Raw genomic sequence first — 122488 nt, 5'->3', positions numbered from 1 at the left:
TATGTTGCACAAAACACTTTTGTAATCTAAATAGAGTTCACACAGGACAAATGCGATCACAGGCTGTTTATGCAAATTAATCTTCTGCAATATTTCTGGTTTTGTTTAAATTTTGCAAGTCGTGCATATTTTGAAACAAAATTTAAACTTTTATATTTCTGCATGGTATTTATTTTTTTATGTACCTTTACCATCATAAAAGGAATTTAATGTGACTTTATTTTTTATGTACACACGAACCCAGAGCCAAATTTTCAATAAGGCTAAAATAAATAATTGGCAAAAAAATATTTTTAAGTTGGTTTATTGATGGTGTGTTCTATGGGAGAGGTATGCGAGTATAGTAGTAGAGACTTAATTAAAAAACATTGTTCAACATGTTGTGAAAATGTTTATTAGTTATACTTCATTAAATATTAATGTTTTTGGTTGGTACAGAGCTGCTATTGTGGGGTCATTCATAAAGCTGGTGGATTTGTGGACACAATGTGTGTTGTAAATTTCTATCTTGGAGAGGGATGTCAATACACCTCTTAACATATGTAGCATATATGAAGGGCAATTTGGAAATGCCAGTCAGCCTAGAGTTCATTCCTTTGCACTGTGGTAAGAAACCAGAGTGCCTGAAGAAATCCCACCAAGAACGGGGACAACAGGCAAACTCCATGCACACAGATCATGTAGCATAGGGGTCACTAAAGGGCGAACTGTACAGACCCAGACCTATAATCAATAATTTATTGAGGCGCTTCATTTTTAACAGGCACAGCTTTTCCCGTCTTTACAGTATGTTTTAGCAACTGAGTACTGAGTTACTCATTGACCAAATTGCATAAAAATATTTTTTAAAGTGTTTCAAAAGGTGTAGCTGCATCAGACAGATACACAAATGTTACTGATAGTTTTTTTGTTAACAAGCTAAACATTTGGTATGTCTTGACCACTGCACATCAGAAACAGCTGTAGTCTTGGAGTTGTTCTGACCCAGTCCTCTAGTCACCACAATTTGACGCTTTGAACAATCACTCAAATCCTTAGACTTGCCCATTTACATCAACTTCAGGGGAAAAAAAAGGTTCACTTGCAGCCTAATATACTGTATCTCACCTACTTCCAGCCACCACTGTAACAAAATATTGAAAATGTAGCTACTGTAAGAATGGCCAAATTGTGATCACTAGACAACTGGGCTTAGAGCAACTCCAAAAATGTAGCTCTTGTGGGATGTTCGTGGTCTGTAGTTTTTAGGACATACCAAAAGTGATCCAAGGAAGAAAAACCAGTGAACCGGCGACAGGGTCATGAGTGGCCAAGGGTTACTGATGCTCATGGGGAGTGAAGGCTGGCCGGTGTAGTCTGATTCGCTAGTGTAGATCAAATTAATGAAACACTGGTTCCAATAGAAATACAGTGCATCACTGCTTTGGTGGCAAAAGGGGGACTTAATGTTCGTAATGTGGTCGTAATTTTATGGCTGATCAAACATTAGGGAAGATTAAAAGTACACAATGATACTATTGAATGTTATATATGAATCATTAAAAAAAAACGTTATACAGTACAGGGAATGAATGATGTTCTAAAATAAAAGGAAACATTAAGTACCAATTTCCCACGTAGACCTCCAGAGGGCGCTGTTACACACGATAACGCTTTGGGAGGGGGGTGTCTTTGCCTGTTGCTAATGAGCAGTCGGGAGTATTCTGCATTTTGGCTGTTTATCTAAGATCTGTGAGCCTGGCTGCTGATTCACTCCCGGATCGCTGAGACAGACAGATTACGGAGAGGAAAGCGGAGCTCGCGCGGAGGATGTAGCGCTTGTTTTTTTTATATTTAAATATCTTTTCTGTTCCCCCCTATAAAAACTCCGAGTGGTTAATTCCTGTAATTGGATCAATGGCTATAATGCTGAGCCACGTCGTGTAATTACCCCACAGGAGAGCGCGGTGAAGACTACAGCTCTTAATCCGAGGCTTCTTTTTTTTGTTTGTTTGTTTTTCCGTTGACTCTTTCTTTCTCTTTTCCCTCGTGCTGCGCGCGTGAGGCTTGCGCGCGCGCCGCGGATGATCCGGGCTCCTGGTTGTTTTTGCAGTCCTGGATCTCATTTCCCGTTTAGTTTGGTTACCATGGCAGAAAGGCAAGGCCCCTGAGCGCACATCTCTCACTGGGGTATCTTTTAATTTTGTTTGCAAATTGTAGTATTATTTTTGTTTGTTTTAACTTCTAAATTTATACTTTTATATGCATTTGATGCAGACTATAATAATACATATAAGAAAGAAACAAATCCGAATTTCCTCCTCATCCCGCTCGATTTCACAACTCGTGGAGATCTGCGTTTCCCTGCCTGGGAACTTCCAAGTAAGTCTTGTTATTTTTTCTTCTTCTTCTTCTTCTTTAACAGTTCAGTGTTTTAGCGTCAAACTGGAAGCGCAGGCATTTGATCGTTGTTTGTTTACATTCTCATAACTGCTGGTTTAATACAATCCATCATCTCATCTGCAGTTTTCACGCGCATTTCATGGTAATGGCGCAGCTTACGTTTGCTCGACACATTCGCGCGCTCACGCACGCACACACATACGCGCGCGCATACTAGAGTATCTTGTTTTATCTCATGACTTGTTTTTTATTATCTTGTTTTCTTCTCTCTCATGAGTCAGGCTGCACACGTGTTAGCCCTCATACACTGCTAGACAAAAAAAAAAAAAAAAAAAAGGACCGCGTTAACGGGTTGCACAACATATCGTATCGCGATACTGTTTCTTGCAGTCTTGTATCTCACTCACTCATCGTCTGTACCGCTTTATATTGTGTACAAGGTCGAGGCAAAGGGGGGTGAGGGGTGCTGGAGCCTGTGCCAGGGGATTTAGGGCACGGGGAAGGGTACACCCTGGACGGGGTGCCAATCCATCACAGGGCACACATGCACATACTCACATGCTCATTCACACGCTATGGGCAATCTGCATGGCTTTGGACTGCAAACTTCGTATGCACAAACCTGAGGCGGGAATCGAACCCGGACCCTGAAGGTGCGCAGCGACAGTGCTAACCACTAAGCCACCATGCCACCGTTTCCTAAATCGCAATACCGTATTTCTATTCATATTTATCAAAACTGTTTGAGCATTTATTTATCACCGTGCAAAGATGACCTCTGGTAATATCAAGCAATGCATCTGCATTACGATATACCAATTGTGCAGCGCTATGGTTGTTTATTCAGACTGACTGAGACTAGACTTTGCCTGGCCAAGATCGCCATTTCGGAAGGGTCAGCCTATTGAGCTGCATCAAGCAAACAAAACAACTAAGGAGATTTAAAATTGCTGGAATTGGGATAAAAACGCTTTAACACATTATTAAAACCTAGAAGAATAATGCTAAACTGACAACTTTGTGAAATGAAGTTGCATGGTAAAAAACAGGATTGTTAAATAGTAAAAGTAAAAGCACGCAATGTGATGAGAACTCAAACATTGTGGCCATAAGAAAGCCACTTGTTAGTGAGTCTAATTGCAGCAAAAGCTTTAAATTCAATTGGGAAGCATAAAGATTAGTCTTTCGAGCAATGGAAAAAGATCTTGTGGTCTGATGGGTTTAGATTGACCCTATTCCAGAGCTATGGGTGCATCAGGGGAAGAAGGGAAGTGAATGAAATGATGTACCCATCATGCATGGTGGCATAACACAAGCCTCGGGAGGTAGTGTTATGATCTGGACTTGCTTCCGTTGGTCAAGTCTAGGCTCAGCAACATTGTGTGGCAATAAAATTAAGTCTGCAGACAACCTGGATGTATATTTGGAAGTTTCTAAGTTGTACAAATTTTTAAGCTCAGTTTTGCTTACACTGAGAAAACGTGCACATTGTAAAAACCATCAATTAGCCATAAGTTAAAACTGAGGTCCTTGCAATGTGCAATCATTGCAGCCAAAGCTAAGTAAGTATTGCATGACTGAGACAAAGTTCTGGCAGTAACCTTTGACGCTCATCTAAACTCCATCAACAGGGGTTAAGGGTGACTCGAAATTGCGACAGATATGGTAGTTGCAGTGGCTAAGCCTAAATAAAGCATGCAAATTCTAAAGAAATATTTTTCTTTTATTAAAACTCTGTGGGCAGCCCGGTGGCCTGGTGGCTAGCACTATGGCCTAGCACCTCCGGGGTCAGAGTTTGATTCCCTCTGGTCTGTGTGCGTGGAAGTCAGGGTAAAGCCTGAAAAACAGAAGTTATTTTGACTTGGTGTCAGGGAGCCGCCAGGGTCTTTTAACGTTTTCCTCAAAAAAAAAAAAAAATTTAAATGATGTTAGGCATAGTACGAAGGTCAACTTCCCACCACTCAGCTCCTCTTTTGTGTATATTGGCGAGTTGTAAACCAGCTATGTGCATACTGTAAGTGTACGGGTATACATGAGATTTGAAACAACAACAATACTCAGAAAAAAAACCTGTATGCTAAATCTGAGGAATTTGTTTACACTTTCTGGCTATGGGAAGATGCAGCGTAACATCTTTTTCTTTAATATGAGAGCATATAAAATTTATAATGTGCCTAATTTTGTCTTTTCTTGCTTTCTTTATTTTTACGTTCTTTTATTTAATTCCGAGAATATAAGAGCAGGAGAATGAGGACGCTGGGTGCTGTAATCTTGTATCTTTTTATGACGTCAGTTTATGTCCCAGGCGTCTCAAGGTCAATGCATTTTTTTCATATTTTGTTTATCTTGTGTGTTACAAGATAGCAGGACAAAACTGAACATTTTTCAGGGTTTTGGAGATAGTAAGTGACCCGTTGACCTGCTTTAAAGTGCATGCTGATTCAGTCTCTCTTTCTTACTCAGTCATTCGCTGAGAACCTGTACGGTATGTACATGCGTTGCACCTAGACGTTAAAGGTATGCAATTAAGGCGGTTCTTGTGCGTACTATGAAATATAATCCTATGGCCACGCCTGATGAGGAAGCCTTTTTGATAGAGGCTTCCGAACATTTCTGTAAGTGTCCCTGGATAGGGAGGATCAGTAAATGCTGTAAATATAATAAAAAACAAGCAACCGTTATGTAATAGTGTGAGCAATATAAATAATTTTGATAAACGTTCAGACTTTGCACAAATACAGTTTTAAAGAACAAAACACTTGTTTGGACGATGTACAAATAAATCCCGTTGTACCCAGTTACTCGAGTACTTAACTGAAGCTCAATGTGAAATGTGTGTTTGTGTTAGTCTGTTAGTCTAAGGACCTGGGATCTTTGACCTGGCATGTAATTAAGACGAGAACACACCTAAACCTGCTGCTAAGCACAACTGGGGCTGGGTAGGTGCTTAGTAGTTTCAGCTATAAGACAAAACACGGGCTTATAATAACGTTAATGAACTTGTACGCACATGTTCCTGTTTTTATAGTATTGGCTTATTCACTGTGACTGGTATATCAGACGCTCCACCTAATCTAAAACACTATGGTGTCTAGTTATGCATAAGGTGTCCTTTATTTACGGAAGGAGTCTCCAGTGCCACTTTGTACCAAGATAAAGATGTTTCTTTAGGTTTTCCTCCATGGAAAAGTCTTCTTCACAATGAGCGACTGTACTTCTTAGTAACAAGCTGTGTCTTTTCTTTTATGTCAAATAAGTGCAAGATAAATGTGTTACTAGGAATCGATGAAATAAAGTATGAGATTGTTTTTTCAATCATTGATTCTGCATCTACTGCAAGATTTAATAAATGTTTTACAACATTAATCACCTTCAGGGGGGATTATTTTCCTATAACGGAACTCCGTCAGGTTTTTATTTGTTATTCACGCTCCAAGCGTTGTCGTTTGCATGTCTCGGAATCATTTGTTTAAACTGATCTTGCACAGAAACAGGTTCTTTGCAAAACTTGCAAGGAAAGCTGTAAGTGATCCAAACCTCCTGAAGTTTATGGAAACTTCAAAACGGTATTGAAACTGGATAATCCGGTTAAATAGGGCCAAAATGAAAAACATGTCATTAGCATGCAAAAGTTTGAACACCCCTCGGTCAAAATGTAAATGGTTAACTACTAGAGATGTAAAGTAGAGTAGAAAATTTACTAAAGTTAATGTGCAAAAAATTTAGTTAAGTTTTAGTTCCACTTTTACATCAAATAAATAAATAAATAAATCGGAGAAGAAGCAAAAGTTTTGCCATGGTCAGTACTAGTAACGGCCCTTTGGGCAAGTATTTTGTCATGTAAATACTAAGATTTCACTTTTTGGTTGGGGAGTTTTTGCCACTTTTAACAGTGGTCATTGTTGCAAAGCAGCTTCACAGAATCAAGAGGAAATTATGGAAATGTGTATGAGATATGGGAAAAATACTTATGAAACAAAATGATCAGATTGTCCCTGATGGGCAAGCCGAGGGCGATAATAGCAAAGAAAAACTCCCTGAGATGGCAATAGCAAGGGACCCAATAAGGAACCCATCCTCAATTAAGTGATGAGAACTCATGGGCTGTTTTTTTTTTATTTTTTATTTTTTTTATGCTGTTTAGGTCAGGGGACTGTGAGGGCCCTGTCAAAACCTATTCCTTACACATCTTGTATTTCATTGTGGATTTTGATAAACGTTTAGGATCATTATCTCGTTTTAGAAGCCATGCTCATTTCATCTTCACCTTTTTTTTTTTTTATGCATTTGGTGTGATGTTTGCTTGTATATAATGTACTCATATATTATTGATTTGATTTTTTTTTTCCTCTACCAGTGAAACATTCTCTGTGCCAACAAAACAGGCTCAAAGCAAAACTGATCCACCCCCACGCTTAACTGTTGGAGTGGTGTTGTTTTTAGATTCCTTTTAATTCTGTGTCCTTTAATCTTCAAACATACCTTTTGCTCATTAGGATGAAAAATGCATCAGGTTTGCATAGGTTTTCATTTGCAAACTTCCGATAACTTCTGAATTTTGTAGTCAGAATCCATAAAAAAAGTTTATTTATAACTTAGTGAAATTAGTGCAGATGCTACATAGTTGAACATTGCACCACCACTGCAAAGTCTAATTCTACTCTAATATTAATTCTTCCTGAAGCTCAGACAGGGATCTCCACTGTTCCTGTCAACTGTCGGTTCTTGAGTATATTACAAATTGAGGAAACAGCTACCTGAAATCATTTTCCTTTCTTCTAAAAGATTTCTCCTACTTTGTGGGCATTGATTGGCGGCCCATGGTTGCTGGCTGATACTTGGATAAGGATTGAGTCTGAGCATTTATAAAACTTTAAAATGTGCATTGTCTCTTGTTTTTTCTTGATGTGATGATTGTGATCAAGCTAATGATGTAATTTTCGTCTGAGACCATGGTAAAAGTTATGAAGGACCACTTGGGGAGCCAAAACTTTTGCATGGTTCTCTATTGCTTAACATGTGGAAAACAGAGTTTAAATTCTATGCCTTTTGGATACAAGTTCAGCTTTTACTCACTATACGGTCAGAAAAACAAAACAGAAATTTTGACCAGGGGTGTCCAAACTTATAGATATGCTATTGACGAGTTTGATATCAGTAGCTTTTACCAAATGGCCAGAAAGAAAACCATGTCAATCCACAACGAATGCACCAAATTAAAACTATTACGTACTACAGAACACAAAAAATATAGGCATAATCACAACGAGAGCAGAGCTAGTGTGAAGAAATGATTGAAAGAGAAATCTAAAAAAGGTCCCCACATTTTGTTGAACTTTTTCAGATGCAAAGAAGAAAGCATCTCATTTAGCCGTCCCTGAAAAGATGCATAAAGTGGTTATTTCTACTCTCTCTTAAACTGATCGTTGTAGCCACTGTTATTCCAATCACAAGAGACAACTACATATGGTGATGTTATTCAGTGGTTGCATCAGGGTAACCAAGCAAAGTGAGCTTACACTCTGGAGAGATCTGTTTCATAAACGTTTGAATACCAATAAAAATATCCTTCCATCTCCATCCACCTAGGAACCTTTGTAGTCCACCTAGGGACTGTGTAGGCCAGGCTAATTGGCGTTTACACTACGGGCAATTTGGGAACGCCAGTTAGCCTAATCTGCATGTCTCCGGACTGTGGGAGGAAACCAGAGTACCTGGAGGGAACCCACCAAGCACTGGGAGAACATGCAAACTCCATGCACACAGACCCCGAACATGGATCCTGGAGCTGCAAGGCGACACTATGCTACCATGTTTCCACCGATTAAATATATCTATATAACAATAATGTACTGTAAATGTATAAAGCCAATTACCTTGAGACAAAATCAGAAAGTATGAACAAGAGTACCTTCTTATCACTTCCATCTGTTACAAATGGACGAGATGTTAGGGTACATTTTATTAGGCTTAGTTTTAGAATGATGCATTGACTGAACATCCGCATATCCTGTGCAAGCCCTCCTCCTATTCTCCATCAGAAATCATGCTGCCAAAATCCTTCTCCCATGAAGTTTTTATATGTTCAGAAGAAACCATGGAGCTCTGGGTAAATAATGAAACAAGTTGAGTAACTAAATGTCTGGAATCAGGAGACTGTATGGCCATTGTTGAAGGGAATGACTGAGGGGAAACTTTAATCCCATGAGCCTGTGATGTTGTAATGTGGGTGGCACCTGGTGATTTTTCGGTGAGTTCACCTGTAAAGTTCAAGCACAGTTCTGACTTAATGATGGATACGTTTAATAACAGTAGGTTGGATTGAGTAACAGAAATTTCCACTCATTTACAGTATTGGTCTCCTTTAATGTAGCAAGCACAACAAATCCAGTATTTACTGGGAAACAAGCACGTAGGTCATTAAAATCATGTTGAACTCTGTTACTTTAAAAAAAATTTTATCTCATTTTCCTTAGTGGGAGCAAAAAAAGCACTAAATTCAAATCCACTTCATGTCAAATTCTATCCGAAATTCTATCTATGTAAAATTAAAGTGGTAATTCAAAGTTCTTGCACGTTAAATAATAAAGTTCAGATGTATTATGGACACATTTTATTTTGTATGTGCATCTCGGAATGTAAGAATAAACAGCATAGTTTATTCTTCCAAACCCCAGCCACTGGATACAGTGCCGGTCCCAAGCCCGGGTCAAATGGGAGGGGTTGCGTCAGGAAGGGCATCCGGCGCAAAACCTGTGCCAAGCTGGTATGTGTGGACCAAGTGTCCACTGTGTCGACACCTCGCCGGGGGCATCCGAAAGACCACGACAACATCTGCTTAATGCAAAATAAATCCTGACCTTGGGCTGTACCTGCTTAAATTCTTTATAGCTGCTCCTTGCTACTTTTATACAGTACTGTGCAAAAATCTTAAGCTTCCTTAAGCTTTGACCTAACAAACAAAATACATTTCTCTTGTTTGCTTAAACAGCAACTTTTAGAAATTCTTAATTTCAGATTATTACCTAATATGAATTATGTAATCTTCCTTCCTCAGCCCATATACTGTAGATCAAGTTTGCTAGTTATATGATTTGGTACATCAAGACCATTTTTTTGGTTACATAGCATACAGTATACACAAAAAGTCACTGTTTAAGAAGCCTGCACCAGGCAGAGATGATAACTAAGGAGAATAACTGGATTTACAGGAATTGGGTTAAGAACCGTCCATGCAGACCTGGAAGAATGGTGCTGTACCGTCAACTTCACATGAGAAAAGTGATCTGCATTGTAAAAAAAGTTGACAGCAGCAATCACAGCCATGTTTAATAAAGAGATTTAGGAGCATTTTCTCACACACGAGAGTTCACAGGATTGGAACTAAACAGCTGTGTCACCACTTGTTCGTGAGACTAATCGAAAAGGCTTTAGATTGCTAGGGAGCAAAAGATTGGAATTTGGAGCAATGGACCGAGTCCAGATTTGGCTTATTCCAGAGCGTTCAGCCTGTCGAGGTAAAAAGGGAAGCGCATGAAGCAGTCAAAATAAATATTAATGTGTGACCGTTTTTTTCTTTCCTTTTTGCCAATTATTGTGTAATAGTGTACGCTTATTTCATTCATTCTCTACATTTCCCAGGAGGTTTTTTATTCTAGCTCACATCAACCTTTTTTCATTAATGCAAATGATGTGGAACTGATTGGGATTATTCAGTGGAGATCTAAAGCATTCTGGAACGAGATGAAGGACGAGGAACAGAGCTGAGCCGAGATAAGCAATAAAGTAGATCATGCAAACGTGGGAAAAGCTGTTTTTAAAAAAACAACGTGTGTGTGTGCGTGTGTGTGTGTGTGTGGAAATATTTAGGTTTGCTAACAAGCTTCCAGCAAGCGCAGTTGTATTATGAAAAAAAAAGTTCGATCTCTGGCGTCTTGCACTTTCAGGGTCCGGGTCCGATTCCTGCCTCGGGTCCGTGTGCATGGTTTCCAGGGTTGTGCCCCTGCATACAGTTAGAGGATAAAGCGTTATAGACGTGGAATGAGTGAATGAGGTAAGTTAGTTACGGGTCTGAAATCTGATTGGCTGAGTTTGAAGTTGTTGTGAAATCCTCAGTCCTGTCCGCTACAGCTTATTAGTTATGATTCGTCCTTTTTTCTGCCTTTTAATTCTAAAAAGCTGCTTTGCGAAGATGACCGTTGTTAAAAACGCTATATTAATAAAACTGAATTTTAAATTCAACTGTAAAATTTAGTAATAATAATAATATGAAAAAAAATCTTAAATAGTTCATATTATCAAATTGTGTTAGTTCACACTTATTTATCCTTAAACAAAATCCTAGTACCATGCCCTCCTGGTTTTATTTCAACATAAAAAAAATCAGGGATTTTTGTTTTAATATCTTAACAAAAGTTTGATCATTTTATCCTTTTAACGATCAAAATATTTCATTGAAAATTTGTCATTTCAGAAAAATATTTTATCACCATATTGCCCAACCCCTGCTGCTCTTCCCCTAAAATCTTCCATTCGAGTTACTATGTTACTTATTTGTTGTGCAACTCCTAGACGAATTACAGAGTTCGCTACTGTATTCTCCGTACCCACTATTTTTTTTCATATCTACTTGTTATCCATGGTGCAGCCACAGATGTCAAAGAGCTCAGTGTTTGGCCTCTGGAACCGCTCGGTATACCCTTCTCTCGAAAGCTCAATGGCCTTTGAGTCCCCTGTTAGGCATGTCAAAAAACAAAGGGGCTTTTGTTCCACGCCCAGTCTCCTGCCATCAGCGCAGTGTACACCAGACACACAAACATGAGCTCTCGGGCTTTCGCTAAAAATTTTGAGGAAATAGAAAAATGAGCACATAACCCTGATATTCTGATCAAATTTGACATCGCAATACACAGTTCTAAGATTTGCCAGGTGCAAGGCAAACCCCAGCTTTATGTTAACTGTCTCTAATACATTAGCGTTGGTATACTGTAGTAACTGTTCATTCACAAAGAGGCCTATGGCTTAGATTATTCATAAAATCCAAGTTTAATAATAGTTAAAAAAAAAAAAACTATTGTTTCTATTCCACTGATGTGATTTATTTATTTGTTTATTTTTTTAATTCTATTTATGGAAGGAGTCTCCAGTATAAAAAACAAACAAACTTTAAGTTGGAGGACTTTATTCTGAATAGAGAAGAAACTGAGACAGATGAGGGAACCACTGTTTTTATAGTTGTTATAATGCAATCCTAATAATCGTTTAAAATTATGTGTACGAGTTCAATTAATAACAAAAACTCTAATGATTACTGTTGTGTTCGTGTTATATTCCTTGCGTAAAAAAAAAAAAAAGATCTGAATTTTTGTAAACAAAGCATCTGCACCCTCATCGCATTAATGTCTTGCTTGCTTTTGAGTCATAAATTATGTTTGATCTGCTGAGTGATTTATTACTTTATTCAGTCCAACTTAACACTCGACTATTTAAACACGGCACAGCTCAGGACGGTGAATAATCATACACGGCGAATCCTAATATGGAATCTGCTCCGGAGAAACGAGTGACTGCTCTGACAAACTGCACGCCTGTGCGTTCTGAGACTAATGAGAGAAGCATGTTTGAACCTGAGAGACCAGGAATGTGGGAAAGGCCATGAATGATGTCACATGACCAAGGGTAAACGGGCGTTATGTTTAAACACTGTAAGACTTTAGGTTGCTCTGAAAGTTAACCCACTTTCCATTTTATGTATATATGACTTTTAAAATAGTAGCTTTAAAGTTGTTGTATTAATGATATGATGCTCTTTATTTTTGTTATTGTTTTTAATACACTCAATCTGTTTATAATGATCCTTTAGTGTTGTTTAAATGTAAAACAAAACTCAAATATAAAGAGACTTGGATGTGAGGTGGACTGATGGATGGATAGATCGAGAACATATTTGGAATAAATAAAGAGAAAGAGGTACTTGGAATAAAAAATAAAAAATGATCATGAAGAAAGGAAAGAACAAAGACGGACCATAATTAAAAAAAAAAAAAAAAGACCAAGTTGAAATGAAGCGCAAGATAGAACGAAGCGAAGAAAAAGAACGAGAGAAAGATGGGATGATAAAGGCAAAAAGTAAAAAAAGTAAGCCCAAGAAATAACAAATAACCAAGATAAAAATGAACAACAAAAACAAATTCTAGAAATAAAAATAGAAAGATTGGGGGAGGGATAGGGGAAGAGCAAAAAAAGCCAACAAAACAAAAGCAACGAGTGAAAGCTAGAATACAAACGGATTGTCCAATCAGACCCCAGCGTGACCCGGCAGTATCAGGGTTATAACGAAGAAGTCCTGATTAACCCCTTCAACATCAATCATTAATTTCATTCTTTAGTTTTGTGTGTTTTAGTGAATGTATGTATTGTTACACAATTTGCATTGTCGAAATTTCAAATATTCAAATATTGAAGTTATAAGGAATATATTTATTTATACATCATGTTGCCTGCATATTGTGGGATATGAAACACTCTGTATGGAGCCAGCCGATGATCGAACATTGCCTTGAGAATGAGCGGTAAATATTCAGACATGAAGCAATAAACTGCACAGATGGATATTTATTATAGTATTTATTAAGGAGAAAGTGTAATTATTCTCCACTTCAAGCCCCGTCCTAAAGCGCTAAGCCTAAAGCCAAGCTTTGAATGGGTTTAAATTAGGGCGCTGACCTACCGCTAGTAACTGGGTGTCACGGTGCTTAGTTTTCCACTGCGCTATGATGGCTTTTCTAACCTTTCTATGTGCGGCTTTTGACTCTCCGGCTTGGAATGTGCCACCTTTGGGTGTTAAGACTTATATTAACTTGCTGCCTCATTTACTGCAGCCTGACGAGCTCCTGCCTCTGATGTTCGCTCTCTCTCTCTCTCTCTCACAGCCCGCTCGTTTCCCGTCTCTCGCAGGGCCACTGTACAGGCAGCGCACCTGGACAGAGGCATTACTAACCCCTAACATTTCAGCACCTAATTGGGTAAGTTTCGAATGCTTGCTGGGCGCTGATGTGCAATGTATTTATTTTTTTTGTGCTGTGATATTGTGTGTGTTTGCAGCTCGCATGGCTGCACTGCTCTCGGTTAGGAGCTGACGAATCACACGAGCTGGACACTTTGGGTATTGATTTGGTAGTTTGCTGACGTTTTTTTTGTAATCTGCTGTGCAGGAGCTGGTTTCTGTATCGCAGGCTGTTGAAAACAGGGCTTTTGTGTTAATATTCAGCAGCTGTCTGAGAGTCATGACTTTGGGGGTGAATAGGGATGCATCAGTGCCGATACTGATGTCGGGTATCCAGGTTAGAAACTGCAAATAACATAACTAGCTAATACAGTGGTGGTCAAAAGTAATAAGACAGCATACGCCATGTATTATTGTTCTGCCTTTACACAAAACAGCTGATTTCATTCATTAGTTGATTAAAAACCGGCCGTGACAGTGGTGTTCAGCTTCTAGAGCTGCATGGCCTGGGTCATCTCCAGACCTAAACCAGAAGAAGAAACTGTCTTCTGTACATGATCTTTAGGATGCGATCAAACCGGCATGTGAGCGAGTGACACCAGAGGACTGCAGACGTCTTTTTGACTCGATGCCCAGATGGATCCTGCAGGTTTTTAAAGACTTCATACTAAATTGAATTAGTTGTATAGCAGTTTTCCCTGTGATGTATTGGCACCACGCCTCATGCCCCAAGTCTCCTGAGTCAAAAAGACTCATATGATTGCATAAAGTAATAAATTATTCTTATTACCTTGATTCTTAAATTTTTATAATATTAATTTCACTTTTGTCTTTATACTTTTGACCAAAAGTGTATACTTTACTTAAACTTGCTAATGTTTTAAAGAACAGGCCTGCTGATGTAACTGTGTGGACAACCATATCACTGATTGATTAATTGATTGATTATGTTCAATATAGGTCATTCATTTAGTTACTTATACTGATGACTGGTACAATGGTATCGATGCATCCCTAGTCCTAAATAAGCTTGTGTAGAGATTTTATAAAACGTTTCGACACGCCTTCTAATTTTCCTTGCTACATCGTAAAACAATGCTGAAGGCGTCTATAATAAGTTATAATCACCTGATATTGAGATGTGTCTGCTCTGTAAAACCGGCTCTAATCTGAGGTGCTGTTTGTTAATTGGTGATTTTATGAGGCTGGTACCTTTAAATGAACTTGCAGTAGAGGTAGGTTTTGATCGTGCTGGGATGATCTTCATGAAGGCGCGTTTCATCATAGTGCTTGATAGGTTTTGCAAATACACTTGATACAATACTGTTCATGCAGGAAGTGTTCCAGAACAGCTGACCTTTACGTCTTAAAATAACCACTGACTTGTTGTTGTTGTTTAGTTAATTACCTAATACTGTATGTTATGAAATCTCTATTATTCTAAAATGTAGAAAATAAAACTTTTGACTGGTAATGTATGTCTGTCAAAAGAAGCATTACTATGTATGGCTAAGTTTTATAATATGTTCATCCAATCTTTTTATTTCCACAAAACCGGAAAGCCCCTCTCACTGAAAAGTCCCCCTGTTCCCTTACCGGAGGGAAGCTTTTGAAACAACAACCGCTGTGGCGCTCAAGTCACCTTGTATACATTAAAGAGATTAATGACTCCAAGTTTCCAGTAGGGCTTATGTGAATATTTGACCCCTCCCTCCCCGTGTCCTCGTTATCCCGAAATGGAAGCCATTGTTCTCATTGTTTGGCGGCCGCACGGACATGAGGGTACTTCACCGAACGAGTGTTACGGATATGTTGCGTCGGTCCTCGACACCAGGATTAAACTTTGCTTCAGGTTTACCGAAGTGCATTCTGGATTTAATCAGTGCATTTCTCAGAGTCTGAGTCTATGTGGGAACGAGATTCGAGCGAGAGAGCGACATGCAAACAAGTACCACATGCCACAAGTCATGTACTCAAAGCCACATCTGACAAGTAGGCTAATGGGTTCCGAATGTGCTGCCATGAGCTATCCGGTTTCATCCAGCCTTTAACTACGCACCTTTCTCCTGCTTTCTCTTAAAATGTGCTCTGTGTAAAACGTATCGCTTTTCAAAACGACGCGACGTGTATATGCTTTGTGACGTCCACTTCCTATACACGGATTATTCTTAACGTGTCTAGTTGTTGTTGTTTTTTTCCCTTTTGCGGATATGCACAGTTCCAAATGCTCTCTTGATTCAACTCGACAAGTTCGGGTTCCAATTTGGCATGAAGGCCCAAACAGAGTCAATGACCGATGCAGTGTAAACATCCTCCAGCAGCAGGGATGTACCCCTGGTCCGCTTCCAAGAGTCCCTTTTAACTGCGAGTTCTGGGAGACTTTGGCGTTTCTTAAGGTCACAGTGTCGAAACCGTGACTGCAAGTTTAAATGAATTGTGAAATGAACACGAGCCAGTGAAACCAGATGATTTCAGACGAAGGCCGTGACAGTTCTTAGAAAAGACCTACCCTGAATATCTCCCATATCTACAGTATAACGTGATAAAAACACAGCAAGCATGCAAGCTTTAAGGCATGTGCAGAATGACGGGCACACTTTACCACCCCATCCCCCCCCCCCTGCCCATCCCAGAAAAAAATAATTATAAATAATGAATCATAATAAATGATAGTTCTGTATAACCTGATAGAAATTGACACCCTGGAAGCCCCGCCCCTTTCTCTGCCTTGCATTAGTAAACGCTTATCTCCTCTTGAGTTTCTTGCAAAAATTTTTTTTTTTAATTACTTATATATATGCTAAGGCTGCAAACTCGCTTTCAGTTCTGGTAAATTGGACTTTAATGATGTGAAATATAATCCATCATTTCATGTTGAACTTGGCCAACATTAGACTTGTATATTGTTACGATCTTTTAAAGCGAGGCTTTTTTAAAGTCTTTATTCATTTATATGTTAGATAATTTGCCCTTACCACACAGGATGCTGCGCTTCCTGCTAATTTGTGAATAGTTTAGATCAGACCACCTCTAAAGCAGACGATTATAGGGGAAGTGCAGCATTTTGCCTCCTCAAATGCAAACATATGGAAATTTCAAAAGAATAATTTTAAACAATTGATTTTGTTGACTAAAGAATTGTAATACTTAACTGAATTTTTTGTTTTTCCATTGCTACAGTTCATAGTGGTCTGCATACGATTAAACCCTCACTCTCAGGGTGCTTTCACACTCAGGCCAGCACCAGAGCACACCTGACCCCAAAATTTGGTACATTTGGCATAATATGCAATATTTGTTTACAGGCACAGATTGGCATGCCATGCTCAACCCACTTAAAAAAAAAAAGGTGACTTTGCCCCATCATCCAGAGATCACGAGTTCGATTCCCGGGTGATGCTGTAACGCGCTCTCAGTCGTGAGGGATACTTGGTTCTCCCACAATAATCACGGCTCTACAGCCAATCAGGGCGTCTGTGAGCTCACGCAAGTGAAAAAAGCAGATAGCGCTGTCCTCCGAGTGTGTTACGCTGGCCCCAACGGTGCGCGAGTGAGCAGTTCGGCTGGCGTTACGTGGTTCGGTGGAAACGCGTGATAGTCTTCGGCCCTCCCTAATCTCAACTGAGTTGCAGTAGTAACCTTAATGTGGGAGCCTCTAGTGATGGTAGAATTTGGACATGTCCAAATTGGGGAGAAAATCGGGGGGAAATCCCGCCCCCCCCCCCCAAAAAAAAAGGTGACCTCGAGCATGATATGGTGGATTTGGGCACAGCTCGAATCAAATATAAAAGCCAACCGTCCCTGAACACTAAAGAGGAACTCTGTTTAGAAAAGGCAACGTCATACATGCCCTGTGTCGACTAAGAAATCTTCAAGCTCTTCACACTTCTGCGTCCTCTGAACTACACAACCAAGGCTGATCAAGTAGTAAAACATGAAGGAGATTGACTTTTTTTGTGTTTTTTTTTTTTTTCCCCAGACATATGAATAATATTAGGTGACGGTTGCCTTCCTCGATCTCATCTTATTGTGTTCAAATCATATTTTTGATCTGTTCATTCAGGGTTACGGTGTGTCATAACGCACGTAAAAGAAAGCTTTCCGCATACTTCTGCTTATGCAGGCTCACGAACATGCATGATAAGGAAGAGCAAGTTTTTCCTCCCCCTCCCAGGAGCATGGCTGGTTTATCGCTCCTGCTCATGTTCTTCTGATTAAATTCTGGTTTGGAAACCAACATCACTGCAAGATTTTAAAAATTATATTATGTTGAACTTAATAGCCCAGCAAAACCTGACTGTTTTTCCATATGTGTGACACTGTTCTCTTCTCTTAAACACCATTGTAACTGCTAGCAATAACGATCTCCCCTGTGATCTCGGCACATCGCACAACCACTGGAACACCTTCGGGGAATAACATAAATACAGCCCTTACCAACAAATTAGCACCAGAATCCCCAAGCACCCCACAAATATTCAATATAAACATATTTAATGTGTTTCTGGGTGGAGTCTTGCTTTAGTGCTCTTCAGTTCCAGTGAATTGATCTCATGCATGCACGAGCTTAAAGCGAATTCCCACCAGCTGTCTGACTCCATCACTTGCGTCTATACATGATTCAACACATCCTGACTTTATTTAAACTCGTATGCTTAAACTGTACAGTTCATAATCTGTGTTTATAATGTCGTGATTGCGTAAGCTGTAGTCACATAACGGAGTGTTCGCAAAGCAGTGACACTTAATGGATAACCAGTAAAAAATACACACACTGTTTGTTTACCGTCATGCTGTCTGACACATTTTCATTAAACTGCGTTGTGTGATTGCAGCTGACCCAACCTCGTCCGCCCACTTCCCCCATGTTGAAATGACGCTGTGTATATAAACCACTAAATTTGTTGACAAAATGAAGCGCACTTTCGCTAATATGGCATGTCCGGTGTAAATTCGGGGTTAGTGCCAGTGAAAGTGTGTGTACTGCTGGTCATGTGCAATGAATGGCCAACAAAAGTAAGATGTTCTTGTATGCATTACACATATCACACGGATCAGCCATAACATTTAAATCACAAAACATTATCATTATATGCCATAGAATTTTATGATTATATATGCACCCAAAGGCTAGACCGTGTGGTCTGATCCCACAGAAAAGCCAATTCAGCACAGATCACCCATGCTGCACACGGGGCCTGGAAGGCAAAGAGACTAAGGCTGCCAACTCGGCCTTCAAACTCCCAGATCGTAATCCAATCGAGCACCCGTCTATGTCCCATCCATGGAGGTCCCATATTGCGGCACCCAAAGGGACTACTGGTGTCAGACACCATAGCATCCCCATAGGTCTTGTGGTTCCAGAGCCACCCCGGTTAAACAATTTAAAGGGAATATTACCAAATACTAAAGAACTGTACGTAAGCTTCTGACCCACTGCGAATGTGATGCAAGATAGAAGTGCTACAATAGATCTTTCTCAACTACTATTTCTAAATTTGCAAAAAACATTGCATTATTAAAATGATGTGTAGTGATCCTTACTGACCTAGGACAGGCAATGTTTATAGGATTAAATGTCAGGAATTGGGAAAAAGTGTTTGGCTAAGGGTTATACAAAGTCCAAACTTCAACTGCATTAGCATTATTCAACCAGATTTAAAAAACACATGGAGAACGTTTAGCAAGCATTGAGACGCCTTTCTCCTGTCACTATCCGTTTTCTGTTCACTGATTGTGGACAAAGTTTTCAACCAGTAATTAGCGTGCCTCAGGCTGAGCTCATTAGCTACGCCTTTTCTTTTTTTTTTTTTTTTCTTCTTTTTTTTTTGATGATTTTGGACAATAACGATGACGTTGGGATGAGACTGAAATGCCTTTAACGTTGTTGTGTCAAGTGTGTAGTGTATGCTTTCATTTGGTTGCTTGAAAGTTCTTGCAGATCCACATAATTAGTGACTTTTCTCTAGGTGTTGTTCGTGTCGAGTCCAAAAGGAAGTGATGTGTGAAATACAATAAGCTTTAATGCTCCCTCCTTAGATTTCATTTCACCTCCTGAGTTTCCCATTCATGCTCATGACGTGGCCTTTAGGCTGGCTGATGCTTGATGAAACACTTTTTCTGACTCAGAAAGGAAGAAATAAAACGTAATTGCTTATATTTCTATAGAATGCGAAATATAAGAATATATTCCCAAAAGATTGTTTGTGGATCGTCTGCAATTTAAATTAGCAAATACAACCACTACTTGGCAAAACACTCAAATCGTTCAAAAGTACTGCATGTTCTATCAAGGTCATAAGAAAAGCAGGAATATTAAATGCTCGTTAAATCATTGATTGTTTCTGTTTTTCTGCCAAGACGACGTCATAAGCCTCTGGTGAGTGAAAATCATTATCGATGATCACGCTCTATGCGTAATGCGTCATTGATGAATTTTGATTGAGGTGGCTCGTGCAGCCATGACTCACTCGCATTATTCATTCGTTTCATACGTGTAGTCGGAGTCATTCAGGACATAATATAAATCATTTTGTTTTGGTTCCAATTCGTACCCTCTCACTATGGTATGAGGTTGTGTAGAATTTATTACAAAAATTTGACGTTCTTCTTTTTTAATATACCTTGGTGGCACCTTCTCAGTTGCTAGAACTTCTGCTTTTAGAAGCAACCCATTAGCATCCGTCTAGATCTGTTGTTCTTTTCAATTACATTGAAACCTTTTTTTGTTTTTTGGTTTCCTCAGGGTTTTTGTGCATCAAGTCTCTTAAAGCATTCACGCAGTGCTTTCTGCTTACATGGCCTATCTTCCTGATACGTCCTCCAATTTTGGGGTTTTGTGATCGAAAGTGCCTTGCATAATTTAAAAATTAAGATTTTTTTTCCCATTGAGTTCATTGGGGTTCTTCGAATGCATCTGAGCGCAGCTGTTTAAATCAATCGCTAACATCCGAAGGAGATTAATCCCGTAATGGTGTGTGCTGTATTCTCTCGCTAGTTCTGTTAGATCTCAGGGGCTTTGGTTATTTCCGGAGTCCAGCATGACACAGCTGCTGCCCCCAGTATTCAGTCTGTCAGAGATGCTCCATGTGTGTGTGTGGGTGGGTGGAACAATCTCTTCCAAGGCTCTGTACACAGAGGCATTCTTTTATAACCTGAGCCTCATAGCTGGTCTTATAAGCTAAGGTTGTTTAAGCTTTAATTATCATGCGTGGCTCAAGCAGGACTCTCATGTATGTTCCTCTTTCCGCATGGCTATGGGAAATGCCTCCATTAGGAGTGGCCTTTCCATTGCCCCCTCCCCCTACCCGTCATGCCGTCGTGTGCGCAGGAAGTTTAGTGGAAGTAATTTGAGCTCCTTTTCTCCTTAAGAAAACAAGCTTTTTTTTCCATGTTCCATCACACATTAGGAGTAATATTATCCTCCTCCGAGGACTTGGACTGATATCGTATTCAGAGGTGGGAAAAAAAACAAACAGGTGTGGTGGTATTGTGCTGGAGCTTGTAACGTCCATTGCAGGAGGTCATGCCTTTTTTCAAGAAATGCTTCAGAAGCATTAGTTAGTTATGGCTTACTGAAATTTGGCAAATTGATCCAGCTAATTAAGAAATGCCAAAAAGTTTGGTTTTGTGTATATATACTAAGCAGGTTTGGCAGAGCGGCCTTTCTTCCTATTCTACCGGAAACTCTCGTAAAGACACTCAGAACCCCTTAAGGCTGTAAATTTTCCATTAACACTGTTTGTGTCTGGCATGGATTCGAAGCAGATGCTCTTAATGAATCTTTGCCTTTTTTTCTTACTTGCCGTGTCTGTCTAGAGAAATAAGCCTGAGTGATTTTGGTTTCAACAATAAGAACAGCTAGAGGTCCCAGAACCTGCCCCTGAGGATTTACACTAAAGGATCATCAGGTTCAACTTTTTTATTTGTTTTTTGCTGTAAAGTCTCAGTTTAATCAGAATCCAGACCTGTTTTATTGACGGATGGGTTCTGAGGTGTTCTTGCCAACAGTTGGTGTTTTAATAAACACAGGTTATTTCAGGACATGACCGATGCTACATACGGGAATTTCCTTTGGCTCAGTGGTTGATGGAAGTGTGTCAGATGTGGATATGAACGGGTATTACTGTTGAGTAGTCGAGCTTCTGGGGTGGAGGGGCGACAAGCTGGTAGACAGGGTACCGTTATCTTTAGCCACACTGCCGCGCCCAAGCTGAGGCAGAGCCTGTTCACATTAGGACGAGACAAATTTCTGCCTATTGGTGAGTCTGCGCTATTATCTGTTCTATTATAAGATTTTCTCTAGTTCCAAACATTGCTACTTTTTCAATGTTTAATCTACGGCGTATTGCGTCATGACCGATATTAGGAATGGGCATAAAGCTGACGTCTCTAATCCTTCCACGGTTGGGGAGGGGGAAAAAAAACCTGTATCCACGCCAGCTGTTTGCACGTAAAACTGGAAACCTCTGTGGTGTAACGCGTTACAGTAGTTGTAGACCATTGAACTTTCCTGTAGGTCTGTGCGGTTGCATGTGGTGTAGGGCAGTGTGCCAAGGTAGTGGCTGGTTGAACAAGTTTTTGTTGCAAAATAAACATTATTTCAGTCCTTGCTATTTCTTTTAGCCTTCTTCGTCTTTAGCGCATGCGTAGTATCACATTGTCTCATGTCTTCAGTTTGACAGAAAGCCGCAATCATTCCGTGCTGCAAGGGTGACCCTAAAATGTCTTCCGACGGGGACCTGCAAGACGTTGGGAGCTATGGAAGCTTTTGGGAGGTAAGAAGCCATTTTTCAGAACCTTCACCTCATCCACACAAACATAGTCCATTTGGGGTAACGCACTGCACTAATGGTTCCTAGTCTGTTTTGACAGCTTGATGTGTAGAATTGTGAGACAAAGATGCAAAAAAGTAATTTATGACCTCCCTAAGAGGTGATCTGCTTCACTGCCCCTCCTCCACCTCCGGTGCAAAAACACTCAGTCAAGTCTGCACTCGTCTGGAAGAGAGTTAGGAGCTGCCTCTGAGGCTCAGCTCGGTAGAGCCACTGCATAGCAGGGATGGCTGCTGCCAAGTGCTTGTGGGGATGGGAATGAAAAACAATTCTGTACCTCGTTTGGAAACTCTAGCACATTTTGTATGATGAATAAGGAGCTTAGTTATTGTCAGTACAAATGTACGCACTAGCTGTTTGGCTTGGATCGGTGTAAACAATCCCCTGAACAGTTGGTTAATAATGACGCGCATTGTTAATACATTGCCTGGCCAAAAAAAAAAAACTTGCACACGATAAGATATTCAATCACCTTGAGCGCTGATTATAGCACACAATGTGGTGGCTGGTTCACGTGTGAAAATGATTCCCCATGCAGCACTCTTTCACAATCTGAGTCCTGGAATATGCCTGTGCGCCAGGGAAGGAAAAACTCCCTAGATGTGATACCCTGGTCGTTCAGTACAGTCAGATCGTCAGCTGACTCCTTTTTGTAGCATTGCTGAGCCTAGACCTGACCAATTGTTGCAACCAATGGTGGTTAGCACTGTCGCCTTGCACCTCCAGGGTCCGGGTTCGATTTTCGGCCAGGCTCGATTCCTGTCTCTGTGTCCTCCTCAGGCTTGGTGGGTTTCCTCCGGGTACTCCGGTGTCCTCCCACAGTCTAAAGACATGTAGGTTAGGTTAATTGGTGTTCTCAAATTGCCTATAGTGTGTGAATGAGTGTGTGAGTGTGTGTATGCCTGTCCAGGGTGTACCCCGCCTCATGCCCCAAGTCTCCTGGGATAGGCTCCAGGCCCCTGCGACCCTGAATACAGGATTAAAGCGGTAATGACGATGAGTGAGAGAGTAAGAACTTCATGTTTAAGTGTTAGTGTGATCTTTATTCATGATTTCTGATCACATTTCTTCCACAAATTTAACGGTTTAGCACTATCCTTCCAGATTGTAATAGTGTTTTAGGACCCAGTTCCAGTCATTTCAAATCTTCTTAGTCGTTTTCTTTGCTTGGTACAGCCCAATAATTTGCCCCTTGTGAAAAGGCCACTTTTTGGCCAGGTACTATATAACACTGATACATTTTATAATGCCTTATTAATATAATTAGCTATGAATGTGAATCATTAATATCACAATCTACGGTTCTTATTCTAAACTGTCCCATCTTATTGTGTCCCTTGCTCAGCCGGGGAACTACAAGAGGACAGTGAAGCGGGTTGACGACGGCTACAAACTCTGCAACGAGCTGGTCAGCTGCTTCCAGGAGCGTGCCAAGATCGAGAAGGCCTATTCCCAGCAGCTGAATGACTGGGCTAAAAGATGGAGGGGTGTTGTAGAGAAAGGTGATCCTAACTTTAGTCTGAGGCCACAGGGGCTCTCCCTGTCCTCTGAAAATAACCTGTTACCCAAACAGATCTTTGTTGGTTGGCATGACCACTGTATTTTTCACTTACCAGGCATGTAGATCCATCAGACTCACTTGATCGCCAAGATGGCCAAGTCTTTCTTTAGCAGTGTTAGGAATTGTATACGTACAGTTTTTTTTTTATTTGTGAATTGCAATAAATGCACTCCTGTAGAGGTAAAAGGTATAATGGGATAAAAATGTAAGTCGCTCTGGATAAGAGCGTCTGCCAAATGCCTAAATGTAAATGTAAAAGAGAGCGAGTAAGCCTGGATTACCAGCCTGTTCAGGCCTCCCATGTGACCTTTTTAAAGAAGCTGTAAATCATATCTAGAACACCCATCAAGGAACATACTCGTCCTACTCCACTTCTGTAGCACTCATCTCACCCCTATGTGTGTGTTTTTTGTTTTGTTTTTTGTTTTTATGGAAATTGCCACATTCCATTGACACGTTTGGTTAGAGATTCGAAAGTAGATTTGAGTTGTTGGAGTGTGATAAGAGAATTAAGCATGCCATGAGATGTCCTACTTTGTTCTGTAAGCACTTTATTGCAAACCACAAATCATATCATGGTGGAATTATGGTAATGTCCCTTCTAGATATTTTGAGTAAACAGAGATTGCTTTTTAGAGCCAGATAACATTGACTTTTGCTTAACATTTTGTGTTTGAACATGACAATTGAACAAGAGTTTCCCTTTTTAGGCTCACAATATGGCACCCTGGAGAAGGCTTGGCACGCGTTTATGAATGCAGCAGACAAGCTAAGCGAGATCCACATGGAGCTGAAAGAAAAGCTGGTTACGGAGGACAGTGAGAAGATCCGAATCTGGCAGAAGGATGCCTTCCACAAGCAGATGATTGGAGGCTTCAAGGAGACCAAAGACGCAGATGAAGGATTCCGAAAGGCCCAAAAACCCTGGGTCCGCAAACTTAAGGAAGTGAGTTATAGCGTGTTAGATCGCGGCGCAGAAACGGTTCTCTTTTTTGTAAAGGATGCAAAGTGAATAATGAGCTGAGTGTTGCGTTACCTTTTGGTAGGTAGAGGCCTCTAAAAAGAGTTACCACCAGGCGCGTAAGGAGGAGCGAACAGCAATGACGCGCGAGACACACGCCAAAGCCGACCCGACCAAGTCCCCGGAGGAGGTGCGCAAGTTCACGGATCGGGTGGAGAAATGCACTCAGGAGGCTGAGAAGGTAACCAGTGTTAGCTCATGGATTGTGTTATGTTTATCCATGGCTCCTCTAGGGATCATGAACAGCTCTTGAGAGCTTATCACACTTATGACACATGAAGTCAATAATGTCTTGTCAATTATGTCTGTATCCTGAAATCCCAGGATATCATACTGTATGGTGTCCATGGTGAACCTGAAGAATCCTTAAGTGAACTAATCACCAAGTTTAGACTATTCAGTCCTGTTGATTCCAGTATGATGAAGCTATAATTGGAAGAAGTAAAGAATGCACAGTGGAGTTAGTCAGTGTATGTTTATCGTGTGATGAGTGACTGATGTCTGTTCTTTGGAAACGCAATGGGTGGAGACCAAAATGCTAGTTTCTGTTTAGCCAAGACAAGACAGGCTTGTTTTATTGATAGTGAAAGCCTTTGGTGCCATTTTGGATCAGCTTTTTTTACTAACTTATAGACACGTGTGGGGTAGTAATGTATCTTCTAATGTTTTTTTTTTTTTTAAAGAGGACTTGTGATTTGTCACACTGCTAGTCACATATAGTATAATAATCATTATTGTAGTTTAAGACAGAAATGTCAAGCCATTCAGAGAGTAAAGTCATATTCGCATAGTCGCATTTATTCTAAGGATCATGGTTGCAGTTAGTGGAAACTAAATTACAGTCCATTTTTTTGGGGGGGGGAGGAATGTGGAGTTGTATAAAAGCTACGATTCCACTCGCGCTTCACTGCAGTACGTTAAAAATAGCTGATCAAATCAACAGCGAGCTTATTTTAGGCTGTAAATGCAATGGCCCCATGGTGCTATCGTCTACCAGCACACAAACAAATCAAGTCCGAACTCAAACCAATGCACACCTATTTCCTGGGAGCTGAGACACACCTATGAGGAGACATGATGACATAGTGCTGTCTTATCCATTCATGAAATCCAGTTTATACTTGCATCATCATAATTTATACGGCTTAGTACTTTAAGAAAGTAGAGTGTTTAGGAAAGTGAATACTTGCTCACACAAGGCAAGCGGAATCCAGATACCTGGCAGAGGGGGAATAACAAATGCCCCTGATGCCAACGGCTGGCGGAGTAATAAGTTCTCATAAGTTCAGCGCCAAGTAGAAAAAAAACTTTTTTTTTTCTTATTGCATTATTGCTTTGCTGTAAGTCTCTATTAACATGCATACTTTTTTTTTAATCAAAAGGAGAGCTATCGTCATTAGAAACAGGATTTTTTTTCCCTCTCCTTGTTTTTTGTACTTTTCTGTAATCAGTAGATGTGACCTCATAAGAGATTTGCACTCCTGTCAGGTTTTCAGCTTTGTTTTTTTGTCTTTTGGGCCTATCACGGCAACGATAACGTGCTAACTTCACAGAACATCCACAATCAAATTTTTCTATTCGTGTCGTCACTCTTGACATGTTGCAAGATATATAATTATATACTTTGATTCATCACGATCTTATTTAAAGCTGAGCTTTTGTCCCAACCGAGACGCATTTTTTTTAAATTAAAGGCTGCTTTGTGTGTCATGTCTCAGATGAAGGACCGCTACGAGAAAGCCCTGGATGAGCTGAACCGCTGTAACCCGCGCTACATGGAAGACATGGAGCAGATGTTTGAGATAACCCAAGATGCTGAGAAAAAGCGGCTGTGCTTCTTTAAGGAGGTGATGCTGGATATTCATCAGCACCTGGACCTCTCCAGCAATGCAGGGTGAGTGTTGAGCAGTTTTGTTGAATGTCATGTAGAACGTCTGAAACGTGGTTCACGCATGTATTCAAACGCTTCAAGCTACGCAAGGCCAGTTGCGTACATCATGGCGAAAAATCCTAATGCGAAAGAAATGTGAGCAGTCTCAGCAGTGCCACTAGGGGCACTATAACATGAAACAACATAAGGAAGCTGATTGCTTCTTCTTAGGTTAACTTCCCTAACTTTGGAAACAGTCAGAGTGTCCAGTAGCTTATATCGCCATCTTGTGGACTGAGCTTGATCACCTCCACTGGTGCGCAACAGTGAACGTTTATATATTGTATATATTTACCGGAGTTGGTGCCGTCTGGTCCAGACGTTGTCTTTTGCATTCGTGTGCTTGCGGACATCATATTTCAGGCCTAAAAATGACTTAAGCGTTAATGTTTAGTCTATTTAGGATTTTGTAACTCTCTTGTTCAATATTTAACCACGTTAAACTATAAGGATGGAGTATCCCTGCCTTAAAATCCAAAGAATTCCATATCTACTTTTTGCAATGCTTATTTGTGCAGTCAGGCTTTAGAACCCTCAAGGCTGTTGAGTTCAGTCATGTATTTGCAAATACATCAAAATGTTAACTATTAGGTCTACTTTTCTTTGACTATGAACCCTGTTATCACTGTTTACCCTAGAAAGAATGTTCAACAGTATGTTGTCCATTAACCAGAGTCTTTTCGAACAAAGGTTGAGGCAGTGCTCATATTTGAAACATGACGAGAACCGTCACAAATCCTGCTGTTGTTGCTTTTTAAAAACAATTGCATTATTTTTTCCATGTAATTATCTGTCTCCTCCCAAGATCATAGTCTTGTGTGCAGGAATGGAATCTCCCCTTTGATCCAGGGTGTTTGGTTAAGGTGTGTTGGCTTATCACTCCACCAAATTTACATGTGTTCTCAGGCACCATGTCTGCATATGCCGTCCAAATAAAGTCCCAAGAATGAAGAACTTAAACAGGGCTAAGAATGAAGATATTCCCTGTTCGATTTTTGTAACCGATTTACTTTGATGAAAAATAACTCTTCAAAACTTTTCACTCAGGTTTAAGGCTTTGTATCAAGATCTGAACCAGACTATTAATGCTGCCAGTGACACAGAGGACCTGCGGTGGTGGAGGAACACACACGGACCTGGAATGAGCATGAACTGGCCTCAGTTTGAGGTAAAGTATTAAACTGGCCCTAGGTTACCATGATCTAGCCCCAATCTGACAAAGTTATTGAACTGCTACCAGTTTAAGCTGAACTTTTGAGCCTGCCCCAATCAGCCAGCAACAGTGTACTGGTTTCAGTATTGGGTACATTTTTGAACTGGCCTGTTTTTAAACTGGCCCCAGTATGATCCGCGTCGGTTAGCCGGACCCAGTATGAGCCGGGTCGGTTAGCTAGTTTTAACTATACAACAGTACTGTATACTGGTCCCAGTATGAGGTATAATGTTCTCGGCCCAATTCAAGATACAGTATTTCTTCTCGCTTTGAGATTTTGAAGTGCTGTTGGAGAATCAACACTGAATTGGACCCAGTGTAAAATTCTGTTTTGAAGTGGCCCCAGTTTAAGATACAAAAACTGCAGTCAACTGGTCCCAGGTTAAGGTTCAGTGGTTAAATTGGCATGCATAATATAGAACTAACCCCAGTTTGGTATAAATAGTGAACAATAAGGTGGCCTCATTGGTCACAGTACAGTGTGGAAGGTTTAATATCAGTTCAGAGATGTGGCTGGTCTGATGTAAAAGCCTGAATTCTTCTTCTATATGATACGTACATATATAGTGGACTAACCAACCCCCACAGTTTGAGATGGATCCAGTTGTAGTTTCCCCCTGTAAAGCCCATTTGTTTTATAGTCTTTTGTGTACCTATAAATGTCAGAACTCTAACTTTCTAACATTTGCTTAGCCAAGAGATATGACATTTCCAGTAGAAGCCCCACAATGTATCTGTGTGCAAGCTGTCATCGGTTGAGCCTTCCTGACTATGAGCCCTGGACGTAGTGAATCCTAATGGGCTGATGGTGAATGCTCTGTTGTTTCCATGGCCCACGGATGGCTTGTGGAATGTGGGATCCTTCTCTCTGTGCCAAAACTCCCTTTTCCATACGCTGGTCCAACTTTTATTTATTCTCAGCCCCCCCTTGAGGATTTATTTTTTTCTCTCCACCAACACCACAGTTAAAGCTAAGTTGGACCTGAATGTTATCTTTTGACTAACGCTTAATCAAACCGTTAGGGCTTCTTGGACGAGTCAAGAAGAACATGTCAATAAGACTCTTAGGACTTCATCCCTCTTTCTTTCCATGAACACTAAAGCTATTTGTGCAACAGAGGGGCCTACCATGTGCCACCCTGATAAGTTACAGACAGTGTTTGCAATGGGTCACGTTAGGACTGGATTCTATTTTCATGCTTTATTGGTGGTTAAATAGACCGACCCCTGGTTGTTATTTATATTTGTGGAGGGTGTTAAGATATTTACAGTATTCTTAATATGTGTTTCGCGCACACTTTTTCAGGAATGGTCTCCAGAGACCAACCGCTCGATCAGCCGCAAAGATAGGAACAGCCGAATGGATGACGTCACCTTGACCAACATCGTCTCCGCTGCTGATGATGCACCTCAGACTCCACCAGATACTATCCGGTAACGCATCCAGGAATTTCCAGTTTGTCTTGATGCAAATCTTTTTCGCAATGATTTCTCTTAGATTTTTTTTTAAATATATTTGGTAATAGAAATGCTTACCCGGAGAGCTCTAAGATTATAGCTATAAGGTGCTAGGTTTATTCCTAAAGCTCCTTTAGTGCTCATTAACCTTTTAACTGGAGCGGTGTCGACTCTTTTTGCTATCCGATTACTTATCTTATTCACCCTGCTGGTAGTGGTAGTAGTCCGAAAGCTAAGGCAATATTCAGCGCAGTATCTGTGTGCTTGCATGGTGGTATATTAACTACTAATAATTTAAGCTGATCTAGAGAATAGTTCGTTCCTAATATCTAAAGTCAAGCTGGGTGTCAATATCTGTGGCACTGCAAGCACCAGAGGTTAAGATACTTAATATCAGTGTGTCTTTTATGGCCATCTGATTATCAGAGGACAACAGAAGCACATGGCTTTGCAACAGCATTTAACGTTACACATTCTGGTACGTGATGTAATGAGTTTAACAATAGGGGACATATATTTTCTGTTCTTAAAAGGATTTTCTATAATGCACTATTTAGCATGCAGTCTAGGAAATTAAACACAGTGCTCCGAATTCTTGCATTTTTACGTACATAAGAAAGAAATCAAAAGGCCAATGACTTTTCCTTGCTATTCATAGTTCATAGTGTCTAGTGGTTCACAGCGACTAAGAACTTGTATTATTGAGCATATTCACATCGCAGGGCAATGCTAGAATCCGTGTCCTCCAGATCATGTTTAGATTTTACGAGGCTAGCACAGTAATAGAGTCTGTTCTGCATTATGGAATTACAAAGCTGTTTCAGAAACCTTAAACTCAAAGCTCCAAGCTTGAGTTCTGTTACGACTGCAAGAAAGATGATGGGCGAGTTCACACTCCTCACTCTCTGAGATATTTTTGAACAGTCTCATTCATCAGACCGACAGGATCCTCTCTGATCCGTCTCATGTGTCGGATTCTAAATGGAGCTCCTGATTTGTGAAAGGACATATCGGGTCCCCTTGTGGAAGCACGATTGTTATCAGGGCTGCAAATTGCTCACTTTTCTATCTTTACTATCACTTGATAGTCGAACAGGTTATCAATCAATAACTGGTTAATAATTACCGGTAATCAGGTGCACATTTCCTCCTTAGTTTAAGTCTTATTAAAACAGTAGCACAATCCAGTCTTTCTCCTGTGCTGATTTATTTATGGCGGCCCGCCTCAGTATCAATATTGACCACCACATATAAATCGTCTGCTTTGTTATTATTGAAATTGTTCAAATTCCTATGTAATTAATTGTATGCAGCGCATTGATTTATTTTTATTTTTTTAGTTTTTCTCTCTATATTACAGTATATACAGCTTTATTTGTGAATAACCCTATCCCATCGCATGCACGTCAGCTATGCTGGTGAAGCGCTTATGAAACGCTTGCAAATGTTTAACGGTTAATAAAAAGCTAATTTATTAAAAAACTTGGGATAGTGACCACGGACTGTTATTGTTCTTTGATCCTGTACATTTTTTTTCACATTGCTTTGTCTTTGATGTTGTTAGAATAAACCATCCAATGATCACTATTTGGCTATTTAGTCTTTGTCACATCTGTAACATCTGTTTTTTTTTACACAGCGCTGCCAAGGATTACTCCTCGGACTGGTCTGATGAAGAGAGCCCCAAGAAGTACATAGCAGCGAACGGAGTCGAGCTCGAAGAGGAGGAGGAGAAGGTAGCGGGTGTGCGCGTTAGAGCACTGTATGATTACACTGGCCAAGAATCTGATGAGCTGACTTTTAAAGCAGGTATTAATCCCTACTAATGCTTATTAATGGCACACACACACGTGTACAGTACATACACACATGCACCACCAGCATGATATACGGCGTGTAGAGAGGTGGGATTCGTCTAAACGCTCTTCCTTCATGTTAGTCGGAGTAGAAGATCAACAACGAACCGGATAAAGCTACTGTTTATAATCGGTTGATCTTTCTGACTGACGACGGATATGTGGGACAGAGCTGGACAAATCTGAGCATGAGTGTTTTTATGAGATTCAGACTTAAAAGGATATTATAATCCAGGTTTTCCTAAAGCTAATCAATCTAGGAAAGCATCCGTGACTGGACAGATTGCCAAGATTGATGAGTGAGGAAATCCTTGTGTGTCCTTTTATTGCCCTACAGTTATCTGATAATCTCACTGATGCACAAAAGCATGGTTTAACTTTGAATGTATGGGTTTTCAGAGTGGATCACCTTGCTTAAGACTACCAGCGAAAGTAGCATGTCAGATTCCTCACACCCGCTCATACAGTGCAACCCCAGTCGTGCGACTTCATATCTGATATATTTACAAATTTGGGGTTACGTGTGATATTACAGCTTCCGGTGGTGTAAGATCTTTCCTCCTTCAGCAGCCATAAGAAAATGAAACTGTTCACAGTGTAATCATGATCCTTTTTAGCCACGTCATTGCAGTGTCATGATTCACAATGTACTGTAATTATCAAGCCTTGATTCTGAAGACACCTCTGCCACCTGCTGGTGGCTTCACAGTCACACTGTAGTTAAACAATAACAATAACTGGTTCATCAGAAAGACGAAAATTCTAGAGACTATTGAACCACCATGCACAGGAGCAGCTCAGAATATAAGTACTAGTTATGACAAGGTTATGAGTTCAAATATCAATACTCTCAAAGAACCATTACAAAGCTATGAAACGCAAAAGATCAATGTTCGTGCATGGATTGTATTCTGCGACTGGATCACTTATGTCCTAGTGATTAAGGGATTTGCAAAAGAGATGCTTGTGAACCATATTATGCTTCCGTGAAGAGTTTGTTCAATCCCGAACTGCTTTATCCTGTATAGAGGGTCCCGGGAGCATGGAGCCTATCCTAGGAGACTTTTGGCACCCTATCCAGTATGTACCCTGCCTTGTGCCCTGTCATTGCAGAATAAACACACAGAGACACATGCTCCTTCACATGCACCTGGAGGAAACCTATCAAGCACGGGTAGAACATGCAAACTCCAGGCACACAGTCCCGAGGCGAGAATCGAACCATCGTCCTTGGAGGTGCAAGGCCACTAAGCCACTGTGCTGCCTATGCACAAATCATTTAACCAGAAAATACCTTGTTTTTACATTTGCAAAGTGATTATGCCCACTTTAAAGTGTTTAATCTGCTGGAAATACAAGAAGTATTTTTCTCCAACTTTGAGCTTATGCTAGGTTTTTCAACTTTTCCAACAAATTCTTTCCACTGCATTATGATTGGTTACCAAACCTCATTTATGATTGATTAGATTGCTTAATACAGGAACTGTAAGTTGTGAGCCCTGCAGTGCAATTTCCTCAGCTAGAGACGTAGTGGATGAAAGTCTAAAGTAAACACAGCTGGTTCTCATGGAGTTTACCAATCGGGAATGGAAGGAAAATTTCCCTAATGGAAACTTGTCACTTCTGCGTCGCAACCCTGCGCAGAAAGTATATATTTATACCAATGAGGGAGAAAAACGAGCTGAAATAAGAGTAGAATGTGATTTATACAATAATGAACGGATTATCAAAAGTTTACACCCCCTCGCTTATTTCGATTGTGAAAGTGGATGTATCGGGGTTCATGTAAATGCACCTAATGACCCTGACCAGGATTAAACTCAACTCAACCTAATTCGACAACACCTAAACACACCCACTGAACCACGGTAATGATTAGAATAGTTGAATCAGCTGTGTTTAAGCAGAAGAATCACCAAATTGTGTTGGACACTGGCCCTCCAAAACTAGAGTAGAAGAATCCTGTCCTAGAGGAATGAATAAGTATATTAAACTCGTCCAACACACTCCCATATTCCTCAACACAGCCTTTGTCCATTAAGCTCCCTAACTGGCCATCTGCTTCCATCTGCTTGTGAATTACAGCTGCCTGCTTCTGCAAACCTTTTGTTGAGTCTCAGTCTGGGATTCTCATATTCCAGACCTGAAGAAACCTCAAATTCTCAATTCCAGTCCTGGGATTCGGTGTAATGCTTAAAAAAAAAACTTAAAAAAAATGGGTGTGATCCGGGCTAGGGCACTTTTCATAAACCCCTGAACACGTTCTTAAAGTTACACGTGGGCCTGATTTGGTTAAAATTGAAGTATGAATCCCTTAGATAGTTTTGTAACCGTGTGAAATTAATCATCAGCGTTACTTTTCCAAGCCTCAGACGGAGTTGGACACTTCTGTAAACAAAACGAATATCTATTTTATAAAGAACAGATGGACTTGGCAGTAAAAAGTCCCCAACTCTGACACCAATTTAATTTAGCATTTGCCATTTCCTTAATCTCATTTTGTAAACTTGCTGAGGCAAAAAATAAAAAAAGCCAAAATCTTTTTCAGGCATGCTCCCAAGTGGTGCAATAAAAATAGCTACGGTTTGGAGATCAAGGGTAAACATACTGCCGAGCCCACAGCACAAAAGTCTGAGAAAGCAAACCTGGCTGTGCCCATCGATCGCTCTGATGCTTACCAATCATGGCCGTCTCTAAGCTTATTTAACACACAACAGGGGCCTGGTTTTTATTTTTATTTTTTGCTACCCTGTGATTAAATAATATGCAGCACAAAAAGTGCAGTTGGTGCCTTGATGTGTTTCAGAGGAATCGTGATCTCTTCTTTTTTCACATCCCAGATTGAAAGCTGTTGTATGATTGAAGAGAGCTGGATAATATATGAGGATTGCTCAACAATAAATTGGGGAGAAAAGATGGAAAAATGAAACGAACAAAAAAAATAAAGAAAGAAATAAAATGACAGTACACAAGGTTGATGCATCGGTTATTGACATACTATATTTATAAACATACTATATTTATAAACATACCATATTTTGAGCAACATATTTTACAACATTACTTTAAGGTGCTTTATTTAGTTATATATTTTATATATATACAGTGTGTGTATATATGTGTGTATGTATGTATATGTTTTCATCATAGATTCATTCTAAACGCATTAAATTCATCTATTGAGAATCGGTAGCACAAGTCAAATGTGGTAGTATGACGCACCACAAAAACCAAAGCATCCACTTTAAATGGTTTTATTTCCAGGAAAAAACAAGCAGTAATGGTTCAGCACAGGTTGTGCAGACGGTTCTGAAAATAACTCCGGGTCGATCAGCTTTTCCATGGTGTCCAAGTAGATCAGTCTGGAATACTGTAACTCTTACTGATCACAAACGGTAGCTCAATTCATTTCAAAGTTAAAAGCAATGCAGGAGCTTAACGCAGTCTGTGATTGACAGGTGAAGAGTTGATGAAGCTGGGAGAGGAGGACGAGCAGGGCTGGTGCAAAGGGCAGCTGGAAAGCGGCGAGGTGGGCCTCTACCCTGCTAACTACGTCCAAATCATCGGCTCCTGATGACCCAACAAGACACCCCCCCCCCCCCCCCCGCCACCACCCCACCCCACCTTCCTCGAGAAGGCCTCATCATCACTGAACTGATCACACTGAACTGTGCCAGCTGGGCCCGTCTGACGCTCTGGAGGCCCTGCTAGCCATCACTACATTTACAGGAACCACAAAAAGAGAAAAACTTATATAAATTGTTGAGAAATTTAGGATCATGGTGCCATGGCCTAATTCGTGGCTTTGTGAAAGACTTTATAGGTACAGTGCCTTTTTTTTTCTAGAAGAATGGACAGAAATAAAGCTGAAGAGTTAAAAGTACTATCACCACACTCACCACGCTTGTTACAGCCTTTTTCGCTTCTCTAAAGGGATAAATGTATTTGCTTTTCTGATGTATCCTGGGGCTGCATCTACACTATGGGAGGTCGGTTTACATCCTGTACTTGAGAATTTCAGATGTATCAGAAATCATCGCAAGTATTTATTTCAAGCAGATCAAGTTGATTTTTTTGTTTAGTTTTTTTTCATGTACATATATATAATATATTTTCTTTAACAGCTTAAGTACTTGGAGGGCAACTGGGCTGCACATAGTTAAACATCGCTGTAGGATTCCTGAAAGTATTGGCGTTGGTTTTCTAACCTTTCTTTGTAAACGTGAACGTTTTGTGGATTTGTATAATGCGAGAAAGTTAAGGATCAAAACGGGCTCTGTAAGACCAGATAATTTTGACAGGTCCTAAAGGAATTTCTATTTTTTTGAAGCAGAGGATGCGTAAATCGAATAGATCTTTTAGTTGTATTTTTAATTTTATTTTCTGTTTTTAATTAAAAGCACCATTAAAGACTCAGACCAATGACTTATGTGAGGTTATCTGAGCAGCGCATGTTTGTGTGTGTGTGTGTGTGTATGTATGTATATCTCTGTTTGCTTGTCTGTACAGACTGTGCGAGTGTCAGACGATATAAAAGTGATCCTGGTTTCCGCATCTATGACTGACACCTAACATTTATCTACTGTATCAACCTGTACTAATCAGTGTAAAAAAATCCAAATAAACACAGATGAGCTGGTTATTTAATGTGTGTTGTCACTAAAGACTACATGGTTTAATTTTGTTCTCCTACATTAGGGTCGCAAATTTAGCTTATTATAATGGCTGATGGCCGACTCCACGCTAGGGCTAGTGTTCACAAAGCTTCTTGGAGTTTTCTTAGAGAGCTCCTATCTTAGTGTAAAAGTCCTAGCTGGGAGTCCTAGTCTAAAAGTGACTTAGGAAATTTCTCAAAACAACTCTGAGTAAGGCAAATACGAAAACCTCTATCTTAGCGAGGATGTGTGGTTGACCCCGTTGATCGGGATGACGCAGCAATTCAAGGACTGTGATTGGTCCATAGAAAATGTGTAAAGGTCTTAAAATGTGCTCTTTGTGAAAATTGAATATATGATGGTAGAATAGACCGTGAAATCATAATGTTCGTATATAAATATATATACTAAAAATAGAATAAATTGTATGATCATGACAAGAGGCTACTTTATGCAAAGTCTTTGTTTCAGGCTAAATATAGTTCATTAAAAAAGCTAGATGTTGAAAATGTGTCTACTTTTGAAGCAACCCATTTCAACACAGAAGTTACTTTATTAACGTTCTTCCATTTATTTATCATACTGATTTTATTACTTGCAATCCATTTCGGATTGATGGGAGCAAAAGGGCTCAGCTTTTACCAATTTACATAAGTGCTCCTCTCTAGTCTTAACAATTTTTACCTTAGGACCTGTTTTTAGGGCTAAGCAGTTTCGTGAATCATTTTTATCTTCACCAGGATTTAGTCGTAAATTTAAGGAGAAATTTTAAGCAAATATCATAATTCTAAAGATTTTCTTAGAATTTTGTCATTAGGAGCAACATTTAGGCTTAAGAAGCTTTGTGAATACAGGCCTGGGTCTAAGGTTCTCAGTAATGGAATCCCACAGGGGATTCGAATACATTGTGAATTAGTTAAACCTAAAAAGGATGCAGTTTAACAGCATGTTGTTGTATAATCAAACTATTTTTTGTGGCGATTTTTTTCAGTGCTAACTTTTACGCCTATGTGCAACACTTTTCCATAATATAATAACCTAAAGAGGGACATTTTTAGCTGTTTTATTTTCTGTATGAGCCTCCAGGGCTTCCTTTGATCTCTCAGGTGAAGTTCCAGGCGCCCCCTACTGGGATTCCTACAAAATAATTCAGTCCTACAAAACTAACATTAAAGCAGTTTCCCTGTGTTACTGTAATAGAGAGAGAATACCTTAGCCATACCTTAGCATATGTTCTGCATGATCTTTTGAGATGCCCCCTACTGGAATTTTTTTTACAAATGTAACTATAATTTAATTTTATGTTATTTAATTTTGCTTACAACATTACTTTGTTCTTTGGCAGTTCAGCAGGGGACGCTACTGAGCAAGGGCAGACTGAGTGTTTACAACTTATTGCTTTTTGAAGTATACTGTCCAATCACATGGCCTTTACTTTATCTATCATATTCAGATCTGCGTTTTTCTTTTAATTATTATTATTTAGCTACAGTCATGTGTAAAAGTTTGCACCCCCTTCTTTAGTTTTCTGTGTGAGTTAAGCCCTGTTCCGAGTGAGAGAGGCAGGTTATAGTCCTGCTTCTGTCGTTTTTGTTTTGGCATGACTGTGGCCGACAACAGGCAAGTTAATAAAAACTCTATTGGCGTACTTGTGGTGTGGTTTCGATAGTGGTGAGACCTACAATATAATACAAATCATATGATCATGCCAGGTTTAAATATTACTCAATCATCATCTATACCACTTTATCCTGCATACAGGGTTGCAGGGGCCTGAAGCCTGTCCCAGGAGACTTGGGGCACGATACACCCTGGACAGGATGCCAGTCCATCGCAGGGCACACACACACACACACACACTACGGACAGTTTGGAAATGCCAATTAGCATAATTTGCAGGTCTTCGGACTGTGGGAGGAAGCTCACCAAGCATGGGAAGAACATGCAACAGACAGGAATCGAACCCAGACCCCCAAGATGTAAGGCGACAGTGCTAACCACTACACCACTGTGCCACCAGTTTAAATATTAAGTATAAACAGACAACAACTTAAAACATTTTTTACCGTGCCATTCATTATTGAACAAAAATGAAAATAATAAAATAATACCCTGTAGATTCTCTATGGGGTCCAATCAAGCACAGGGATACCAGGTGTTGGGTATTAATGGAAAATTAAATTAGCATCTCCATAAAGCTGCTCAGCAGAGGAAAGCAAGAAGTGCTCTAAAACTTCCTGGTAGACAGTTGCACTGTGCTTGGACATGATAAAACACAGTGGACCTACAACCGCAGGTGACAAACAACCAAACCACCACTGACTGTACAAACTTTACAGTGAACCGCAAGCGACTTGGATTCTGTGCCTCTCCACTCTTCCTCCAGACTCTGTGACCTTGTCTTCCAAACGAAATGCAAAAAAAAAATGCAACTTTTATCTGCAAAGAGGACTTTGGCTCATTGAGCAGCAGTTTAGTCCTTTTTGTCCCTAGCCCAGGAAAGGACATTTCTGACGTTGTCCCCTGTTCAAGAGTGACTTGACACAAGGCATGCGACAGCTGTAGTCCTGGATACATCTGTGGGTGGTGGCTCTTGGAGCACTGACTCCAGATGCAGTCCACTGCTTGTGAATCTCCCCCAAATTTTGAATGGTCCTTGTTTCACAATCCTCTCAAGGCTGCAGTTATCCCTGTTGTTTGTGCACTTTTTTCTTCCACAGTTTTCCCTTTTAATCAACTTTCCATTCAAATTTAATTTAATTCAATTTTATTTATATAGCGCTTTTAACAATGGCAGCTTTTTAAAGCAGCTTTTCAACATAAAAAGAAAATTTATGGAAGTGTGTATGAGTGAAAAAAAAAATGTGTTTAGACAATAGAGATTGTCCGTGATGAGCAAGCCAGGGGCGACGGTGGCAAGGAAAAACTCCCTACGTTTAGAAAGGATAACAGGAATTATATAACGACATCATGTGTGTCAGGCTGCTGAAAGTTCAATACGACAGAAGTTGTCCAAGTTATCATGGAGTCCAGTTCAGCACAGGGATGAGTCAACAGGTGCAGAGGGCAGAACGAGGTCTAGATCACTGGAAGCTCAGAAGCAGCATGTGTAGATCAAAACCATCATAAAGAAGAATCCAGCTGGGGGTGGTCCTTCTCTGGATGCCGCAAGATCCTCAAAGGGTTGGCCTCTGCCTACTGGAGCTGGCACAATCTCCAGATGCCCCGGGATGAGTAGAGGAAGGAAGAACAGGTGGAAAAGAATTAGCGTAGATGCCGTTCAGGTTATCAGCAGCACTAGATAGGAGAGTGCATTTAGATATACTAGAGTGCTTGGATAAAGCACTTTGTGAACAGCCAGCCTACTGAACCAGACTGAGAGGCCATTTAAAGGCTCAGGAAGTCTTTGCATGTGTATTTAGTTGATTAGAGTGTGACACCATGAGTCTCCAATATCAAACTTTGTTACAATATTCAAATTTTCTGAGATATTAAACTGAGTTTTCATTAGCTGTAAGCCATAATCATCCAAATTAAATACACCAGTCAGTTTATAAGAAATCTATATTATGAGTTTCACTTTTGAATTGAATTACCAAAAATCAACTTTTTGAGGATATTTACCACTTACTGTAATTTCTGTAATTAATTTAACTTGTACAGACCGGACTGTGTTCCAGGCCAGGACACAACAAGCAACAACAAGCAGTGTGTTGGTACACAATGTACGTGTACCTAGTAACAACAATAATAGGTCTACGCCCTGACATTTTTAAGGTTTGCTTAATGAGTGTAATTACATATTACAGACACATTAAGTAACCTGTTACAAGTATGATCATAATACCTTTCTCCAATTAGTTAAAAAAAAAATTGGACTAATTTTAAAGAAGCTATTAAGTTTCCATTTCCTATTTATAATACGACAGCCTGGTCGGAGTTGAGGTGGCTCTGGAGCCTGAACCTCGTTCACGGGTTATGATGCAGGAATTCCACCTGGATGGGACACCAGTCTATCGTAGGACAACCGTTTACATGTACAGCATACTGTATGTCCACGTTGAGGGGCAGTTTGGACAAGGATAATGTGAAATATCGCCGGGACAGTACTCTAAGCTTGGGATCTAATTGAAATTCTTGGAAGTGTCATTTTTTTATTGAGGAATTCAAGGTTTCAGACTATGATGAAAATATGTACTCCTTTTATTTACATACACATGCCATACTGTATATAAGAATACATTCAATTCTTTTGGAACAATATAACTTTTTTTTTAATCTAATGCCACAATTTCCAATTTACAGAGTGAGCTGTTACCATTTTAAGATAATTAGTTCTGTCTAATGTTTTTATAATATTATAATTTTAGCCTAATTTATAATGTTCCACCGGGGTAAAAAAAAAAATCACAAAAGTACCCTTCTTGATTCACAGCTTACCGACCAGCACAACACATACAAATCCCTGTCTGTACTTGAGCAAAGATTTATGTCTGAGTTTTTTTGAAGTGTTATGGAATTACATTTATCCTGGGGAACTGCAAGACAATGTGATGGAATGTCGCTAATACATGTACAAACATTTAACAGGCATGAACATGAAAAACAGATGGACTAAATTTTTTTAAAGCATATTAGCATTCTGGAGCTCTTTCTGCACAACATCAGCCGTATAGTTGAGGCCGCAGTCTCGGAGCGCCCTGATCAGGTCGCCCACTTTGCCCTCCGCTTTGCGCATCTTCTTCCACTCTTTAAACAGTTCTCTCACTTGTTCCTCCAGTTTGCGAGGGTGTTTCTCTTGTATGCCTTCCAGCTTGGCCTCAGGGACTCCCAGTTTGCGTCCATATCGAAGCCAGCTCCTTCCCAGCTCCTTTACGATCACTTCTATCGCACAGTTGATTTTTGCTAGAAAAAAAAAAGACAAAAAACTGAATTGAAATCTTAATGTGTGCGTAAGAGTTTGAAAGTTGTCTGGTTGTGTTATAAATTTTATTGGATGATTCTGCAGGTTTCTATGAAAAGTAACGTAAACCTACTACATGAATAAAGAGCTCAGCTGCAAATCTGAGGACAGGTTATTTATTTATTTAATTACCCACATTACTGAGTACAACAGAGACACTGCTGAGAAAGGCTTTTTCAGTTCTAAAGCTCATTTATATACTAGAACGCTGCTGAAATATTGAACCTGATTGGTCAAAAAGCACTAATTATTTACCATACATTGTTAAATGCTAGTGAAAAACTTAAAAATGATATTATTTTATATTAATATTTACAATTATTATGATGCTTATATTAACGTGCCCTTTTTTTAACTACCCTGCTGATTTTGAAAGTTGTTTGTTTAGTCGTTTGGCCGTGTCCGATTCTTCGTGACCTCATGGATTAGCCTAATCTGCATGTCTTTGGACTGTGGGAGAAAACCAGAGAACATGGAGGAAACCCACCAAGCAGGGGCAGAACTCCATGCACACAGACTTAACAAAGGAATCGAACGCAGGACCTGCCGGCGCAAGGCGACAGCGTTAACCACTTAACACACTTAACCACGGCTTGAGTATAAAAATTTTTTAAGTGTGTTATGGTGCTTTTTATACAGGTAAGGCTTCAGGACAAATTGGCACCTTGCATTTTTTTAAAGAGAGCGAGAGAGAGAGAAAGAGAGAGAGAATGATTGTTTAAATGATAAGTACTAACTTGCCTTGACATAATTGTCTCATGAAAGTAAAATAACATTCATTAAGTCATTTCTTAATAAATTAAGCGCTGCAATTGTAAACAGATCTCTGTAGTATAAGTGGAATAACACACTTCAGGTCGCGCTGTTATACAGTATGAAACTAATAAGCGCTCACTGTAGTGTTATTCTTTACCTGTAGCTGTGTTAGTCCCCACAGTGATGTCAATGTGACACGCAACCACAACTTCTCACAGAACATATGTTAATAACACAACGACAGTTAATAAATTAGCAGCGGGAATTATCATTTTCAGTAGATCATATATATATTTCAGTATAAAATGATTTCCCATGTTTTACTGTGCAGTTTTCCTGTATGTTGTGTTTTTTTTATTCACTAAGAAGTTAGTTTTACTTTTAGGACAAGGGGAAAGTAATTAATATGTTGTGAACTGAATTATGTAGTGAACCACTTCAAGTCCAACGTTTACCACTTGCTGTGCCATTGTGCGCATCCTCACAAACTGTGTCTTATGGTGGTACGGCAGATGCACTGCTTCGGGCTGCAAAGCGCTTGTGAAACATCCCCACAAATCATTGGCACTCAGCTACCATTTACACGAAACATTGCCGGCAAAGGGCGAGAGGCATTATCAAAGATGCCTCTTACCCCAATCATGGACTATTCACCCTTTTCCCTTTGGGCAGATGCTACAGTTGCCTCAGCGCCCGCACAAACAGATCTGTGACTCTTACCGCACTGAGCAGCTGATCATGGCATGTTTACCACTACACTACTGCACTGTAACTGTCTCAATTTTTTATTTGTATATGTTTGCACTTGTGGTAATTGTTGCAGTTCATTTATAATCCTACAGGTGTTCATATATTGGCATGCAGCATGGCGTACTACTGTGTAGTACTGTACAAGCAAATTATTTCAAAACACTCATTCCCCCATAAGAAATAATGGAAACTCAAATTATCCGTTCACTGCTCAAAAAAATTAATACATAAAAGTAATTAATACAAAATATAAAGTAAAAATAAAACAAATTTACCACCACTAAGATTGAGCAGGGGAGAAGATTACCCACAATTTCGCAGCGCAAGAGAGAGAAAACTATTAGCTCAGTTGTGATCATGTGACGCTTGGCGTCAAAACAAGAAGCCAGGAACTAAGGGTAGCTCAGTGGTTAAGGCATTAGACTACGGTTCGGTAGATCCCAGGTTAAAACCCCACAACCACCAAGTTGCCACTGTTGGGCCCTTTAGCAAGGTTCTTAACCCTCAACTGTTCAGATGTGTAATGAGATAAAAAATGTATGTGGTACTCGTAAACCAAGCCTGGTTCATTTTCCAAGTCAAAATTTCTTAAGAATCTTTGCTCGTCTTGCGGAACACTCGCAAACCGAATTACTTGCAATCCGAGGTTCCACTGTATAACGAATCGGGTTATTAATAAAATCGTGATACTTATAAAATCACAATACAAATCAAATCAACACCTAGGTATTACAATTATATCGTATCGACTGGTCTCTGGTGATTCCCATCCCTAGTATATACTGTATCATATAGGTAGTCATATATGTATGTATATGACCTATGTTTCACCTAGGTACAAAAAAAAGAAGTGAATTTTCAGATAAGATCATATAACACTTTTTCATAATACTTTATGCTTCTTATCTCCTGATTCATGCTTTTCTTTTAGATATGCACATGCACATTTATATTTTTACCAGAGGAAAAAAAAACAATACAATCCCATGCCCTTTTATATAGTGTCTGTATCTGTTTTTAATTAAAATATTTTAATGATCTTAAATGTCATTTAGATAAAACTCGGCCAATTTAGATTTCACATGAAAAGTCATAAACCTGAAAAAGTGTATTATTCTAAAATGCAAAATTGTTAAGATCTTGCAATATAAATTTGACATGGTCAGACATGGTCACTACAGGTTATTTAGCTTTTTAAGCTTTTACCAAAAGCAATTTAAGCAACAATTTTTACAGGTCATATGCTTTTAAAAGCTTACACCAATTTTAGTATCATTACTCATAAAGAAATAAGAATCATTTGCATTTTAAACTATTATTGTTTGATGTAAGACAGTATAATGCTATAAAGCACATTTTTTTGTGGGCACATTTAAAATTCTCCCTCAAAGCATCTGAAGTTAACCTTAAGAAATTTTTGGGAAGCAAGATTCGCCATTTCCATGTTGCATAAACTTCACAAGTAGCTTTTTTGGCACACACATTTCCTGTATTATACGTACACCATAAAAAAAATAAAAAAATCAGCACCAACACTTTGTTTTGGCCGATATTGTGTTTATATGAGCAGGATAACTTAATGACTTATCCACTGCTATCCAGTGGCTGCACAGTTATACTGTATATTTATATTTATATATATATATATATATATATATATATATATATATATATATATTTATATATATACCATATCCTACAACCTTCTGTACATTACATTTTGTACATGTACTTTGCACATCGACAATAAATTAAAACCTAACCTAACCTAAAACTTTGTGGCCTGAACTCTAGGCGACTTTTACGGCCACTAGGCTGTACATGCAGTGTTCACCCTAAAAATCGCCGTGTTGATATGAAGTTGACAGATCACAAACCTAGTTCCGCTTCGTCCGGTAAATCCGCTGAGACGGCTTGTCCTTCGTAAATGTCGATTTTTTCCACTAAAGCTTGTTGGCCAATGTTAGTGAGGAGCTCCCTCAAAAGTTCAGTGTTGTCAGGCGCGATTTCTGCTCTTTCGATCAGACACTCAAACAGCTGGATGCCGCTGGTGATCTCCTCACTTTTCTTCTTCCCAATCATTTCTTTACACAGAAATTTGAGTTTCCCTAAATTGTCCTGGCCAAGTCTTTCGGATATATCCAACAGCATAACTTTAAACCTATCCATTTTGCGTGTATGTGTGTTTCAGCAGTTAAGATAAGACGATTATGCAACTTCTGAACTCGTCTTTACCTATCTCACACACACACACACACACCGGGCATTTCCGCTTTCGCTTTAAGTGGTGGATTCAGAAGTTCCCTAATCACACGCTAGGACAGCAACAAAAAAAAAATCCTTTTTAGCTCAGAAAGCAATATCGATAGAGTATCTTTTCTAACGAGTCATAACGAAAAATGTCTGGTGTTCAGGTAGTCAAAAATGAAACTTGAATGAAAAATGAGTAAGTTTCCGGTAAATTGCTCCACCTCATTTCAGTCAAGCACTTTTTTTTTTGCACGAAATTTTCCGAAAGGCGGACCAAGTCACATGACTAGGAAACGTCAACGTTCTGTCAAGTGACTCAAACTGAACCGAAATAAACACTTCTGATCATGTATAGAAGAGAAATCAAACTGGGGTGACATATTACGATCTTTCTCAAAATGTTATACACCTCCAGGTTCCTGGTTCGATTCCCGCCTTGGGGTCTGTGTGCATGGAGTTTACATGTTCTCCCCATGCTTAGTGGGTTTCCTCTAATGGGTCGTTCATAAACGATTCGTGTTTTTTTTGTTGTTTTTTTCTACTGGGCGCGCATGCGCAAAACCTCCGTAGGTTATGTACAGGAAACAGAATTAAGCGATTCTTTCTCAATGACTCTTCTACTCCGAGTTTTTTGTCACGTGACTCCCATAGACGCTATGCGGTTCAATAGATTTTAAAGAACAAACGACTCTGACTGGAAGATATGAGAGGTGAGCTGCTCATTCTGTTTATTATAATATGTCCTTAACTGTATTGTAATATTTTCATTACTGGAACTACAGCTAAATATGTGTATGTAGACGTATTGGGAGTCTTTTTTATTCAAAATGCACCTTTTTATTTTATTTTTGATCAAAAAAACGAAATGAACTAAATGACTAAAAAAATCATTTTGATGAACGAGATTCAAAGAACCGAGTCACTAAAATGATTCAAACTTCCCATCACTAGTTTCCTCTGGATACTGCAGTTTTCTCCCACAGTCCAAAGACATGCAGATTCAACTGAATGGCATTCCCAAATCGCTCGTAGTGTGTGTGTGTGTGACTGTGGTGTGTGGTAAAATGTGATTGCAAATAAAATATGGTACATGAAGACGGAAGATTTTTTCAGAAGGTAGACAATGAATGAAGCAGTGCAATATAGACAGAAAGTTTCAGTGCAGTGGTGTATTTGTTAACATGCCATGATTAGCTGGTTGATACATTACCAGCCACATATATTTTAAAAAGTAATTTTTCAGTCTGTTTAATGGGAGAAAAGTGAATGATCCATAATTAAGGTGAGAGGTCTCTTTGATAATCTCTCTCACCCTTTGCAGACAGTGTTTATTTTAATGATCTCCAAGGTGGATAGCTGAGTCCACATGATTCTTTGGGTGCTACATTGGTAAAAGTTTTCCAGGTAGGACATTTTAAATCTTCCAAGTAAATGCAGGCATTGTTGTACCATTATAATCAGGAGAGAAGAATCTTAGAAACTTAAAGCTCGGTACATTTCTATTTGTCACATATACATTACCGCACAGTGAAATTTCTTCTTTGCATATTCCACCTTGGAGGTCAGACCGCAGGGTCATCCACGATACAACACCCCTGGCATCGATAGGGTTAAGGGCCTAGCTCATGGGTAAATTGGTGGCGGCTTTGTGGAACTGGGGATTTAAATCACTGACCTTCTGTTCTGTAACCCAACTTAACCTATTGAACTACCCCTGCCTCTATTTAGCTCCTTTTATAGTTTTATTTTGTAAGAGAATCTTTCACACAGTAACCCAAAAAACACAAAATACAATTCAGAGGTTTATAGCAAGTTTATTTAATGGTAACAGATCTGCATTGTTGCCATATTAAAGAAGCCTAGTTCTAAGCCTAGTTTTTACAGACTTCATTCATTACTTTCTCTCAGAGGACAAGCTATTGTGGACATTCAGTACATTATATTTGTAAAGTAACAGTCCTTAAATGGTCCTTGATGTAGTTTATATATTTTCTACGTCAGTGACAAAATTGAGAAAAAAAAAAAAAAAAGATGCTTTGAGCAAGTCAGTACTGTTCCTTTAACTTTGAGCAAATGCAGAACGTGCTAATTTTATTGAGATGACTCCAAATGAAAAATGTATAAAACTTGAATACAAGTCTAAAAGTGCAAGTTTTACAAGACATAGCAATACACATGCAATTTTAACAGTCAAGACAGGAGATGAGACTTTAGACACGTGTATAGTACCGAAGAGTCAAGCATCAGTAAATATCTCTGAATCAAACCAGTTGAGATTTGATCCCACCCAGTCAGACAAAGTACAAAGCAGGGTCTTTTAAAAAAGCAACAAACACTTTGCATTGTTAAGGCCTCGAGCTGCAAATTTAGTGTCAACTATGTTCTACCACAAAAAACATAATAGTTATACAGAAAATATTTATTAAAAAGACAGCAGACACATTTTGAGCAGTACAAAAACATTCATGCGTGTAATTATTTGTTTTAATGCCATCTAGTCTAGTATACCCTTTGAAAGAGATTAGGTATTTTACTACTGAAATGTATTAAAACGACAAAACAAAACAAAAAACTATTTTTAATGCACTGCAACCATTTACTGTATAATATATTTCAAGTTTGCTGTCAAAAGTATAAATTAGTTATTTATTCCTGTTAGTCAGAATCAGTCAGTAATGTTTTACCCTAAATGTTAAGAGGCCAGGATGTTTTTTTCCTTTCGCATTTCCCAGCACTATATAACAATGCACAGTTTTTTATTTGCTAACAAAAACAAAAGGTGCACGTTTAGTTCCCAATCCTTTTTCCCGAACTGTGACTTTCCCAGGCATGACTTTGATAGGCATCTATTTTTTATAATAGACTATACATACAGTATTATGAAGACATAAAACAGCTGTGAAAAAATTTGAATGCCATTATTAGGATGTGCTAATTTTTCTTAGAATGTCTTAAAAAAAAAACTTGAATATTTGTTGAATATGGTTTAATTAAAATTAATATAAAAGCAATGAAAAAAAAGCGTATTCCAGTAAAGGACACAAACATCAACAATGACTACATAGAAATTTTCCTATGACACACAAACAGTAAATTAGTAAAAACGTTAACAATTTGCATATTAATAAAAACTAACAAACCAACCAACCAAGAGATGTCTCTGCATTTCATTTACTCAGTTTACAAAGTAACCTAGACAACAGAAAAAGCTAAGCTGCAAGATATATGGCAGTCTTGGGGCATCTCTTGTGATCATAATCAGGCAGTCTTGTACTTTCCTATGGCTCCAGTCGGCGAGCTGCACTGCTAATGTGTCATTTTGCCCTAAACCTTTGTAACTTTTAGACTTTCGCACAAGCTGACTCATAATGATTCGTACAAACTTCTGATGTGCTGTAGGGATAGATGTATTCTCGTTCCTCACTTGGGCGAATCTACTAGTGGTTGTTGATTTGTATATCCGCAGGTGCTGAAGAGCGTACCGGGGGACTGGTGTTGCTCCTTCGCTTGCCCCTAAGCTTCTTTCCCTGTTCCTCCTTCATAAAGAGCTCCACTATAAGGTTCTTCTCCTTGTGCATTTGCAAGCTGATGTCTTTCGGGATGTCTGGGATTAGCCAGTCCACAAAGTCACTCATTAGCATCACCACATTCTGTGAAGAAATAAAAAAACAAGTTCAGAACTCAGCTGGAAAAACATGCTCTTGACTTTTTTTTAATTATTATTTTAAACAAGTCGAGCTGAACCCTTTTCAGTCACCTGAAAAACGATGACAAATGCCAGCCGTGCTGCCAGGATATTCCAGAATTCTCTTGATAGTTGATAGGGGGTATCTGACCATGGGGAATCTCTGTAATCTTTATACCTAAAAACAGAATTTATATTATTAAGATCAGAATAAATTTGCTGTGTGTTAGAAATGAATTATATACTAATAACACCCATACTTATACTATGAGACTGTGCAGATGGCCTCACAGCTGCTATGTAACATAAGGTTCACAGAGGGCCATCAAGAGCCTGCACTGCCCTGGCCTGCCCTGTTATCCAAAACTTGCCCCAGGAATACAACCAGTGTGGTAAGCCAGCATAGATACCAAAAGCTTTACTCATTTTTGGTATAGTGCAGCTGTAGAGGTCATGTATAATATTATGTTCATTAAAGTTTCGTTGAAGATCTTATCTAAGTTCCTGGCCTTAAGCTGGCCAACTACCCTGGCTCTTAATCCTCTACCCTGTAGGATTAAGTCATGGTATGTGCAAAGGCCTATTTAGGCTTACTTGTTAAATTTATTTATAAATTTTAGGTTACTATTAACTTATTCCTTCCTTTTCTAAACATGGAACAATATTATCAAATTATATTATGTTTTTTTATATTTAATTTTTTAGTTTAAAGAAAACTATGTCTGTTCCAAATAACGGACAGTGGAGACTTCTTCCATATTTTATGTTAAAAAAGTACTTTTTACTTAAAAAAGTAAAAGGCTGTAGCAGTGCGGGAGATGATTCTGTTTAAGGACTGTTTAATGCAACGTCACATTTCTGCAAAATTCTTAAAAAGAGGCCAAAGCGAGTGTCACTAGGGAGGTTCGTTGTTAAAGTCATGCAAAAAGTAAGAGGATTCCAGTGCAGGTTAATTATAAAATTATTTTTATATAGATATTTTTGGGTTATGGAACGAATCATCAGAGTTTCCATTGTTTCTTATTTGCTTTAATATATGAGTGCTTCGATATACAAGCACACTTCCAGAACGAATTATGCTCGCAATTAATTATTTATTATACAAGTTCCTTTGTACTTATATGTGATAAATTAGAACAAACACATTAATACGTGGCTGTGATTTAAAGTACAGCTATTACTATATCACTAAACACTTTCTGACCAATCAGAATCCTGAACTCAACAGCAGTCAGAATATCATCAACTGCTATTTGTGGTACAAAAAAATAGAAATTAAACAGAGCAATACTTTGCAATACTAAAATACAGCAGTAAAGGTTGTCATTGTGAACTGAACCATTTCTGCCAGCACCTGCAAATTTCCACTTTTTGGTCCAGAAATATCTGATTCACTGGTCCTGTATTTTCCTGAAAGTCGGTGACGTTGAAATAGGAGAGGGAGTGGTTGATGAAGCCGTGCAGCGTTCCATCGGGACTGTAGACGTACTGATAAACCAGTCGAGGGATAAAATCCGATGTAAAGGAGATCACAAACGCCTGAGAAGAAACAAGCCAACAGTAAGAGCAGTGGAAATATAAAAGGAAGCCCTACATATTTCTAAAACCAGACAATTTCTGATTAGATACCACAAGACAAAAAGGCAAATTTAATAACGACTAGATTTAATTGGCTTACATTCACTATGACCGCCACTTTGCTCAATCCTCTCAGAAGGTTGTACCAGATGCCTAAAGTAGACAAAAAAATATATAATAAGTTGACTACTTAATAGACGTTACAAATGACACATGACTATAAGAGAATCACCACAAGGTGGAGTTCAAGTATAGCCACGGCTTTAGCTTAGCTTCAAACATGCACTCATCAGCCTTAAGATTAAAATGCAAAACTTTAAGCTGCCCAGTATTGCGTGGTTTTCGTTGTGCTGCTGATCTCTTAGACCCTTTTTTTTGCTTTATGTAAATAATGATAAAAGGCTAAAAACAGACAAGATGAAGCTTTGTCTCAGATTCAGGCAAAAAGACCTAGCAACGATTATGCACCACGTTCTCTCGGCTGTGACATTTCACCCACAATCTTGTGCTGACCCGCAACTATTTTCTTCAGACCATATTTACAGTAAAGAAACTCTACCTTTGTGTTACTCCCTTGAAAAAAAAATCAAACGAGGAATGGCAATATACAGATATCATAATATGAATATAAAGATAGAAAGATATACCAATATCTTTAGCCCTCGCCGCGATGGGACGTCTGTACTCGCTGACAAATTTCTTGGCGTCCAGGCGGATCTCGAAAACGTTGTTCAGGAGCGCAAACAGAGGAGCCAGAGGGAAGGAGGCCACAAACAAGGTCACCATTCCAAACTGGATCACTAGATGAACACATAAACCTCAACATTAATGTAAATTAGAGCTCCCCAAAATATCCAGAATTTTACAGTAAATCAAGTGCGGGTAATGAGATGACCAGGACGAGAGATCGAAATGTTACAGGGCCAAGTCTACAGATCCCCACAACAATTCAGATGCAACTTGAAATCTGCTGGCAGCAGCATTTGCTCGCCTGAGTGATTTTTTTTTTTTTTCAACTGAATCTCGCACCTCTCTGCAGGACCCACAATGCCGGTCTCTTAGCAGAAGGCCAGCCCACGCTGCAGCACAGATAGAGAAATAAGCGAGAACGAGGCTTGGATTCTACAACCTTGCTTTTCCAGAGCTATTAGTAAGCTGGTATTTTCTGTCTGGGTTAGATAATCATCCGAATCCACTCAGATGTAAAGGACAACTGAGGACAGACTGAAGAGATTATGTGCTGTACAGACACTGACTCAATAGCCTTGAGTCATTACAGCCTGTGTTTTCTAATAATAATAATAATAATAATAAAAAATATAAAAATCTACATTCCCTGTCCACCAAAACAAAATATATTTAGACACAGATGGACATAATAAAGCAACAAATAATAAAAATAAGGTTTGGTAAAAAAAAAAAAATCACTAGAAATGCTATTGTCCATATTGCAGTTGTTTCTTATCTCTGTGTGCGTGTGTCTGTGTGTGTGTGTGTGTGTGTGTGTGGGTGGGTGTAAAGTGACTCACTCATCTCCATATACTCTGGATTAAGGCCAACATAAGGGGTGAGGAAGTGGTCTTTCTCATGTCGGGCCAGGGTTTTGAGAAACTCCTCTTCTTGTTTTGAGTCTCTTTTCGTCTTACACCGGCGAAAGAGTTTCTTCAGTTTTCTAAAATGGAAATATACAGATAACTAATTGTTTGATATACATGGCTCTATACATTTCCATTTCATTATGTAAAGAATAAAAAAAGAAAACATGGAATGCTGTTATAAAAAAGCAGTTGTTTCTTCACCAGACTTTTGAAATGAATAAGATTAAATAAATGAAGGTCTTCTTACTGTAAACTTCACCATATTAATGATGCTACATGTGTATGAATGTATGTATTTGCATACACAGTGGTTTACACTTACGGAATGCCGATCTCAAACAGATTGTTCTGGATAAGCTGCTTGCCAAGCATGGTGATGCACAGCTGAATGCACAGCTCCATCAGGCAGCCAGCGTGAGCACACTACAGCAGGTGCAAAAAACAGACAAATCACAGTCGTTCTAGTAACATTACCTCAAATTTTAAATGATTTAACCGAAATAATGTCTGGGTTAAGATACAATCTACAAAAAATGCAAAGAGCTCATAATTGCTTTATAAAAAAAAACACATACCTCCTCCATTCGGTAATTCCCAATTACATAGTAATAGTTGCCTGGCCGGCCAATGAGCCTGTAGGTATTGCACATATGGTTAAAGTAAGAAATGTTTAGCAGTCATCACACTAATGCAGACTTACCAACTTTAGGAAAAAAACAAAAAAAACTTAATATATAGTCCCGCTGTACCTTATCATATATTACATCCATCTAGGAACCTCTGTAGTCCAACTAGGGACCATGGAGGCCAATGATGATTACCTTTGTTTTTTTTTCCAATTTAACAACTGTGGCATGACCACTCACCATTCACACGCGCATTCGGGAACGCGGATTAAACTAATCTGCATGTCTTTGGACTGTAGTTGGAAATCGGAGTACCCAGAGGAAACCCATCAAGCACAGGAAGAACATGCAAAATTCATGCATACAGACTGGAATCGAACCCAGACCTTGGCGGTGCAAGGCAAGAGTGCTAACCGCTAAGACCACTGTGCCACCATTTTGAAAATTGTCCTTAAACAAACTGCTTGTAGAACCTGGTGTGTGTGTGAACTCTTATCTTATGATTTTGATGGTCTGTACCTGGAGCTTTAAATCATTTAAATCACGATGATTCGATTACATTTTTGCATTGTGATTTTTAATTCAATAGCACTGATGTTTAATGTCTAATTTTTTTTAAAGCAGATATATGTAAAAGGTTTTGAAACATTAAGTAGCACTAAAACTATTTAATGAACACATAAATGCTGTGTGGCGGCACTATGGCTTAGTGGTTAGCACTGTCGCCTTGCATCAACAGGATGGATGGAATTTGCATGTTCTCCCTGTGCTTGGTGGTTTTCCTCCACGTTCTCTGGTTTCCTTTAACGGGCCAAAAACATACAGATTAGACTAATTGGCGTTCCCGGTTGACCAGAGGTCCCACCATGGTCCTACAAATAAATGCAATGGTCTTAATTGGCTTTCAATGGTTACTATTGGCCTCCATGGTCCCTAGTTGGACTAAAGAGGTTTCTAGATGGACGGATGGAAGGAAATGCCGTGCAACTTGTATTGCCGGGGATTTAAATGTCGTGTCCAATACAACGTGATAAGTTTTTTTCCTAGTCTAGTAAATGGCAGAATTTCACTAACTTCCCATAAACTCAAATAAAGAAGAAGGAATACTCTTAAAAAATGTGAGTATTTCTTGAAGATAAAAGAAAAGCTGTGATATATTTTTAAAGAATTTGTCAACTGTATACCATTTAACGTTTAATTTTATAATTTATAAAGTGTGAATTGATTCTGAATCAAAAACTGACCCATCAATCCAGTTAATTGAACTGGACAACCAAAGACAAGGCTCTTGAGGAGAAAAAAGCTTTTGCTCATTACACTAGTTTTAGCTAAGATGTTGAAACATGAAAATTTGGCACACAGGAAAGTAGAAAGGTTTAGAGTACAAAAGTATTCTCATGTAAAGCAATGAATAAGAATGTGTGCATGTAATTGTTATAGTGTCTACCTATTAACAAAACAGCTTTTTATTTACTACCGCTGTTAACATAAACCTGCATACTAGTTACTACCCTGATATCCTATTAACTAACCTTTTTTCTCAGTCAGAATTTTAGACTCTTTTGAAATGTCATGTTCACAAAAAAATTCTTAATGGCATCCCGAATACTATAGCTTAGTTACCTAATGATAGCTATGCAAATAAGCTATTTGTCTAATGTTAGCCAAGCCAAAGATACACAGACAGAATCACTTTCACCTCAGTGAGGTGAAATCATTCCTTATTTACCAGAAGAGAAAGTACGGCTCCATCTTTCAAGTGAGAAAGTCGAATTGAGATGCGGGGAACCTGCTAAAACATGCATGCGGTTTGGAGGTTGTTCAAAACACCTACGCAATTGTCAGTCATTCCAAAGACTGTGATTGACTCATCATCGCTTTTAGTGGGGGTATAAAAGATGACAAAAAGGCATATTTTTAGAGATAATTCATATAAATGTACGCTGATTTTAAAATGTCACATTCAATCGCAAAATGCATGAATGTTGGCAGGCATGCATGAATAAACAGTGTGTATTGTATAAGGTTGTAAAGCTTAACAGCACAATGCATGGGTACTGTATGCAGAAAGACTTATTACTATAATTAAAGTAATCTTAGCACTTGTAATTTTGATTAAATGTTGAGCTGACATGAAAAAACATAGGCAAGTTCTCTGACCTGCCTCTGAAGAAAGCCAGGTAGACGATCGGAGTGAAGGCGTTGGCAAACTTCAGGACGAAAGCCTTGAAAATCAGCCTCTCCTCAAAGCTTGCGTCTGTTTTTGGCACCTCTGATGAATTTCAGATGAGATTAAGGTGAGATTTAACAAGACTGTACTGTTTAATGAGATTAAACTTCTAAGTCACGTCCAAAGTCAAGTCTAAAGCTTAAAATCCCAAGTCTGGGTCCTTGATAGTCATTAAAACTGTGACCTGACGCCTCCACCAACACCAGGTTTTTCTAGAGCTTATGCTTCTTTTATAAACTTACTAATTTACTATCAGTAATTAAAGTCACAGTGTGATTTGAAATTGAGGCAGCTGTCTTTTACTTTCGTGAATCTTTCTTGCAGTTGAATGCCCACTCTTAATACATATACACGCTTATACTTAAATACTTGTGTTTTACTTGAGTAAATTTTTTTTGTTTTTTTATTCCGAAAAAGCTTAACTGAGGATAATGAAATTTTTCAAATCGGGTATTACTATATCACTGCAGGCAGGTCATGAGGAAGAAGATCTCAAACCCACCCAGAGCTGTGAGCCAGCGTGCTACCATTCCATAGATCTCGTCCATGATGATGATGATGATGAGGTTGATGACAGCGGCCGTGGTTTTCACCGTAGCCCGAATGTTTGAACGAAAGGAAGAGGAGGCGCTCATGTGTAGCGCTGTCGTGATAGAAATCCTGTACACGATGACTCCGAATACGATGACGAAGGTCAAACTAATCTGTACAGGGCACATATTGATGGGTAGAAACAGTGCAAAACAGCTCTATACTCGTATTGTATATACAGATTTATAGGGAAAAATCACCAGTTTGATATTGTATCATATGCAGAAGTTTAAATCCAAATACAAATAATATAGTTAACAGTTCTAGTTAAAAGTATTAAGACAACATATGCCATTTATTATGTATATAATAGTTCTCCATGTGCATGTAAAAGGTGTCACTAATTAAAAAATCTCTAGACCTAACCCCAATAGAAAGCTATTGGACAATGGTGGGAAAAGGCAGCAGCAGTAAAGAAACCATCAATCTGTACATGATCCTCAGGAAGCAATCAAGCCGGCAGTGAATGAACACTTGATACCAGAGTATTGCAGGCGTCTTTTTGACTGTATGTTGAAGAATAAAGGATTTTATACGAAATATTGTTTGTTGTATAGCAATTTCATTACACAAAGTAACAAATCATTCTTATGACCTTGATTTTCATAATTTTAAACATTGGAAAATGCCAATGTTTAAAACATTGAATTTTATTCTGTCTCATTACTTTTGGCCACACGCATGTGTTAAGTGTGTTTAGATCAAAGGGAAGGGTTAACATACCAGAAAGAGCATCATGATAAGGATGGTCATGTAAGCTGGCATCCTGTCTTTGCATGTCAGTTTGTGATGTCCATGCTAGAACAGAACAAAAATCAGGCGTGAGCTCTCATCAGATGCACTGAGACTTCTCACTCACTCTCTTTCTCTCACACTTACAGACACACAGACAAGAACACTTTGTTAGACTAAGTGAAGTTAGGCAGATTCAACAGAAGCTTTCTAGATTCCGGACTCACCATGCAGTCACCCTACAGTAATTTCTGCATAAAAACTAATTATATCAAACATTATCTGAGTGCACATGACGGGAAGACTTTCTGACCACAAGAGAGTGAACAGTCAATAAAGAGAAAGGGACTAGTTGATATGCCACAATCAGTTTATCAAAGAGTTGGAAACGAAGATTATGGTTGCAGAGGGGAAGAAGGGAAGGTAATGCGCTTAAGAAGCTTTAGAGGCAAGAATGATTCAGGGTCCACAGAGCTCGACATCTGGAAGCTTGTCATTTACAATTTAAACACTGTCAGAGATGCACTGCCAGGATATTACATTAAGACCTTTTTCATTCAAACACAGTATGGTTTAATGTCTGTGGTGTTATATTCCTTTTTTAGTTCAGGCTTAATTTTCATTTGAGGTTTTGGATTAAAAAATATCTACATACCTGTTATAGTAAATCATTAAAAGTGGCAAAAGAAACCCATTTTGCTTTAATAGTTTAATGCATTTACGCAATTTCTTTATTGAAAGGAGAAGCACACTCTTTTGCCATAAAAGACCTTCTCAGTAAAAACATGTGAAGACTCAGACTACTACCACTACTATTGATAATAATAATAACAATAATAATAATACTAATAACAATAATAATAATAATAATAATAGTAATTATTATTATTATTAACACATTCTGACACTTATATATCCATAATACATATATATCCAGCACATGCGATGTCCAGTAGCTTTGGTTTATATATAAATATGAATTAATATTAGAACAAATGTATAAAAGAATACAGTTTAACACTGTTTTGAATATAAAAGGGTGTTCAAGTCCAACCAGGTATTTTGACTGTGCCGAATTACAAACAGTTATGAGAGTAAAAACTCGCCTTATTTCTCTATATAATCCCCTGCTACACTAATGCACTTATCCCAGTGTTTCACAAGTGCTTGTTTTTCTCAGTACGGAGGATCCATGATCGGACTGCCTGCTTCAAGTCTGAAACACTGGCCTCCCAAGAACTACTTTAATGGCAATAACTCCCAGCTGATTTCCTGTAACGTGCAAGTGGTGCGGTGAGCAATATGAGAACTTCTCAAACCAGGCTAATTTTTCCTTAAAAGCATTCACAGGAACGACTGCAGTGGGCTCAGAGCCACCCAGGAAGGGTTTGTTATTCATGCATTTACGGTCCCTTTTTAAAATCTTTGCACCATTCAAATGTTTTCCTTCGGCTAAGAGTCTCATCGACGTACTGTCCTTGATCTCTTCTGTAAATATTAATTGTTTTTACGCCTTTGATCATGTGAAATTTAATCCCGATATGCTCGAACGCCCTTCATATATTGAATATAATGTTATCATTATTATTATTAGTAGTAGTAGTAGTATCAGTGTTACCACTATTGACAAAGATGCTCTGACCTTAAATCCCCGAAAATTAAAGAAAATATAAATATTAAATATATTTAATATAAATATTAAATATCAACAGTTCTGAGATCTCACCTTCAGACTTTCACATTGCATTTCTTTCTTCTGCCTCTTCTTGTTGACCTTGAACTCATACTCTGGCCGCGGCTGGCTCTGCAGATGACAGCACAATTCAGAACATGCATAAGGCTTTGATGCCCAGCTCATCCAAAGGAGTGATTGGTATAAGAGTCAAGTGCATGATGACAAGGTTGAAGGAGGAATTCTGCCAAAAGCGTTGTGTTAGCATTTAGTGAGCATGACACTAACATAAATGCATCCACTATACATTCAGTGCAGCTATTCTGGGTGGCATTCTCTGTGTGTTTTATCGGTAAAGGTAACGGTGCAGTGCTCTGGGTGACAGATGATGGAAAGTGAGTGGGATTGGACCATGGCCGCAGGAGAATAGGGGCCTCCAAACACCCACACAGCGATTTAGACTGGGAGTGTGGAGGTTTGGTGCAACCTATCCCCCAAACAAACATTAAAGGCCACAGAACAAAAAAAGAAAAAGAAAAAAAAACACGACACAATATGGTGACTGGACATGGAGACACAAGAGAGTAAGTGTCCGAGCTACTATGTAATGACTACGAGCGGTGTTAGAATTCAATATCATAAATCCAAACCTTATTTTCATCCTGCACAAGACACACAAACAAAATTAAGCATTATCAGATGCTTTCATTCCTCAGACAAGACATCGCTTCAGGATTAAATCAACAGCTGAAAATGACTGGTTGGTGAAAAGCATCAAATTCATTCTCGAATCTGGACTTTCAATTATCGTGTCAGAGTGCACAACAAACCTGCTCGTCGTCCATGCCTGTCATGTCCCAGATGTAATCGAGTCTCATCTGTCTCCTCTTCCAGTGCTCCATGAACATCGTGGCTGCGAAACACAAAGACGCCAAATTCAATTTGTGGTACTGCACAAGCTAGTCCCTTTAGCCCATTTTAGTATCGATCTTATCATAAAACGGATGGTAATGGAGCATTATCATGATTATTATGCTATAAATGGATGGAAAACCGCACAACGTGTATCATCAGCGAAAGAAATGTGGAGGTTTTGGTTAAAGTTAAAAGGAACTTCAAAAGCTTGAAAAAGTAAAAGAAAGTAAAAAACGTAATGGATGATATCCCACTTAATCTGCAAATAGAATTGTTTTCAAATACTCCACAACCAAAACTGTAAATCATTTTAAATAATGTCGAAAAAAGCCATGTTAGAAAGACACCTACACCAGAGCGCCATAAAGATGGAGAAGAAGACGGTGGCCATATTGTCGAACAGGTGGCTGGCCCTGGCGGTGCCGCAGGCTTCAGACAGCTTCCAGTAGTTGCATACACGATCGCACAGTGGGCACATGGTGATGTTGTTCCTTGAATCACAGATCTCCATACTGAAGCATGCGGGAAATGGGACAGAAGATCAGCAACATGGTATTGCTTTCCCGAAAATGACTGTAACATTAGCTACTGTTTTAAATGTAAACTGTGAAAAAGAGATGTAAAAGAAGTAGCAGTCGCATTTAGGCAGATTTTAACACATGCAGTATAATCAGTGTGAAGATTTTATCATAGGACTGTACAGTCAATAGCAACATTTTTAGTTTTTCTACAGTATATATATTTATTTATTCTTTTTATTTTATTTATATCAGTTTTTTTCTTGTCCTATGGTATTTGTATCTTTTTAATATGCAGCTACTGGAGAAAAAATTTTCTTCGGGATCAATAAAAACTTATCTTATCTTATCTTATCTGAACTGGATTTTGCTCATCCAAAATTATGAGAACCACAGCCAGCCCAAGTTGTTGTTTTAATCAAAGTTGTTACTTCTTGACTCTGACTCTGACCAAGTCATATTAGCAGAGTTCTTAAGTATATGCATTCTTTGCAGCATTTAACATGAAACACAGACAGAGTTCATTACATGACGTTAAATCTGCAAAAACAAAAGGATTAAAGTATGACACATCGCAGTAAATACAAAATGTCAAGTATTTAATTGTTTGCTCTAGGGTTGTAGGAGGGATTGGACTGTCTTCTGTTTCTGTAGCTCTCAGTTCAATCAAATGTTACCAGAGATGTTCCCAAGTCACAAACACGAATCAAGCTTTCAGTCATACAATAAATGCATACAGTATGTTTCTAAAGTATATGCATCACATTACATTGATTATCATTCAAAATGGTGAACATGGTAAGGTATAAAAAAAAACATCCACCACAGCTCGCAGTGCACATTGCCCAGCAGGCACATAGCCCAAGGCCTCTGACCCAGCTTTCATGGGATGTGACAATAAGACTAATCCATGGATGCCCCACCTTGCACCCCACAGCACACAGAGGATTCGCTGCCAATGTCCCGGTGCCGGCCACTACAGCACGCCCCCAGATGATCTGTGGGGTTATGTCCCCAATATATATATATAATGCCATTACATCATTTCTATGGAAAACACTGCAGTTCGCATTATATTTTCCATTCTGCTAATTTATCTTTATTAACCAATTTGATTTTGGTCCAAGATAAGAACGTTAATTAGTATTTGCTCCTATCATGACACATCTTTGAATTTCCTATACTCTTCCTGGGAAGAAATATTACAAGTAGCCAGAAGAACACATTGAATAAGTGGTGATAACCAACATTTAAGTGTCTGTGCTTATTTTGCCCTAATAATGCACTCAACGTATTAATAAAGACAAAAGATTGCACAAGTCTGTTGTGCATTTTGGATGAAATAATAATGACCTTAGTTACCCTTTCTAAACTTCTGTTATTAACTTAATAACGTTTGACACAAATAAGTCCAGGAATTCATTTTTTGAAATCACACCACGTTTTTATTAGCCATAAATGATGTCATGGTCACAAGATACCAAATGGAAGTGCCACAGCTTATATGCGGCGACTTGTTCATTATTCGGGGGGAACTTGCATTAAAGTTTATTTTCTTTAGCTGACTTGGGCTAATTCTTTTACCTACAATGCAACATTACTGACTCCGTTTGCCATGGCCATGTTTTAGTTTAACAGAATTTTCTGTATGTTACTGGGTTACTTGATACAATTTTGTTTAGTTTTTCCTCCATTTAACTATGTCTTTTATTTATGTGGGAATAACACTAATAAATTACTACTAATTCAGTCTAATATGTTATGACAACAGGCGATGAAATTCTTCTCTTGAATTTTTGGATTGGATATCCTAATTATGCATGTTTTTCTCAACTCAAGGCATTTAAATCAAGATTTATGACTCTTGGGTTTCTAAACCAAACTCGTGTCCCTGACCATCACTGTCCACACAGGCTTATGGATGCAAATGCAAATGCAAATAAGAAGCGAATGCAGGACAAAAACACTGACCTGAATTTAATGTTAAAAAGCTCCCCTTATAAGGAAATAATCTGATATACTACAAAATACTATGCATTATATTTATTATTATACATACTTTTACATAAATAAATTGTTCATAATATATGAATGCATTATTATTATGATTATAGATATGATACAATTTTGTTCCCATCTTTGTTTCTGATGTCAATGCGCCTGTATGCAATATACTATTTTGGCATACAACTATTGCCATACAATAATGTAGTACAGTGTTATATATTGATTTTATATAAGGGTGTCTTCAATTCAAACTAGAACTTGTGATGAAATTATCATAAAAATTTGACAGCTATCTTGGGCTAGGAGTTATTGTGACATTTCCTGTACAGTCCATTTTCACATTTTTGGACTTTAAAGGGGTTCCTGGGAGGCCGGTGTTTCAGACATGAAGCGGGCAGTCCGATCAGTGAGAAAAAGTTCCGCCTTGATGCTATACAAGCACTAGTGATAACACTGGGATAAGTGTAGCAGGGGATTGTGTAAAGAAATAAAGGTAGCATTTACTCTCATAACTGTGTTCTGTTATCCTGCACAATCAAAAGTCCCACTTTGACCTGAATGCTTGTCATGTTACACATTATTTATCAGACAATATATGTGAAATGTATTAATCTTTTTCCTCACTAGCGATGATATATTCCACTTGACAACTTACAAATATCTGCAATAATTTTATATTGCAATATGCAATATTATCAATGTGTTAGATTACACATATATTTTGCTGTCTTAGGGTCTGTTAAAATGCTTTAGTGTCCGTTAATGTGTTCCTTTATCTGGATAAGCTTCGAAAAAGAAAGAAAGGCCTGATAGAAAACAATTAATCACATAAGCTCTTAGTGCAGTAGGTCTCTGTATGCTCAATCTCCCTGCACAATAATGCATTACTGTTAGAGTAAAAGAAGTATTCAGTGCTGCTTTGAAAGCTTCAGACGATAAAAGGGTACCAGCGGTAGGCATCCGTTCGCATGTATTTAATCTGTGTCTTAAGTGCAGCTCAAGAGTGCGGGGAATTCAGTGCGTAAGCTTGAGAACTGTCATTACAGACTACATTAGTGTCCATTATGACTGCAGACAAGTATATAACAACTTTTCTCCATCTAATTACAATGTGTTTGGAAGTCCATCAGGAGGCTAGTTGAGTAACCGACTGTTAGTACGGTAAATTAGAGAAGTTTTACCTGCATAACTGCTTCTTTAATTACGTTTGTTTTTAACTTCCTTACTTGGTGTACTGGTTTTGCAGTAAACGTTACTGGGCATGGTTTCCTATAAACTCGGAGATGTACGGAACCATGCCTTTAACATTCATGTGCGTCTCTGTCTCTGCAGGTTTTGCGAACACAGGGTGAACCTGTCCTGCTGGAACATTCAAAATGTAATCGACAAATATTAGCGCCTGCCTAAATGTGCTACTTAGTAGGCGTTCCACACAAGTGTAGTTTCAGCATAATTAACAACATTGCATTGTGGTCACATGTATGTATGATATGTTCCCATAGTGAAACCCGTGTTTGTAGATTGACAGGACTGACCTGGGGATATTGGAATCCACAGTGATACAGCCGTACAAGAAGACGATGACACCGATGACGGCTGCTGGGATTAGCATCTGAGTGTACACACCCAACCAGGCAAAGTACAAACCGATTTTCTCTCCAAAATACTTCCTGAGTTCGTGAGTGCGTGAGACACAGAGGGAAAGAGATAAAGAGAGAGCAAATAAAACGGATCACTTAGAAAACACTCATGAGTACACACTTATAATTACACAATGCTAAGTAGTCTTAATTATAGTATTCATTGCACGATGATCGAAACTGGCTCATCTGTCTTTCACTTTTGAACTATTTTCATACAGTATATGCCCATATTGAAATGCAAGACATTTTAGGTTGATTTATTAGTTAAAAAGGTCTGAAAACATTAGGTCATCTTAAATGACACTTTGTCCCCATTGGAATGAAGTCATTCCAAATTGCCCATGAACCATCCATGTTTTTCTGATGATGTGGGCTATAAAGCTAACCACCTTCATTCACATCCCTGAATACTGTACCAAGTTCCTCTCTAATCTCTGATCAAGCTGATGTTCTAGTGTGGAATAAGTTGAAATACAGTATGAAGAGAAACTTGTGAGATTCACAAGACTGTCCACCACCTCCATGCTTTATTCTTCTCACTTTTTGACTACATACTGTAGTAAGGTAAGAATTTAAAACTACTTTCACCCCTGTTAATTACATACATTAGTATCAGTCAGTCACTAACTCTCATCGCTCACCAGTCACAGAAGGGTATGTGTTGATGGTACAAAATAACAGGTTTAATAAATAAATCACTTTTTAAAAAAATTATAGGGTTTGAAAAATTGTTGTTGTATAAAAGCAATATCAACTCGAGGTCATGCAATATCATACATCACAGCTGTGCTGATATTAAGCACAACAGCAATAGTACAATTAAAGTAACCTAAATAAATTCCAGTTGTTCTTATCAGATTTTCATGATATCTTCTCAGCAACATTCATCCTAAAAGCTTTTAAAGCAGGTAGAGTATTCTAATTGTTGAGGAATCTCAGTCAGAACAGGGTTCCAAATCATTGGATATACAGTACTGTATAATGAAACACTGTAAAGGCAATAAGTGGCAAGTAGAGAACATACTGTACCATGGGAAGGCATGGGGCTTTAATAAGGGTGGAGGGAATTAATTACTTTAAAAAACCTTAAGGCTCTTGTTAAAATACTTTGTAAAAAAAAAAAAAAAGGAATTTTACTTTTCAGTGGAACAACGACAGTGAAACGAGATTAAGGTTTTGGAATGGTCCATCCAGAGTTCAGATCTAAACCCCTTAAAAAATCCTAGTATCCTAGTATACATTATTTTTATTTTTATTTTTTTGTATTAATTTGATTGTTTTTACTTTTAAGATTATTGGTAAGAGTAAGGACAAAATGTTTATATATGATTATATTATATTATTATATGATTTACTTTTTGTCTCACAAAAACATGAACTTACCAGTTTTTTTATATCCATTGTATATATGAAACTATATAATAAAGCAATCATGCAATTTAATTCCAAAAATACAGTATATAATGATTTATAAGGTCATAAATGCTAGTAATGTGTGTATATTATAATTTTGGTTTGTCAGTATATTTAGTTGCCATGATATTCTCAGTAATTCATATAACAGTTTGTGCAACATTATAATGTTCTAATGATCACATTATTATAATATTGTAATGTTGTTTGTCTTTCGGCTGCTCCCGTTGAGGGGTCGCCACAACTGACTAGCCGATCTGCCAGAACTTGGCACAGGTTTCACGCCGGATGATCTTTCTGAAGCAACCCTCCCGCCTTATCTGTGCTTGGGACGGCACTGCATCCAATTGGGTATTGGCTGGGAATCAAACCCAGGCCTTCTGCATGGCAGGAAAGAAACCTACCACTGAGCCAAAAAAGCCCAATTTACATATAAAATGTATTAGAGTACTTTTATTTTGTGGCAATTTAAGCTTGTTTTTTAATAAAAACAACAAAAAAATGTCAGAGATTGTCTTTGATTAAACTTGCATAAATGGTTATAAATTGGGATGTAATCACAATTTCTATCGGTTAACATTTGGATCCTGTATATCCTATAGCCCATCTACCATCAAAAGTCCTAAAGCACTATAATTATCCATAATGTCGAAGTGGAAAAACTGCATTACTCACTCCCCTGTCAATTGTGGGTGTCTATGAGGTCATTTTTGTGGAGGAGCACAGTTAATGCTCAGGTGTCCTGTGACGTAGCATGAAAAAACACTTCACACTGTTTCACATGTCTCAGAAGAAGCATGTGTTCATGGTCTTTATTATTTTCTGTGTGGCTTGCTGGTCTGTCCAGGTGTAATGCAACGGAAACATCTTTCTTTAACAGTTCTTACCTGATCAATCCAATGGGCTGGTACATGTAGAAAAGGCTGTATCTTGCCCACTGCTCGTATAACACCTGCAGAGAAAATGACTGGATTTCAGCAAGCGTATGATCAATCAAGTGCAATTACGGCACTTGTCAGGATGGCAGGCCTGCAATGATTAACTTCCCCCGCGTAATGGGAATTGGGAAATGCAAACTAAATGAACAGTGATGGATTTTATAACAACAATACCAACTACAACAGCAAAACATCTGATGTCGAATTTAGTCTCTAATGGGCTTCCCGCTCTGTGCCACTAGAACATGATGTATAGAATGAAATAAACAAGACAGCTTCATTGTGGAGCTACTTGGCTGTGCACAATAAACAGATCAACAAAGCATTTAGATGCACGTGCAAGTCTCGGGCATAACGAAGCATCTCAAACACTCAGAGGACGAGTCCAAATCCAAGGAAATGACATAGCGGAGGGCACTATAAATCTGTATATATATCTGTATTGTCTGTACTGCAAGTCCCTCTGAGCATGTTTACAGGAGTTACACTTGGCAATACATTTTTTCACCGCCAACACGCCTGTTGACGCACAGCTCACAGATGGTGAAGTGGGAAATTATACTGTTGCCTTGGTGACACTCACACACTCATAATTATGCCTTGTTGAAAGCAGAGATCTCGTCTAACACCACACTGGGCCGCCCTGACAAGGCCTCGGTCTTCGCATGAGCACATTTATATTTCGGTCAATATAAACGAAAATTAAAATCATCAGAGGGTCAGATTCACAAAAGGCTTTTGGTGCAGAGTGAGTAGTTTAACAGTTCTTGCTAAAAGCAAATATACTAATTGAAAACACTTCATCGTAAGTATCTAACACTTATCATCTTGGAAATTCTTAAGTGGTATATTTACAGCCAATGGAAGAATTTTGGAGATGGATGAATCTAGAAGGGAGAACATTGGATTTTTAAAACAATGAATTAAATAAATGCTTTAGCATTTATGCCTATATATTATTATACACTTGCAATGACTTAAAATATTAAACTCAATAAACAACCAATTTTCACATATTTCTAATTACCAGCTACTGCTGTAGCTGTCCTTCATTGTTTTTGTCACGTTTCTGACACCAGACGCAGGTGACGACAGTGCTATGAGCATTAAAATGTGTTGGACAAATGCCACATAAATTCCAGACTGAACACAATCATTCATGTGTCATGATGATTAATTGGATATGTCATGTGTCTGATCCATGATTACATAAAAAACAAAAATGTTCTGCTCAGGTTTGATTTAAAAGATAATAGACTTTTCTGCCCCACTGTATTGTACACTGATCAGCCATAATGTAAACATCACTTCCAGGTGAATTAAATAACAGTGATTATCAATTACATACCAGTAAACAGGGGGCAACATCGTAGGCACCCAAGGCTCGCTCGTGATTGCGGGGACCAAAATCTAGGCTAACCAGTCTGATTCCACAGGAAAGCCAATGCAGCACTGATAGCCATGATAGAAAGCCACCAGAACTCAAGGCCATCGACCTAGCCTCCAAAACCCCCACATTCCAACCCGATGGAGCTCCCTTTGGAAAAAATTCGATCTGCAGAGATCCTACCCCTCAACCCACAGCACCCAAAGAATCAGCTGCCAGACCCCACAGTACTCCCCCAGACGTATCCCAATGGCACAAGGGGAACCCCAAACCTAAGTGGCTTCAATGTTAATGTTTTAATGTTATGGCTGATCGTTGCATATTGTACAGTAATTAGATTTTTCTTACCTTTCTATCATTCGGTTCAGCCTCAACACCGTCAATGTCTCCCTGTAACGGGATAGTAATGTATGTTAATGCATATATTCGGATCTAAAGTATTGACATCATAATTACTGTATGAACAAGTGTCAAGTATAACAAAACTTTATTTAGCTTTATTTAGTTTCCACTGTAAATATTTGACGTGCAAACATTGTGACACACAAAACAAAGGACATTATATATATATATATGACACACAAGTGAAAAAAGCAAATATTTTACAAGTAAAACTATAAGTAAATATTTTGTAACAGCACATGTTTTGGCATTACTTACATCGTGTAGAGGGTAGGCTGATGTGTAAATTCCCTGAGCAATGAGTGTGTTAATGCCTACAGACATAATAATAATAATAATAATAATAATAATAATAAAAAATTTTAAAGCAATTTTTTAACAATTTAGACTCTAATTAAAGAAAAACTCCACCCTTAAACACTATAAATACTTTTTATTGAAACATAATTTTATTTGTAATATAAAGTTTGTAATATAGTTAGTGATAAAGGTAATAATTTCCTGGTTGTTGTTGTACTTTTATTATTTTTATCAGAGGTTAATGGCCGTGTGCATTTCTGACATCACAGTGTTAAATGCTAGCAGACTTAGAATGGAATAGGAAAGTTGAAGATAATTAAATATAATTATTCAGCGTCAGCAGTTTCACTGCTTCTTTTCCTACTCACCATTTTACATCCATGTTTATGACATACTAACTGGAAAGATTAAGTTGTACCAGAGGTAGCAAAAGCTTTATGCGAAGTGTAAAAATGAAATGCAGCTCTCTGCCGAGTTAGGACAGAGATGTATATGTATATACTGTATGTATAAGTATGATGTATATACAGTAGGCTCAGAGATTTACAAAAGGATGATCGTGATAGTAATGTGAAAAAAATCGTAAGCCAACCCTCATTTCTTATTATTTTGCTTCTAAAGAGCCAGACTTAAGGAATAGTTCTCCAGGGTTCCTGAAGGACTGTTTTGCCTCTCATTTTCAATCCGGTCGCTGTACCTGAGCAATTTTCACATGAGTGTTTTTGTTTGTTAAGCCACACAGTGACCTATGAATCATTCAAGCATAAAAAACATCTCACTTAAGGCATTAACTAGTGAAAAACAGGTGCAAATGATGAGAGATGATCAGGCTGGTGATTAGTACACTGGTGATGTTGAATGCTGAGTGGCTGGAACAGACGAGAGGGGGAATGAGGTTGCTGCTGGCGTTGTTGCATAAAGTTTTTAAATTGTATTGTCTGTCACAGATGCTCCAATTTCTTTTAGGTAATCTACATAATTAAATATATCATTCTGATATTCAGGGTGGATGTTTCCTTTGACGTTTTGCATCGAAGCATTTGTAAGTACACAAACAATTCAGTTAGGCACAAGTCCATGACTTCACTTCATTTTATTTGAACTCTTGTGCTATTAATCAATCAACAAGATGATAGGATAGTACTTTAAGCAGACTCCAGAAACTTTGCTTCTAAAATGAACAGGAGACGGATATGCAGTCTTCAAAATGACATTATAGCACTTACCCATGATTTCCTTCACTCCTATGCACTTTATTCGTTTTATGATCTCGCACACCTGAAACGAGAGAAAAGACTTTCGATATACTCCTCAAATCATTCTGTCTATGACTGAAGCAGAGCTGCAGAATGAAAGTTTGCACTTTATTTTGTGCAGTGTGTGGTACAGTCATCATGTTATCTATTTAATGTCATGCCAATGAATAGGCAGAAGACAGCACAGTAGCGGTTGCACCGGTACTCACGATTGAGGCACGGATTTTACTGTCGAAGAAGGAATCTCTGTCTGACAGATCAAACCTGGGAAGAGAGATGCAATATTAATGGGGAAAGTTTAATTCAGCTCGCAGTTCTACATTTCATGTGAAGCCATTTATAGGCAGATTATTACTGTATAAATACATCACCCTACAGTACATCTCCAGCAAAGACACTCTAAGACAGCAGCAGCTTGTGACCATAGATTTTGGCGGGGCAGGACAACATTAATAATGACATCGCTTAAACTAAATGAAGTCATGTCTCTTTTGCTATAAGCTATTACCTGGTCCATTTTTAGAGTTACCTCCTAGAGAGCAGACAACATGCTGTACCGCAGTCTAGCTGCTCATTTCGATGTCCAGTACTGCTGTTCACACAATAAGTGTGTTTTCTAAAAAACTAGTACCTCTTTCCTAATCTTTGCATTATATCTTAGAATAGAAATGTAAATTGTAAATCATAAATAGATACACTGTCTGCACTCGTTGGCAGAAATGTATTAGATTTAAGTTACGTTAAGCCTTTATTCGTCACACATACATTACTGCACAGTGAAATTCTTTATTCTTCGCATATCCCAGCTTCTTAAGTTTAGTTCGGGTTGCTAGAAATAATGACCTTTGGGGTTGTCTGGTTTGGCTCAGCTATGAAAGCAGACATCAGAAGACTACAAAGGACAGTTCGGACTGCTGAAAGAATTATTGGCACAAGCTCTGTCACTAAAACAAATTCCTTGTACGTGCAAGCACACTTGGCAATAAAACTCTTTCTCATTCTGATTCTGATTCTTAATATTTTAAAATGAAGCTCTGGGAAAGTTGTCATTAACTGATCCTAATCCACAGAAAATGTCTTTTGAGAGAGTTTCAATGGACATCTATATGTACACGTTGCAGTCCCCATTGTGACCACTATGAAATAATATCAATATGGAGCTCAATTTGCATTTTGGCTGCTCAGCAAGTTAGAAATCTTTTATTGGCTACCGACACACAGCCTCATCAGCAATTGTTTTACTCACAAGTGCAGTTTTTCCCTGGAGAATGGATAACAGATGTGCTTCTCTTGATGAGGGGTCTTCTCTTCGATTTTGGGCGTCAGTGGTGCAGACAGTCTTTGGATAAACTTGTTGATTGCACGTATATGAGTACTTCCTTGACCGACTTCATATTTCTGAAATGGTACAGAGAGGACACTGCTGGCTGGAATACGCTGTGTAATCAATACTCAATCCGCAAAGCTATGCACTATAAGAATAATGCAATATAATGTGTATACTTTTCTGGTGGGCATCTTAAGCTTCATGAACTCCGCTTCTCGACAGAGAACTTGCCAGGGTGCGTGGATCTTCAGGAAACCCACATCTGGAATTTTAGCCTGAAAAGACAACGCAGCAAAAACAGAGACAACCACGGCGTTATTGCTATTGCACTCTAGTGGCATGAATAATTAGAAAAATAACCTAAAACATGACTTAAAAATGGTTAATTTTGTCTGATGACCTATCAGGATAGGGAAAAAGGCAAACGAGAACAAATTCTGCAGTGTGTATGAGGGAGAATGGGGATTCATTTAGTTATCTCCGGCTGGAGGGTGTGTTATGTAAGATTATCTTCATGTCCCACTCTTGTTATAACTGCCAGCCCACACATCAAGTCTGACCCTGTCTGTACAAACGCAACACTGCATTGTGTCATCAAAAGCACAAGTTCTAAACTTTAAGCAGGCAGGGATCCTTAATTGTGAATAAATTACTCCCCCCCCCCCCCCCCCCACCCCTTATATACTGTGTGTGTGTGTGTGTGTGTGGGTGTGTGTGTATATATATATAAGATGATATTATTACGATAATATAATATTATAACAATACCCAGGTGCCGACTTATATTGTGATTTTGTAAGTATCACCATTTTATAAACAACCCAATTTAATATTCCTTTTTTTATATAATTTTGTTACAATTTGAACACCCTCCCTCATCTTCTATACTGCTTTATCCTGTATTCAGGGTCGCAGGGACCTGAAGCCTATCCTTAGGGCAGTTTGGGAACACCAGTTAGCCTAACCTGTATATCTTTGGACTGTGGGAGGTAAACAGAATACCTGAAAGAAATCCACCTGGCATGGGGAGAACATGCAAACTCCATGCACACAGAGACGGGAATTGAACCCAGACCCTGGAGGTGCAAGGCAACAGTGCTAACCACTACACCACCGTGCCGCAGGTTCGAGAACCTTTAAAAAAAAGCTGTCATAATTCAAAAATGTTATACCTTAGCTTTACATGAGTATCTACGTTGTGCGCATTCCTCACAGCTTTAGTTTAATCATTTAAAAGACAAGGACACCATTTAAACAATACAAACTAACTTGAAATTTAAAAGTTTAACATTTATGTTAAAAATAAATGAAACAAAAAAAGCTGAATTTTACTGAGCAGTTTCTACTTACGCCAGCTTCTATTGCACATAATTTTCGAGACCAATTTGCGCTCGTTGTGTTTTAAGACTGGTGTAAGAGTGTGTAATGAAGGGGCTTGAGACTAATTCCCTTGCAGGCTTTGGAGGGAAAAGGCTGTTCGGAGGCTTTTTAACACGCACAAGGTTAGTTTATGTAACTCAATGAAAATGCGTTTTGGTTGCAATGCTCGGAAGGCCATGCCTCGGTTAGGTCTGAGGCTGATCAGATCAATCTGATAATTCTGCTCACTGGCTAATGACTGGTGCAGCTCTATTACAGTATAAATGTTTAAGAGGAAAAAAATCTATTTAAATAGATTTTGGAGTCAGTGTGGCGATACGTGAATGGTTGGACTAACATGTTGCTGTTAGTCTTTCGGCTATTGATCATCCGATCTGCACATAAGTGGACAGTGTTTTATGCCAGATTATTCCTGATGCAACCCTCCAATTTTATCTGGGCTTGGGACCGGCACTGCATCCAATGGCAAGGGTTTAGGCATTGGCTGGAAATTGAACCGGAAAACCCACCACTGAGCATCTCTACTTACTCTCACTTATCGTCTATACCGCTTTATCCTGTATTCAGGGCCGTGGGGGGCCTGGAGCCTATCCCAGGAGGCTTAGGGCACCCTACATACACACATACACTCACTCGAACACACACCCACACACTATGGGCAATTTGGAAATGCCAATTAGCCTAATCTGCATGTCTTTGGACTGTGGGAGGAAACCAGAGTAGCATCTCTACTAATCATGTTAAATAGTCAATTATATTGTGAGCTAACTGTTTACTAATTATGCAGCGCTTTCATTCCTGCATAATTGCTATATTTACTTACAAAGAAAGCAGATTCCAGTGTCTAATTTGGTTTCATTTGCGAATTCCTTCTGCTGTACGAGTTAGTATGACACTAAGTCAAATGTCAGCAAAGGTAAAAAAAAAAAAAAACGAAATGGATTGCAAATCTGATTTCTTTTAAAAAGGTGGCCTCAGTGGTTAAGAAAATGAGATGAGCGAGGGTTAAATGGAAAGAGGCATAATGTACTAATTGAATGGACTGTGAAGCTATAACTTGTGAAAATAGGATTTATGGATATAGGCTTTGCTACAGAGCCTACAAAACTAGTGAAAACCTATATTACACATTTGTGGAAAGAAGAAGATTCTGCGAGGGTTTAAGCTGACATGAAAACACTCTTGTGGTATCCAACATGAAGATTAACCTATAAAAGACCCCCTTAGAGGAGCAAGTCAATAGGGCATGCAATTATAGGAAAATAACCCCAGGCATGGTGGTGTGACATGACACCCTTAAGTGTGTTATCCCTTATACTGTATATCACAGCATAACAGTTTTATTAATTAAAGAATAACATTTTTTATGATTAGAACATAAAAGTCTTGTGGACAAGACATGCTTTAATGTCATGTTTCAGCCTCATCTCTAACTGTTACAAAGCTCTGCCACCAGAGACTACTTCCAAAACTGCTAAATAAGCATCATAATATACACGGGGTGTTCAAGTCAAACTGGGACTTATATAATACAGTATATAATCCCCTGCTACACATTTGCACTTATCAATTATCCACTGTTTCACTAGTGCTTGAATACTATTCAAGTAGAAGGTTTTTTCAGTATGCCCAAGCCATGATCAGACTGCCTGGCCCAAAGAACTTCTAGTCGAGTTTCTGTGATGTGCAAGTGGTGTTTTTCATAATGCATTACCAATATATTCATTAAAAAAGTACATACAATAATAGATATAGCCTATTATTTATTATTTATACAGAAGTTTGCAGTATTTCAGTCTAACACAATATAAGATGTACACTCACATCTTCCTCCCTCTCCAGGTCAAGTCCCATGTCTAAAAGCTTATGTTCAAACTCTTCTCTGAGGTGTTGCGCGTTACTGGCACTCTCCGGGTCGTGATGAGTGGTGTTGGCCTTGTCGCGTTTTCCCGTGCAGCAGCAGCAGTCTTTCACGCTTTTGAAGGTGCTAGAGGAGTGGTGGCGTGTGTGCTCAACTTTGTCTATTGGGTAGGTTATGATGTAATCAATGCGCCTCTTGCCATCCTCGAAATAACCGTCTTGGTTGGACGGCTCAGGTACCTTGATTGTGCTTTGACTTTTCATCATCTGTGGGCAGAAAGAAAACAAGGCTGGGTGAGAAAGTGTGTTTACGTGTCAGGTAATTCACAACATGGACATGTATGAGTCAAATTAAAGGAGTCGTTGTTGAAATTGCTGTCCTCGGACTCCTGTCCCCCAACCGATGTATGTTTTGTGAGACTGCCTTTTAAAGGTCCTATATTTTACAATTTCTTTACCAAGATAAGATAGGTCTTGGAGCTTCTCCAAAGTGTGTCTGGTAATGTTCCAGCTGAAATACCCCTCATATAATGTCTTTATTGGTACGTCAAACTCCTCCATTTTAATCTTCTTCTAAATGCTGCCGCCCCACCACCAAGCGCAGAGCAGACTGAAAAAGCTGTTGGAGAGTATCTTCTTTTATGAGGTCACAATAAGGGGAAATCTAATTGGCTTGTTTAAGCCCTGAACAATATGTATAAATGCACGCTGGAGATCCATTGCAACTTTTTAATGTCATTTCTATAATAGGTCTATTTCATGAAAAAAACATTTAAATAAACTTTATTTTAGCTGCTCCTATTGAGGGGTCACAACAGCAGATCATTCAATCCATGCACAAACTGGCAAAGGTTTTACACCAGCTGCACTCCTTCCTCACACAACCCTCCTGTTTTTCTAACCAGGCATGGGACTGGCACTACATGCAGTATCTGGGTAATATAGGGGCTCAAACCTGGATCCCCAGATCTCCAAATCAACAACCTAGACCTAGAGTCTTAGCTGCCTGAGCTGAAATAAAGTGGCAAAACTAAGCAGCTCTCTTTCAACCAGGTGTGGAGCTCATTTCTAAGTTGGAAAAATATGAACGGAGGCTGAAATGCAAATCACACACTGGTTGGCGCTCAGCACTATATGACAGCCAACAACTTGTGTTGGCCAAATTCAGGACATGCAAAGCCAACCATTACAGCCAGTATTTTCAAACTGCTGCTGATGCTATGTAACAGGGCATGGTTACACACTATAAAAGGCCACATCAGGAGGGTATAGGGTATTAGTATTACGTATAAGTAACGTTTTTCATAATGTTCGTCCAAAGAGCCAGACTTTCTTGTATTTGGAATGCAGTTCAAGCTTCCTGAAGGACTTTTCTAGCTCTCATTTTTAGTCCAGTCCCTGTATCAGAGCCGGTTTAGTGGATTGTTTTTTTTTTCTTTGTTAAACCAAACAGTCACTTATAAATCATTCAAGCATAAAAAAAACATCCAGACATGAACCAGTGAGAAACAGGTGCAGATGATGACAGATGATCAGGCTGGTGGTTAGTGTACTGTACTGCTGATGCTGAATGCTGAGTGGTTGGAACAGATGAGAGGGGAAATGAGGTTGCTGATGAGGTTGTTACATAAACATCCAATTTTTATATTGCATCTTTAGGCACTTTCACATTTTTATATCGGTCAGGGCTTAAACAAGCTATTAGATTTTCCCATATTGTCACCTCATATAAAAAGATACTCTTTCCCAACCTTTTCAGTCTGCTCTGCACTTGGTGGGGGGGGGGTCAGCATTTAAAAAAAAGAATGAAATGTTTTGTCACAGTGAAACATTTGTTCCCATTTCTACATAATTTCATTTACATAATTTAATAAAATCTAATAGGAAGAAATTCATGGGCTCAATACTTTTGCACAGCACTGTACTGTATACTGTATGTTAAAACACAGCAATTTGACAAATTCCTTCATGCGATTCCGAACCAGAAGAAATACAATATAATAAGCATATCTACAAATTTGAAGTCACACCCAACCATACAAGCAATGGCATCTAGCTTCCTTCATATTTTTTTTTTTTTTTTGATGACTATTATTCTCACGTATAAAATACATGAACAAACATTGCTAGAGGCTTGTTGGTTTAAGAGACAACACCTAATAGAAAAAGTCAAGATGTTTACTCTCTAAATTGCTTGTTCATCCAGACTTTCTATTCATTTTACTCCTAACCTATGAACCCGTGCAAAAAGGGCTAAGCAATGTGTTTCATTTACAAAAAGGAACCTGTGGGCTAACGCACAAACACATAAAAAATAATAGGTGTACTCTGACTGCTAAACTTTCAAGTCAATATTTGCCTCTGGATAATGGACTGTAATGTTGATTCTCACGACAGCCGAGGTCTGTAAAAATGTCACCATATTAGTCAGAATAGAGGCTCTTAGCGTCCTCTCATATCTCCAGAGCGCAGCTAATAGAAAGAAATCTCACCAATCATGCACCAAAACACAGGCATAGACGTTTGGGAAAGGGACATAATCAGTTGCAGTGTTTACGGAGCTCTTTTCGCACACACGCTTTACTTATTTATGATGCTGTCAGATGATCGACTCCAAACACATTACAGGAAATTGAATTTTATGATTTATTGTGGTGCTGTGTTTATAGAAAATAGGTGTTAAGAATGACCAGGGTTGCACAGATATTGGGAGCTAAAATCAAAAAGCACATATCAATTATGGCAAATTACTTGGGGAAGAAAAAAAAAAGCTTTTTATTTAAAAGTATAAATGAAAAAGAAAGGCTTATAAAAAGTGAATACATATTTAGTTATGTTTCAAAATATGGAACATATTGGACGATACATTTAGGGAACAAGGACATGCATATGAATAGTTAATATTGTGCAAATAAGTATGCTTTTTTTTTTTTACATTTGCATGCATATCATTTTCCTCTTTTTCATAATTGTTTTGCACACACAAAAGCTACAAACCTACATTTTACTCAATAAAACATAATATATGATAGATAATAATCTATAAACAATTTGTGCACATGCAATGTTGTTCAGTACTGTGCAAAAGTCTTGAACCACGCCTCATTTCTTCACATCAAATGAAATTCAATTAAATAATCTAAAAATGTGGAAAATTTTTAACTGCACTATTCCTTAAGACTACATTAAAACATACAAAGTCTGTTTTTTGGAAGCAAAATATAATAAAAATGTTTGCACAATACTGTACTCCAGGACAAAATTTGATTCTGGCCTATCCGCTTCAGCAAAGGAAAGTGGCCAGGTCAACAGTGAACCAAAGTCAGCAAGTATGCAAACAGAAAAACAAAATTCGAATGCAAATCCAAAGGTGTGCCAACAAATATGCAAAAGTCGGTGTAAGGAAAAGAAAATACAAAATGGTGCAACCGAGGAAGTGTATAGAATGACTCGAAAAATATCATGTTTGCATAAATCTCATTATCCAATGAACATGACAGAGGTGCAGACATGAAATCCCCTGACCAGAAGCTCTTAGTATCATATCATCACTTATTGATCACTACTGAGATTGAGGAAGGACTATAAACTGTACATACTGTACACACATTTGTTGACTCAATCACATCCAGAGGCAATTTATCAAAGCCAGTCCATCTACTAGCATTTTTAAGGGAGGTGGGTGGAAATAACAAGCCAATCAATATTTTTCTCCACTAGTTTGCTTTGCAAATGAGTTGGACATTTAACAACCAAAGCAGTGGTTGCTCTAATACAGCAGTGGCCAAAAATATTGAGACAAAAATGAATTCAGTGTTATAACAATGTTATAATTTGTTATTTATTATTATGCAATGAAATTGCTTTACAACAATCAATATTTAGATTTTAAGTCCTCTATTCTTAAAAACCTGGAGGATCTGACTGGGCATGGAGTCAAAAAATGTGTGCAGAATTCTGGTGTCATTCACTCACATGCCGGTATGATTGCTTCCTATAGATCATGGCAGTTGAGTTGAGAATTTGCCCTGGTTTTAGCTAATTTTTGTGTAGAGGTGAACACCTCGGCTACAGAAAGTAAAATACCTGCCAGATATTTGTTCCATCCATTAACTAAACCTGCTGATTCTAATGATCACTTCTCGTCAGCCAGATAGGTGAGAACTAAGTAGTCACATCACTGTTTTTGTGCACAGGGAGAACTATGATACACAGCATACTGTATGTTGTTTGAATACTGTTGGCCACTACCCAAAACAACAAAGGTGAGCAAACGTTTTTTTCCTTATCAGTAAATTTATGATATTATGATATTTCACTTACTATAGTATCGTCTTCAGCCCATCCGGTGTCCCTGTCACTTTTGGACTCCCGTACCCTGGCTCCTTGGTCCTTCACCGGGACCGAATCGTATACGTTGTTCCGCCACATCTCGGCCTCCTCTCCCAGCTCGGAGAGCTGTTCCTCTGTGCTGCTCTGAACCAAGCACGTTTCACCTGCCAGGAGAAGCAGCGAACAAACACTAATTAACTCGAATTATATGTTTCCCTAAACGGACATACAGAGTGCTAATCAGAGACACTGCTAAAGTCATACCAGCCTACTGTGTGTCGCTTCAACAGAGAAATAGAATGTTCACAGACTTCACATTGTGTCGAGCCACAAATAATAAGACTACTCTATATTTATGGCAAACATGAGACGACACAGTGAACTGAACATGAATTTCACCTATTAATTATAAAAGTGTAAGATGATTTATCACATGCGTATAAATGCAGAATTACTGTGACCTTGTTAAATAATATTATTGTAAACATTTATGCTTTTAAAGAGCGTGTTAAATGATATGCTTAATTGTATGTATTTGTACAAGAACGAATTTCACTGTGCAGTAATGTATATGTGACAAATAAAGGCTTAACTTATACTATAAAGATGTCACAAAGCATTGCAGCATTGCTCCTGTTATTCCTTATGTTATAGAAGCTATAAATCATAACCCCCTCATGAGCCTTTCTTTTCCTTTCTTGGTGCTAATAAGTCACATGGTAGTGTGTTCTAATATTATGCTACATTGGAAACACGCAAAACCACGTAATACTTATTAAAACAAATATTGTCAAAATGATTTACAATAAACAATTATTTCTCTGATTAATGATTTATTCATTCATGAGGCAGAAACACACATCGGATGGGTTGCTAATCCATTTTAAGACACCATGCACACATTTCTTTGTATTTACCATAGACCGGCCACCTACTGGCTTGTTTTAGTAGGTCGAGAAAACTGTATACAAATTCCACATGGACACTGGGAGAGCATGTGAAACTCATGACTATAATCCAAGCTCAGGAACGAACTCAAGGCACTAGAGCTGTGGGGCAAAAATGCTGGAAATGCCCCCCGTTACTGATTAATCCTTTTTCCTTTTTTCCCCCCCCTTGCCTCATTTTATGCCTTTAAGTTAAGTGCCTTTAAATACTGACGGCTTTTATTTTTTAATTATTATGATGTATGATTTTTTAGATTTTCCTAATTTAATTTAAGTGGACTTCTAAACTTAAGTCATGTACTGGAGGTGAAAGCTCTGGCTTCGGCTGGATCGATGTAAACCAACAATTCATTCAACTCTTTCAAACCTACAGCTGGAATTAGAAAAATCTATTTACAATTGATTTTCGTACTTCAAACTGTGTTTCAAAGTGTGTTTTGTTCAAGAAAGAGTCATGCTTTAGTGCCACAGTGGAGGCTTACTTCCTGCAGCAAAAAAAAAAAAAGGGAAAAAAAGTGCAACCAACAACCAGAAAGGTCAGTTCTTTTAAAACTCTGTCAAATGTTTAATAGAGAAAGTCAAGTATACTGTAGACAGCTTTCAACTGAGAAATCTTTGATGTTAATAACACTTGGGTTTTCCAGCCGTAACAAAGCAATGATTAAACTCAGTGTTATGGAACGCATTGTTTTAGATTTTCTTTACTGTATATACAGTAGCTACAAGTTTTTTTCATTATTAATCAGAAAATGTATTTATAAAATATATGATATTTACCTATTACCATTATTTACTACTAATAAATATAAATATAAAAAAACATAATATACACACGCAAAATCCTGGTATGGTTATTAACGCTTACATTTCTAGTTTAACATATAAAGGCCACGCCAACAGGAAGTAAATACAAACTTGTGTGTGGAATTGATTCAGCAGTTAATCAAATTCCAGACAAGTGTAAATAACAATGTAAATTACAGTTGAATCAGGGAAAGAAAAAGAAAAAAAAACTGCCCCAAAGGTCTATAATTACAACAAGCGTTCAAGTCAAACCAGGACTTTTAATTGCACAGAATAACAGAACAGAGTCATAATAGTAAAACTAGCTTTCTTTCTGAATAATCCCCTGCTGCACTAAGGCACGTATCACAGCGTTTTACTTGTGCTTGGATATCATCAAGGTACAGTAGAAAGTACACCAAAAGCCATGATTGAACTGCCTGTTTCACGTCTGAAATGCTGGCCTCTCAGGAACTCCTGCAGCAGTCCAAACATACAGTATGAAAATGGCTTGGAGTCAGATCAAGACTGTAAAGGGGATGTGGCAACAACTCCCAGCCAAGTTCCTGTAATGTGTGAGTGGTGTAGATAAATGATTGTGTATACGGTTCCCATAGACAGATGCATCTTTTCTGCAAATTGGCAACAAGTAAAGGGTAAGGCATTCTGAGCCGTCTCGGGCCAGGATTGTCATCTACAGACATACAGCCTTCTTTAAAACATTTGTACCATTAAAATGTTTTACTGTCTAATCACGTGCTTGAAGTCTTCTGTACAAGTCAATTGGTTTAATACTTGCATTTATTAAAAATGTTATCATAAGCCCAGGTTTTGACTTAAACGCCCTTCAAATTAAGAACACTTTGTACGTTTTAAACACCATAATTATATTTAATTTTCGCAGTAAATCACACACCCATACAGCACAGCTTGTCGCATCTTGAAGAACTTACAAGGCACAAGGTCCTGACTTAAGCAAATAAATTTACTGACCCTTACACGACAGTGACACTGGAGACTCCTTCCATTATTGTTACGCAAACTACACACACAAAGACCCTCAAACCTGGAGATGCAAATCCACATTGCTAACCACTATGTCACTCTAACTGCTTTTTAATCCAAGCTGCGACTTGTACTTAAACATCCATTTTATAGGGGCTGTGGTGGCTTAGTGTGTTCAGGAGTTTGGCGGTTCGAGACCCAGCTAATCCAGGTTGCTGTTGTTGGGTCCTTGAGCAAGGTCCTTAACCCTGTCTGCTCCAGGGACGCCATATAATTACCGATCCTGCGCCCTGATCCCAACCTACTGAGATAAAGCTGGGATATGTGAAGAATACATTTCCTACAGTTTTTTACCTGAGCCCACAATAACGAACTGTGAATAATGAACACAATAACTTAAACATATCTTCTCTTATACTAAACGTCTAGTTGCCAATTCCTGCTATCCGTTATCACCCAAATGAGAATAGGATCCTCTCAAGGATTTCTTCCTATTGCCATCTCAGAAAGTTTTTTCTTGCCGCCATCGCCCTTGGCCTGCTCACCAGGGACAATGTGATTATTTTGACAATGTGATTATTTTGAGAAAATATGTACGAATTTTGATTCGTACATATTTTCTCATATATTGCTTACAGATTTTCACACTGATTTTTTTTAATTCTATTAAGCTGCTTTGCAACAATGACCATTGTTAAAAGTGCTATAGAAATTGCTGCTGTTGAGTGCTTGAGCAAGACCCTTAACCCAGTCTGCTGCTCCAGGGGTGCCGTTTAATGGCTGAACCTGCACTCTGTCCTAAACCTATTAACATAGGCTGAACAATAGAACATTTCACTGTGCATATATAATATAAAAAGAAAGTCTTAACTTAACTTATACAAATAAAATTGAATTGAACTGAAATAAAGAATTTCACTGTGTAATAATGTATAGTATATGTGACGAATAAAGGCTGGACTCAATTCTTAACTTAATTCTTTTTATTTTTATTTTTAAGGCTAACATACAAACCATTATTCATTATATATATATATATATATATATATATATATATATATATATATATATATTTTTTTTTTTTTTTTTTAAACAAAATTATTACTCCTACCTGGCTTTTATCAGAAAAGGTAGCCAAATGTTTTCCTTAATGCAAATCCACAAATTTAAATATGGACTTCTGAGGTGTCCGCAAGTAAGAGATACAAGGCTTTAAAAACCATCCTGCGTTTATTATTTTTTTTTTTATCAGAGGAAACATTTTACCCAATCTGGCAACACAGGCAACGAGGGAATCCCTCAAACTACTGTGGTGTCTATCGCCTGCGCAGTGGAACGCGCTCCGTGGATGCGTGCGTGCGCTCTTGGCAAGTCACGCGCTCTTATTTACGCATAGACAAGTGCGCGCCTTTCCTTGATGCAAAAAAAAAAAGAAAAGAAAAAAACAAACAAAAACGTGACCTAGTCTTTTAACAGTTCTCTGAATGGTGTGGTGTTGGCAGCCACTGATTACACTATCAACAGATTATCGCGCACATACACACAAGAACAACAAAAAAGCCCCCAGTGCTGAATGAGAATGCTTGGAACGGTTAACTGAAAACTCCTACGTTATTCGCTTTACTCACGAACACTGATCAGGAATCTACAACAGCGTGTAGGCACAAAAATTCAAGATGCCGCAGAAGGTTTTAAATTTTTTTTACTTTAAAATTTTTTTTTTAAACCATACATGCACAAGCGCGTGTGTAAATCATAGATGCGCCCCGGAGCGACAACTTCAAACAAGCTTAATCTTCCAAATATATACAAATAAAGAGTGGGAAAGGCGTGCTCTGTGTTAAACTCACCCGATTGAGCATCTCCACTCTCTCTGCCAGAATTTGCATCACCTTCAGCATCCATCGAAGCGCACTAGGCAAATATTCCTATCAAAATTATTGCGGAGTGTGTGTGTGTGTGTGTGTGCGTGAGTGACTGAGTGTCCAATCCTTTGCCAGTTTTCACCATCTGCCACTATATCAGAGTCTTTGAATGCTCATATATATATACACACACACACACACACACACCATCCAAGGAGGTAGGGAACGGGAATGGATAATGGATGAGCAAAGCTCTGGTCGATCCACCCACTACATGTGGTTTTATACAACAGCTAAACATCACAACCTCACTTTGGGTCACAGTGAGCATGCACGAGTGTGAGGAGGGGGAAATGATGGAATGAAAAGTCTCTCTCTCTCTCTCTCTCTCTCTCTCTCTCTCTATCCATCCATCTGAGACCGAACCAAAAATCTACATACAGCCTAGATCCAATTTTTTTTATTTTAGAGATTAGTGCTCGATAGGTTGCATTTAGACTGCACTCCACAAAGCACCAATCCTAAAATAGCCACCCTGCAAACAATGTATGAAATATATAAATCTCTCTCTCCCTCTCTCTCTCTCTCTCTCTCTCTCTCTCTCACCTACACACACAGACACACTCACACACACACATACACCCTACTGTAAATCTACACTCCACTGATGCGCAGGTCAAAGTCAAACGTATTCATGGTTTTCCCCCAAAATGGTTATATAAGATGCTTATTCAGACTGTGTAGTGTGTTCTGTAAGGTCTTGTATTTTCTTTTCGCACTGTGCATTGTATTGCACATTTTATTTACTACATAAACAAGCAAGCAAACAAGCAAGCAAGCAAACAAACAAACAAACAAACAAACAAACAAACAAAAGGCTTTCAAGGTATTTGCATCCTGCCTTTGGTTTTCCATCATTCTGTCAAACGATGCAGCTTTGGCTCCTACAGTAAGTATCCTCTTTGGATCTCAACTAGGTATGTGAGTTTATTAGAGTTTGCCACAATCTAGACTGCATTATATACTGTTTTTGCATTTATTATTTTGTATTCATTGCATTATATATTTTTTTTATATAAGGATCTGAACTGTTTGTAATTCCTACAGTGTATGCTTCAAGACATTTCATACATGTTTGAATGAATACAAATACTTTCATGCATCTTATTTTCACAACCACAACCACAAGAGGGAGCTTTGACCCAAATTCATCATAAGTTTTTTTAAACAGCCTAAGTTATTTAACTTTCATTAAAAAAACAAAACAAAAACAAATTTAATTTCAACACTTTTTTTGCTTGTAGACAATGTTGTCTTTGCTTTGCAGCTGATTACAAATGACAATTGTGAGCACTTCACTACTGCAGCTGACTTTTTAAGCATATAGACCACCTGATTTGTCAAAAACACAAATGCATAAACTTGATCATGAATTAAAGGGACAATGTACAGTCCCTTGTTAATCAAAGAAACATTTATAAACAGGAAAAAAATGGTGTAATGCAGAATGAAGGAACTATGCTTACTTTTAGATTAAAAGGTGGAAAGGTTTTGCTTAGGAATCTCCCGGTGTATCCTTGCTGTGTGTAATGAGCTCTGCTGTGTAACTCTTGACTGTGTGTGTGGAGGGGAAGAAAGCAAGCCTACCTGTTAAGCTCGCTTTAAGCACGCCCTCCTGTTCTAAAATGCAAACTACCAAAAAATACCAGACAAGGCAGATTTGTACATCTGATGCTTAGATGCTCTAAATGCCAAGCTAATTATTTATTTTTTTATCAATGTCTTAAGCACAAAACGAAACCTCAAAAGACACCACGCATATTTCCCAGCTTCTGAATCATGTACAGACTTGCCTAGCCTGCTTTAGTACATACCTACAGCAGGCTGTGGCCGTAAACTCCCATACTTGTTTTAGCAAGGTAAAAAAGAAACAAGCATGGAGTACAATTATGCATTGTTACTATCTTCACACTTTCATTTAATTAGGAAGGATATATTTCTAAAATGACCTTGGGTGAAACTATTGGGACCATGGTTCATGTTAAATATATAAAACTTTCACTGATTGTATTTAAATATAGACCACAGTTTATCTGCTTGACATGGTTCAACCCTTTCACTGGGAATGGGAATCCTCCTCCAAGTGTTTCATCCTTCAGCATAAAAATGATAACGTAATGTAGAGATATTTATATATATATATATATATATATATATATATATATATATATATATATATATATATATATATATATATATATATATATAGGTAGGATATGAATGTTGCATATCGTTACTATAGGAAAAATAGTTTTTTTCCTTTATAAGGAGGGTGGATCAGAGGAGGGGGTGTCGCTCAACACACACCCACTGTCACACCTGATACTTTGCCTAGAGGTTGAAAACTCATTTTCTCAATTTACATTCATCCTCCTCAGTAAACTAGTACATGCAGGTTCCCTGGTGATAGGAATTCACCTTTTTTAAAGTCCTACAGCTGTTTAGGTATCTCTCTATCTCTGTCTTTATCTGTAGGAGAGTTCCACCCATATTTCTTACATCTGCCACACATAGATCTGTAAAGTGCATCCGCATTCAGTGCAGCTACATTCTATGGTCTGTTGGGGGTGACAATGTGAGGAATTCTAGTCATGGACTTATAATTTAACTTCTATACTACAGAATTATACAGAATCACAAAGAGTAAAAACTACATTTATTTCTACTTCTTCTATTTTTACATGTAGTTTTATAGAATAAAACTACCCTGCTTTGGTTCGACTTCAACGCTCCTTGTAATTATATTAATATTAAGTGTATAGAGTACACAAACCTATGTAGGTATTTGTGAAGAATTTGTGTCATGCCTAAACTGGTTCGTCATACAAATACTATTATTTAAAATTAGGTTTATTATTCACATGCCGTGACGATCACATTCACTGTATAGGTATGTGCAGTTGATTTGGCCCCACCCCCAACAGCAGTCTGGAAATATCTGGGTGTTGGATATGTTGTATTTTTATTCATGTGGTTTAGCAGTACATCATGTTTTTTTTTTTATCAAATAGCTAAATATATGCCTGAATGGGACAGTAGAGCGCGTAATATCTTAAAACCTTGAATCCAATTAACTTGCCATCAACCCTGACCAACACATGCTTTACTTTGGGGACTAATACTTTTAAATTATTGGAGGTCTTGCATTTTTGCTAATTATCCATGTTCCACAGTAAATTGTAATTTCCACAGTATGTCTAATTGGAAAAGAAAACCTTGTTTCTCCTTTTTTAAGCATATTTGCTGTATGCTTTTTTTTGTGCACCTAAAATGTGATTTCATATGGCTGATATATATTTTAATATACTTAAAAAGTATGTTATTTAACAACCTTTGTGTTCTTCCAATGGCCATATTCAGATGATATGATGTTTTACTTGCACATAGTTCACTTACTTTATTAAACTTGTTATGTAATGTGTGACATAGCTAAAAACTCAAGTAGTGCCTGTTTACAATCTTTAAACTAAACAGTTTTAAGGTGCTGATACTGACACCTCTTCTTAGTGCACAGCTTCAAACAGGACCTTTAGTGGGTTGACCATTTGCATTCTTTGGGAATTGTTTGCACAATTATTTACATGGTGTGACTCACAAGAAAATTCCAATCCGATTTACGATTTAGGTATATTCATTAAACTCTTACAAAACCATGCCAAAATCATAAAGTCTGGCTTACATCTTATGAGTGCATAATTAAGACCTTCAAATTTTGAAAAAATCTGACATGGCAATTATCATATTCCAGACAAATGATAATTCTGTACTGTCTTGCATAAGGCAGATTGAGAAAAAATTGTGATCCAATAGAAGCCATAAGACGTGCTGGAAAAGCCCTGCGTGTAATCTCGGCCGGGATCGTTTGACTTCTGTTTAATTGGAAGATCAGGTCGATCTGGTCCAAGCTCTTTAACTTTTTTTCTTTCTTCGTTTGCCTTGCGAAGGGTGGTTTTAGCAAAAAAAATGACAGAATTTCCTCTCATGTTTAGCTGGCTTCCACGTCAATCACTACTAAAAATCCAATTAGAGATCACATGCTTTTTAAAAATTGACGTGCCTACATACTGTAGACGCTGGTTTGTCCGGCGCCACGTGTACACCAACACAAATGAACGTAATACAGTTTAGATTTTTTTTTATTGTAAATAAAATTATGTTAAGAAATAAAGGGAATATTGTGACTTAATGACTTTACTTCATTATTAAAATCAATAATTATTATGTTAAATAATTACATGTTAAAGTAGCATTCTTCTCTGCCTAACTTAAGGCAACTTATTGACCGGCTGATTGACATTAACAGACGACTTCAAGCTCAGTACGGTGATAAGTCTCAGTCCCAGACTGGTGCAAACGTTTTAAAGAAGGTTGTATGTCCGTGAATGACAATCTCAACCGAGGTGGCTCACAGCCCACTGCAGTTGTTCCTGTGAACATTCTGTGATTATGATCCTTAAAAATCAACAGACAACTTTTTGCCAACTTACAAAAGAAATGCATCTGTCATTCAACTGAAACACAATACAGAAACATCCCCAGTACAGTCTTGAAATTGCTCCAAGCCATTTCCAGGTTAAAGAAGTTCCTAGGAAGCCAGTGTATCAGATGTGAAGCAGGCAGTCCAGCCATCGCTCTGTAAGACTGAGAAAACTATCTACAATGATGATATCTAAGCACTAGTGCATTAGTGTAGTAGGGTATTATATAGAGAAATAAAGGTCGTTTATACTCCCATAACTCAATCACAAGTCCCAGTTTGACTTGAATGCCCATCATATTACATGGATTTAATGAGGTTATTTGAAATGACCCTTTTACTTGAGTAAATAAACTTAAACGTCAAATCTTAAATAAAAAATCTGCTTAGTTTTACAAAAAAAAAGCCCATGCCATTTGAGGAGGACTAACATTCCCACTTCCTTTTTTTCTATATTTAAAACAATACAGTTCTTCAGTAATAAGCCTTAGGGGGGGGGGGGGGACTGTTTTTTCCCCCGAGTCAAGACGAGGAAACCTCATGCCAGACACATCCAACAATGTTGTCTAAAAATAGCTGATATAGTGAAAGGGTAATACATGCTTCCAGTGGAATAGACTGACTGCACAGTCTTGCAAAGAATCTGCACTTGAAGCTTTGTGTGAATGGCAAATTCAATGCATGAAATAGAGTAGATAAAATATGCCACGGAGTGTAGTATTCTGTGAACGAACAAGTAATACATTTAGAATATTTGATCGAGTATGAACTGTAAACAGGTGAAGATTTGGTTGTCTTTAAAGCTCCCTTGCACCCAGGAGGCTATTTACCCCTGACAAGGGCCACACCTACTGTACAACACAGGTTTTGTAACCTTAGAGGAGAAAAGAATGACTTGATTTTTTCTCAAGGTCTTTGAGGACAAACAAGATTTTTATTTTTGGTAATAATACATACCATATAATCTTTGCATACATGCAATGTAGTTCAATGTAATGTGATAAGGCTAAAAGTTTGCATACATCATTATGACATTAAAAAGCATATTAACATAAATGTCATGGTAATATTGGGCTTGCAATGAATTGTTTAAACTGTTCTTGGTCTGGAAAGAATTACTGTACAACATAAATAAAAAAAAAAAGAAAATGTCTGGCAGAATTCCGGAATTTTGATCGCTCTTCGTGGTAGAAATGAATTAAGCTGGTTTGTTAGTTTGTTGGTTTCCTGGCACTGATCCAAATGTTATGCAAGATTTACAAATGTTCAATAGTGTTGAGTTCTAGAAGGATAAAGTAGGCCTGCTTTATCCGAGCCACAAACAGCTTTAATGTGTGTTTGGGTGTCATGTTAGTCCAATTTTTAATCAGCTGGCTGATGCCTTGAGTTTTAATGCACTTCTCCTTCATTATTACATCTAACTTGTCCACTCCACCAGTTCCAGCAAAACAGTCCCATGGTATGGTGCTACCGCCACCATGCTTAACAGTTGGTACAGTGTGTTTGGGGTTAAATACCTTACATTTGCACCTCCAAACACACATATGGTCAAAAACCTTCTTCAGAAGACTTTTATTTGACCCTGTGATCAGCTGCTAACTTTAATTAAGCTTGAAGATATTAACTTTGGATCAGAGGCTTCTTTCTTGGACATCCATGCAAATATAGTTTCTGATTGAGTGTAGTCATTGGTGTTTCAGAAGCTTCCAGGTAATGGCTGTGCGTTGGTACTTCCTGGGTTGTTCCTGACAATCCAAACTAATTTATTTTCAGCTGAGGGTAACAGTTTGGGTCTTTTCTCAGACCATGCTAAAGTAGCTTTTCCTCTCGTATGAGTTTTACTTAAGTACTGTACAATTGTCTGTATGTATTTTGACTCTATCTTCATATCAGAAAAACTGAAATGAAGTAAAGCTTGTCCTTTAAGTTCTTGGGGTTTTCTCTCTTAACATTAAAAACGCATGTTGTACTGTTTGTTCATTTTGCCACAGACAAGACCTGTTTGACGAAACCATTTAAATTACAATACTGCCACCAGATTCATGTTCATGATGAGTGTATATATACTATGGGTGGCCACCCATGATAAGCTAATGCTGCCCATCTGAGACATGTTTGCTCTCGTTGCTATAAACCTCCAGAGTTGTTTTGTCACTATTCTGCTCATGTTACAGACGTTTTTGTCTTTCCTTGAGCTACTGTAGTTGTGAGAAACAACTAAAAACAACCAAGCATACAGTCACTTTAAGGAATGCACTTCTACAGTAGAATGATAAAGTCACCACAAAGATTTACTGTTTCAGCATGTTAGATATTATCGGCTGGTTATTGTTGTAAAAAGCCAAAAAAGACAGCCAAAAAACGGTCATCAAAGATACAATCTCCTGTTACAGCATTTGTCATTTGTTTTCTTAACTTTTCTTAACTAACTCCTGGCATTATGGCACTCCTTTATTCATTCAGTAAATACTACTCTTGCGAGATACCCTAGCAAAGGTGTAAGAAGAAATTAAGCAAACAAAGACCAAGCCTGCTTTCAGTGCCCGAAAGCAGGGTGGGAATTCATTTTCTGATGTTGTGAAATTCTAAAAATTTCAATTCAAAATGACAACAAGAATACAGTATATAAAAAACGTATACAAGAAGGTATCTTTGGATTATAATGAAAGTAGAGCCGCTCTACATTTCTGGTTGTTTCTTACCTATCTTAGACATCTCTAATTTTTTTACTGTTTTTACTGATAGTTTATATCAAAACAACGTTGACAGTTTTCCCAACTTTGTACCAACTGATGGCCAAAAAATATGATTACTCTTCAGAGTACTACATCATGATGTGTACTGATGTTGTGTGAAGGAGGATCTAACCTTTTTGGTAATTCAATAAAAGAACATTTTTAAAAAATGTCACCTAAAAGGCACAACAATTATCTCTCCAGGAAACATCTTTAAAATTGTCCTCAAAATACCACCTGTCTGATCTTTAACAACCTGTACGCTGTAATCCTTTTCCCACTGTAATTCCGCTGTAACTACTGTAACACATCTAACGGATTACTGAAGGTAAGAAGGTGGTTCTTGGTGCAGATGGACAGCGGTGACGTCAATCCAGAGATTTTCGTGAGACAGTGATTTGTGCTTGAAAAGACCGGCGGAACATTAGGCTGTTTCGAAAACACAGATGGCAAATCAAGAGTAAAACCAAATATCACAAGTATTCTCTCACTCACTCACTAATTATGTGAACCGATTAATCCTGAATACAGGGTTATGGAGGACCTCGAGCCTATCCCAGAAGACATAGGGCACGAAGCGGGAGAGGAAGGATGGTGTGCCATTCCATCATAGGGCACACACACAACCTCACATGCATTCACATTCACACATTATAGACAATTTAGGAACGCCATTTATCCTAATCTGCATGTCTTTGGACTGTTGGAAGAAACCAGTTTACCCGGAGGAAAGCCACCATGCACAAGGAGAACAGGCAAACTCTTAAAAAGAGTTCTATAAAGAGATCTATTCTATTAAACTATTAAAGAGTTCAGATGAAATGGCATATGACTACAGAATACAAACAGAAATCCACATTATCAATATTTACAAAATAACAAAATGTCTTTAAATAAATAATAATAATAAATTAAAACTCACAATTCAATAATAATTTTACAACAACTTTTCTCAAGAAATCATGGCATATTATACTAGTCTTATAGTAACCTCTTCTGGTCAATAAGAATCAAGCAGTCAAGAGTTGCAAGAATAATAATAATAATAATAATAATAATAATAATAAAGAAATCCTAGTGTACATAACAAACTGGGCATAAATACATACATGGCTTTTGTGCTCAGGAATGCATTCTTTCATTTCTTATTCAAATTATTTGTGTATGCCTTTTTCAAGTGCTTTATCTTAAATTCTATTTTGCCAGGATTAGACAAATTAAAAGTAAATCGTAATATAACACAGGTATTCGACACATCTGTCTGAAAATTATCATTATAAATGGTATGTAATAATGTGTTGACAAAATGTACACATTTATCTGCTCAATAAAAAACATGGTCGTTGTGCTAATCCAGGATGTATTCAAGCTTCAGGCATATAGAGTAAAGTTCTAAACCCAACCTATACCTGATAAGGATAATATGCTTACTTAAGGTGAATGAATGAAAGAAAGAGCAAATATGCTCCCTAAAAGCAGCATTGTGACTCAAATGACTTTGAAAATTCGCTGGCGGCACGGTGGCTTAGTCGTTCATTTCTTGCCTTGGCTGTGTGTGCATGGATTTTGCATGTTCTCCACGTGCTCGGTGGGTTTCCTCCGTGTACTTCGGTTTCCTCCACAGTCCAAAGACATGCAGATTAGGCTAATTGGCATTCCCAATGGAATGACTATGTGAGTGTGTGTGTGTGTGTGTGTGTGTGTGTGTGTGTGTGTGTGTGTGTGTGTGTCCTGTAATGGATTGCAATTTTTCCCATAAGTCTCCAGGGATAGGCTCCGGGTTACCCGTGCCACTATATCCAGGATAAGGCAGTATAGAGGACGATGAGTGATTGAGTGAAAATTTGCTTCCACCTTTAAGACTTGCCATTAAGACGGGGCTTTGTTTTAAGATTTTAATTCTAGAAGAAAATCTCACTCATAAGCATGGGGAAAGTCATGTTCAGTTCACTTTTTTAGTTTTAAATGGTATGACACAAACTACACATTTTGCCGTGTGTGTGTGTGTGGTTGGTCATAGTTTTGGCTGTCATGACCTAACCTGTTCAGCAGGTTATAAAAGCAGAAAGAATACTTATGGACTGAGCAAACAAAAGGTCATACAGTCTTACTATTCATTGTTAGGGCATACACAACTGTGTGAAAAAAAAAAATTGAGTTCAGTGCTTTGTTTTTTGACCCAAATATTCATTCCAGAGTGTTGTATGGAGGATAAACATTACTCAAATTGTAATAATCTATATAGCATGGCCACAAACTTGCCTGGACACAGACTTAAAGGGTTTACAGATTTAATCAGTAGCTTTTTAATGGCTCGCCCAAACAGAGCGGGTGTAACGCGAGTAAACAGGACTCTTATCTTGTAAATGCTAACGACATCAGCGACTCTACAGCCTTAAAGACTTACGGTTATTTTAATTGAGACAACAGCGAACTCTACTGGCGCGGCGTAAGAATGCAATAGGTTTAATTGATTTTCAAATTAGAATACTTTGTTTCTAATAGTAAAATATTTGTGGATGCCTGTCCACCACAACCATGTGTGCTTGTGAAACATTTAATTCCATATTAAGTTCCTCTTAGCTGTTATAATAACCTTCATTCTCCTATGAAGTCCTTCTGCTAAATTTTGGTGTGTGGCACATTCAGCCAAGGGGTATTAGTGAGATCAGGCAAGGAGACCTGGGGTGCAGTCAGCCTTCCATGTCATCCCAAAGGTGTTCGCTCGAAAGGAGCTGCAGTAAATTCGAGGTCTTCCACTCTAACGAACCTATGAGCTTATATACTGCACAAGGGCATTGTCATACTGGAACAGGTTTGCCCTCCTTGATTCCAGGGATTCCATTCAGTACATTTATGTGCTTTTAACATTGTCAGCAGCAGTTTTGGAAAGGCCTATATATGGAGTGATTGATAGGTGTCAACATACCATATATACCTATACTATCCGCATACACATAAAGAGACCGCCTCAACAAGATTGGCAACTGTTGAATTTCAACACAAGCACACCTCATTCTGCTTTATGATGTACTGATTATGTGATCAACCGAATTTAATCTTATTTGCTAAGAACAATTATATATATATATATATACATATATAAAAAAACATTTTCATGATTATCACTCCTTTCTTTCAGTGTGACCAGCTGGATGGAAAAACAGTTCTAGTGCAGGGTAAAAATCAATCTCTATTGCCAGGGATGACCACAAATTCATTTGAGTTGCACAACCATATGATGCTATCCAGTGACCTTCAAACACAGTGACAAACTGCAAACTGAAACTGAGATGAAGTGCACAGAGAGAACGTCATGAGGCGTCATGCTAAGCCAGAAAACAGCTTTTCATCAATGAGAAGCAAAGAAGAGCCAGGCTGAGACTTGGCCAACACTTGGTTATCTCATGTTTAGGTGGAGGCCTGGGGAGGCCTTCAAGTCACCAGTGTCTAGCAACAGCTGTGAAATGTGGAGGTGGATTGATGGTGATAATCTGGGGCTGGAATTAGAAAGATTTGTCTTAACAGATTAGTTAAACCATATACAAGATTATCCTGGAAGAATATTTACTTTGATTTGCTCTGACTATGTTCCCAAATCTGAGGAAATAGTTTTTTCCAAAAGGACAATGCTGCATGCCATACAGCCAGGTCAATTAATGTGTGGATGGAAGACTGCTAGATCAAGACTCTGTCATGGCCAACCCAATCTCCAGATCTAAACTCCATTGAGAACCTCTGGAATGTAATTGAGAATTAGATGGATAGTCACAAGCCGTCAACTTGAGCCAAAATTTGCTTAATTAAGCGGAGAGCATGCCAAGATGCACGAAAGCTGTAATGGCAAATCATGATTTATTTTACCAAGTACTGATTTCTAAATGTTTCTTAGTTAAAACAGTAACCCCATATTGTTTAAAAATGCATATAAACTTGCATTATTTAAGATTTGGAAACACTGCTTCAATGTAGTTTGCATGTCCCCCCATGCTTGGTGGGTTACCTCCAGGTACTCCAGTTTCCTCCCACAGTCCAAGGACATGCAGATTAGGCTAATTGATGTTGCCAAATTGCCTGTAGTGTGTGAATGAGTGTGTGATTCTAAATACAGACGCGACCCTAAATACAGAATTAAGCGTTATCGACGATAATATAGTGAGTGAGTGAAACACACAGTGAAACGCAATCTTAATGCTTCAGCATACCAATACATCTTGGACAATGCTATGCTTTTAACTTTGGGGAAGGCCTTTTTCTACTCCCACATGACTGTAAAGGAATGGTGTGATGAGTTCAGTGTGGAAGCCCTGACCTCAACCCCATTGAGCACCTTTGGGATGAACTGGAATGGAAATTGTGAGCCAGGCATGAATTCCCACAGAAACACTACAAAATCATGTGGACAGCCTTCCAAGAAGAGTGGAGGTTCAACTCCTAATTGGCATTACCAAATGGCCAGTGTGAATGTTTATTTATATTATATTATGTTACATTATATCACATTAAATTATAACTTTCCTGATTAAAGAAAGCTGGATTGAAAAAATCACACCTTCCAGCTTTCCTTATTCGGGGAAACCTCTTGCCCTCAAATGAACGGCAACACTTTTCCCTATAGTGCACTCAGTAGGGTGTACGCCTGATTTTCCATTATACAGCACGTAGTGCACTTGTAAAGGGAATATGAAAGCATTGAGGTCCTGACCCGCTGTCATGGCTCGCGCTGGCCTGTTTCCGCGTTACTTCCTTGTTTTTTCATATTTCACTTGGAGTTGTTGCACTTATGGTTGTGGACTTAATGGCGCTTTCCGTCCAGTTTCCGCTTAACCGCTATTCTCTCTAACGGTGCGGAAAGAAAACAAAAAAACAAAAACACATATTTTGGCTTTTTTTCCCCTGAGGTGTACATACTAAAAAGTGGGAAAAAAAAGCCAACCGAGTAAATCATTTCGGCTGGCGGTTCGAATTAGCGAGGTGGCTAGCTAACTAGCACATTTTAAAGTTTTGCACTGAACACCACAATGGCAGATTCACATGGCAATGACAGGACGGACGACAGTGAACTCAGAGGTGCAACAGGTGGTGAAGGTAGGACCCGAACTGGGGGGAAAATAAATAAATATATCCATGAAATCATCTGTTAACCATGTTTCTTCCGGATAGCCTTTAGCGCGTTAGGTTTTGACGTCACGGTTCGGGTTTCTGATTTAAAAAGTTGTCTAGTTTTATCAAATACTTCATTGATTTACCTTCAAACAGGACGAAGATACAATGCATTTATGTCAAATTAACAATATAACAATGAATCACTTGCACCCATTTAGGGATTTTTCTGTGACGTCATTACAGAAACAGCAGTCTGGCTCCACCTTCCTTGAGAAAAAAACAAACAAACAAACGTGTGTGATAAGGATGGGGTGGAGTAGATATTCCTCTTACAAACCTTTTGTTAATATGTATTGTGGTTTAAATTATACTCTCTCACTTATCTTCTATACCGCTTTATCCTGTATTCAGTGTCGCGAGGACCTGGAGCCTATTCCAGGAGGCTTAGGGCATGAGGCAGGGTACACCCTGTGCCAATCCATTGCAGGGCACACACACACTCACACACTACGGGCAATTTGGGAACGGCAATTAGCCTAACCTACATATGTTTGGACTGTCGGAGGAAACCCACTAAGCACGGAGAGAACATGAAAACTCCACGCACACAGAAAGGGGAATTGAGCCTGGCCGGGAATCGAACCCGGACCCTGGAGGTGCAAGGCGACAGTGCTAACCATCGTGCCGCCTGCTTAAATTACAATAGAATGGAAATGAATGAGGTGCTGGTGCACACAGTGCACCTCTGATTATTTGTAGTTTATCTTCTAAACAAAAAGTCAACGATCATTTTCTACCGAAAACTGTTTACACTCTGATCTACATCTCTCAGCAATTGCCATTAACTCATTCATTTTCAGTGACTGCTTCATCCTGGTCGGCATCACAGAGGATCCGAAACCTATCCCAGTAGACTACATCCTGAAAAAATGTTATTCAATTAAACTCAGTGCCCAAACCCCAGTCACAGGATGCAATGCCTGTCCTAAGCCCGGATAAAATGTGGGAAGGTCACACTATCTTCCATGCCAAGTCGTTTTGTGGATCGAATGGCCCGCTGTGGCGACCCTCAATGAGGGAGCAGCTGAAAACCTAAAAACAAAGTATATTTTTATATTACTTTTTTACAAGAGACATTGTCATAAAGTGGGTCATTAGTGGCTTAGTAATTTGTGTATCGCCTGCCATGCATAAGACTCAGATTTGATTCCCACCCAAGGCCCAAACCCCATCCACTGAATGCAGAGCGGCCTTAAGCCCGGATAAAATAGGAGTGTTGGTCAGAAAGAGTAACCGTGGTAAAGCTGTGGCAACCCCTTGGTGGACGGCGTCGAAAAAAGGAGGTGGTCATAAATTTATAGATTCTGGATTCAAGTTTTAAACTTATAAATTTATCCCTAATGAACAAGCCAGGGGCAACAAGAATAAGGAAAAACTCCACAGGATGGCGTGAAGAAGAAACATCAATATGCAACTCATAAATAACTCCCTTCTATAACTGTGTGCTATATCGAAAAAAATATATATGACTAGGATGAATTTCAATTTAAACTTTTCAACTGCTCACTAATGGATACTTGAGTGCAAAACTGTTTGTGGCAAATGCACTTCCAAACCTATTATATAGTCATAAGCCATTGTAGCAAAACAGTTTGTATCAGTTGCTTTCCAAAGCCATCTTCATAGTTTCTGAGTGTACCCAGAGTGTGGCCAGTCCATAGATTTAGGTAAGCAATCCACCTGGCGTGTGTGTGTGTGTGTGTGTGTGTGTGTGTGTGTGTGTGTGTGTGTGTGTGTGTGTGTGTGTATGTTTGTGTGTGTGTGTAGAGGAAAAGCCACATGAAGATCGATGGAAAATGATTACCTTCTTACAGAGATAGTTAGATGCATACTGCCTAAAGAACATTTTTAGAGATCATATTAGCAGTTTTACAATTGAGAGAATTCAGAAGTAAGGAAGCATAAGCATGCAGATATCAGGAGATCTTAACTAATCAATAATTGTTTATATAAAAAAAAATGTAAAGCAGGATAAAATGATCATTAAGTCACTGATTTTTCCTTTAATACAAATGGAAAACAGATAGTCTGATTGTAATGCTTCCTTTTTTTCTTTTTTTCACATAGTATTGTGCAAAAGTCTTGAGCCACGCCTGATGTCTTAATATCTTAATTTCTTTCAAAGAGCCAGACTTTCTTGTATTTTAATTCAGTCTTAAGGAATAGTTGTCCAGACCTCCTAAAGGACTTTTTTGGCTCTCATTTTCAGTCCAGTCCCTGTACTTGAGCAGGTTCAGAGGAATATTTTTGTTTAAGCCAGACAGTAACCTAAAAGTCATTCAGTCATAAAAAAAAAAAAAAAACAAAAAACAGGTGATTAATATACTGGTGATGCGGAATGCTGAGTGGTTGGAACAGATGAGAGGGGAAATAAATTTGTTGTTGAGGTTGGTACATTAACAAACAAAATTTTAGTTGGTTATTTTATGCACTTTGCAGCCTGTCAAAGTACATTTGTTCTCAACATTTCTCTCTTTATATATATATACAGTGGTGTGAAAAACTATTTGCCCCCTTCCTGATTTCTTATTCTTTTGCATGTTTGTCACACAAAATGTTTCTGATCATCAAACACATTTAACTATTAGTCAAAGATAACACAAGTAAACACAAAATGCAGTTTTTAAATGATGGGTTTTATTATTTAGTGAGAAAAAAAATCCAAACCTACATGGCCCTGTGTGAAAAAGTAATTGCCCCCTGAACCTAATAACTGGTTGGGCCACCCTTAGCAGCAATAAATGCAATCAAGCGTTTGCGATAACTTGCAACGAGTCTTTTACAGCGCTCTGGAGGAATTTTGGCCCACTCATCTTTGCAGAATTGTTGTAATTCAGCTTTATTTGAGGGTTTTCTAGCATGAACCGCCTTTTTAAGGTCATGCCACAACATCTCAATAGGATTCAGGTCAGGACTTTGACTAGGCCACTCCAAAGTCTTCATTTTGTTTTTCTTCAGCCATTCAGAGGTGGATTTGCTGGTGTGTTATGGGTCATTGTCCTGCTGCAGCACCCAAGATCGCTTCAGCTTGAGTTGACGAACAGATGGCCGGACATTCTCCTTCAGGATTTTTTGGTAGACAGTAGAATTCATGGTTCCATCTATCACAGCAAGCCTTCCAGGTCCTGAAGCAGCAAAACAACCCCAGACCATCACACTACCACCACCATATTTTACTGTTGGTATGATGTTCTTTTTCTGAAATGCTGTGTTACTTTTACGCCAGATGTAACAGGACTTGCACCTTCCAAAAAGTTCAACTTTTGTCTCGTCGGTCCACAAGGTATTTTCCCAAAAGTCTTGGCAATCATTGAGATGTTTTTTAGCAAAATTGAGACGAGCCTTAATGTTCTTTTTGCTTAAGTGGTTTGCGCCTTGGAAATCTGCCATGCAGTCCGTTTTTGCCCAGTCTCTTTCTTATGGTGGAGTCGTGAACACTGACCTTAATTGAGGCAAGTGAGGCCTGCAGTTCTTTAGATGTTGTCCTGGGGTCTTTTGTGGCCTCTCGGATGAGTTGTCTCTGCGCTCTTGGGGTAATTTTGGTCAGCCGGCCACTCCTGGGAAGGTTCACCACTGTTCCATGTTTTTGCCATTTGTGAATAATGGCTCTCACTGTGGTTCGCTGGAGGCCCAAAGCTTTAGAAATGGCTTTATAACCTTTACCAGACTGATAGATCTCAATTACTTTTGTTCTCATTTGTTCCTGAATTTCTTTGGATCTTGGCATGATGTCTAGCTTTTGAGGTGCTTTTGGTCTACTTCTCTGTGTCAGGTAGCTTCTATTTAAGTGATTTCTTGATTGAAACACGTGTGGCAGTAATCAGGCCTGGGGTGACTACAGAAATTGAACTCAGGTATGATAAACCACAGTTAAGTTATTTTTTAACAAGGGGGGCAATCACTTTTTCACACAGGGCCATGTAGGTTTGGATTTTTTTTTCTCCCTAAATAATAAAAAACATTATTTAAAAACTGCATTTTTTGTTCAATTATATTATCTTTGACTAATAGTTAAATGTGTTTGATGATCAGAAACATTTTGTGTGACAAACATGCAAAAGAATAAGAAATCAGGAAGGGGGCAAATAGTTTTTCACACCACTGTGTATATATATATATATATATATATATATATATATATATATATATATATATATGTTTATATATATATATATATATATATATATCTTCTATGATTGTCATTGTTATTAAATTATACTTTTATACTGTATGTTTCAATTTTAATCTTATGTAACACACTTTAAGAGGTTGAACTCGAGTTGAACATTGCAGTTTGAATAAGAATTAAATCGTATTCAATTATAAAAAACGATTAAGCTTGAAATGTGATATTTGCTCGTGTTATAAGTTACTTTTCTCATGAAGTATTTCTTTTTTTCTTTCAGATGTCAGTGATGATAGGATTATAGAAGAAGGTGCTATCGTACTAAGAGAGTATGTTAACTGACTGTCCTATTTCCTAGTTTATATTTGTAACAATAGCTGCATCTCTCCTCATCCTAAGTGTGGCTCATTTTCATGTGCAGATATGTAATCGAGCGGATCAGAACAGAGGACCCGTCTATGCACGTGAGCGCCGAGGACCTAGGTGGAACAGCTAACGAAGGAGATGATCCTCACGTGAAAGTAGTTGTAGATCAGCTTCTTAAGATCGCTGATGAGCTGAATAGGAATGCAGAGCTTCAACAGTAAGAAATCTTCTGTACTATTTCTGATGACTAAAGTTATTCAGGATTGCAGTGTTAAACCCCCCAAATCCCTCACAACCCCCCACCCCCCACCTGCTCAGGGCAACAACCTAAGTTGTATCCAACAATAGCAGCATGATATTGTACAATATCAATTGGGTGCATGTCTGCCATAAAAGTGGATTATGTGTGCTGATAGATAGGAGGTTGCCTTTTGTGTCAGGCAAAATTCAACTCTGCGCAACACTGACACACCCATGCCCCAGGACAAAGTGTATGTTTTGGAGCAATGTACCCTGCAGGAGGTGCCTTAAGGCATAAAAGAAAACCACACAGTCTGACCAACAAACTGACCATGTGCCTTTATGCAAAATGACATTAATTTGGGTTACATTGTGGCACTGGTGTTGGTGCATTCGACTCATCTTTTGTGCTATTTGTTGCTCTAAACCCCCTTTGATTGTCTTGTGTGACAGAAGACACCCCAATCATTGTATGAAGAGTGTTCAAGTCAAACAAGTCAAACCGGGAATTTTAATTGCGCAGAATTGCAGAATACAGTTATGAGAGTAAAAACTGCCTTTATTTTTTTATATAATCTCTTGCAACACCAATGCACTTATCTCAGGGTTTTACTAGGGCTTGGACCAATGTATACAGGTAGAAAGTTTACCATATGCTGGAGCAATGATCGGGCTGAAAATGTCCTTCTCCTTTAAATAAGCTCATGGACACCAATGATTGATTAGAGAGAGAAATACCAGCCTTCCTCCCCAAACAGCTAGATCAGTTAAAGCACTCTTAGATTCCCAGTGATGGAGAAATTTTAGCTTGTTGCATTAATCTTAGTACATGTGTACATAACACTGTTTTAAATGCAAAACACAATATAGTCTTACTATAATAACTAACAAAGTCTAGAAAATAACCACAAAGTTTGTTGTAAAAAGTTTTAAAGTTGCCCCTTGTTGGCAAAAGATGACACTGAATGACTGCATCTCATAGTAAAATGCAAAACATCCAAGAAATACTAGCTGCAAAATTTTTCTGTCACACGATCAGTGACGCGGATTTACCAACTGGTTAAAATTGGAAAAAATGCAATCAAAACACAAGTTTGCTATATTATTATTTAAAAGTAAAATGCAACCTACTTATTACTTATTGCAAAAACTAAATTGCATAGTTAAATACTTAAAACAAACAGACATGCGTGTTGTTTGTTTCAAGTATTTGTCATAGTTTTGTCTATTTTGACAAAACTATGGGAGGTGAAGTTGCATCATCACTTTGATACGGCCAAAGCAACACTCTTGTGATGCAAAGAAAATATGCACAAAATATTCTTTCAGTTTATTATACTTCCTGGACCTTTTTAAAGTGAATTTCTTATTTTTTATATATCATATGCAGTAATAATATACTTTATGTATAATGTATGATAAATATATATGATTATATATTTTAGCACTTTTAGTCTTACTGTTTTGAAAATAGATACTTACAATATCAAAAAGCAACAAAGTTGTTATATTCCTTATCTAAAATTGTAACATAAGCCAAAGCACTATATGTATACATGTTCATTATGACCATATGTTTCCCTCTGAACAGTCTCATCAACACTGTACAGGCGAACTGTGCTCAGGAGGTGTTCGTGACTGTGGCCAAGAGCATCTTTACAGATGGAATTAACTGGGGCCGAATAGTGGCTCTTTTTTATCTTGCCTATAGGCTCATTTATAAGGTAAAGATTTTCTCCTGTTTCTACAAAGTTTTAAAAGTTCTATTACCAGAAAAATCTTCATTTTACAAATACAAATGTACCTGTTTTTTTTTTTTTTTTTTTTTAATGGGATGTAAGGCCAGCGATGTTACTGGCTTATGAGAGAAGTGCCCAAAATTGCTAACAAGATCTTAATCGATCTTAACCTCAAAATGACTGTTTTTCCTCATATTTGTGTCAACAGTAATGGGTATGTCATAAAAAAATCTACAAAGATCATGGTCATGTCCAGACTCTTTTTTTGAAAAAAAAAAAAAAAAAAATGGTTTCATTGGAAGACCTACCTGGCACATGTGTGTATATCTAAAGAAAGAAAGATGACATAAATAAATAAATTATCCACTAAGGAAAACTTTTCCTTATCGTGAAGCTGTCCTAAATTGGCTTCTCTGCCTACTGAGCCGCTGCTACAGCTCAGAAAGTAAAAAGCTTCAGTAGCTAGGGATTAAATTTATGAGTGCAAATCTACCAACACCTGAATTGATTTCGGAGAGTCTTATTTTTTATTTTCAGTAATGTTTTTATAACCTGCCTGAAAAGATTCATTTATTTAATAGGATTGATTGTTGTTTAGTTGCTCTATTTATTTACGGATTGCATCTAGTGGGTCAAATGTAAATGTTTATTACACTTTTAATGTATATATGTTACATATACCAAAGGAGAAATACTTTATGGTAATTATACCATAATTTAAGGAAAAAAATTGTTCAACTACTGGTAAACAAATGAATTGCTCCCGCATGTTTATCAGTGGTAGTGATACAGGAAATTGACTGTGCAGAGACTATAGAAGCTACTGGAAAGACTCAGCTTTTTACCCCCCCCCCCTCTTCCCTCAGGCACTGACTCAAAACCACTTTGAAATCATCAAGCACATCATTAGCTGGGTATTGCAGTTTATCAGGGAACACATTTCCGCCTGGATCAGACAGCAAGGAGGATGGGTAAGTGGTTGGTATGCGTGTGTGTGTAAGTGTGCACAAGAAGGCTTTCTGGCCACCCATACAGAGCCACACAGGTCGACTCAGACACAGGCCACCACACACAGATGCACGCCCACTTTAGTGTCAGGAAGCATAGAGGCACAAACTCTGACGCGTTCCATACACTTGCATTATGTACACACGCATAGCGAAAGCACACTACACACACCTATCCATATTTATTAAACACACTGTCTTCTCATTTAATGAATATCAAATGCAAAATTCCCATATAAACGACACTGATTCGTGTGGGGGTCAGTCTGGCAGACGATGATTCAGCACCCTGCAGCTAGCATTATCACTGCGGAGACTAATTACTGCTAATTTAAAGTAATGTACACACACACGGTAAGAGGCAGGGTGGTTGTCATCAGAACAATTATACAGGCTGAAGTAGTCAGAGGGCGGCTGAATTTGTAGCTTTGCTTTAGATGTTCAGCGTATCTTGTTTTGCAACTCATGTCTTTCACTCGGATGTTTGTGCAACGGTGCCCAAAGACCATCATTACAGCACAGCGAGGTGCGGCGAGCATGTGTGGCGCAGAAGCTCCTCCAGACCTGGCAGGAGTCCGCTGGCGAGTTTTATAGCTCAGACATGATCATAAAGGCCGTAGTAAGCGCGGTCCTGGGTTTTTAAACTTCAAACAGCTAGGCGTCATGGAGCATGCTGTGGTTTACACTACTAAAATCATGGGGCCCTCATGTTAATATGTGACCATGCTTCGACGAGTGTGAGAACGTCTGACAAAGGCAAGCGCAGGTGGAGAAAGACATGGGTACAAACATTGGTGGTTCATATGGAATGCAGTATCTGCCTAAATAAAGGTTTGCTTAAATTAACACACATTTCCTGTTAAATGTTGTTGTATTTATTTTGCTTTAGAAAAACAGATTGGGGGGAAAGCTAAACATTAATATTCTTCTAGAAAGGATTAACCTCAAACTAAAAAAACGAAACAAAGCAAAAAATGTTTATTTAGCTAAATTAGGACTAAATAACCACATGGTGTTACAGGAAAATAATCAACTGGGGGATTTTGTTGATTTAAAGTACTTAAACAATAGGGATGAGAATTACCAGGGGCCACCTGATATGATATTATCGTGATACCTAGGTGCCGATTTGATTCATGTTGCAATTCTGTAAGAATCTTGATTTAATAGTTCCAAGCAAACTTGACAAATAATTTGCACTTACCACACAGGATGCTGTGCTGCCTACCTATATGTGATTGTTATGATACATCACCTATAGGATTAAAGATGAACTGAAACATTTTACCTTAAATGCAAAAATATATAAATAAAAAATATATTTAACAAATCAATTTTGGAATCAAACATCTGTAAATTCTATCCCTTCTACCCAGATAGCATGGCCAATTTTGCTTCCTTGTCTCCCATCCTTATAAAGATATGTTTTAATCCACATATTTGAAGTGCCATCTAAATAATTATGATTTGTTTTTGGATCTTACTTTCAGAGCTAGGTATTATCGAAATCTACACACTGACTTTGTAATTTACTTTACTATATTGTCTCCCACTGTGGTCACTGTAAGTATATTAACCTAATGTTGAGAAAAAGTGCTGACATTCATGTTGTGCTGTTTTTTCAGGCGGGCGTTATGCGCAACGTATCGAGATGGCGCACTGTGTCCATCATTGCAGCAGTGGCGTTCATCGTAGCTGCAGTTTACTGGAGACGAACTCGCTGACCGCCCCACCATAAAATCCTGACATCATTGAAAGAGCCAGTTTCATTCATTTGCACATGCGGGAAATTATCAGAAGCAATAAGTACTAATATGTTACAAATGCAATGACCAAATGTTCATGTCGATTGGCACGTTAGAATATCAAACTGTAAAATACTGTAAGAAATAAGAACTCCATTTCATTACACAGTGTAGCTCTTTTGAAATTTTTCTTACTGTTGTGTTTATACTGTAATTTAACAAGGCACAACTATTTATTAACAACACAGTGTCTTGTCTTTTATTTTTTTGATACTTCACTACATTTGTAGCAGTCCATTTGTCATCCACAGCTCTTATCATTTTAATAAGTGCCAATGTCTTTCAGCCCTACCTCCATCTGGTGAAATATCTGACAGTTTATCAAAGGTTTTTTAAATGGGATTTTTAGTATACCATGTACTATTAGCATTGTTAAATGTCAGATTTTAACTATTTAGAATGTCTTATTTCTAACTCCTGTCTAGACAAGACCTCTTTGCAGGAATGTAATGAATGTGTTTACACTTATGACTAAGCAGGGCAGCAGATGGTGAAGGAAAATCTCCTTTGCCAGCTCAGACTTTTATAGGCAGAAGTTATGTTTGTGTGATAAACATCAAAACAAGAAGCTAAAAGAATGATTAAGAGATAAGAAGCTAAAAATTTAATCATTGCTTTATTACTAATCTAAAAATGGGTTATTGGGTCTTGAGTTTTAAATCATGATAGCTATTAGTTGGAGCAGTATGCGTGTTTAGTCTAAGTGAATTAGTTTGAATAAGGAAACAATAATGCATTTGTGTATCATGTTAAAATAAGATTAGAAATTTTTGGAAATACAGGGAAAATACTACAAAGGTGTTTTTTTCCTGTAGTGAATTCAGGGAAATTGTGCTTGGTTTTTGTTTACATCAAAATAAATGTGATCAATCAAGTGTCCTCCTGATTATTCTATTTTTATTGTGTTCATTTAAATAAATAATGTTTTATTGGCCTATTTTTTTTTTTCAACCAAAAAGAAAACAAACTATGCAAGAAAAACACACAAAAAAAGTGGATGGAACACCAGCATTGTCAGCATAAAGTGTGATTCTGGTTTGATCGTTTGTCACCCTCAGCTATTTTGTTTAAAGGATATGCACAGGAATGTTCGGGTTGTTTGTTTCTACTCGGCCATTATATTTTTTTTGATGAATTTACTTTATTTAAAACCACTGAGATTGTGACCATGCAGTTACTAAAGATGAATGAATGGTGTCTTTCTTTGTTCTGTGAGCCTCAGATTGTGCATGAAAATAAAAACACTGTTTATGCAGTTTTTTGGTAGTGCACCTGATGCCCTGATAAGCATTTTGGCAAGAACCAAATCTAAGGTTTTCCCCTAAGTTGTATCTTGTAAGAACATATGGAAAGATTTAAAAAGTAGCTTAATGCTATTATAAACACCATTCACCCCTTGAAACCCGAACAGCTCTTTTCATGCCATTCTCTCGAGCATTGTGTCTGCCTCAAGGCCACTATTGCTTCACACCCAATATCAATTCCAACTAGAAAGAAAGAGAGCAGCGATCAGCAGTGAGTTGCTCACACGTAATGTTTCATCTTTTCCTGTTGTAATTGGAAACACACATATTCTAGTGGGAACAGGTTCTGCTTCATGTCCACAGGTCTATTATCCTTGTGGGCCACTAGAAAAAAAACTCCATGTGTGTGAGCTGCAGAGAAGCAGTGAACTCCTTTCTCCTGTCTCTCCTCAGCATAGCCGCCCCACAGCACAGCACCAGTCGCTTAAAGCGAAGCATATGGTTTTGAGGGAGGTCTGTGCGTGCTAAGGGTTTAGTCATGGCACTTTAAAAATGTACAGCCCTTAGTCTTGGAACGCTAATCATTAATATAATAAATAAAATCTAAAGTTCTTATAGCATGACCTAAAACCTATTATTAAACAGACTGAGCAGGACCTTTCATGACCCACTTCTATACATTTATAAATAAAAAAATATTATTATAGTAGAATTATAAATTATTTTTTTTAATAATGTGTATGGCCATATCTTTTTTCCATAGGTTTTGGTAAAAATAATAAAAAAAATTCTTTCATAACATTGACTCAAGCACATAATAACAAAATGTGAAGACATTCACTTCTATGAAATATTTGGAATATTAGGTGTCACATGTTCAATTTCAATTCAATTCAATTTTATCTGTATAGCGCTTTTAACAATTGTCATTGTTGCAAAGCAGCTTTACACCATCAAAAGAATTATTTAAGTCTGTATGGAATGTAAGTGTGCATGGATCAAGATGAGCAGATTGTCCCTGGTGAGCAAGCCGCGGGCGACAGTGGCAAGGAAAAACTCTCTGAGATGGTAATAGGAAGAAACCTTGAGAGGAACCAGATAAAAATGTTGAACAACATGTTGAACAGAATATTTGATCATCTAAATTTCCTGAAGATCCTGAGAACAAGAAAAGTATTTTTATATTTATTAATGAGCTTAGTGAAAAGTACATGCCATGGAATTAACTTGGATGCCAGGTAACCACATTTCTTCCTATTGCACGTGGATGCTACCACTTACAAGTTACTAATTCAAGCAGTAACTTGTAAACCAATGTGATTGTTACCTGTAATTTTGTCATTTGTTCAGGTATATACAGTACATTTAACTGACTTGTTCCTGGATGTAGTGATTGTCTTTAACCACAAGATGTCAGGTTAAACACAATAAAAATGTCCACATGCATACTAGTCTGCACAGCCATGGAGAAAGCTTGGTGGAGTCAAAGGTCAAACACCACAATTGATTTTTAAATAAATGACTGCAGTACAGCATTTCTCTCATGTCTCATGGCTTTAGACATTTTACTCAAAAGAGTTGTCTTAGGTCTTGTTCAGACTTCCAGCCTAAATCAGATTTTTGCCTTATCCAGACTGAAATCGGTTTGGAATGAGATTGCTTTCATGCAGTCTGAACAATAAAAAAAAAAAAATAAAACAAACAATGAATCTGATTTTTGCAAATCCGATCTGAACCACATCCACAGCGTGTTTGAAACCGCATTACTAAAGATATGTCTCGATCTTGATCCTCTACCCACTCAAATCGGATAAAGATCAGATTTGTAAAACAAATTGGATTCAACTGTAGTCTAAACAAGGCATTATTAGACCACAAGTCAAATTTTCCATAGATCTGTGGTCTTTATAATGGTGGCACTGTGGTAACCTAGTCCAAAAACACACAGATTAGGCTAAATGGCATTTCTAAATTGCCCATAGTCAGTGTGTGTGTGTGTTTGTGCCCTATGATGGACTGGCGCCTCACTCATAAGTGTGCCCCACCTAGTGCCTTAAGTCCCCTGGGATAGACTCCAGGCCTCTTGTGACCGTGTACAGGATAAGTGGTAAGGAGAATGAGTGCAATGTGGTCTTCATAGCTTTTAAAAAGAACAAACTTGGGATTATTATTATGAAATGGGCAATATCCTCAGAGTTAGTGTCATAATGTAAAGTTTAATTAGTAATAAGATTGCACACAACTTTATCCCTTATGATGTTATACAATGAGACGGCTGTGATTCATATCAGTGCTTGTTTATGTGCTATTTTTCCCCAAGGATTCTCATTGCTTTTTTGTCAACAGTGATGTCACTGCGATCTGTTGTGTCTCGTGTGCCGTTCTCCCATGGTGCATGAACTGTGTTGAATTAAATATAACACTCTTACATAATTGGATGACTTGTCTAGTGAGGTAAATTGTAATGGCCAAGGGCTAAAACAAGGCTACATGCAAGGTCTGTTGCTTTACAAGAGTTGGGTTGATGTCAGTGACAAGGTCAGTGACTCTCAGCAGTGCACGTGTACAACCCCCTGCAGTGAATACGACCTCTTGGAGTTTTTGGTGCACAAGGCAAGAAACTTGTATTGGGTTGACTCATGGAGTCTGGGAGGTCAGGCTAGGATTCTCTTGTAGTAGGGGTTCCTTAATCATAAGTTGATAAAAGTAACAAACCAATAATAACCTTTCGTGTATTCTATGAGCAGCTTTTAAATCCTCTCAGTTGGTCCATATACATTACATGTTTTGATTTTCTCTCTCTCTAACTGTTTTCTGTTTGTTTTACCCATTTTTATCTTCTTGTTTCCTTCACTTTTTTGGCACAACTTAGCAAGAACAGATAAGATTTTATATTTTTGAGCTGCTCACCATGGTTGTCAAAATCATTTATTTGAGTTACAGCAGCCTTCCTGTGAGCTCAAACCAGACTCTATTCTCCATCATAGACAAGGCATTTCCATTTCTGTGCAAACTCTGGAAACTGTTGTGTTTAATAATCCAAGCCGAAGCGGTTCCTGAAATACTAAAACAGACCATCTGACACCATCATCCATCACACAGTCGAATTCACTGAGGTCACATTTTTCCCATTCTAATATTTCCTGTGATCTGCAGGACTTTAGGCATAATAACTGTATGTAACTGCAAGCTTATAAATAAAATTACAGGGGGATGTAACACTCTTTTTCAGTTTTTGCTTGTGTAAGCAATACCTCATGCCCTGTGTATGTTTTAGCAATGTAGCCTTTACAAAAAAACACCCAGGTGTCAGTTTGATTAATACATGATACTTTCCAAATCATATAAAAATCTGATTGATACATTGATGTTAGATATTAATTGACGGTGGAGCGACTAATTACTTTACTTCCCAGGGACCCCTAATGTCTATGTTTCTTTCTGGCTCTCCATTTTAGTTTAGCTGTCATAGTCCTGTCGGGGTTCCTGATTGCACTCTGCACAATGTACATTCACCTTATATTATGTGACTGTAACCATACCTAACTGTTATTTTTCTTCTCTTCTCTTCCTTTCTCTTCTCCTCTCTTCTCTTCTCTTCTCTTCTCTTCTCTCTGTTGAGCTACACATGGCACTCCTGAGTTCCCAGTGAACCAGACCCCTCCTCTGCCCTACAGACCTGTCTGGCTCATTTTGGTGCCTCGCTTCTGAATGGAGATCTCTTCGCATAGAGATCCTATGTGGTCTGCTTAGGATGTGTGTGGTGACTGGGGATGAAGATGGCCTTGTACTCGGCTGGTGCAGACAGCTTTTCTCTGATGACTTGTGACTGCAGTCGCATAATAGTTCAGAACTGAAATTCCTACCAACAGTTTTATACCTGAGCCTCCAATAATGAAAGTGGACTCCTTGTAACTTCAACACATCTCTTGTTATACTGAACTTCCAGCCACCTAACACTCAGTATAACTGCAGATCAATCCCTGCTGTCTGATATCACCCAAATAAGAAAGGGTTATCTGTTGAATCTGGTTTCTCAGGATCTCAGGAAGTTTTACCTTGCCACTGTTGCCCTCGGCTTGCTTATCATGTACAATCTGATAATTATAATTTATATTTTTCCTTACACTTTTTATACAGGTTTCTCTAATTTTATTTTCATTCTGTAGAGCTGTTTACCATGACTATTGTTAAAATCAATCTATATATATATATATATATATATATATATATATATATATATATATATATATATATATATATATATATATAAAATTTAAACACAAAACATTGAAACAGTTCATAATTTTCTGCTAGTTTAGCTAACTAGCTGGTGTTACAGAGGAAATTTTTTAATTAACCTCTCATGGTTTCCCTTGAAGTTGGTAAATAAGTAACTAAATAAGTAGTTAAATTAAGGTACATTTTTTAAACAAGATTGCAAAAATATAGCTGTTTTGAACATTGGTAGACTAAATCAAACTACCTCAGCTGAGTTTATTTTTAGCCAGCAGCTGCTCTCTCCCCCTACTTCTTGCACTTTGCTAACATTTAGCTTTTGCTTTACACAGACCTATTACTAAATATCCACAAAAATAAGGAGAAATTGATTCACTGTAACCCTAACAAAAAATTAAACAAATGATGGAACAATATGTTTTTTGTCTACTTTTAAAAGTAAAGTTTAGTTATGGTGAATAAATCTAGCTAGTCAAAATTGCTACAATTGAAACATGCTGTAACAATGCTAAAACATGTATTATCTTTGTTTGAAATGTCTTTTACCTTTACTTTTTATACGTATTAGTGAGTTTATTATCAGAGGGACAAACTGTCATCATGATTGTCATTTCACCCTTCTATATTTAAGACAGAGTTCTTGCTAAAAGCTTATGAGTTTGGTCACTTTCTTACTAAATACATAACAAAAAATGTTGTAGAGAAACTATGATGACGTCCCCATATGCAAACCAGGGGTCACCAGGATATTACGCAGCCAGAGAAATTGTTTGTCACAACACATTTATAGGTGCTAGTAGACTGGATTGGTTTTCCCCTGAGGGAAGCCATACATCATGTTTCTCTCAGTGGTAGTATCACAGGCGTCATAGATGCAAGGGGTCATGTTCTATATGAGTCCCACCAGGGTGCACACTCTTAGTCACATCTGAGATTAGGCTGTAGAAGAACTACAGAGTTTCTTCCAAATCATGAAAAGGTTAAGGTTTAAAATGGCCATCCACCACTGTGACCTGAACGTAATGGCTTGTGACAATGGCCTTAGGTTACAACCATCTCTTTAAGCTCCAATGACCTGTCTGTACATAGGTCACTGACGGAAGAACTGCTGACATTTCTAAAACTGTGGGGACTAATTGGAGCATCTATAGTTTAGGTGAATCATTGCTGGAAAGCATGAATAATGCATATAAAGTAATACATTTATAAAACACTTCAATAAAATTCTAATTTTATTTGTCACATACACAGTCATACACAGTACGATATGCAGTGAAATGCTTATATGACCGCCAGTGACCTTAAAAAGAGAATTAAAGCTTATAGATAAGAAATTAATCTGAATAAAAGCAATACGATATAAAATTCAATTTAACTAGGATAAAAATTGAAATAAAAATTTTAATATACTGTACATAAAAATAGAAATAAAAAATAGAAATATACTGTACAATAGAACATTTACAATAAAGCAAATATAAAAAATATAGAGAAAAGATATGAATTCTAAAAATTTAAAAATTTGGTGTAAAAAAGACTGAGTGTGTGCAAATATGCAAAAAAGTGTTTTATTAAAGTGACTTATTAAAGTGTCTTTGTGCAATGGTCCAGAATGAAAACATAAATATGTAAGTGTAGGTGTGCGTGAATGTGTCCATAGTGTCCATAAATGTCCAGTCAATTTTGGATGTTAAAAAAATGGTATTAGTTCTGTGTGGTGGTATGGTTGAGAGACTTTATCGCCTGCGGGAAGAAGCTCCTCCTCAGTCTCTCTGTATTGGCCTTTAGGGAGCGGAATCGCTTTCCAGACCGCAACAGAGTAAACAGTCCATTGTTGGGATGGCTGAGGTCCTTCACTATCTTCCTGGCTTTGGTCCAGCAACGCTTGCTGTAGATTGAGTGCAGGTCAGGGAGCTCGGTGCGGGTGATGCGCTCAGCTGATCACACCACCCTCTGTAGAGCTCGTCTGTCCTGCATGGTGCTGTTTCCAAACCAGGTTGTGATGTTCCCCGTCAGGATGCTCTCTATGGTACAGGAGTAGAAACTCCTGAGCACCTTAGAGGGCAGTCTGAAGTCTCTTAAGCGTCTGAGGTGGTAAAGACGCTGCCGATCCTTTTTCACCACGGTGTTGATGTGACAGGACCATGACAGATCCTGCGAAATGTCGGAACACCGAGGGATCTGAAGCAACTTTATGTTAATGCATCTATCTAATCTGCCATCATGTGGCAGCATAATGATAAACACTACTAGTCAAAATTCTAATTGCTAAATTCATAGTTTTGAAAAAAAAATTGAAAATATATCCAAACTTGTGTCCAAACTTTTGACTGGTATTGTAAAAAAAATCTCAAACAATTAAAAAAAAACATAACGTGCAACTGGTGTTTGGATGAACCTGTGTAGCCACAAAGAGTTAAACCTAAAGGAGTCTTCTGCTGTTCAAGCAGCATCTGATGTGTTCTCAAATGCATTTTTTGTTGTTTTATTAGAAAAAGCTAAAAGGTGGTCTATAGTCCCTAACCATGTATATACAAAGTTTGACCCTATGGTAGGTTTACCAGATAAAATGGCCAAAGAGTATAGCTTTGAGTTACATTTATATTCACATTTGGTCATTCGGTAGATGATCTTATCCAAAAAAAAAAAAAAAACTAAAGGAAAGACATCTAGCAAACATTCCAAATAATGACAATAGACACGTTCTACAGATAGACAGTGTGCAAACACAATAATCTGAAAAAAGTAACTAATAATGAAAAGGACAGTTTTAAACCAGAGTGCATAAATAACAAGAAAAACAAAAGAAAAGTAAGTACAGAGACAGTGAGCTGTTTAGCTAGACAGTGCCTGAGGTCCATAATAAATTGTATAACGAGTGCGTAATTTTGTGTATGTTTTTATATACTGAGATTATACATGATTTATGCTGGATAAAATGTATTGAAGTCACCTGTAAGGTGCATTTAGTGTATCATGACATGTGCTACGTTCATGTTATGAACTCTTACGTATATTGGTGTGTAATCAGTATCATTTGCACAGGTGCAAGTCTCATTTGTACAGCTGTGTGTGCAGGAGAAAAGCCAGGTCTCTGACTTCCCAGGATGGCCTCAGCTCCTCAGGTCCATTAGTGCCAATGTCAGGAACAGAACATCAATATTTTCATGCTGGTTCCAAGAATTTTATCAGCTATTGCTTTGCACAGGTGTGGAATGTTACCTAAACAGCAAAGTGTACAATGTGTACAGTAGTGGCCAAAATTATTGTGATAAAATTTTAATTCAGTTTTTTAAATGACATTCTCATTTTTTTAAATGCATGAAAATCAAGATAATATTTTTAAGATTGTGGTGTGGCAATTTAATAGCAATTTTATTCAACTTAATTGCTATACAGTACCACTATCTATGCAACAAACAAACAAACATACGAAACAATTTCATGCAAACAATTGCTATACAACTTCATATTAAGTATGAAGTCCTTTATTCTTTGAGACCTGCTGAATCCAGTTCAGTCGAAATGACATCTGTGGTACTCTGGTGTCACTTGTTCAATCCATGCTGGCTTTATTACTTTCAGAAGATCATGTATAGAAAATGAATTGTTTTGACTGCTACTGTCTTTACCATTGGCTAACAGTTATCTATTAGGTTTGAAGGTTTAAATTTGAGATGACTCAGGACATGGCTTCAGAATCTAAATACAATCATCACAGTTGATTATTTACTACTTTTCAGTAAATTAGCTCAATTAGTTCTAGGATAGAACTAATTAGTAAAATTAGGTGGTTTGTTCACAGGGAATATTTTTGGCAACCACTGCATGTATGTGGATATTAAAATTATAATCTTAATTCATTAACTAAATACTTGATCTATTAATTAAGTGTTCTGTAGTGTATCTTTGTCATATTTAGCTTATAATATATATATATATATATATATATATATATATATATATATATATATATTAAGAATAAAATTGTATTTAAAAATGGCCAAAGTAATTGTAGTTTGTTATGATATTAATTTGGCAAGTTTTTTCTTCCATGTAATTGACATTTTAATGCTTTCATGCATTATATTTGCATTTAATTTATTTTAATATTATTTGCATTTTACAAATGAAAAAATAATAAAAGTGTCTAATTTGGTGAGATATACTGTACTTCAGTTTGTTATTTAAAAACATTTCTTTTTAGATTATTTAATATTAAAATAATATTCCAATGTAGTAACTTTTCTCTTAAATATTTTTGTCTTAAGATATTTACACTTTAATTAAAATTTAGTAAAGTTTTACTGCACTAGTTTACTAGTTTTAAACATGAGTATTTAGTATTTTTTTTAAACCCTGCCAGCACTATTGTAGTGGTATAGCATAAACATTAAATTTTTGGTGCATTTTTATTTTTCATACAAATATCATTTAAACTGCATGTTTAAGGATTGCAATTCTCACATATCCCTCCTTCCCACAAATCCTTAACTGCTAAACAAGCACCACCCCCTCAGTTTCTGTTTACATAGTCCAGCTTTGCAAATCACCACCTGATCATACTGATTTTTATAACTGTTTCAAAACAACATGTGGTGACACTTGGCATGTTCAGCATTGTCACGTTGGGGATCTGTTCTCCACGTTTTAAGCAGCTGAGCTAACACTGGCACATGGCTGCTGCAAGGTTGTCAAGTTCAAAAGTCATTGCAATCATTACATGGAAGTGTTGACTTGAATGACCAAATAGCTTTAAGGACTCTAATTTATTCATTTATTTATTATTTAATTTATTTAATTAGGAATAAATTTTTATTAGCAAATTGCCATTTGAAATGTTACAAATTTGACATAAAGTTCTGACCTCTGTTCCTTGTATATTGTTTTTAACCTGGTCCTCCATGCATTTAATAAATAATAAAAAAAATAGTTGGTTATAGAAAAAACGACATGGATGTAGCCTTACTCTGATATTCTTTATTTTCCATTAGCAGCAAGTCCAGGAAGTGTTTTTGTCCACACCAATTTGATTACAATAACCTACTGATTAATAAACTAATCATAATCAAGGAGGTACATGATAGTATTCCTACTGTACCTCATGACCAGTGTTCTCGTTATTAGCTATGGATACCAAAGGAAAATGAGTAAAGAAAAACTTTTCACTCTCAACCATTCAAGTCTCACTCTGAGCCAAGTTAGTTCCTGTTATCACTTACACTGTAGCAAATATAAACAGTCTTTCCTTTTTAACAAACCTCTCTTTCCTTCCACTCCTGAAGGTAATAAAACAGGAAAACACCGCTTGTCATTTCGTTGAGAAAAAAGCAGGTCCTCTGTATAAAACACAATAGCTTACACGATAACACTGTCACCTCCAAATCTCACCTCCGGGGTCCGTGTGCTCTCTTGGGTTTTCTCTAGGTGCATGGTGGGTTTTCTCAAAGTACTTCGAGTTTCCTCCCACAGCCCAAAGCCATGCAATGTAGGTTGATTGGCATTTCCAAACTGCCCGTAGTGTAGAATTGGTTGTGTGAGTGTCTGTGCATGTTGGCAACCCATCCAGGGTGTACCTTAAGTTTTTCTTGGGATAGGCTCCAGGCCTACACACAGACCCCACACAGAATAAGAAGTATAGATTATGCATGGGTATATTTCTGTAAAGTGGCTTTAGTTTTGACAGTGGCCATTGTAAACACTATAAAATCATCTTGTGTTGTTGGGCCTAAACCCAGATGAGAACGGAGGAGTGTTGGGTGTCAGTGTACCGGTGCTATAAAAAAAAATTAATAATTGAGATGACAAGTCAATATGTTTCACAACTTTTTATCAATATTATGCTTATGCCAGTGTTTCCCCCCATTTCACTGTTTTATTTTCCAAAACATGTCCATGAAAATAGAAAGTGATTTGTAATTTCAAAATTAATGCTGTAATTTCCAGCAGCTTAGGACTTCATGAACCACTAGATGTCAGCATGAACTGCAGTCTAAATGCTTTGTATGAACTAGTTAGTCATTAGGAAAGTGAGATATGAAGATGGAAGAGCTCAAAAGGAACTGGGACAAATTTGAAATCCTATTAGCATGTTATGTGTACATTATTGCATTATTGTATGAATGTGCAAGCATGATTTTATTAAACCGCCCAGGAAAAGATGCTGACTGAACAACTGGACATTACACATAGTAGTATTAAATAAACCGAAAAGATGGAGGTATGATTAATCAGCTGTACAGGAGGCTCAGATGACATTTATTATTGGCGAATAAAAGCACAAAAATAACTCAACCTTAGACCTTGTTGAAGGCAAATCGAAACAAAATGTTGTTTCAGCAAAATAAATGCTGAAGTAGACCTACCTGAGAGCGAGCTTTGAAAATGCATTAAAGATAGATGAAACCTATGAACATAGCTCCATCTATACCAAGCAGGAGAGACATTCATGAGCTGGACAACTGTTTTGTGGTCACTCCAAATTCCTTTCTGACAGCAAGAGCCCTTTGAGCGCACTCGAGTGCTACTTCGCCATAGACCTACAGCAATGTGAGTTTGGCCCAAGGGTTTTCTTTTTCTCCACCTCCACCCCCCTTCGCTTTTTTAAAAAGGCAAGCCGTTCACAGCAGTTATTCTAGACAAATTATCGACACTGAGAAATCCTTCAGCTTAGATGTCCTCCAAGGGGAACCTTTAACCCTTAGCATGCCTTTGAGAACTCTTATCCACCCTCCTCCCCATCATACCGGAAAAAATCTCTTGAGCACTGTAAGTTTCCGTTGACTCTAGCAAGAGCTCAAAGATTTAACATTAATACCAGCATAGCATAAAAAATTATTATTTGAAGGTCACCACACTTGATTGAATTATATTCTTCTTCCTCTTGAAATCTCACAATGTTAAGTTGTACAGCATATAGGCAACAGCTCATTCTGAGCAGTGTTAAACATACCTTTGTTAAACTGCGTTCGATACCGCAGGTGTGTTTGCCAGGTTTGGGGAAAAATTTCCAGTCCAACTACATCTCAAAAACCACACAATAGACCTGAAAAAGTTCAGGCATTAGAAAAGAGAGACTTTTTTCTCAGCCTTTGCCTGGGAAACATGGTCACCATGGTGCATACACATTTTTGATGTACAGACATTATTCACCATTATTCACTCCATAATCCCCCTTCCTTCGTGCAATGTTTGCCATCTATATATCTTACAAAAGAAATGGTATAGTATGTTACAGACACACACGTTACTTACATAGTTTGTGGAAATTTATTATATTTAAGTGCTAAGAAAAGTTAATCTCATGCGACCATCCTGGTGGATTATTGTTAAACTAGCAAAATTTGGAATAACAGCCAATGACCACTCTTATCTGCGCATTCAATCCATTCCTGCCGCACTGAGCATCTATTTGTGCTTGTTGAAGTTCCAAGTTTTTGACCACTAGGACAATAAGAATCTTATCAGATAAGATTTAAAGCATTGTTTAAGCAGAACATTATTGTAATTTACATTCTGTTATTAAACATGTCAGTTTTTGACTCAATTATATTTTTGCACTTAGAAACAATCAAAACATTTAGAAAAGATGTGAAAACAGAGTAAAATATAAAATAAATTGACATTAAACTTAACTTAACTTAAGTTTTTGGACGTTTGTATGCCGAAAATGCTTCGCAAGGCGAGGCAAATTTCTTTCAAAATTTTAATTTTAAGTGAAAATTTGCAAGGTTGGCCGTTTTTATGCTAAGGTACCAATGTATTGCATATAAGGAAAAACAAACCACAAAAAGTGATTAAAAATTCTTTTGGGAAAAATTAATTTAAGCTTAGAGAAATCATTAATTTAGCATTAACAATATAAAAAATGCTCCATGAATTCCATGAGATGTACATCGTGTATAGTGGCGTGTTAAATTTGCTGAACATTTATTTCATAATCATGCCACCTGAGATACAAAGGTCACAACGCAAGCAACAGTGATCACCCAAAGGGGCTTGTCTTTGATCACATTAAAACAAGAATCTCTCATCGTTTTGTGAGAGGGAAATTGACATATTTGTCTTTTAAGTTTTTGACTCGTATGTCTAAAATTGTCAGACCACAGAGAGATGTCAGACAAAATGATGACTAGTTTGGTTTACATGCGATATGATGTCACAAACACTATACAATTCTGTGACTTCACCGTTGTGGAACAGTTTGGGAAACACCTACATAAGGGTGTGATAATAAGGTGTCCACAATTTTTTGCCTCTGTTGTGAAATGTTCCTATTGTTACCCTCCATCCCTTGCTCCAACAACTCTTTTTTACATCACTGGCTGCTGGATGCCCTAATATAATCATCAGCAGGTCAACCATCGAATAATTAGATAGGTCTGATACATGAATTGCTTTCCATAACCAGGTAATAATCTATAAGTCTACTCATAATGTGCCATTTTCTCTTTCTCTATAAACAGTATTTAAAAATCTCTGCAAGACAGTTTTTATCATGTACAGTACAAAAATATTTTTGTATATTATTTAATGGTGTAATAGATGAGCCTAATGATGCATTTAGACAGCTTGTCTCTATAAATAAGCATTGATCCTAGTTTATAGTGACATGTAACCAAGTTAAATGTCTGTTTCTCAGGAGATAAGCTGATAAAATACCATTACATTTGGCAAGTGTTGATTGTTTATAAGGATTTTAAATGTTGTTTTAGGATTTTATCAGATTTGCTCTCTAACATTAATTTACTGACCCATAATTTCTTCTTTTTTCCTCATTTAGCCTTTTCTTGCTGTTTTTTTCTATCTTTTTACCCTTCTCTCTCTCTCTCTCTCTCTCTCTCTCTCTCTCTCTCTCTCTCTCTCTCTCTCTGAATAGGGCTCGGGAGGGAGACTGAGTGATTGGGGGAGTTGTTGCAGACTGGCTTCAGCTTGCTTTTCAGCCACTGTCTCTGCACTTCTAGCCAGCTGTGAGGGCTAGTGTTAGGGGATTTGGGATAGTTTTTCCCCTCTGTGGCCGGGCCTCCCTCCTGGTGGCTGAGCACTAACTCCCGAGCTGGAGGAGAATATGGCCCCCTACGGCTTTCCAATAGTTCTAGCAGACTGCTGGGGGCCGATATGCTGCATGGTGGTCTTGTCCAACAAACCCTCCACTGCTTTCCCAGGTAATACCTCCAAAAGTCTTTAAATTGAGGTCAGACCCTGTTTCTTTAGTGGACATAATACTTATGGTCTGCAGGGGAGCACAGTTGCTTGTCAGATTTTCCTCTGCGCAACAACAAATATAACTAATCCGCCATTTTATACAAGGCTTTGTATGAGGTTGACATACAAAGAATGACAACAGGTGTCATGTAGTAATATATCTAATGGAGACTTACAGAGGTGATTGAGTTCCCAAAAAGGTCATGCCTATGATTGATTTATATAAATGCCATTCAGCAGTGGTGTGGCTGTAAGCTTATGTTTTAGATCTGTGTGCTCTACACTCAGTAGACACAAACGCAGAGATTCACTTTTTACACCACTGAGTAAACATTTTTACAGCGAGGGGTAAATCCGGATTTTCCCATTACTGTGACAAAAGGGTGCTCTCCTCATCCTGACAACCCTCTTTGCTTTTTGTCCTCAGAAAGTCCCAAATCAGATGACAAAGCCTGTTCTAAACAAAGAGATTATCACTTCTAATCCTGATCAGGACCTCTGGATACACGCTGCGTCTTATTGGCTGCTTGTGAGTAAACGACTCCATCTACTTCATGAGGAGTAGGTGGAAACAGGTGACACGGACGAGTAGTTATACAGAGGCCCATGATGTTTTCTGGCTTCTTTGGTTTAGTTCTACTTGGCCTGCATGTTTAAACCTCATCATATCACAAGTACTTGTGGTCTGAATGGTCTGAACTCAATTGAGCTCAAGGTCATGGCAGGGATAAGCATTGATAACTTCAGTCTTCTCCCGTGCTAAAATAATAATAATTATTTTTAGAGCTGTCAACCTCATATAGGCAAGCATTGTGCCCTTCTGACAAGGCCTTCACACTCTGCATGGTATATTTTTAGCTGTGAAGGGGCCTGCTGCATGCTTTTAGACCTGCCTTGTCACACACTGCCCAAGTTTGCAGGATTAAGAGGACAGTCTGAGTGAGTGGTTGGAATTGAGTTTGACCTGATGAGGCTCTCCGGCCCAAAGTGGCTGGTTCAGTTTTACCATTTACATTTTAAGTATTTAGCTGATGCTTTTATCCAAAGTTTCGTACAATCGATAAATATGAAAAGTTAAGTGCTTAAGCGTCAGGCTCAAGGACTGGCAGTTTGAGCATTGTTGGGATTTAAAACTTACAACATTCTGAACTGTAACCACTGAGCCACTACTGTCTGTACCCTGAGGCATTTAAAAACAGAAAGTCATTTAAAATTATTAAATTTTTATGCTTCTCTCAAAATAATTAGAGGTTCTAAGTAGCACCCTACAACAGAGTATTCAACAGAATGAGTTACCATTAAATAACACTTAAATAGTCACTAAAACGCTTTTTAGTTAAACTATTGGAATTTCTTGGAAGGCATTCCAAGGAAAAGCTTCAACATTTATATTTAGGATGACATTTCAGTGGGGAAAAAATTAGATCACCCTCTCCCCACATAGTCCTCCACCGAAACCAGCTTAAGCTGGCGGTTTATCGCCATGCTTGAATAGTGGATGCTGGCCCTCAGATCTCTATAACAACCAGTGGCGCTGTTTTCTGTCTCTCTCCCTGAGTACACATGTTATTTGTGGTTGGACATAGTTATTGAAGACATTGTGTATTGGCATTGCCTAATTTCTCCCCAAGTGCCATTATGAAGATGCTGAGTAAATATGGCTTTAAGTGATTTATGTAATACTCTGCAGTCCATCCATTTCCCCCCATCATCCAATATCTTACTTACCTGTGAGTGACACTGGCACATGGGTCACTTCCATGAGGCCATGATGAACTGGATTGTATACACCAGTTTTGTTTGTCTTCCTGCCTTCAAAGTAATGGCATGCTGTCAAACTGTGCAACATGGATAAAGGTGCAGCCATTCTCTCTATGGCCACTGATGGGCTCTGTCAGGTCATGACCTTGACAAGATCCAATGAGTGACCCAAAGAACAGTTCACAAGCCTGTCCCTGGTCCAAGAGTGGGCCTTTTACCCCCTTCCCCCATCAACCCCCCCCCTCCTTCAGTAGAACCTCTGCACTCAACAAAGACGACACAATTGGGAAACAAGAATGCCGAGGGTCAAAAAGAAGGCTGGGGGTGAATGGGGGGTCTAAACAAATCACATTTGATCCAATGCTAGTCAATGGGTCTTTAACAGGGAGCATGCTTTGAGGAGTATATGGACTGTGACTTTCAGGCCCTGTTTGTACAAAAGTGATGTGCCTTTGAAAGGGACCATGAATTGACAGCTTTTTCTCACTCTGTGTGGTGTGACTCAGGGCCCCGAGACACTTATATCACTGGGCCGTGACGGTAAGGAGAAGAGTTACACTTTGAAAACACACACTGGGTTCTGTTGGTGCTAGCTTTTGTTTTCTGCTTGCCGGTCACTGTTCCTGCTCGTCGCAAGAAGACAATGAGGGGGCAGCTACTGGATTGGTCACTGCCGAATCAAATAGCAAATGGCTGCCGATGCAGAACTAATCTGTGAAGAGGTCTTTCCTGTGAGATAACCCGCCCCCCTTACCCTTGTGCTGCCCCACCACCTCCACAAAACCACCAACCTAATCTTAGATGGGAAAATCACAAAAAAAAACCCTCCTCTCTACCCAGCTTTAAGTAATGGTCCATTTTTTCAGCAGTTAGAAGGTTCCCATTCGGAGTTGCTCCTGCTTATTTGATGTGGCAGCAATTAGCGAGAGACTTTTGTGCTCGGCAAGGACGGAGCGGCCCACTTCAATGATCACATTTATGCTCTGAATGGGATACAAAAAAGCCAAGGAGACAGATAACGTGGGCACATCAAACAACCACGCTGGTTGCGCTTGTTACTGTTATGGCTCCTTTTCCTCTTTTATGGCGAGCAAACAGGAGTGTTACTTTTCCCATGAGAAAGCTCACTGGGGGCTGAGTGACATCATAGGGTGCCCCCTTTGCATCCATCTCCTCAGACGCTAGGCCAATCTCCCATTTATATGGGCACCTTGCATTCCACCACTGCCTGACCGCTTTGATTTTTCCTTGCTCTAGTGGCCCCATTGAGCAATAATAACAATTAGGGAGTCCCGTTTGAAGCCTCATACATTCAATCAGGCCCAGACAGGGTGTTTATTCCTAATGACAACGTTTTTTAATACCAAGAGCCAGGAGTCGCCCACCTCGAGACTCTGTCTCAACAGCCACGTGTGCTCTCTGTCATCTTTTCTTTCTCTCTACCATTCAGTGTGAATTTCTCACTCTTTCTTCTCACAAATACTCACACAAATAAAGTCATGTACAAATATACATATCATATGCATATACAATACGCAGTCCCATATCTGGAAAGTTGTTCTGGCAATAATTTCTTAATTGCCACCCATGTGGTACGTCGCTATGTTCTTTGCCAAGCTCTAATGGGCATACTTTAGCAGTAACTCATGTCACCATGTCTATTCTTTCTCTCTCTCGTAAAGTATCTGATGCCTGTGCATGATTACAAGCATGCTTTTATTCAACTTACAAGAAATACGATTAATGATAGAAGTATTTCTCTCATATAATTATCTAATCTTTTACCAGAAATTCATGCACTGGTCCTAACCAAGACAACATGTGTGTTTAGTGTATCAAATCTCTGTAGAAAAAAAAAATACGCTATTGGATTTTAAAAGCTGTTAAATCACATGTGGAGCGCTAGAATGGATGAGCCGACTCAATTGAAGAGGGATAAAGACAAGCTCCTTAATCACATAATGAAAGGTTAAAGTGATTTTTTGGAGAACTTACAATACACAAAACTCATAAACCCTAAGGGTATGTCTTAGCTGCTAAATGTGTGTATTCTCTAACAAGCCTTTGTGTTAATTGCAAGGCTGACTTGTTTATTGTTCATGTACAATGCAATTGCCAGTGACTGACTATCTAAGGGGATGACGGGTGGTACGTGAAAATTAAACAGTTCGGACGGATTAAAATGCTTTTCATGGTCAGGGGGGTTAAAACATGCTTAAAACTGTCACTTGGTCGAAATAGCTGTTTTGAGGCATGGATGTGTTTTTTTGAACGAGTTCAACATAAACATGTGAATTTTAACCATTATTTATTTATTACATCTTTTTTGTTAAGTGATGGTTAAGTTTGGAACAAAACACTTCAAGGCATGCTGTTATAGGAAAATAATCAGTGACAGGGTGGTGTAATGGTACTTATTTATACTAAGTTTTATTCATCTCATATCAAATCAATGATCGGCAAATTTATTTATTTATTAACATCAATATGTTTTTTAGTTTGTTTATATTCATTGATCACCACCGCCCCTATCTCTTGGCTTTATAAAGACAAAAAAGCAGCTTGTCATTCCAAACCAAAGCCTTTAACAAGGGACTCCTTTCATGCATGTTAAATAAGCATTTCCTTACAAAAAAATCTCCATTATCATTATATGTCCTAATTTTTTCTATGTTTTATTATCAGCCTTAAGATT

The 122488-nt window shown here is 38.2% G+C and overlaps 4 protein-coding genes across 10 annotated transcripts; 2 read left to right on the top strand and 2 right to left on the bottom strand.

Moving 5' to 3' along the window:
* Positions 1 to 1713: 1713 nt before the first annotated feature.
* pacsin3 (protein kinase C and casein kinase substrate in neurons 3) lies at positions 1714 to 35902 on the top strand. Of its 6 annotated transcripts, none has more exons than XM_053513273.1 (11): positions 1714 to 2169; positions 2257 to 2361; positions 22064 to 22164; positions 23567 to 23723; positions 24493 to 24728; positions 24829 to 24984; positions 26522 to 26697; positions 27781 to 27901; positions 29253 to 29380; positions 31044 to 31213; positions 34719 to 35902. In XM_053513273.1, exons 3-11 carry the CDS (start codon positions 22111 to 22113, stop codon positions 34832 to 34834), a joined length of 1314 nt encoding a protein of 437 aa, XP_053369248.1. In that variant the 5' UTR covers positions 1714 to 2169; positions 2257 to 2361; positions 22064 to 22110; the 3' UTR covers positions 34835 to 35902. The 6 variants fall into 6 exon arrangements, with proteins under 6 accessions (XP_053369248.1, XP_053369247.1, XP_053369246.1 ...); XM_053513272.1 differs by adding an exon at positions 13314 to 13406 and having other exon boundaries at positions 1714 to 2361; XM_053513271.1 differs by having other exon boundaries at positions 1714 to 2361.
* A 4515-nt stretch (positions 35903 to 40417) lies between these two features.
* Positions 40418 to 44882, bottom strand: fadd (Fas (tnfrsf6)-associated via death domain). Its single transcript, XM_053513256.1, has 2 exons — positions 44262 to 44882; positions 40418 to 40820 (listed from the first exon to the last, which is right to left on the bottom strand). Exons 1-2 carry the CDS (start codon positions 44551 to 44553, stop codon positions 40540 to 40542), a joined length of 573 nt encoding a protein of 190 aa, XP_053369231.1. The 5' UTR covers positions 44554 to 44882; the 3' UTR covers positions 40418 to 40539.
* Positions 44883 to 46428: 1546 nt separating this feature from the next.
* ano1a (anoctamin 1, calcium activated chloride channel a) lies at positions 46429 to 83304 on the bottom strand. Of its 2 annotated transcripts, XM_053513255.1 has the most exons (25): positions 81610 to 81742; positions 77016 to 77188; positions 72657 to 72959; positions 69629 to 69727; positions 69372 to 69523; positions 68335 to 68389; positions 68096 to 68147; positions 66828 to 66883; positions 66516 to 66557; positions 64730 to 64794; positions 62322 to 62456; positions 58613 to 58773; positions 58177 to 58259; positions 57401 to 57478; positions 55666 to 55740; positions 54854 to 55055; positions 54282 to 54393; positions 52071 to 52128; positions 51818 to 51918; positions 51427 to 51569; positions 50545 to 50697; positions 49998 to 50050; positions 49674 to 49858; positions 48392 to 48497; positions 46429 to 48284 (listed from the first exon to the last, which is right to left on the bottom strand). In XM_053513255.1, the coding sequence occupies exons 1-25, from the start codon at positions 81662 to 81664 to the stop codon at positions 48072 to 48074; spliced, it is 2910 nt and encodes a 969-aa protein (XP_053369230.1). In that variant the 5' UTR covers positions 81665 to 81742; the 3' UTR covers positions 46429 to 48071. The 2 variants fall into 2 exon arrangements, with proteins under 2 accessions (XP_053369230.1, XP_053369229.1); XM_053513254.1 differs by lacking the exons at positions 46429 to 48284; positions 48392 to 48497; positions 81610 to 81742 and adding an exon at positions 83151 to 83304 and having other exon boundaries at positions 49856 to 50050.
* A 10343-nt stretch (positions 83305 to 93647) lies between these two features.
* On the top strand, positions 93648 to 104224 carry zgc:153993 (uncharacterized protein LOC767645 homolog). The gene is made up of 6 exons (XM_053513755.1): positions 93648 to 93984; positions 98469 to 98517; positions 98610 to 98771; positions 100386 to 100518; positions 101400 to 101504; positions 103166 to 104224. The coding sequence occupies exons 1-6, from the start codon at positions 93918 to 93920 to the stop codon at positions 103262 to 103264; spliced, it is 615 nt and encodes a 204-aa protein (XP_053369730.1). The 5' UTR covers positions 93648 to 93917; the 3' UTR covers positions 103265 to 104224.
* Positions 104225 to 122488: the final 18264 nt, after the last annotated feature.

Source organism: Clarias gariepinus, chromosome 15, assembly GCF_024256425.1.
Source record: "Clarias gariepinus isolate MV-2021 ecotype Netherlands chromosome 15, CGAR_prim_01v2, whole genome shotgun sequence".
Classification (NCBI taxonomy): domain Eukaryota; kingdom Metazoa; phylum Chordata; class Actinopteri; order Siluriformes; family Clariidae; genus Clarias; species Clarias gariepinus.
The sequence above is the reverse complement of the archived record's forward strand: the minus strand, read 5'-3'. Positions and strand labels throughout refer to the sequence as shown.

What these genes read in the sequence shown, in the direction of transcription:
- pacsin3 (XM_053513273.1), top strand. Translation starts at nt 22,111, where the DNA reads ATGTCTTCCGACGGGGACCTGCAAGACGTTGGGAGCTATGGAAGCTTT. An exon ending in GGGTCCGCAAACTTAAGGAA is followed by an intron (nt 24,729 to 24,828) that starts GTGAGTTATAGC and finishes ACCTTTTGGTAG; the next exon opens with GTAGAGGCCTCTAAAAAGAG. An exon ending in GCACTCAGGAGGCTGAGAAG is followed by an intron (nt 24,985 to 26,521) that starts GTAACCAGTGTT and finishes GTCATGTCTCAG; the next exon opens with ATGAAGGACCGCTACGAGAA.
- fadd (XM_053513256.1), bottom strand. Translation starts at nt 44,553, where the DNA reads ATGGATAGGTTTAAAGTTATGCTGTTGGATATATCCGAAAGACTTGGC. An exon ending in ACCGGACGAAGCGGAACTAG is followed by an intron (nt 40,821 to 44,261) that starts GTTTGTGATCTG and finishes TTTTTTTTCTAG; the next exon opens with CAAAAATCAACTGTGCGATA.
- ano1a (XM_053513255.1), bottom strand. Translation starts at nt 81,664, where the DNA reads ATGGATGCTGAAGGTGATGCAAATTCTGGCAGAGAGAGTGGAGATGCT. An exon ending in CAGCCCATTGGATTGATCAG is followed by an intron (nt 62,457 to 64,729) that starts GTAAGAACTGTT and finishes TCACGAACTCAG; the next exon opens with GAAGTATTTTGGAGAGAAAA. An exon ending in CTGGCTTTCTTCAGAGGCAG is followed by an intron (nt 52,129 to 54,281) that starts GTCAGAGAACTT and finishes CAATACCTACAG; the next exon opens with GCTCATTGGCCGGCCAGGCA.
- zgc:153993 (XM_053513755.1), top strand. Translation starts at nt 93,918, where the DNA reads ATGGCAGATTCACATGGCAATGACAGGACGGACGACAGTGAACTCAGA. An exon ending in GGTGCTATCGTACTAAGAGA is followed by an intron (nt 98,518 to 98,609) that starts GTATGTTAACTG and finishes TTTCATGTGCAG; the next exon opens with ATATGTAATCGAGCGGATCA. An exon ending in AGGAATGCAGAGCTTCAACA is followed by an intron (nt 98,772 to 100,385) that starts GTAAGAAATCTT and finishes CCCTCTGAACAG; the next exon opens with TCTCATCAACACTGTACAGG.